Genomic DNA, 142,963 nt, shown 5'->3' on the forward strand with positions numbered 1-142,963 from the left:
TATTTTGCTCTCATTAAAGTTTTGAATATAAAACATGCTTTATGATAAAGCGATCTAAAGACCTAGGCCATCCTAGGGAGAAAAGATGCTTCGCAAAGTTATGTACCGTTGGAAGGGGTGGATTATTTTCATCACATACTACTGATAATGCTTGTTTTCCCTTTTTTTAAACTTTTTGGTCTTTTTTAAAGATTTTAGGGGCACCTGGGGGGCTCAGTCGTTTACGCATCCAACTTTGGCTCAAGTCATGATCTCACGGTTTGTGGGTTCGAGCCCCACGTCAGGCTCTGCGCTGATGGCTCAGAACCTGGAGCCTGCTTTGGATTGTCTTTTTCTCTCTGCCCTGCCCCTGCTCGCACTCTGTCTGTCTGTCTCTCTCTCAAAAATAAATAAACATCAAACAAAATTAAAACAAAGATTTTAGTTTTAAGTAGTCTCTGTATCCAAAGTGAGGCTTGAACTCACAACCCCGAAAGTCCGCATTGCACTCTCCACTGACTGAGCCAGCCAAGAGCCACGTGCCCCTTTTCTTTCTTTCTTTCTTTTTTTTTTAAGGTTTTTAGGGGCGCCTGGCTGGCTCTGTCAGTAGAGCATGGGACTCTGGATCTTGGGGTTGTGAATTTGTGCCCCACATTGGGTATAGAGATTACTTAAAAGAAATTTAATAAAGATTTTATATTTGAGTGATCTCTTCACCCAATGTGGGGCTCAAACTCACAACCCCGAGATCCAGAGTCCCTTGTTCTACTGAGCCAACCAGGCGACCCATAACGCTTGTTTTTCAATCTCATCTACCAACTAAAAGGTTTAGTTGAAATTTAGTTGATGAATCCCTGTTTACCAAAGTCAGTCCATTGTTCCCACGATATAAATTGGAAGATGTTACGTTTGCATTTCTATATTTTAAACAGCTTCAAGCACACTGAAAGCACAATCTTTCATCTGGTAATTGTTAATGGTTTAGGAAATTCTGTTAAAGGGGCTCCTGGGTGGCTCAGTCGGTTAAACGTCTGATTTGACCTCATGGCTTGGGATCTCATGGCTTGGGAGTTCGAGCCCGGCGTCAGGCTTTCTGATGTCAGCACAGAGCTCGCTTCAGATCCTCTGTCCCCCTTTCTTTCTGCCCCTCCTCAGCTTGCACTTTCTGTCTCTCTCAAAATAAATCAATAAAGTTAAAAAAAAAGAAAGAAAAGAAAATTCTGTTCATGATAGTTTAAGTATACACATCTGATAGCTGTCAAAGGTAATATTCATATGTAATTTTTATTTACTTATTTACCTTTAAAATTATTTATTTTTGAGAGAGAACAGGGGAGGGACAGAGAGAGGGGAGGAAAGAAAGGATCCCAAGTACGACCTGCACTGTCAGCACAGAGCCCAACGAGGGGGCTCAAACTCAGGAACCGTGAGATCATGACCTGAGCTGAAATCAATACTCAGATGCTTAACTGACGGAGTCACCCAGGCGCCCCCATAATTTTTAGCACCAAATTATGAGTGATTTCCAAACACCTGTTTCTAAAATGCTCTCTCCATAGCATGAGTTTCTTCCTGAAAGCAGTCACTTCGTTTTCATGGTTAAAATGTTCTCTTTAGCTCAAAGTGACAGATTAAACACTTTTTGTTCTAAGAAATAGTTGCCGGATAGCATATTACAGACAGCATTTACCAAAGAAAAGTTCAGCAAATTTGAAACTACAGTGAATAACTCACCTTTGAATTCTTTGCTAGAACATAGCCAGCAAACCGCTGTGTGATATAAAAGATTTCAGTAGTCAATGCCTTCTCTTTCAAAGTGCAGTAACATCCCCAGTTTAGGGACAGGAATAAATTCCTTCTCCCCGCCCCTTTAAAAATGAAATTAACTCCACTGATAATATCCTGCAGTATAGAGGCCAAGGGCAGGCCGCCCCCAAGATGCCCACTTTGGCAAGAACATTATTTTGAGTTAAAAGCAATCCAAACCCAGGAGATTCCTCAACTGCCTGCAGGTACCAGGAAGAGAGCTGTTAACAGAGATTCCCCTGAACCGAAGAAATTTATCTGCATAACAGAGCAACCTTTGTTTTGCAAACATCTCCTCTCACCTCCCCCCTAATGGTCTTTCTCACCTTTGTATCCTCAGACTCTACCCCTCTCAGCTCATATAAGATCATTTTGCCTTACTGTTTGGAATTTCCACGTCTGTGTGGATTCCTCTTACTTTAAGTTTGATTTTTCTCCTGTTAATCTGTCTCATGTCGTGTTTATTCTTAGTCTAGCTAGAAGGACCTTGAGGAGCAGAGGGAATTCTTCCTCCCCGACAGTAGCAATGTATAAACTTCTGGCTTCAATTTCTTGGCTTCAAAAGCTTATCTGTGCATGATTCAGTGGTTAATTTTGCGTGTTGGAATTTTTGTAACTTAATCCCAGAATTTTACATTTCTGTAGAGAAGCTGCTTTTTTAGTTGTTATTGTTACACATTAAAGAACAGATTATATGCAATGGGGCTCAGTTGGAAAAGCACGTGGCTCTTGGTCTTGGGGTTGTGAGTTTGAGCCCCATGTTGGGTTTACAGAGTACTAAAAAAAAAAACTTTAAAAATTATATACACATATTATTTTCGTTAAAGAAATCAATCATTTATTGTTTAGAATATACCTTCTCTGCAAAACTTTTTATTTGGTGGTTCATAAAAAAATATGTTTTTTTCAGAAATGTCATCATTGGAACAGGATCAAACATATACCCTAAGCAGAGGCATGTTAGAAATAGCTGTACTTTTCTTTCAATAGTAGAGCAGTCCTCCCACACTGTGTAATTTATTCTAATACGTGTTTCTTCAAATCTACAGCAATATTTTCTAAGCGTCTTCCAACTGTTTGCTGACAAATGAAAGTATTTTATTTTGCAGTCATAGTTTCTGGTTATTATTTTCATATTTCAACATTTGTTTATATTTTCTACCTTTCCAGGAATAACCCGTGTTTCCCCAATGAGATGTGGCTTTGGGTCTTTTGACATCAAATAAGTTTATCATTAAGGTTAGCAAACATTGTAAAGTATTTGATCATCTCTTATCTCTAAATGTCATTTAAAAAATCCCATTGGTGTTTAATCAATCTTGATGATCTGAACTCCTAAGTTGTATTTACTTTAAAAAGTTTTTTTTAATGTTTTACTTATTCATTCATTGTTGAAAATTTTTTTTGAGCTTTAATTTTGAGAGAGAGAGAATGAGAGAGCGTGAGTGGGGGAGGGGCAGCGAGAGAGGGACAATCCGAAGCAGGCTCCAGGCTCTGAGCTGTCAGCACAGAACCTGATGCGGGGCTCGAACTCACAGACTGGGAGATCATGACCTGAGCCGAAATCGAGAGTCTGATGCTTAACTGCCTGATCCAGCCAGGTGCCCCCGGCCTCCTAATTTTTAAATGGCTTTTTGTGTGCGGTGGCACTTTGTGTGTGTGGTGGGAAAACTCAAGCGAGCCAAACTATCATTGTGTCTGAGCTCACAAGTTGCTTGTCTCCTGGAGCGAGCTGAATAAACCTCAAATATGGAAAAGGACAATGTAGGAACACACATCAGGGGCACCCAGCCTCAGCTTGTCGTCGGGGGGGGGGGGGGAGAGGTCAGGGGAGACTTCCCCAGTGAGTGACATAAATTAGGCCTAAAGATAGCACTAGGGAGTGAGTGAGACAAAGGGGGTTGCAGAAGGGTGGAAAAGTCTTCTAGAAAGAGGAAATAGCAGGGTGAAGGCCTGACAGTGAGAGCAATCAGGTCTCATTCAAATAACAAAAAGTTCAATGAGGTTGCATCTTGGAATAGAGAAGGGAGGGGCAAAGGATGTTGTATTATTTACTGAGTCTGGACCTCACTCTAAGGACAATGGAGAGAAATGGAAAGGTTTGAGCAGAGGGCCAACACAGAGGTATCTTCAGAACCTCCCAGGGTTTTCAATGTGGAGCATGCATGTATGGGAAGTTGGCCAGGTTGGGGGCCTGAAGATCGGTCAGGGAAAGAGAAATGAAGTGGTGGGCTAGGCGTGGCATCCAGTGGTGGATGTGGAGAGAAGGTTCTGGAATGAACAGACATGTGGGAGGTCAAATCCACAGCACACAGTGATGGAGAAGAGGAGGGGGATTGGTGCCACCAGAGAGTGGAGTCAATGGGGAGATGGGTCTGGTCTGGGGGGTGTCTGGGGCTGAGTCTCCTGGAACCAGTCTCTGGAAAATCTCTGGAGTTACATATGTGAGGGCATGAGGAAGGCAGGATTAGGTGGAATGACAGGTAGCCACAGTGCTATGGGGACCAAGGCCTCAGCACAGGATGCTCTGGAACTGGGTGGCTCCTTAGAATTAGCCCAAATTAAGGCAAGAGGGCTAAGGCTTTGTATCTCTACATCAGCCAGACATTGGTTGCTTGCTACCTGGAAGGGGGGCAATAAACTTAGGTGAGACAGTTCCAAAGCAGTCTGCCGGGAGGGACTGAGCTCTGAGTGGTCAGCAGCTGGCGGGGGGCGGGGGTGGGGGGGCGTACACCCCGAAGAGAGATTCTGGAGGAAGCAGACTATAGTATCCACTATTCTGGCAAAAGCTCTTACATTTGCTTTGGGACATGTTTACTTTTAGGCGCCTGTGAACTTATTATCCATTCCTTAGTTCACACGTAACTAGTTAATTCCTTCCCTCCTTCTTTCCTTCCCTCTATGCCCGACATGGGGCTCAAACTCACGACCCCGAGATCGAGAGCTGCGTGCCTGGACAGTCAGGCATCCCAGGGACTAGTTAACTTCAACTGTGGGATGTACAAGGCATTGTGCTAACTGGTGGGGATGGTGGGGGTGGTGTGGGCAGAGGCGAAGATGAAGATTCACGGCGCTCAGGGAGCCCTTGTAGTGCAGGGGAGCAATTCTTCTCCGGTAGAACAAAGTCCCTATTTCCTGTCTGCTCCCTTCTCCTCTGTAACAGATGAACCCTGGTTGCTTTTCCTTTTCTCAGACACCTTTCAGCTTTCCCTCCCTCATCTTGGGCTTAGAGAGTGAAAAGAAGCCCAAATACCAGTCCCTTTCAAAGAACCTCAGACCTAATGTAAAAGTTATAAAGGGTTAGGAAATCTTACAAAATTCTCCGCAGGCCTTGCCCTTTGGCCCATCGTTCCTGAAGACGATTCTTTGCTGGTGTGCCAAACTCCACACTTCTGCCTCTTCTTTGATTCTCCAGAGTTCATAACACAACACTTTGCCCTTCTCTTTCCTTGGGCAAGGCTGGCTTTCCAGCATTTAGGCCTACAGCGACAGTGGGAGATAAACATCAGTGGTTCTGTCTAGTAGCCAGGACTCAGGAAGTCGTTCAAATATCTAGGGGCCTCCTACATAATGCCCAACTTTGGACGGTTAAATTAATTAAACAAGGAGTCCATTGGACTGAGGTGGCTGGAATGACATGGTGGCCAACCCAAACGTAGGCAAACCCAAATCTCAGCCTGTAAATACGCAAGGTTACATAATGGAAAAGCTAAGGGCAACCAGTCACAAACAGCCAATTGGGCTTTAAGCTGTAGCCAATCGAATAATTTCCTTTCTTTGTCCCTGCACCTTCTCGGTCTTTCCCTGGGCTCTTGTGGGCGGAGCGCTTCCAACCACTTCCGGTCTGGCACGGCCCAATTTGAATTGATTTTTGCTCAAGTAAACTTAAACAATTTTTAATATGCTTCGGTTATCTTTGAACAGACAGACATCTCCCTTCCCCCCACATTCAGGTCTCTGAGTGGAAGGCATTTCCAAACCAAGGGTCAGGAAAGGGTATGCGGCTTTGCTACAGACAATCTATTTATAAAATCACTGACAAAGGATAAGGGGAATCCTTTCCCAGACTTCCCCTCAGTCTCTTTCTGGTAGGCTAATAATAATTTAAATCTGATTATGGTTTCTTTCAAGGGTATGTTTTTGGAAAATACAAAAAAACATCCTGATTCTATCAATATTCAGATGTTAAAAAGATGACTTTTCCTTGCTGGCCACTCAGCTACGGATCTTGAAACTAGAATGCTAGTGTGGAATAGTGTGATCATTTCTGTAAAAGCAAATGTAACACACTAAGCTCTATAATCGCCCCGGCCTGCCTTAGTTTTGAGCTAAAAAAATGCGTAGCTCAGGTCAGGAGGTTGTCGGGTTAGGAGCGGTTTGCGAGGCCTTTTGACGGTGAGATAAAGAAGAGGTTTTGCTTCTCGTTTTTTTTGTCTCCTTATCCTCAAGGAACACACCTTTTGTGTGCTCTGTCTAACAAAGGAATTTCCGAATTCATGGTGGAATTTGGAGGTAGAGTATTATGTGTAGACTGGTGTCTATATGCACTTGCAAAGCCGGTTTCAAACCACAAAAGGATTAAAAAAAAAAAAAAAAAGCTGGGATTCTGCAATACACTGATTGGAGGAACCGCTAAGACACTGAGAGTTAGCAATAAAAGCAGCAACAAACAAAATCCCAAAGGATTTGGAATTCCTTTAGTTTCTATTTGGCATAAGACTGATGTGATTTCTTTGTTCTTTCTTATCTACAGTACTCAAATAATAGTTTATTTCATTCGTGTGGTCCAGTTGCTTCTTCTAAACTGTTGCGCAAAGCAGAATGGTGCCCAAGATAGCCTTACGTACGTAGGATAACAGAATGAACCTTTGTGTTGATGTTTTGGAAGAGGGTAGTGTCATTTTTAAAAAACTCACACTAAAATGTGTGGTTGTTTTTTTTTTTTTTTTCTGCTGTGAATTTCAATAATTTTATGGAATGGGCTAGGATGGGCGCTTGGCTTTTAACTATTGGTCTACCTGGCAAGAGGGTTTCTCTGAAATCCTCTTTGTAACAATAGAACTGAGATCATTTGCAGGAAATTCTTATTTCTTATTTTTGGTTGCTTATGGTTTTTGAAAGCAGATGCAATGTTATCTGTTGCCGTTTGTGCAAGTGATGAATTGTGCTTTCAACCTAATTTCCTCCAGCGAGCTTGACCAAAACGCTGGGCTTTGTAAAAAGCTCTGCTCAAAGAGTATTTGGCATTATGAAGCCACGAGGCAGTCGTACCACTGACGACTCTTGATGATAAAAATAAGACGTGGAGACTTTAGCTTTGGTAATACAATTCTTGTAAACCATTGGAACACTGCTGTGACGTGCTTTCTACTCTTTTAAGAGAAGGAGTGGGGGAGGGGCAAGAGTGTTTTAAGTAAACAAAGATTCCAAATCTAGGAAACCCAACTCACTTGGATACGTGTATTATGCAATTTCATATACCGTAATGGGTGTATTGTGTCAAGATCTCGGATAAGTAGGTCCTTGTATACTTTTCAATGCATGGAATGTTTTTTACGTGCCTACTAATAGAGGCCCACCTTTGGGCGAAGAAAAAAAGGCCTCCTTTCAGATGAAATCAAGCCCAGGTAAAGTTGAAACTCAACCCACAGAGCACTGGCATCGTTTGCAGGCTCAAAGAAGATGGGTGTTTCAATTTCATCATCCTGTAACACTGAGAAATGTGACAAAACGTGCAGATTGCCTGGGTCTTTCGAGCCATGTGTAAATACGTGTGCCAATTTAGGTGCAACTCCCAACAATTTGCAGTTTGAAAGACCAACGACTCTTCCGTGAGATAATCATTCGGTTCATTTACATGAAAAGTCTTAAATAGCAAAAATGCTAGTTGCAATTTACATCATAGTGTCTCCATAATAGAGAACAATGGCTTCCTCAATGGAAGTTAATGCAAAGGAGAGGCATACTGAGATTTAAAGAAAAAGAAAAAAAAAAGACAACAAAAAAACCAAAACCCAACAACTTTTCAGCCCACTTTGCAAATATTAACCAATTAATCTAATTTAAAATAAAATACACCGAAACGTCTTCCCATGCTGGGAGTCTGCACGGCCACTGGAATAATATTGGTTATCTTTAGAGTCCGGCCCGGCCGTTCACACGCAAGTGAGCCTTTTTAAAGGGCTTATGGTGACATGTTTTTCAGATCCTTCCATTTTTGTCCTGGTTCCTGGGTTAGCACAATTAGGTTGACGTGGGGTTTCTTTCCCCTTTTAAAAAAAACCTTTCAACTGAGCGCACGTCTGTGAAAGAGGTAGGACCCAGGACCCAGGGCTGGATAAAATAGCCTACCTCGTGTGTTGGTAATGTATTGTCCTTCTCGTTTGTATTCACGATTATACACACCTCTGTGGGCTGCACGGGGTTTATACATGTATCTTTTTGCGTTCTCTAGGCTATGGCCACCTGCTGTATGTACAGTATGTGCTGGCTATATTTGAACACCATCTCCCTTCTTGAATTTAAAGACCTACCTATTACAACTTGTTTACTCAGTATCATTCCCCCAGTTTAAAAAAAAAAAAAAATCCTGCAAGAACCGAACATGCCATGTTTCAATCTGGCCCCAGTGGCTTTTTCTCTGAAAGCAAAACGTGTGTCTTTTACACCAGGGCTTTCTCCCCACCCCAGGGGGTGTCTTCCATTCTTTTGTGGCTCAGTTTAAGGCGAAAAGGGCTCCAAACCACTAACTAGACAGAGGCGAGCCCCTTCTTCCACCTCCAGGGAGAATTTCAGATTTCCTTTATCTGAAGATAGCGTGCCCTCGTCTTACTTATTTGCCACCATTGCGAGGAGAACAAAACACCACCTTGGCGTCAAGATCCTGGGTAGAGGCTCACGGTCTTTTTCAACCATCTTTGGCGAGGCCTTGCTTCCTTCCACTCGAGTAAGTTGCGGCTTGGGGCCACGGCAAGGACTGGGTGAGAGCCCGAAATGTCGTTGGAAAAAAAAAAAAAAAAAAAACCCAACAACCCCCAGCAGCCCTCCCTCCAGCCCCTCGGCACCACCACCCCGCTCTCCGGGGCGAAGCTGCAGCCCGGCGGCCCCGTATGGGCGAGACTTGGCAGGTCGGCGGGGCTCCTCTCGCAGCCGCGGAGTCGGCGCCGGCCGGGCGTCCGCGCCCGCCCGGCTGCGGGGCTTCGCGCTCTCGCCTCCCTTCTCCCCGAATCCTCCCTTCCCCCACCGGCCGCCCCCTCCCCCTCTGCCGCGCTCCCTTTTGTTCGCTCGCCGCTCGGGCCGCCGCCGCCGCCGGGCCCGCACCCCCAGCCGTAGGCCCCGGCGTGGCGGGCCGCCCCGCCGCCGCCGCCGCCGCCGCCGCGCGGCCTAGAGCGCGCCGCCCGGGGAGGCGCGGGGCCCGGGCCGGGCGCACGGCGAGGCCGCGGCGGCGGCGGCGGCGGCGGCAGCGGCGGGGCGGCCCGGGGGGCGCGGGAGCCGGCAGCCCGGGAGGCGGCGGCGGCAGCGGCGGCAGCGGCGGCGGCGGCGGCGAGGCCGCTCCACCGCACACGCACACACAGACCCCGGCAGCGGGAATGCGGATGACACGCCCGTAACATGGAAGCCGCCGCCGCCGCCGCCGCTACGACGACAGCAGCAGCAGCCACAGCAGCAGCAGCCGGCGGCGCCGCGCTGAACAAAGGTCATCCGAGCTGCGGCCCAGACGCCCGGGCTTGACCGCTGCGAAGGCCAACCCCGGGAAGGGGGTGGGTGTGCGCCCGCGGGGCGGGGGGCGGCGAGGGGCGGCGGGGGGGCGAGCGAGGGGGCGAGGGCAGCGCAGGACGGGGCGCGCGGGTGGGCTGCGGGGAGAGGCGGGCGCGCCGGCCCCTCGTGCCCACCCCTGCGGGCCGGGGCGAGCGCGTGAGGCTCAGGCCCCTTGGCCTGACTGCAGTGGCCTGTCCCACCCTGGCCTTGGGGACGGGGCGGCCTTCGCGCCCCGCCAGCCTCCTTGGGGGGGCCGAGGACGAGCCGGTTTCGCTAGGCCCCACAGGTTCAGAGAGGGGGGCCACGTGAGCGCAGGAGCCCGCTCCTTCCCCCCCACCCCCTCCGCCAGCGCTGGCGGCTCACGGAGGATTCCTGAAAGGCCGCTGTGCCCCTCTTTCTCACTGCCCCTTGACTCGCGCCCCCCCCCCCCCCCAGGCATCCCTAGTTTCCTACCCCGAGGTGAAGGGATTTGGACTTCTCCCCCCAGGTGCTTGAAAGAAGAGAAGGTTGGAGGAGGAGGAGGAGACTGGGGGGGCGGCTGGTGGTGGTGGTGGTGGTGACAGGGCTGGGAGAGAGAGGAGAGGGACGGGAGGAGGGGGCTGGGTGGGGTGGGGGTGACAGGCAGAGAGGAGCCTGGTCAACAAGCCAGCACCACTCTGCTAGGAGGCCGAGGCCGCTCCTGCAGCCGACGCATCCAGTGTGAGGAGGCACACATAGATTGCTTTCTTGGGGGCTCTTTGTCAGCCACCAACACAGAGAACACACACTGACACACAGGTACACAAAGATGTGAGCCAGGTTGTGGGAGGTAAGTGGGGGAAGGAGAAGGAGGGGGAAAACAGTGTCTGCGGTGGGCTTTGGGGTGGAGGGGCCGGGGGGATGGGCCCCGAGGGGCTCTGGGGTGCTTGTGAGGCGAGCATTTCCAAGGCTGTGTGCTTGTGCGGCGGTGGGGGGACACACGATGACCTTCCCCTCCTCACGAAGACCTAAAAGGGAAGAGCAACCCCCAGCGAGATCCCCTCCGTGCTGATGATTTTCAGGGACTTGTTGGCAACTCAGGGAGGGTTGCCATAGCTTTTTTATGTAGGGTGACCAGAACCGGCTGAAACTGGTTTGAGGCAGATCAGCTCCTGAACACAATGCAGTCACTGAGCTACTACAGTGGGATAGCAGCTTCCTCCCTTCATGGCAGCCAAAAGCAGAGGACCTTGCAGGAAGGTACCATCCCAACACAGTATGTGAATGCACACTTAGACACCACACAGCACTGGTATGTGACTAATGGAGCCCTAAAAGATTCTGTGCAGAGAAGATGGGAGAAAAGGTGCAGGTTTGCAAGGTCTGAGATTAACTTGGGCTTTTCCTGCCTTTTGCTTTTGCTTAGGGGATGGACAAGGAGCTGAGATTTATGACCCTTATTAAAGAAAAAATGTGCCTTGCTAGGGTGGGGACTCTTGGTGTATGCAGTCTCTCTCTCTCTCTCTCTCTCTTTCTCTGTGTTTTTAACAAAACAAAACCAAAATGAACTGATGGGTTTGTAATGGTAGTTTTGTTTGTTGCTGGAGAATGCTACTTTGCATGCCTTTTTTTTTTGTTTTTTTTTTGTGTTTTTTTTTTTTTTTTGTTTCTCTCTTGCAGGGAATGTTCTGTTTTGTGCTTTTCCTTTTAGAAGCTACTGAAGGGTGTTGGGGGTACTTCTGACTATTATGAAGGCCAAAAGGTAACAATATTGTTCTAGGAAATGAGCATAAATGCGTTCCAGTGATGCTGTAAGGCATACATGCTGTCTTTTTTTTCCTTGTAGGCCTGTTGACTGGGGCTGCTTTTAACCCTTTCATATTTGCAGAGAATGCAACCGTGTGACAGTAACTGAACATTGGGCCAAAGTCTTTCCAAAAGGTCAAGGTTCACAAGGTGAGATACGATATTTTGAGCATGAATTTAAGTGTTTATCTGAGGATCCATTCCGAGACAGACTGACAGTGGATTGGTACCCTGGAGAGAATTTGGGGTTCAGAGTGGAGAAGAGATTCTCTTAATGTTATCCAAGTGTAATGGGATTAGAGTGACTTTATGATGGTATTGCTCTCCAGACCAAATCAGAATGACTTCATTAACTCGCATGCGGGTAGTCCTTTAGAAGAAGAGGCAGGCCTGGAAAAGAAGCAAGTTTAGAGAATGGTAGGCATCAGGGCCTTGTGGAGAATGCACTGTTTTGCATAAAGACTAAAGCAGCACACATTTAGCGCGATCCCGTCGAGGACAAAAAAAAAAAAAAAGGAAGGACTTGGCCAAATCGAGGCAGCCTCGCCTCGTTTTTAGGATTTGAAGAGTCTGATTTGCCTTTTGTTCATTCATCACCTTCCTTTTACCTTGAGCTCTGTGTTAACCTGAAAGGTTTTTCCCTCCGAGTCAAGTGGCTTTTATTGATTTTGGGGGCTGTGGACGGTGAGTTCGCCATTGGATTATTTGTGGCATACATTTTAATGTGGAATGCTAATGCAGTACCAGGAGGAAACCGGCTGGTCTGGCTTCATCTGTGAAAAGATGCCTGTTAACTCCAAGCTTTATAAGCAGTGGCTGGTAGAAAATGTCTGATGCCTGAAGAGCGTGCAGTGAGAATCGAGCTGGCATTTTAATGCACCCCCAAAACCAGAGGTTTGAGAGTAGCAGAGGGGAGAAGGCAGGGGCGAGGGTAGCAAAATGAAGAACAAAGACAGTGAGCGCTTCCGGGGGAACCCTGAACGTTTTTGCCTTGGGGTTCCTTGTGAAAAGACTGCAACTGGCCCACACAGAAAAACCAGCAGCTCCAGAATCCTCTCCAGTACGATGTCAGCAACAGATAGAAGGAGTTCTGTCTTCTGGTTTGGGAGAAGTACAGTCAAGAGGCGCTCGCGGAAGGCAGGATTGGAAATAAATTTCTCCCCTACTTTGAAGAGGGGATCTTGTGCCTCTCCCATTTCAGCAGAAGAGCGCCTTTTCTGAAATGCTGAGGATCTCCGAAGATGGGGAAGTGGTGTGCTGGCAGTGGGTGGGCAGAATCTCTGCAGTGAAGGGTGTCAAGCACGCAAGGGTTTTTTATTGTTAGGAATTTTTTCATGTGATCGCAGAGCCTCCAGGGTGTGAGAAAACCGGCGAAAGGGAAAACGAGGGCCATGGTTAGCTCAGATGCGCGGTGTAGTGCTTAATAAAGATACGTGTAATCTCGGACTGGTATCCCGGTAAATAGCTCACACGATGGAACAGAATTCTTCACAAATCACTGTGCTAAAATTGGTTTTCGACCCGACATCATTTTCGACTGCCAGAGGTCCTGTGTCTGAGCGTGGTGGAAATCTGCTTGCGAAGCAGATCGCAATCCACGTTGCATGATATGCTGTTCCTGCCTTTCTGGTGCCAGCTAAAACTCAGATGGCTAACATGATAAACCTTAATTAGCTTAATACAATCAGCTGTTTTATAATTTAGGCCCTCACGCCTGTCTTTAGAAAGTCCGTGATTTTTTTTTATTTCACTTGGACGGCCGTCTCCTCCTCTCCTCGCAGTGGCCGTTTCCGGATAGTATGTGGGAGAGCCCTTTTTTTGTAGGGCATTGCATGTCACAGAATGTTCTGGTTTACTCTCTCCGCGGTTTTGAGCTTTGTGACTCCTCCTTTCCCTGCCCCCCCTCCCCCCCCCCCCACAAGCCTCCTGGAAAATCGCATTTGTTTTGCATTTAGGCCAGTCTTTCCAGCTGCAAGTGCTGTTTAAGCCTGGAGAGCTGGTTCTCCAAGCCAGCAATCAGGGGCTCATCTATGGACTGAGGTTTGTCTCAGGTGGCGATCTCTGGCTGAGGTATAACAATGTAGCAGGCCCAGGTCTCCGAAGAGGAACAGAGTTTTCTGGGCTCGCGAACGTGAATGTGAGTGCGGAGAATGAGCAGACAGCACTCTTCTTTCCTGGAAGAGGCAGGAGGGAACAGGGTGGCACCCACACTGGGGGCCCCCACGCTGGGGGCCGGGCCTGTGCCCTCGCTGCCGCGGTCACCAAGCGGGCAGCCAGCCACACCTGGAGCCTGGTCGGGATGGCCTGCGGCAGTCTCCAGGGTTGACCAGACGGCCATCCCCTCTGGAGGAGGAATGTGTGGGCTGATGAGGGTACTCTGGAAAGAAAGTGTCACGGGGTGGTTGAAGCTTCATTTTGGTCATTTGCTTCCTTCGAATTAGTTTTTCTATGTTACGAAACATCAGAGTGGGGGCTTTTAGGGCCCCCCAGCCTCATGGTCCAGGAGAAGAGGCTCGCTTCTCTCTCTTTCGCCCCTCTTTTCTCCCAAAGAGATTCCCTGCCCCCATGCACTTTGACTCCTTTTTAAAAAAGGGGTTATGGGACGAAGGGAGCCAACCTGTACGTGGAATTTTCTGTGTATCCCCTTGACTGGGAGGAGTTAGAATTTTCAGAGTTGTGTCTCCTGTCCTCCTTTATTTCTTCCCTTGAAATACGTCCTGGGGTCCGTCTTCTGTTGGTTTCGAATAAGCTTCCTCACAGCCTTGCTAGAACTCCCATCTAGCTGGTTCCCAGCTGGGGCAGAGGTTGCCCTGATGTGGGGACCACGGGACGGTTGCCAATACGAGGGAAACCGAAAGTATCTGGGGGCAATTTGGGGTGGCCCTCTCCTCATTCCCCCGATATCTCTTCCTAATCGCTACAATACGGTGACCACATCCAGGGTAAACATTAAGGACATCCACACCTTTGTGTTGATTATATATAATCTTTAACCAAGTCGTGGTTAAATAATTAACTTTTTAGAACTTTTAAATTTACATCCTGCGAAATTTACCCCGTGGCGAACAGTTGTACGGGTTTTGGCACAAGCATATAGCGCTGTGTGTCTGCCACCAGTAGGCTCAGGGACTGGTTCCATCACCCCCAAAACTTTCCTCCTGCTGGACGTTGGTAGACCGACCCTTCCCACCCCCACCCCTGGCAGCTGCGGCTGTGTTCCGTCCCTCGAATGCCACACGGACGGCTTCGTTCACTTAGCAAAGTGCATTTGAGAGCCATCCGTGCTGTGGTGTATCTCCATACTTGGCTTCTTTTCTGTTGCCAACTTGGACACGGCTACGTGGGCCTATCACAGTTGATCCATTCTCTGGCTGCGGGACGTCAGGGTGATTTCCATTTGTGGGTGCTTGTGGATAAGGCTGCTGTAAACATTTGCATGCAGGCTTTTGTCTGAACGTCAGTTTTTATGTCTCTTCCCTAAAGACTTTGGGGTAGTGGGGTGGCTGGGGCGAATGGTGAGTACGTAAGGATTAGAAGGTTGAATGAAAATACATTCAGCACTTCTTCCTAGCTCATGGGAGAGAGAGATCTGGCCTCGTTAGCGGCAGTTAAGACTTCCCAAGCAAGAGATTGCGGCGAGCGTTATCTGAAGACACACGAGAGACGATGGCGGCAATAGAGCACTCACGAACGTGGAGGACATACTTTATAACCCAGAACTAATCGGAGTTAGCCAAAAGTGGAAACAAAAAAGCTGTGAGTGGTAAAATATCCTTTATTTCCTACAGCAATTATTTTTAATCTCCTCAGAAACATTTGGCAGTTTAATCTGCACATGGGTCTTCAGGTTCAGTAAGACACGGAACAACAACACTCGGAATCCTGGAAAGTGGTACCAGAGATCTTTGTTGAACTCTGAGTTACGTAACCAATGTATTACGAATGATAATTTGTCCTGATTTTTTTTTTTTTTTTTTTGACTGCCAAAATACGGGTGTTGTTTTAACATCTGTGGTTATTATCCAGCTTTTATGCCTTTTAAGGAAGTGAAAAGACTTAAGCAAGATCTGGGCAATGAAGTAGGGAGATTTGGGGAGCAGACTCCTTTTTCTAAAATTTTTATTTATTTATTTTGAGAGAGAGAGGGAGGGAGAGAGAGAGAGAATCCCAAGCAGGTTCCGCACCGTCAGCAAGGAGCCTGATGTGGGGCTCGAACTCACGACCTGCGAGATCATGACCTGAGCGGAAGTCGGAAGCTCAACTTAACTGAGCCCCCCAGGCGCCCCCAGCTTTTTTATACTTTAAAAAATTTCTTGGAAGATAAAATAGCGTTCAGGATTGTACAGAATGAACAGACAAAGGCTGTGGTGCTGAGACGGAGGAGAGCCCGAGAAGTGGGAAGTTGATGTTACTTTGGGGATTATTTCCGCCATTTTACAGATCCCGAATGTTTAGTAAGCACCAGATGTTGTGCTAGGCCCCGGGAGTACCAAGGGAAAAGGAATCCAGAGAGAAACCTCTAGTGGGAAGTAGCCTGCAGATACTATGATAGGAATGTGAATGAGCCACCTAGTGCCCGGCGTGGAGAGGGAGGAGCCCTTGAAGAGGTGGCTTCTGTGCTGAGAGAGGACCGAGTAGGTATGGCAAGCGGGCAGAGACTGGGGGAACAGCACGGGAGTCTGACGGAGCAGCCTGTGGAAAGGCGCTGAGCGAGCCTGGTGTTGTGCGCGGCGATGGGAGAGTAGGGGTGGGTGTGGGAGAGTAGGAGGTGAAGTGAGGAGGCAGGCAGGGGCCCAACTTCTGAAGGTCATTCCACACAGACCATTTGACCGGGGACTTTAGGCAGTAGAAGCAGAAAGCCTTCACTTTTAATGACAGAGGTCCCGAGGCAGCATCTCAGGACGGAACGGAGGTTCTGGAAGCTCTGGAGGCTGGAGGCAGGGAGGTCAAATGAGGGGACCACGGCAGCACATCTAGGAGAGAAGAGGGCTTGATCTAAGGCCCCGCGTTGGGATGGAGCCGTGGTGGATGGGGTATAGCAGTCGGGTTGGTGGAGAGGAAGGAGCGGAGGAGAGCGCCGAGGTTGCTCCTTGAGGTCACTTGCTGCGGGTGGTGTTTGTGAGATACTGCATTCAGAAGGCAGAATGGATTTGGAAGGTGGATGTGATACAGGGAGTTCAAGTTTGGGTCGAGTTGGCCGTGGGAGGTGCCCTTTGCTGCCTGGATCTGTTTGGGTTGGAGGTCTAGACCGAGAGGGATTGGCGTGGAACAGAGACGATAGGAGAAGAAAGACGTAAAGAAAAGGTTGCGTTTGGGGTTCCGTGAGGTGATGGTTTACGTAGTCAAGGCCTTAAAGGAGGTGGTGGGGCTGAAGAACGTAAGATGGCGTGCTTTGGAAACTTGGAGGGCAAGACCTTTCCAGAGAGGCAGGAAGCGGTATTAGCGGCCGACCCCTGCGGACACCGTAGCTTGTCTGGTGATCCTTTCCATTGGTTGCCCATGCAGTACCGAAGCAGCGAGATGAGCCGCGTTCTTCTTTTCCCCATGGTGCAGATGGGACAGTGACACAGAGACCCTGGCCAAGGCCCGCCAGTTCATAAATGATCGTAGCGACACAATTTGAAGCCTGCTCCTCACCACTAGGCTGTTCTGCTTTGGGGTGGCAGGATTGGTAGGCATGAGGAAACCATGGAAAGGGTTTAGGGGTGTGGAAGCTGGGAGGAAGGGCCTGAGAGAGGGCACAGGTAGGCGCTGGACAGTAAAGGCACTGATAAGGTTCACATTAGAGGCGGCAGTTGATGACGGCCGAGGAGAGACAAGGTGATGGGAATACAAGTCTCCCTTGTAATTAGCCCTGTTTTCCTGACTTTGTTCATCACAGAGAGGGGAGAATCTGTACAGTAGAGGCAGTGTGAGAAATAGCGGCTTGAAAAGGTTATGTTTTTACTGGGCACTGTAGGGTGAGGATACAAATTGGAAGGGGAGAGGAACAGAGATGGTTTTGTTTTTGTTTTTATTTATTCTTTGAAAAGGATGGACTTAAGTTGAAAGTCGTGCTGAGAAAAATCTTTTGTTTCAATAAGAGGTAAACACAGTTAAAAGAATTCTTTGAATCATCTTGTGCAGACAGGAAGTTCTGAATTTTTCCTCTTTTAGAAGGAGACAGGGAGAGCAAATTCTACGTGATCTAAATCTGGAGACTGAAATAAGTAATTTTCAGACAAACTCAAGAGTGGCCTTTGTAGCTGTCCCATGTATTCCTCACTAAGTAACCTGTAGTTAGTTGATGGTTGCTAAAAATGCAGGTTTTGTATTGTTTCCAGTTAGATATTCGTACAACTTTACACAATTGGAGATTGCGGACATCTTGCAGGGTTTATAGAGGCCTAAAGATAAAATCAAGGTGGTGTCGTTCTTGAAGGTTTTCTCAGCCCAGCCTTTTCTTTGTGGGACACAAACTCTTGCTTTCCAGAGGCTGACTCATGGGTCTCGTAATGGGTATTGATTTTGATCATTTGTTTGTGAGGAACAAATTCTTTCTAGGGACTGAATCGTAATTGGATTGTTGAAAAACTTACTAAGTTAGAAAATTCAGAGTCCTGTGTTTTGTTTTGTTTTGGTTTGGTTTTGAAGATTCCCTGGCTAGAAATACTTCAGATATTTATACTTGTCTTCTCGTTTTCTACAGGGAGCCCAAATGGGGAGGGAGGGTGGTCAGTAGGTAGAACTAGAACCCAGCACTCTGGCCTCCTGGTCCAAGGCAGGATGCGTCATCACCGTCTCTCTGCCGTCCAGTGTTTATTATGTGTTTGGTGGTGTAAGAACCAGCTCGTATTTACAGTTCGTATGTCACGTGAACCACACAGGGACTCATCGGGAAGCTGGTTTTCAGCTGTTCTGCTGATTTAACGTGGCGAGAGTGGGACAGGTAGTTTGAGGTCTCTAGTTTGAGAAGCGATCGTGCCTAGTGTTGTGGTGAAACGTGGGGCCTCAGTGCATGGAGATTTTCAGTTGCCTTTGCCTGGCTCACGGTGACATACACCTGTTTGCCCAGCCTTCGGTGACATAAGCTTGCGTTCTGCCACCAACTGGCCGTGGGACCTTGAGCAAGTTCCTTAGATCCTAGGCCATACTTTTCTTGAAGGTCGTTATGAAGAGTTAAATGTGTATAAAGTGCTTAGCAGAGTGCCGGGAATGTGGTAAGTCCTCCCTAAAACGTTAGCCGTTCTGTGTTCCTCAGTGTCCCTGGTTTAGGGGCAGGGCCTTGGCCCTGACATTCTTTTCTCATCTTAGAGGGTATTGTTTCTCCTGTCCTACCTTTTACTTCGTTTTTAAGTGATTTTTTTTTTTTTTGCCCGGGAAAATACACAGTGAGCATCTCCTGCCTTGTCTGTAAGGTCTTCAGTTACATCTGCCCAAATTGGCATAAAGTGGGCGACATGTAGGCAGGAGGGTGGCATCCTTGGTCCCACTTGGCCGTATGTTCATTTGTAGTTGGAAAACGTTGGATGAATTTTGCGGTTATCGTCTCGTACTTTGTCTCTGCTTCCAGACGAATCCACTCTAGTCCGTGCTGGCCATAGTCTAGGTGATGTCATTCACGTTAACCAGAATTAAAAAAACCCAAAAACCATGACTGTGAAAGTACGGCAGGTTAGCCACAGCTCCTGTTCCGTCTTTTCCCATGTCCCTCTGCTTCCCGGGTGTGCTCGGCAGTGGCCGGATACTCATGAACTCGCACGTGGGGATTTGGTAGTGATGGAAGACTGAGTGGAGAAGGGATCCGAGGAATCCGTGAATGACATTCTGTTGGCTAAAACTTCTCTGTCAGTAGGGTGGGCACTAGCCTCATCCGGCCGCTGAGTTTGCAAGGTGGCTGGTCCTTACGAGGTGAGCTGTAGGCGTGGGATACACAGCAGGGTTTGAAGACTTCTACAAAAGGGACGTAAAATGTTTCATTAATGCTTTTTTATGTTGATTACATGTTGAAATGGTGCTGTTTTTGGTGGAATACAAACTGTTACTAAAGTTATCAAAAGGATGAACTTAAGATTTGTTTACCCTCCCTTCGCCCCCCCCTTTTTTTTTTCCCCCCAATGTGACTACTAGAAGATTTAAAACTACGTATGTGGGGACAGGGCTGGTCTGGAATGTTGGACGGACATCTAAATCAATTTAGCAGTGAACTTTCTCTGGTGCCCTGAGGTGTTCATATTCACTGACGTCGAGTTCCCCTCTTGGTTGAAAAAGAGAGCGTGAGAGTGATGTGATGTCTCCTTGTTAGAGAAACCCGTGCTCCCCTGGGTTGGACCTCTTTTCTCTCCCGGGAGTTCCTCGTTTATCCCTCTGCATCACAGGATCCAGACAGCCGTGCCAGGTAGGTGTGGGCTTCAGGATGGAAAGGCAGCGTTGATCGAAAATCTGCCACGTGCTAGATGCTAGATACTTGTCGTCCTCTGTGAAGTGTAATTAACACCCCCCCCCACGAGCTCCAACAGAGGTGAAGTGAATGGTCCCAGGTGGTATCACTAGCGGGCGGCTGACCCTGGATTCGGACCCGGGACGAGCTGGTTTTGAAATCATGCTGCCTTTTCCAAATACCAGCTCCTGCTTGGTGCTGGTGTCTTGTGCCTCCCGCCCAGAGTCCCATGCCTGGTCCGGGGCGCCCTTACTGTCCAGATAGCATTTCGCACACTTTGATTTTCGTGCAAGCCATGTGGGGATTCGTTGGATAATGCAGGTAGTGATTCGTAGGGCTGGTGGGGGACGAGAGTCTGCATGGCTGACACGCTCACAGGTCATGGTGGTCTGCTGGTCCCCGGACCACACTTTGAGTAGCACGGGTCTGCCCTGCTTCCCTTGGTTTCGGACCTGCTTCCTCAGCTTCCAGAGCGATCTGATTCTGCCTGACTCTGCAGGGGCTCCCCCTGCGGCTTTGCATGTGATGCCGGTGAGTGCAGATGGGCGTCAGAACTGGGTTTTGCCCGTAGGTGCCGAGACTGGCCCAAACGCTGGTTTCTGCGTGCACGCGATCTGACCAGAGCAGTTTATGCCTGTTCCTGCATCACTGTGTCCCTCCTCCTTTATCGTCTTGACCACTTTGGCACCTGTGGTCTGATAACACAGAAGATAATTTTAATACTGAGATATGTGGCAGGGGTATCCGTTTTAAGTCCTTGTGAGGGAGACCGTCCGGCCTTAAATCCACACTTGAGAGAGACTCTGCCGTGTTTGGTTCAGGGAGTCAGGATCTGAAGACAGGGGAGGACTCAGAGCTGTTGGCCGGCCACAGTGTCAGCCTCCACGCCCGACGGGGATCGAGGTGACTTGTGAATGGGAGTCCCCGTGAGCCCACCTCACAGAGAGGTGCTGGAAGACCGGCTAATGAACCCCACCCGCCTCTCCAGCACATCATGAAGACAGCCACTGGGGAGTCCTTGGATCCGGGAGGTGTTGGGGAAGGGCTTGGTCTTCGGCCAAACAAGAAATTGAGTTTCAGGAAGGAGTTCGGTGTATTACGTGTTTTGAACTCAGAGACTGTGCGAAACTTTAGTGTATTTTTTAAATTTGGGAACGCGTGTTGATGAAATCAGCAAATGATAGAGCAATGTCTGTTACATGAGAGAGTTTACCGTCCCCGCGTCTCTGTAAGAAAGCTCCATTTCACAGACATCCTAGTTGAATTTTAGATCTTACTGCACATGTGGACTCTGAGTTCTAGGGCATATAAATCTGGCACACTGGGTAGGATTTGTAATGGTTGGCTAAATCTGTCAATTCCCTGTTTGGTGCAGAATCCTGTGCCTGGTGTGGGAGTGTCTTGCCTGGCCTGTGAGTGGCTGTTGAGGAGTCACAGATTGCTGGAAGGGGAGTGGGGTGGGGCCAGGGGGAGAGCAACAAAGCTGGGTGTTCGGGACGGGCAAGGCCGTGGGGCCAGCCCTGGAGAAAGGGGTTGGCACTGAGGAAGTTCGTCTGAGTTGGGGGTGAGTTCAGAGCCTTACTGGAGCACACCAGGTATCGGGGGAAGTTAGGAGCCTGAGGCTAGGTGGATGGACACCCGGAGGATGTCAGAAGGCATAGCAAAGGCGGAGGGTCACGAGTCTGGCGGGCGGGCACAAACGAGCAGACTATGACGATGTGGAACAAGTGGGTACTTTAGGTCCAGGACCGCAGCGACAGGCGATGGTGGGAATGATGCGCGTGCCCCCAGGAGAGGCCCACGGGAAGGTTGTGGGGTGAGCGAGTAGGTGAACGAGCGAGGGCGGTGTGAGCCACCAGCGCTAGCGATCGCCGGATAACGGAGTCAGAGCCAGCTTCGCCTGGCAGCCTTCATGTGCTGTGGCGAGTGAGGACCCTCATCTCTCAGGTGGCTGAGTTTGGGAGTAGGGACTGGGAGAAGCAGTAGCTCCTGACAGCATAAGAGTCACACGGGCAGGCGTTACGACGCAAGATCGTTTGGAGTTTGCGTGACTTCACGGGACACGTGATCAAGACCTAGCTTTTCAAACTAACACCGGCAGAAGAGGAGCTGATCATACGGCCGTGGCTGCTGCCAGGAGTAACTCCATTGCCCTGCGCACAGTTCGCTGTGTCATTTTCGGGGCCGCGTGTCTTCGGCTGTCTCCTTGCGCCTCTCCCTTGGTAGAACCGTGGACTCTTTCTGGCGCACTTGGCCAGCATGGCTGTCCCACAGCCCCTGTTTCCGCGTCCTTCTCTAGACTGCTAGTAACGTCAGCTGTATTCCTCAGTCTAGCTTCTGGTTCTCAAGACCACAGTCTGGCTGGTCCTGGTCTAATCAACTGTGACTAGGGGGGCGGGGTTACTGCTGACCCTAGAAGGGTGATAGTTTTCACTGGGCTCGTGAAGCACCCCCGAGGGGTCTGCTGCCTGACAAGAGGGTGGTCTCATCCTGTTTTATGCCTGAGAAACTTGAGGCTCCGAGAGATGAACACACGTGTCAAGGCTAAGTTGTTGGGAGTTGGCATTGCTGCCTGGATCTTTCTGACCCCAATTCTACACCCTTTACTCTCGGTATGAGCTCTTTTGAGTGTAGAGATGGAATCTTTTCTCCATTTTCTATTTACTCAAAATCACAAAAAACACCACGTTTAGCTTTTAGCGTTTGCTCCCTTAAATGCGTAGTGAGTGGATGCCGATTGTCCAGTAATGCAGTGGACTGAGATCCTGGAGGGGGGAAATTTGGCCAAATGGCTGGAGGATTTGTTCAAGCCTCATGTTTAGGGTCTCATGGGTACATAGATGTATACTTGAGGCCCCGCCTAGGTAGTTGTGTGTGTGTGTGTGTATGGATATGCATGTTTGGGGCCCCTCATAGGTACATATCTGTTTGGCAAAAGGCAAGTCTGGCTTATTGGGCCAATGTTAATTTTGGGAGAGATTAAACACATAGTTTAGCACTTGAGTAAGAATAATTAGGCCTTAATGGTTTTGATTTCGATGACTCATAGAATTGTAAAACATTTCTTTCTGTTCCTCTAATTTTGAGCCTTAGGATAGTGTTGACCTCCATTGGAGTTTCGCATTTAGCTCTAACCTCTTTGGTTACACAGAGCTCTTATTTCAGGCCACTGAGGATAGGAAAAACTCATCCTGCATGTGTTGTGCTTCTTAGAAGACCTTGCCGGGCCGTCCCATCTGCAAAAGGCAGAAGGATGTTCATTCTGTCCCAGGGAGTTGCTAGGAGTTCTGATGGCATTGATCTTGTTGTCATCACCTCTCTGAGACCATCAGAGCTGTGGCTTCATTTCTTCTAGGGCTCTTTCTGTGCTACAGTCCTCTCGCTGACCTGGTGTTGATGTTACGATAACTCCAAATAATGAGGACTTACTATATTCCAGATAGCCCACGTAGGAGTGAGCACCTACTTGGATTGTTTAATTCGACTTTCACAAAAACCCTAGGAAGTAGATCTTGTTATTTCCATTTTTCATTTGAGAAACAGAAGCCTAAAGAGGTTAGAAACTCGCTCAGAGTCTTGCAACTTGTAAAGGGAAGAGCCAGGCCTCCCTCTGATTTGTCTTACCCCAAAGCCCATGCTTGTAACCGCTACAACATACTGTGGTTTATAGGTGTCATTTCTATCGCTAGTCGGTGGCAGGCTCAAATATCTTTGAGGCTCAGAGCCACTGCTTCTGGGTCACCCAGTATTTCTCCTGTTGTCTGGATCTGTGAGGTATTTCTGGCTTTCTCCATGACACTGATGTATCGTGGCTCTGGGTACTGAATGTAGGTAAACGTTGAGAGGTCCCTTGCTCCCTTTCCTGATTTTTCTTCCTTTAGCATACATATGTGTACCTACTTTGTGCTTGTGCATTTAAACATTTTTTTTTTTTAACGTGTATTTATTTTTGAGAGGCAGAGAGAGGTAGAGCATGAGCAGGGGATGGGGGGAGAGAGAGAGAGAGAGATACAGAATCTGAAGCAGGCTCCAGGCTCTGAGCTGTCAGCACAGAGCCTGACGCGGGGCTCGAACTCACAAACGTGAGATCATGACCCGAGCTGAAGTCAGACACTCGACTGACTGAGCCACCCACGTGCCCCTGTGCCTGTGCATTTTTTTTTTTTTTTAATTTTTTTTTCAACGTTTATTTATTTTTGGGACAGAGAGAGACAGAGCATGAACGGGGGAGGGGCAGAGAGAGAGGGAGACACAGAATCGGAAACAGGCTCCAGGCTCTGAGCCATCAGCCCAGAGCCTGACGCGGGGCTCGAACTCACGGACCGCGAGATCGTGACCTGGCTGAAGTCGGACGCTTAACTGACTGCGCCACCCAGGCGCCCCTGCCTGTGCGTTTTAAAACACAAATCGCCTCCTTTGGGCGTGATTGTAGAACCGGCCAAGCGTTTTTGTCATCATTTCTGTGGCATTAAAGTTAAGGCAGAGCCCCTTTGGAATTGCCTTTTTAATTGTTCTTCCTCCGTATTTGGAGATTTGTTACATACTCTTTCCTGAGTCATCTTGGGTCCATGGGGAGGTGCCCCTGGAGAGGAGCTACCTGGAAACACGACTTACAGGTTGTTCAGGAAAATGGGCCGGAAGCATCTCCCTCACACTCCACTCCAGAATGCATTCCTGTTTCCTAATACTACCCCCCAAGGAGAACAGTTACTCTTACCTTGTGTCAAGCCTGTCCCAACGATGTCTCACCCCAGAGCTTCCGGCTCCTGATACTTTTGGGTTAGTGCTCCCCGGCGTGAAGCCTGGGTCCCCAGAGTGGAGATTCGCACTGGGAGCGAAGGTCAGGGAAGCCTTGAGAGAAGCCTTGAGAGAAGAAAGCTGTGTGTGCGTGTGTGTGAGCACACGCACGCACGCGATTGACCCGGCACATCCTGCGTTCCGGGGCTGTGGAGTCCCTTCTCTCTGGCGGAACGTTCCTGGGTGAACATCCTTCAAGCTGTTGGGTTGTCACTGATGAACTTGGTGAAAAATGGGAGGGCCTTGAGAGGAATGGGGAGAGAGCTTCCAAGGATCCCTTCCTTTTAATGTAACATGGTGACCGGTGAAATGATGTGACTCGTTGTTGTCCTTTGTGTTTTTCTGTTTGCCGTCTGCTCCGGGAAGAGAACTGGAGAGTGGGTTTATTTATTTATTTATTTTTTTAATTTTTATTTTTTTTAATTTATTTTTGGGACAGAGAGAGACAGAGCATGAACGGGGGAGGGGCAGAGAGAGAGGGAGACACAGAATCGGAAACAGGCTCCAGGCTCGGAGCCATCAGCCCAGAGCCCGACGCGGGGCTCGAACTCACGGAGCGCGAGATCGTGACCTGGCTGAAGTCGGACGCTTAACCGACTGCGCCACCCAGGCGCCCCGAGAGTGGGTGTATTTGTAAAGTCAGCAGCCAGTAGGCCTGCCGTGAGTGACAACTAAGGGGGATGCTCTGAGCTGTATTAGGTAGAATGGAGTAGTGCCTCTCATAATTCCGAACACGTTTTATACAAAATTGGCGTCTGGTGAGAATTGTTTGATGCTCAGGCGACGGCGTCACTTTGGAATGCGAGGACAGTTGTGATAATGACCCAGGGAGCTGTTTGCGCACACCTCTCCTGAGTCGGCGGAGAGGAACGGGGTCCGGGTGAGCCTGAGCTGTGCCCACCCGCACCTCCACCTAGAAGTCTCCTGTGGATGATGTTGGGGGGAGGGGGCAGGTTTACGGTGATTTATTTAAGAGGATTAGGTCTTGGTGAGAGGGGGGCAGGGTCACAGGGGAAAATCTGTTTACTGAGAGCAAGGCTTTTCAACTTAAAAAAAAAAATTTTTTTTAATGTTTACTTTTGAGAGAGAGAAAGACACAGAATGTAAGTGAGGGGAGGGGCAGAGAGAGAGGGAGGCACAGAATCCGAATCTGAAGCAGGCTCCGGGCTCAGCTGTCAGCACAGAGCCCGACACGGGGCTGGAACTCACAACCCGCGAGATCGTGACCTGAGCCAAAGTCAGACACTTAACCGACTGAGCCACCCAGGCGCCTCCCACCCCTTTAAAAACATTTTTATTTTATTTGTTTTCGGGTTTTCAGCTTTAGTGCTCAGTGCGGTGTTGCGGGGCTCCCCTGTATTGTGGGATGTTTGGCAGCCTCCTGATGCCCGTAGCACACTCCTCAGCCCCCGCCAGGTTGAGACGACCAGGAATGTCTCTGGACCTCGCTAGACATTAGTGGTGGCGGTGGTGATGGAGGAGAAGGGGCAGAATCGCCCCCACTTGAGAACCGTGGGCTTAAAACCTTTTAGCAAGAACGATACTTCCAGACTTTGGGTAGTAAGAATATAAACAAAAATGTTTGCAAATACACAGTTTCTAACGTTTATTTTTGAGACAGAGAGAGAGAGGGCGAGTGCGAGCGGGGGAGGGGCAAAGAGAGAGGGAGACACAGAATCCGAAGCAGGCTCCCGGCTCTGAGCTGTCAGCACAGGGCCTGACGTGGGGCTCGGACCCATGAACCGTGAGATTATGCTGAGCTGAAGTCGGACACTAAAGCGACTGAGCCACCCAGGTTCCCCTGTTTGCAAATATTTTAAATTTAGTACTTAAAACTAAAAGAAAAGTTGCTGGTAAAATGAATGAGAAACCGCAGAAACTAGTTCTGCTAGTTGTAGCATTTCAGGGACAAAGTCTTCGGTTGCGGGATTTAGGATTTATGTATGAAAATTTAGAAGGCTTATTCAGGTGATAAAGGAAAACTGCTTTGAAGTTCTCCTTTGTATACTTGAAATATCCCTTCCAGTTTAGAAAATCTGTACTTTGAGCTAGAGTTGCAGAGATGCTACTAAAAAGTGTGGTATTTATAAAATGCCAAAAGAAGCCTTCTAAAGCTTTTACGAGTTTTACTGCTGAACGAGGAATCCTTTGTTTTAGCACGTAAAGGGGCAAGTGATTTCTCAAGTTTGAAATATTGGAATTCATCAGACATGCTTCAGAAAGCACCTTACATCTACAAGTGAAGAGATTTAGATATTTTTTTCTTGCTTTCTTGTGAAAGTATTTGAATAACCCACTTCAAGCAGAGGCCATAATGAATTTTCCTGAAGTTTATTGATGGTGACAGATTTAGCCCAGACTCTTTCATTATTTCTATGAACTCATTGATGAATTAGTAAATTGCCAGCACAAAGGTCCTTTAGTTGAAAGAATGTAAATCCAATGGGAAATAGGGCTCATACAAAAGTACCTTTGACAGAATTGCTAAGATTGATGATTTTGACTATCACTAAGTTCATAGAAAACTTGAACTTTCATCTGCTGCCTTGTAGGTACAAGATTTTGAAAATGCACACCTACACTGGGTGGATGAACTTCAAAAAAATATTCTTGCCCTGTCTGCCAACCCCCTGCTCTTCTCTAGATTAAAGTGTCAGAATGTTCGGTGTGTGTCCTGAGCCTTTCTGTTCCTTTTATGTATCTATATGGAGAAACGTAAAATGCAATGTGTTTTAAAAATTTTGTTACAAATTGTGTTTTTTAAAAATTTTAATGTAGGGGCGCCTGGGTGGCGCAGTCGGTTAAGCGTCCGACTTCAGCCAGGTCACGATCTTGCGGTCCGTGAGTTCGAGCCCCGCGTCGGGCTCTGGGCTGATGGCTCGGAGCCTGGAGCCTGTTTCCGATTCTGTGTCTCCCTCTCTCTCTGCCCCTCCCCTGTTCATGCTCTGTCTCTCTCTGTCCCAAAAATAAATAAACGTTGAAAAAAAAAAAAAATTAAAAAAAAAAAATTTTAATGTAATTTAGATACTGTTTTATGGCCTGATTTTTTTTTCTCACTAAATAGTATACCTTGATTGTTCCATATCTACCTTACTTCTAATGACTGCATAATATTCCATAATAATAATTTTAAAAAAAGGGTGTACCATGAATGATGTGAATACACTTCATACTATTGAATTGTAGGGGCGCCTGGGTGGCTCAGTCGGTTAAGCTTCCGACTTCGGCTCGGGTCGCGATCTCAAAGTTTGTGAGTTTGAGCCCCGCGTCAGGCTCTGTGCTGACAATTCAGAGCCTGGAGCCTGCTTGGGATTCTGTGTCTCCCTCTCTCTCTCTCTGCCCCACCCCCACTCACACTTGTCTCTCAAAAATAAATAAAAAGAAATGAAAATAAATAAACTTAAATATTAAAAAACACTATTGAACTGTACACTTGAAAATGGTTAAGATGGTAAATTTCATGTTATCTATTTTAGCACAATTTCTTGAAAATTTATCTTCATTTATTTTTTTTAGAGAGATTGCATGCGTGTGATTAGGGGAGGGGCAGAGGGGGAGAAAGAGAGAATCTTAAGCAGGCTTCACGCTCAGTCAGCATGGAGCCGGAAGCAGGGCTTGATCCCGTGACCCTGGGATCACGACCTGAGCCGCAATCAGGAGTTGGATGCTTGGCCGAGACTCTCAGGTGCGCCACCACAATTTTTTTAAAAAGGACATACCATAATTGATTCAATCATTTCCCTGCTAATCTACATGTTTTCCAGGGTTCTGTTGCACCAGACATTTTTTTTTTTTTAAATTTTTTTTTTTCAACGTTTATTTTATTTTTGGGACAGAGAGAGACACAGCATGAACAGGGGAGGGGCAGAGAGAGAGGGAGACACAGAATCGGAAACAGGCTCCAGGCTCTGAGCCATCAGCCTAGAGCCCGACGCGGGGCTCGAACCCACGGACCGCGAGATCGTGACCTGGCTGAAGTCAGATGCTTAACCGACTGCGCCACCCAGGCGCCCCATGCACCAGACATTTTTATATGCTTGCCTCTCACTTGAGAAGATTTAATACGTTTTCAACGTTGCCCCTGTGCCCTAAGATCAATGACACGTTGTCCAGATACAGAAAATAAGATGCTTGCCCTTTTTCCTTTGGGACAAAAAACTAAGGAAAAGAGCCGTTTTTTTGTTCTTTCTGGACTTTTAAGAATTTATTGGTTGTGGGTGTGCCTCTGGAGAGTGAGATTCCCATGGTGATCTCCTTAGCTGAAGGTTCCCTTTCATCACGCCCGAGCTCAGTGGGTGTCTGTCTAGGCAAGCCCTTGCCCTGGGCACCTTTTTATTGTCCTACACCAGATTTCTGCAGAGACGCAGCCCAGGCAGCTGTTCCTGGAGGGGAAATGGAGGAGGACACCCCTAGGGAGAAGGTGCACGTCCAGATGTCTAGATAACGGAGTTCTGGTAGCCAGGTGTGGCCAGCCTGGTGACGCAGCTTACCCCATCGCGCCCTTGCTCGGGCTCAGGAGGCCCTGGGCCGAGCTGAGCAAGCTGTTCCGGTCCTGCCTGCAGTGCTTTGGTTTTTAGTGAACTCTTACCTCGAGCGTTTCTAGCAGAGCCATCATTGTGAAATGCTGACCTGAAGGACAGCCCTGCCCTTTACATTTGACAGTCTGCTTTCTAAAGAACAACATGGGACAGGTATTTTGGGAAGCTCTGTATATTCAGTAAGTAGATCTTGCACTGCTCCAGACCTTAGCACTCACGGCAAGTGAGCACAATTCTATTTTTGACTCTTGAGCAAAGAAAAAGCAGTGGTCATGTGGATTGAGTGGAGGAGCTTAATTTGGGTATGTCTGGTAGAGGTTTAGTCCCAGGGTGACCCGGCAGCCCGTGTCCTGTGCCTTTTGGGTCATTGAGGTGGTCTGGGGGGAGAAGAAGGAGGTCTACAAATGGTCTGGTCCACCGCAGCAGTGAGGGACCTGTCCCCTTCCCCCTGGGCCCCCACAAGAACCACAAAGCAAAGCAGAGCCCCCAAGCTGGAGTGCGCAGGAGCATCTGGGTCACGGGGGACTCGCCAGTGTTGTGACCTCTGCCAAATCCTAGACCCTCTCTGAATGCCAGAGACCACGCTGAGCCGGGGGCGAGCTGTGGTTAAGTCCCACTTCCTGAGGAAGTGACTGAGGCAGCCAGGCTTTTGAAAGCTGCTTCACCCTCCAGCCCCAGGGGCCTAGAGGAGTAGAAATCACACGCGCACTGATTTTCCTTTGAGCAGGGGCTTTGAAATGAAAGGAGCCCTCCGCAGACGTTTTTTGTTAGGTTAGTGCTCTGCTTTCAAAAATCATTTTACTGCTCTACTAGCGTAGTTAGTTCTGTGGATGTCCTATACTCTGGGAAATCAGAACCCTGAAGGAGCAGAACTAAGTGTCTTCCGTGAAGGTTTTCTGGGATTACGCTCCCATCTTGTGTAAGAAACACAATGATTTTTTTTTTTTAAAGGAATGTAATCGCTTGAATAACAAAACACCATCTTTATGGGATATTTAATTTCATACAGGAAGACTCGGGATGGAATTCTTAGGTAGTTTTCTAACAGGAAAATGTGGAAAGCTGGGTATTTTGGAACTTGTATGTGATGTTAGTAAACTACATAGGAAAATTAATATTAAATTCCTTAACTGCACTCGAAAGTGAAGAGCTGCTTCGAATGTACCCTTTCGTGGCTCGATATCATTTGTCTTCTAATTCTGTAAATATGAAATCGGGTATTTTTATTTTGAGTTTGTTTTTTTTTTTTAAATGAGAATGTTTCTGATTGAATCTTTTCCTCTCCTGCTCCCCTCCCCCACACGCCCCCCCCCCCCCCCCCCCGCTTCAGCATATTATGCCGTATTTTCTCCTTTCTTTTCTTTTCCTTTTTTCCCAAGCATTTAGATAGCACACGAGTTAAAAGCTCTGAAGTTAGCTACGTAGAGGTAAACAAACTTGAGCCTGACTCTTTCTAGGTAGGTTGCCACAAATAAAGAAGGGGTTCTTGTTCAGGCCTTACCTGAAATCCACCAGGTTGTCGTTCTTGAGCCGTATAACGTATTTCCTTGTTTTGTCTTTCATTTTTTTCTTCATATTTTCCTTGCCTCTTCATATATACCTTTTCCATTTTCTATAAAATAAAGTTATTAAGAGAACAGCATTCACATTACCTTGTACGTTCTATTTAGAAGGACATTTTTCCAGAAGTGGAGCAGGTGCTTCAGAAATATAAACTCCTAAATAAAACTAAGTACCCTTGTCAGTACTTAACTGTTATCACCTGGGCTTATCCAAACATTTGCTTCTCTTCCACCCAGAGGGCAGTTACTGTGCCCAGGGCCCCATTTCTTCACTGCTCTCTTTCACTAGAAGGGTAGTTATTACCTCTTTAACAACTTCTAGGTATTTTTTTTTTTTTTTTTTAGACTTTTAATGGTACTTGCTATCTGCTTGCTAAAATCCCATCCGTCTCAATTGCCTTGGTAAAGGAATTTTTTTTGTTTCCCTTCCTCTCTTCTTTGAGAAATGTAAAATGTAGTAAAAAGTATAGTATGAACTGTACATCAAGCACTACCTGTTTGATCACCAGCCGCTGTTTTAACTGTGAATGTATGCATGCTGGGTTCCCTCACTCTCCCCTCTCCTCTCCCCTCCCCCCCCCCCACATTTTCCTCTCTTCCTCCCTCCCTTCCTTTCTTGCTTCTTTCCTTCTATTTTTTCCTCTTCCTCTTTCCTTGGACCTCTCCGTGTTCATCGGCGAATGTCTCCTTCCTTCCTTCCTTTTAGAGGGACCTGGGACCCTTGTACTTACAAACATTTAAAAATCACCAGATAGGAGCACCTTGGTGGCTCAATCGGTTAAGTGTCCGACTTTGGCTCAGGTCATGATCTCATGGTTCGGAGTTCGAGCCCCGTATTGGGCTCCGTGCTGACAGCTCAGAGAGCCTGGAGGCTGCTTCAGATTCTGTGTCTCCCTCTCTGCCCCTCCCCTGCTCATGTTCTGTCTCTCTTTCTCTCAAAAATGAATAAACATTAAAAAAATTTAAAAAAATCACCAGATATATGAATTATGCTTTATCAATGGGGTTAAAAAGTTCTCTTATACTTGAGTTTTGGTTTGTGCTTTTGCACGTTTGAAACCTATATATTTATTTTTAATAAAAAAAAAAATGTTTATTTTTGAGAGTGAGAGGGAGACAGACACAGAATCCGAAGCAGGCTCCAGGCTCTGAGCTGTCAGCACAGCCAGACGCGGGGCTCGAACTCAAGAACCGTGAAATCATGACCTGAGCCGAAGTCCGGATGCTTAACCGACTGAGCCACCCAGGTGTCCCAAAGCGTCTTTATTTAAAATAGGAATTGACTTAGAGGAAGTAAGCTTGACTCAAGGTCCCTTAGAAAGGTGACTACGTACCTCAACATGTCTTTCTGACCAGCCCTTTTTTTATGGTCGACCCGTATGATTTCCTTTCTAATCCTGGCATGATATGATGTTAAGTGCCAGCCTCAACCAGTTTGCTCTTTCTCCTGAAGCTTGCAGAACTTCTGGGTTCATACTTTCTGTGAGCTGGGAGAAGTAGCTTATTGTTTAGGTAAGACTTCCGTCAGGCTAAGATCCCTTAGGAAAGTAGAAGTGAAAGAGTACTGAGACATCAGACGTGGCTAAATAGAGATAAATACATTACACGTTTGTGGGTAAATGCTTATCCACAGACAAGCCTAGTTTACCGCAACATCTAGAATATGTCGTCTCGATGGATGGAATGACGGAAGTTGAACAGAAGGGTTATGATTTATGAGCATGAGTAAATGATTTTAATGTCTGTTGCCCTCATCTTTCATTTTACAACATCAGCTAAAAATACATCTTTAGAATTTTAAAGCAAATGGGTGAAACTCCACACTGTATATCTTAAAGGTTATTTTTTGAAGTGTGCTTATTTTTGCAAGAATTCTCCAGGAAAGGTCTCTCTCGCGGTTCCTTGCCTCGGCCAAATCTCTTTGGAAAATATCAAAATCTAAATTTAAAAGGGTATTCTTGAACAAATGTATGCACTGAATTAACATGAACATATGTCCAGCATGATGGAAACATGCATAGACATGGAAAGATATTGGTGAACGTGACAAAGCTTCTTACGTTGAAAATGTATATGTGCATTTATATTTATGTTTATGTGTGCATTTACAAGTCTATATCCCAAATGTTATCAGAGCTTACCTCTGACGAGTGGACCTCCTGGAGACTTTTGCTTCTATTTTTGGGTTTTAGAGGAGTGGCAAAGAGCATACATGTACTTGCCTTATAACAGATGCTTTAAAAATCCAGGAATGGGGTGCCTGGGTGGCTCAGTTGGTTAAATGGTCCGACTCTTGATGTCAGCTCAGGTCACGATCCCAAGGTCATGGGATCTATGCTCAGCACAGAGCCTGCTTAAGATTCTCACTCTGCCTCTCTGCCCCTCTCCCCTGCTTATGTTCTCTCTCCCTCTCAAATTAAAAAAAAAGAAAAGACACCTCGGTGGCTCAGTTAGTTGAGCATCTGACTTTGGCTCAGGTCGTGATCTCACGGCTCATGGGTTCGAGTTCTATGTTGGGCTCTGTGCTGACAGCTCAGAGCCTGGAGCCCGCTTCTAATTCTGTGTCTCCTTCTCTCTCTGCCCCTCCCCTGTTCACACTCTGTCTCTCCTTTCTCGAAAATAAATGAAAAAAAAAAAAAGACATTTAAAAAATCTAAAAAAGAAAAAACAAAACAGGAACAAAAGAAAGGTATTTTGAGTAAATGGTAGCCTGTTGGCTTAAATAAAGCTTATTTCTTTTTTTTTTTTTTCCAGTATATGAAGTTTATTGTCAAGTTGGTTTCCATACAACACCCAGTGCTCATCCCAAAAGGTGCCCTCCTCAATACCCATCACCCATCCTCCCCTCCCTCCCACCCCCCATCAACCCTCAGTTTGTTCTCAGTTTTTAAGAGTCTCTTATGAAATAAAGCTTATTTCAAGGATGCTACCTGAGCATTCCAGGTAAGAGAGGTTCTAGTGGTATGGCAGTGTTCACACAGCTTTTGAATCTAAGAAGTTCTAATGGCTGGAAGGTCCCTGGGGTGGGAAGTGGAGGAGATGGAGGGGTGGGGGTGGCCTGCCATTACTGTGACAGCTCACACAGAAGGACTCAAGGTTCCGAGGCTTGGGGATGAATCGGTGGGGTCCTTGACCTATTCCTGTAGTGATCGGCAGACAGAAAGTCTTAAGGAATGCGTGTCAGTAAAGAGAACCAGTTGGTTATTCCAGGTTATTGGATCTGCACTTTCTGATTTGTATTTCAGATGGGGGAAAAAAAAAAAAAACAACTGGAAGTTTCTGTGCGTTACTGCAGACCTCAGTGAATCTTTGCTGACCATGGAGTACGTTAACCGTGAAGTCTTAGAAATGAGATAATTGGGAAGCTCTGTTTTTTTTGGTCCTAAGTGCCTGTGGCTCGATCTTTTAGAATTGTCTGAAGACCTGGCTTACCTGGGAAATGGTTGGCCTTAATATTTGCTTTCTCTTTAAAGGGTTTGGCTTATGCCTCTCTTGTGCATAAGCCAGAGAGAGAAACGATGGCGTGGAGTCGGGGTCGAGTTGTTTTTACTTCTCTGTCGATCAGCTCAGTGGTTCCAGAATATCCCGATCGTTCAGAAACTCCCCAAGATGTTCACCGGGTGTATTGTGGTTTTTTTTCCTCGTCCTGTGTTGACCGTCTTTGGTAGTCCGGTGGGAGAACCATTTCCTGTCAGACGCCAGAGAGAAGGCAGAGCAGCTACGTAGCCAGCCTGTATCTTGCTGGTCCCTTTGTGGCAGATTGCTGTTGTCTGCTTCTTACAGCCCGTCGTTTCCCTGGTCATTCTCAGCACTTGATAATTAATTAATTTATTAAAAAATTTTGTTTAATATTTATTATTTTAGATAGAGAGCACAAGAAGGAGAGGGGCAGAGAGAGGGGGAGACACAGAATCCGAAACAGGCTCCAGGCTCTGAGCTGTCAGCACAGAGCCTGACGCGGGGCTCGAACCCACGAACCTCGAGATCCTGACCTGAGCTGAAGTCGGACGCTTAACCGGTTGAGCTGCCCAGGCGCCCCTCTCAGCACTTTTTTTAATGTTTGATTTATTTTTGAGAGAGTGAGTGTGAGTAGCAGGGGGACCAGAAAGGGAGGGAGACTGAGGATCTGACGCAGGCACTGTGCTGTCAGCAGCGAGCCTGATGCGGGGGTTGAACGCACGAACCAGAAATCATGACCTGAGCTGAAGTTGGGTGCTCAACCGACTTAGCCACCCAGACACCCCTGAGCACCTTTGCAAAGAGGCATAAATATGCGATCTTCATCACCTAGGGCCTTTCCTCTGGGAGGGGTTGAAATAATAAAATAAGTGAAAATAATACTCTCACTAATCAAATCCAATAAACCATGGCTCATTCTGGGTGTTAATTGGTGAGGCTTTAAGATTATTGACCTCCTTATCCTTCTGTAAGGAATTAATTAATCATTTGCCTTTTCTGCAGTTCTGATCTCCGCCAGGCCCCTTTCATTTCCATTAGGCTTGAGGTCTTCCTCTGTGTTCATGCCCTTCTTGGTATTCTGTGAAATGAGCTAGTTTATCAGTTTTCTCTAGATATTTTGGCAGTTTTATCTAGATGAATACTTGGCCCTTCCTGGAATATTTTAGAAATTAACACACATGAAGGCTTTGGGGGTTATTGGGATCCTGAGATGCATTGTGGGACCTGGAGAGAAGTTTATATTCCGTAGGAAAGACCAAAAGAAACTGTGCCCAACCTTCCCTTTGTTCCCCCAAATCCTGTGGCATTGGGCCAATGAGCAGAGGCTCCATTTGGGCTCTTCTGTGTAAGTTGTCCTTAACATTTGACCCACACTAGCTTGCCCTGCTTGGATTGTCTACCGGATTGCACCAGTCCTATCTGGTAATGGTGGCACTCTACAGAAGGGTAGGCATTTTCTGGATGCCCGGCCATCTCTGCTTTGTGTGGGTCTGCTCGTAGGCTGCAAATGAATACTCCTTTCTTTACAGGGAAATTTCCCAAAAGGCATGGGAGCACCTCGGAGATGCTCTTAGAAGAACAAGAGGGTCTGGAGGGCAAACAGATGTAAACATTTCATACTCCAACCCTTCTTTGTGATTCAAAATGTATACCAGTATATTAAAGGTCTCAAAAGATGGTGGGGATAAAGATTTAGGGAGTCTTGCGAGGGGACACCAGTTTAAATGTTGTTCAACCATTGGACTCTAGAATCTTCCTGTCTGTAAATAGACCACGCTCTGGGAAACGATGAGGTGGGAGGCGTCTTGGTCTGTTGCCGGGCCCCCCCCGCCGCCCCCCACCACTCACCACTCGCTTGCCCACTGCCTGCACCTCTTCTCCGCCGCCCAGTGATGTCCTCTGCGTAGCCTGAAACGTGTGGCCGTGGGAGCATCTGAACACAAATGGATACGTGCTAACAATCAGGGCTGGGACGGACTGCGGCTTGCTAAAGGTTACCAGCACTCCGCTGATATCCATCAGCCTGTTTCCTTAACGAGGGTCGCAAGAGGGATACGGCTCTAAAATCCTCATTTTAAAATCTGTCCTAACTGACTTGTCCTCCCTGTTCCTCTCCGTTCGGTGTAGATTTTTTCTTTAATTGTGGTAAAATTTGCATAACGTGGTGGTTTTTGTTTTCACCGTTCGTGAGTATACAGCCCAGTGGCATCGAATACATCACCGTCCGCCAAACTTGTTCATCACCCACCCCCAGCAAAAACTCTGGACCAGTTGGACGATAGCCTTCCCTTCCCGCCGTCCCCCGCGCCGGTAACGTCTACTCTGCTTTGTGTCTCTGTGAATTGGCCCGTCGCGGGCACCTCCCCGGAGTGGAAATGCAGCAGTTTTTATCCGGCGTGTCTGCTGGGATCCAGTGGGAGCCGTCCCCGGTGCCTGGGAAGGAAGCTGAGGAAGGAGGGTGGCGGCACATGCCTGGAACACCTTCGGCGTACGCGTCAAAGTGGCTGCCTTTGTATTCCTCTGCCTCTGCAGAGTTTCCTGTATCTCTTCCTATAAACCACTTCACGTCTTTCTTTAGAGGTACTTTGTAAATGAAACAGCACCGCGTGACATACGCGAATGTTAGACCAATATATGGGGCAGATCGAAGCAGGTTGGGGGTGCTCGGTTAGAGGGGTCTTCAGGAGGCTTTGAACCGGAGGAAGGCAGGTGAGACTCGGGAATGGGGCGTATGGAAATAAAGGAGCAAGGGGGCAAGCTGGGAGACCAGCCCCGAGCCCTGTGTGACCTCACGTTTTAAAATGGGCAGCCTGGTTAGCTAGACAGGAAAAGGATACTGCAGTTCTTGAAAGGGCCGTGGTTTTGTTGCAGGGTCAAGTCTTAGGTTGTAAGCCTTTTTCTGTGTTCTTTCTGTTTCTCCCTCCGCCAGGGCTTGTACAGAAACACGCAAAACGATTCTCCAGGTTGGAATTTCTCTTTGATACTGGCCCCCGTCTGAGGGGCAGTTGACATTTCATTACGTGTGCTCTTGGATTTGGTGGGCTTGTCGGAACAGCCGTTTCCGAATTAAACCAGTAACTTTATAAGCTGTGTCGTTTTCTGGAATATAGATAATCTAAAAGGAGTTGGATGCTGAACCGTCCTCCATACCTTTTTTTTTTCTTCCTTTATTTTTAACTCTGCCTGAGTAAGGGTCTTCTAAATGCATTGAGGTTGGGGGAAGAGAGACCTAAAAAAGAAAAACGCATTTACAAATTCTTTCTGAATATTCATGAAACCTAATTTTGCAATAAAAAATGACTGTTTCTGGGTTTTCAGTTATAAAACATTTTTTCCAGCAAATAACGGAATATGCCGTATTTCACTGTAAACAGTTTTGAGACCACCCTAAATGCAGTGACGCCCTAAGGGTTACCATTAGTGAACTGTTTTCTAATCGTGACAGATTTGCATTTACATTAGGAAAAGCCACGAGTAGGTTTTATACCTTTTTGGAGACAAGCTTGAGGAGCAGAGTGATTTTTTTTTTTTTTTAAGTTGTTTCTATGGAGAGAAAAGACTTGAAGTTAAGGTGGTTACTTAACTATTTCTACCAATTTTAATTGTTTTGTCAAAGTAATACATGCACATAGATTTGGAAGAATCCAACACTATTTTTTAGTCCTCATCCCTGTGAGCAGTTAATTTCTTTCTTTTTTTTTCTTTAAATGTTTTTACTTATTTTTGAGACAGAGATAGACCATGAGCAGGGGAGGGGCAGAGAGAGAGGGAGACACAGAATCCAAAGCAGGCTCCAGGCTGTGAGCTGTCAGCACAGAGCCCGACACGGGGCTCGAACTCACGGACTGTGAGATCATGACCTGAAGTCGGACGCTTAACCGACTGAGCCACCCAGGCGCCCCGAATTTCTACTCTTTGATCTGGTCTTCTGTTATTGCCTCTCTCGTTTCTAAGTAATACTCTTATACTGCTGACTTGGGATTTCTTCCATTGTAGATATTACCTCCTGACTACTCTGATGGACGTTACGAGCCTCGACTGTGTCTTCTCGTCCGTCCTCTAACATTTACTGGACATACGTTCCTGAGCAAGATACTTAAACTTTATCTGCCTGGTATATGAGACAGGAATAATGATGACGATGATAATGATGATGATGATAATAATGGCCCCCAGGCCTGCCTTTAATGTTGCAGAGCAGAGCCTGGGGCAAGACTACAAATGGAGACCAGATGGCTAAATATTTAAAAGGTGTAATGAAATATTTAAAAGGTATATTTAAATATTTAAAAGGTATATACCATATACCTAAATATTTAAAAGGTTTAAATCAAGCTGCATCTTTGGCCTAGTCCCTGTCCCCACCCAGGGCCTCGAAGCCTGCCTCCTCAAGACCCAAAGTCTGAAGGCAACCAACCTGGTCCTGGGAGCAGCCGGTAGAAGCCAGGCCTGACCTCCTGGACCCAGCCTCTGGCTCAGGCTTCCCAGGGAGCCCAGGGGGCTGGAGTCTACTTCCAGCATAATTTCTCGAACTTCTCTCAAGCCTAACTTTTGTGACTGAGGATTTCCAGGCATTTGTAAACCTATCCCTTCTGTGCAGCTGGGAGTCAGGGAGGTCTGGCACCCCAGGGCAGAGGCTGTGGTCTTCGTACACACACCATTTCCCCTCCTCCCCCCTTCCCCAACTCTTTCCCGTAATTCCTGTTCACTCAGCCAGTTTCCAAAATTAAAGAAAAAAAAATAACAAAACTCCTAAGAGACTGAAGAGAAAAAACAAATCTCTGTGTTTTGGTACTTTAGATAAATGGCTGTCTAAAGCACAAGCCCAGGGCAGAGGCTCCTTTTGTCTGGAGACAAAGGTGCTGAGTGCCCCAGGGGCTGTTGGGATTCAGGAGTAAACCCCGCCTGGGGTGCCTGGGGTGCCTGGGGTGCCTGGGGTACCTGGGGTATGGGAGATCCCAGACAGTTGTTTCTGGTACCTCTTACCTTTTTAGTGTTTTTGTTTTTAGTTAGAGTTTATTTATTTTGAGAAAGATACAGAGAGCAAGCAGGGGAGGGGCAGAGAGAGAGGGAGAGAGAATCCCAAGCAGGCTCCTGCGCTGCCACGTGGCAGGGCCAGGGGCAGGATCTGGATCCTATGACCCCGGGTCATGACCGGAGCCAAAATCAAGAGTCAAGACGCTCGACTGAGCCACCTGGCGCCCGTTAAATTTTTGATGTTCTTTAACTTTGCTGTGGTGTGGACTGTTTTCATTTGATGTGCTCGGCCATCAGAGGTAGAGGGTTTGCAGGTTTCGCAAATAAACCATCCAAGATGCCCAGATAAACAATGGAACGTACTTCTGCGGAAAAATGAATCCTTGTTTATCTGAAATTCACATTTAACTGGGCATCTTATATTTTATCTGGCAGCCCTGTGCAGGCCCTTGTAGGACGAGACTTCGCTTCCTTAGTCTTGGGAGATATTCCTGTAGCTTTTCTCTGATAACATCCTCTCTTTGTTTTCTTTCTGTCTCTCTCTCTCTCTCTCTTCCTTCCTTCCTTCCTTCCTTCCTTCCTTCCTTCTTTCCTTCCTTTCTTCCTTCCTTCCTTCCTTCCTTCCTTCCTTCCTTCCTTCCTTCCTTTTGTTTTATTCATTTTTGAGAGACTGGGAGAGAGAGACAGAGTGTGAACGAGGGAGGGGCAGAGAGAGAGAGAGGGAGACATAGAATCTGAAGCAGGCTCCAGGCTCTGAGCTATCAGCACAGAACCCAACGCGGGGCTGGAACTCAGGAGCCATGAGATCATGACCTGAGCTTAATTAAATAAAGTTGGATGCTTAACCAACTGAGCCACCCAGGCACCCCCGGATTGAACTTTTAATGTTTGTGCCTTGTGCCTTTCATTGTCTGGATCTCTTTCTGCTTTCTGGGAGACACCCTCATTTCTTTGACCTGACTTGTGTATTTATTTTTTCCCATTTCAGCTTTTGTTGCAGTTATTTATTATTTCTAAAAGTTCCTTCTTCTCCTTTGGGGGCTTGTGTTCCGTAACTTCCTGCTCTTTTTTTCTTCGAGGCTACTCTCTGTGTATATAGTCTTCCATTTTCCCAGCATTTCTGTCCTCTTTTTGTTTTTTTATTCTTTATTTATTCTGGTCTCTTTCCTGTTGTGGAGGCTTTCTCTCTGGTCCGGCAGTCTGAGTTAAGGATGAGGCTGTGAAAAGCAGGTTGGAAGCTCTGACCTGCTTTTTGGGGGTGGGGGGTAGTTCTCTGATCGCTCGTGGAGCTGGACGTTTCATTGCAGGATCCCACTAGTCAGCATCTGGGATCTTCTCACTGGAGCTTTTGTTCCTTAGGAGACTCGTCTGTTCTCCTGCCTGGGGAATAAATGTGGCTGTTGGCATTAGGGATGGAGGAAACGAAAGGCCACAGGCCGGGCTTTCTGTCCCCTACTTCACGACAGGGTGCTTTGAACCCCGATCCTGCTCCGTGACTTGGATGACCCGGCCACCTGGGGAGGGGGTTCCCCGTTGCCCTCCCCCTGGCTGCCCCAGCTCGCAGGGCGGCGGGGGATTGCACAAGGGCTCTTTAGCCACTCCTTGGACCCACTCCTCCTTCGACATGTGGTATCTCCTTCTCTGAGCCTAAGGCCTGAGCTTCTTTGAAGTTCCCTAGGACTAAAGTCCCGTCTCCACGGCAGCCTCCTGCATGACCTTGGGAAGTGACCCCGCTGAGCCAGCTGCCGCTGTCCTGTCCTCTTCCTTTTCCTAAATCTTTGTTGGTATCTATGCTGGGCGTGACTCCATTCTTGCTGCCCTTTCCTCCTGGGCATGTGATGTAGGTGTTTTTTGGTCAGGATGTTATTTGGAGATGGAGTTCACCCGTGTGCGGTGCGGTGGTTTTCAGTGTCCTCACAGAGTTGTGTGACCATCTCCACGGTCACTTGGAGGACTTTCCATCCCCCGGAGAAGCTCTGTGCCCTTTAGCTGCCCCTCCCCAGGTCTCCCAGCACCCCCAGCCCTGAGCAGCTGCCAGATACTTTTGGTCTCTATGTGTTTGCCTGTTTTTATCTTCTTAAAAATACTTTCAGGGTCATCCCTGTAGGATTTCAGGAGGGAAGGGAAAGAAACTCATGAATCCAGTCAGCATTCTTTCATGGGAAGCTCTTTGCCTTGTACAAAATACCAATATACAAAAACACTCTGCCTGTTTCTCTACTTCTGTATTCCAAGGGTTGGCTAAAGCACCTTCTGACAGACATAGGAATTTTACTCCATATTTTCTCTCTTTCTCTCTTTCCCTCTTTTTTATTCCCTCGTTTAATGTCTTTTCTTGACCTGAGCTTGGATCTTTTGGAACCAGGAATTGCTTAGCCTGGATCAGTTGCCTTCATGTCCTTTTTGGCTTCTGGTGATGTTCAAGTGGCTGAGGAGTGGTTCTAGAGGGGAGTTGACCCGGAGCTGGAAGGTGAGCCTTTGAATCCAGGCCCCCAAGTACCTTCTGGGTCAAGGAAATGGAGGCTGTGTGCTTGTGAAAGTAACTGCTTCCAGTCACTTAGCAAGTTTTTTTTCCCTCAAGATCCTTTTTAGGTAATCTCTACGCCCAACGTGGGGCTCACATTCACGACCCTGAGATCAAGGTGCACACTCCGGCCTGGTGCCCCTCAGTCACCGAGTAGTTCTCACTCACATCCATCACTGTTCAGTGAACACCTCCTCCTGGGAGAGCATTGCTAACAGGTGGCTGGAGACCATGGCCCGAACCAGTTAGGGAGAGAAGACAGACACAGTAACAGCAGCACCTGCAAACGTGTGACCAGCACACCTGCAAGATTAGGGTCACAAGTTCGCGTGACCTTAGGGACCGTCCTGAGTGGGCGCTGACCTCTTCTGGGGGTGCCTTCAGGGAGCCCTTGCCCCTGGTCGCCTTGCCTTCACAGCTGCCAGACCCTGGTCCTCTTTCCCGCCTCCACGGCGGCCTCCCTTCCTGTTTCCCCGAAGAAAGGGCACCCGCTGAACTCCCCAGAGAACGGGAGGACTGTGGGTAGAGAACTCTGCAATGTGATGAGGCCTTCTTAGCCCCCTTTTGCTTTGACTTTTCTCTGAGCCCAGTCTGTCCATTCCTGTTCTTCTCCAGCTTCTCCTGGAGTGTTGGCTCCTGGGTATTAAGACTTGGGTACTGCTCCTCTGGCCGGGGCTTCTGGCCAGGGGGATTGTGCTGAGGGCTCCTGGCACGGCTTTCCTCCGTCGCATCCTGTTGTGGGTGCTCGTGCTGGCGCTCAGCCGTCCACGGGGCCCGGTGCGTGAGTCAAGGCCTGGTGTGGTGTCAGTCAGCGTGTGAACATGGTGTAGAGGCGTGGGTTGGGCCAAGGTTGGGCAAGGAGCGGTTGAGACCGCAGCCAGTCCTTGGTCATGCTTGGCTGGGAAAAAGCGTTTCGAAATTAGGAGAAAGGGTTACGGGACAGTCAGAGAGACCTCTTGAGGTGTTTTGGCCTGTGAGTTGAAATTTTGCTGCCTTTTGAGAGGAAACTGTGTCTTCTTTTTCCATGTGTGAACTCCAGGTGACCCTAGCAATGGCTGATGGTAAGACTGGAGGCACCTCCGCGTTAGGAGAAAGGCCACACATTTTGAAGTGAGATAAGATGCAATAAGGAACCAGGGCCATCACCCTGTAAAGTACCTCCTTTTCCTCCAACCAAACCATCGTCGCCTCCAGCCTTCTTCACTTTCTGGCCTCGAAAACATTTATTTGCTTTTCCTTTTTTTTTTCTGTTTTGTTTTACCATTCTAACAAATCAACAAAGAGGAAGGAAATAGCATATTTTACTATTGGAAAAAAGATTTATCTTGAGAGAGCGAGCGACCGGGGGAGGGGCAGAGAGAGAAGGAGAGAGAGAGAGAATCCCAAGCAGGCTCCGCACTGTCAGCACAGAGCCTGACACAGGGCTTGGTCTCACGAGCCTTGAGATCATTACCTGAGCCCAAATCAAGAGTCGGATGCTCAGTCGACTGAGCCACCCGGGTGCCCTGGAGACCGCGTTTTCAATTTTTTTTTGTAAGTTTATGTATTTATTTTGAGAAAGAGTCAGTGTGAGCTTTAGTGGGGGAGACGTAAAGAGAGGGGGAGAGGGGCGCCTGGGTGGCGCAGTCGGTTAAGCGTCCAACTTCAGCCAGGTCACGATCTCGCGGTCCGTGAGTTTGAGCCCCGCGTCAGGCTCTGGGCTGATGGCTCGGAGCCTGGAGCCTGTTTCCGATTCTGTGTCTCCCTCTCTCTCTGCCCCTCCCCCATTCATGCTCTGTCTCTCTCTGTCCCACAAATAAATAAAACGTTGAAAAAAAAAAAAGGGGGAGAGAAAGAATCCCAAGCAGGCTCCACGTTGTCAGTGTGGAGCCCCACGTGGGGTGTGGACCCCCGAGCCGCGAGATCTTGACCTGAGCTGAAATCAAGAGTCGGACACCTAACGGACTGAGCCACCCAGGTGCTCCCCCGAAAATAGCATTTTAATGCCGACGTGTTTGTGCTTTCCACGTATTGTTTATTTTCATTTATACAACAACGCAGTGCAATGGCTGTAACTCTTAGTTCCCATTTTGAACTCCCCTTTGGAGAGGGGAGAGTGATGTGAAGGAATAGACGGGAAACTCTGTGGAAGATACTTGAAATGATCACGGGATGTCCGGTCAGAAATATCGCCCAGGTCCTTTGACTAGCTATCTCAGCTAGAAATAAAAATTAGGTTTGAACCTCCCTGAAGTGAGAGGCGTGCCCTCCTCTCCAGGTTTTCAGTTAGTAACAGCAGGTAGCATTTTTTGCTCCTGTTATTTTTGTATACTCTTCATGTAAAAATTACTTAGTTAAGATGGTAAGTTATGTGTGGCACCTGGGTGGCTCAGTCGGTTAAGCGTCACAGTCTCACGTTTCGAGGGTTGGAGCCCCGCGTTGGGCTCTGTGCTGACAGTTCAGAACCTGGAACCTGCTTCACATTCTGTGTCTCCCTCCCTCCCTCTCTCCCTCTCTCTCTCCCTCTCTCTCTCTCTCTCTCTTTCTCTCTCTGCTCCTCCCCACCCCCCCAAAAATAAACATTATAAAAAAAAAGGTCAATTTGTGGAATGTGTATTTTACCACAGTTAAAAGAAAATTAAATGTCTACCTTGTATACCCTGTGTGTGGGCCGTTCCTTACATTGCCCTGGTGATACATGTGGATTTTGGTGCACGTCTGGGAGATTATTCTAAGGAAAGGGCAGAGGACCTGCCGTTTATCGTCGTCAAAGTTTGGAACAGCAAACCCCATTTACATTGCTATCGTGGAAGGAAAGACCGGCCTTGTTAGTGTCTAAAAGCATGGTGAGAGGTGTAAATAGTTCATTGATTTCCATGTGACTTGTACAACCAAACCTTTATTTAGGGGAGACCTATTGTTTTTATAGGCTGTTGTCTTACACATGAAATTATCAGTGACCCACTTGTCACATTACTTGCCATTGGGCAGAAAGAGACTCCCAAATAAATCATTTAACATCTTTGGCCACAAACTGGGGCCAGCTGTAGTAGCAGAAGATCATCTCTGTCATTTTGTGTGCAGAAAGCATGGAATACGTAAGCTTCGGGAAATTCTCTTCCCTCCCCTCCTCCCTCCCTCCCTTCCTCTCTCCCTCCCTTCCTTCCTTCCTTTTTTTTTGTTTTAAAGATTTTATTTTTTAAGCAATCTCTATACCCAAAGTGGGGCTCGAACTCACAACTGGAGATCGGGAATCACAGGCTCCACCAACCGAACTAGCCAGGCGCCCCTGGAAGTTCTATTTCTGATAAACTTTGGCTTAAAAGTTGCTAAGTCATTTTGATTAGTCAGTGGCTGACCTTGAGGCAGATTCTTGGTAAGAGGATAAAAGGGAAAATTAATCTCCACATGTAGAGAGCGATTACGTAAACGCTTTGGGAATACCGTGTTTGTAATGCTTTGGCCGGCATTGTTTGCAAGGTCAGGTGTGGAGGTTACCCATCTTCTGCTTGTCCCACCCCCTCTTTACATTGTAACCACCCCCTCCCCCCCCCCCCCCCAGCTGGCTCTTCATTATCTCTCTCTTCCTCACTTTTAAAAACACTAACTGAAGTCCCTGGTTTCTTTAGATTTACTCTGTTTTTACCCGCTGCCCTGTTCTGTCCCAGCAGCCCATCCAGGACATCACATTATATTCAGTCATCACATCTCCTTAGTCTTTTCTTGGCTGTGATGCTTTCTCGGGCTCCCCTGGTTTTTCATGACCTTACAGCGTTTTGAGTAGTGGTCAGGCATTTTGTGGACTGGCCAGCAATTGGCATTTGTCCAGTGTGTTTCTCGTGGTGAGGCTGGGGGAATGTGTTTCTGGGATAACGTGTTCTCGTCACATCAAGGGGATGTGCTATCCATGTGAGTCCTCACTGTTGATGTTGACCTTGGTCACCTGGCCCAGAGAGTGTTTGTCAGGCTCTTCCCCTAAATTTACTCTTTTCTTTCCCCTTTCCATTCCATCCTCTTTAGAAGAAAGTCACGTAAGGAGTGGGGAGTTACTTTTCACCTTCATAAGGACGGGGCATCTATATAAGTTATTAAGTTATTTGGAATTCCTCTGTACAGGAGATTTGTCTGCTTTCTCCCATTTATATTTTCAATCTTTAAAAAAATTGTTTTTTTTAATGTTTATTCATTTTTGAGAGACGGAATGAGACAGAGCGCAAGTGAGGGTGGGGCAAAGAGAGAGGGAGACATGGAATCCGAAGCAGGGTCCAGGCTCTGAGCTGTCAGCACAGAACCCAATGCGGGGCTTGAACTCAAGAACGGTGAGATCATGACCTGAGCTCAAGTCGGACACTCACCCAACTGATCTACCCAGGCCCCCCCCCCCCCCGTGTTTTTTTTTTTTTTTTAAAGATTGAGAGTGAGAGCGTGAGCAGGGAAGAGGGGCAGAGGGAGAAGGAGAGATCATTGCCTGAGCTGACATCAAGAGTCAGATGCTCAACCGACTGAACCACCCAGGCTCCCCTATTTTAATCATTTCTATCGTTACGGACTCATGGGTTTTTATTTTATACTTTGAGATATAATCCAGTATTGCTTTACCTGTTGCTCAAATTGTACAAGCTTTGGCCATTGGGAGCTTTTTCAGTTGATCTGTGTGTTCCTTTGACAAGCCCCTGTCAATGTAGCTGTTTCGTTTTGGGGCACTTTTCTTACTTCCTGGCACTCCCAAGGTGCCCCAGGTTCTTCTCGTGCATTTCCTGCCAGATCCTAGAATCAGCCATTTCTCCAAGGAACCCTGGTTCCTTTTAGTGGAAAATGGTGTCAGAAACCAAGATCCGTGTACTGGGTAGCCCCACTTTTGGTCTTTGCAAGGCATCTGCCCTAGCCCTGGGCTCACCGTCTCAAATGACTCACTTTCCTCTTCCTCTTGTCGAACCTTTCAATAAGACTGCGCAGAGTTGGTTTGTGTAGCTTCAGGTTTTAGAAAACTACGTCAATACAAAATCATTATTTCTTGCGTGGGGAGTTAAGCTGCTTTTTTATGTGGTCTGAGCTCCGGTATTGACACTAGATAGAAATCTGGCTAACGGGATTGAATTTAGGTTGATGATATTTTTGGTCTGCAGTTTGTATCTTTTAGTATAGGTCCCAAGAATTTTTACAGATTTGTGAATCTTAGGGAGATAGTTAAAAACTCATTAAAATTAAATTTTGAGCATTTGGTTTTATGAAGGCAACATAAATCGATGAAATCAAATGGACTTGGGAACTAGAGATTTGCATTTGTCTTTCCCAGTTTACAGTCTAGCCTCGATGACAGAGAATGCCAAGAGTAGTGACAGAGTTAAATGAAGGAGATTAAAGTGTAGGTGGCTGGAATAATATAACATTTACATCTTCAGGATGTAATTTCTTCTATATTTGATCTTTATGGGAAACGCTATACCAGACCCACTTTCTTATTGAGTATGGGTCTCAAAACACATGGAGGTATATATTTTTTTTTTTTTTGTTCTTCACATCACGTTAATTATTGGTTGTTCTTTTTTTTTTTTTTTTTTAAATAGACACCACACCCAGTGTCGAGCTCAATGGGGACTTGAACTCACAACCCTGAGATCAAGGCCTGAGCTTAAACCAAGAGTCGGATGCTTTACCGACTGAGCCACCCAGGGGCCTGACTGATTTTTCTTTATTAACTAAGACTCAAAACTTAAGAGTTTTATATAATTCTTGGGGCTCCGGTGGGGAGGGTGCTGAGGATTCGGAGGAGGCACAGCTCTCAGGTCTTGACCTTCTCCAATGTCCCACCATTTCAGAGGACAGAGCCGCTGTTTGTGGGAAATGGTGCAAACTCTGAAGTGCTGTGTGTGTGTGTAAACTGTAGTTGTGCACTGGTTTGGGGGCTGTAGAGATCAGGTGGGCTCAGGCAAGGGCAGTGCCCCTGCGCCTCTGCTCTGGGCATCTCGTCCATCCGCCGCTCTGGTTCTGACCTGGTGGGTCATTTAAGCCCCAGCCTCCAGCTCTGATCCCGACTGAGGCTCATTCCTCGGGCCGTGGGTTCTGTGCGGGACCTCCCCCCGGGCCCCTCAGTGCCAGCCTCCCCACCTGAGGGTGCTGCCCACTTACTGTCTTCCCTTCCCTCGCTCAAGTCCAGATACCCGGCGATGAGGAAGGTTAGCGATCACAAACCGTTCTCCACAGTGGGTCCTGAATGCGTGGCCGGGTAGGTGTCCTGGCCATAGCGGTGGCTCCTCCCGTCTGGTTGTGGGATGAGAAGAGTAGGAAACATCCCTTGAAATTCTCTGACCAGCGGCCACTCCTGCTCGCTGTGCTTTATGCGCTGTGTGTTTGATGATGACGACCTTCTCTCTAAATATCTAACTACCAGTCCTTCCCTGTCCCCGGGGTCGCGTGCAGGTGCCGTTTGCTCACCTCTGTGTTTAGGTGGAGAATTTTCTGACACAAAGAGGTCAGAGCAAAGGGATGGTAGGTGTGGAAGGGGTATTCTGCCCTCCCACCCGTTGTCTGCGTGTTGTGTAGCTGGGACAGTAAATGCGCAGTCTTTCCACCAGGGTTTGTTAATAGAAACCAACGTGTTCCGGGGACTGTGGTATGGGTGGGTTTTGTACGCTCTTGCTTGTTACTGTCAGCTCAGTGACAAAGCGTGTAGGTTGGTCCGTTATTTCCTAGAGCGGCAGAAAGAAGTAGATAGGACGTTCATCACATCCCTCCGTGCGTCCGTCCGTTATTCATCGAACGCCTACTCCTTACAGCTGGTAAGCAAACCACGTGGGAAAAAGTTTAAACTTCGTAATAATCAATAACGTAGAAATTGGTACATAGTAAGTTACCTTTTTGCCACCTTAGGCATTTGCTAATATTATTAATATGAAGTCGAGGGACAAGAAGCACCTAAAGAAACTCTGATGCATAGTGGCAGCAGCAGAAATCGGTAGAGCCTTTTGGGAAATCATTACGGGACCTTTGGTCAGATCAGAATTTGGGGACTCCTGCGTTCCTCCTTTAGAGACTTAGAATATTCGTAACTAGCTGGCTGCCGAAAGGAAGTCTGTTCAGTGTAGAGAAATGCAGCTTTTCCCGGGCGTGCTTACTTCAGCCTTGTGTTTGTGAAAAGCCTAATAAGACCCTCTGGAAGCCGCGTGTATGTCACAGTGTGTAAAATGCTGCCCGAAGGTTTTCAAGGTTTTCCCAGAGAAAGTGAGTGTCACCGACGTGACACAGTCGGGACTCAGGAGGAACAGGCTGGGAGGGAACACTTGGTCATATGGTTGGGGAACCAAGTGGAAAACCAGCGGTTCAGAAAGAGGACTCTTCAGGTAGAATTAGGGCTGAATGTGGAGACGGCAGGGTTCTGTGTATGTGCGCTGTGGCCGGGACCCTGGGAGCTGCTGCCCTTGCCCTTTGAACAGAGGTAGATGCGGAGTCTGACGGGACCCACGGGGGAGGAGGGGAGAGCCAGGGAGTCGGGGGAAGCCTGGTGGCCTCCTGGCGGTGCTGCGGGGTCCACGGGAGGGAAAGATGGCCGGTCGGGGGATGAAATTCTGCTGCAAGGCCACGGGCAGTGGGAAAGGACACAGGCGATGGAACGGGCACGAGGCAACGGGGACTGGGAATGGGCCGTCGAACGGAGTGTTTTCTAGCTGCGAGGCACCTGCTTGATGTCATTTGGTAGCTACACGCTATTAAATGATTGTATGTGTCTTCATGAAACTGTTTTGAAATTATTGTAACTTACAGAAAAGTTGCAAAAGTAACGCAAAGAGTGTCTATGTACCCTTTCCCCAGCTTTCCCTGACCACCTTGCATAATTGTAACACTGATCCAAACTGAACAATTACCGTTGATCTAACGCCACTGACGATTACAGGCTGTACTCCAGTCAGCAGTTTTGGGACTGACTGTGGAGGACAAGACGTGCACGGTTTTCATCCTCTCCAGCCTCTTGTGTACAGTCCGAATTGCGTTTTCCCATTAACTTCGGCTAGTTCTTTTCTTCCCTCTGTCTTCTGCATGCCGATACTACTCACCGTGATGTGGTTGGGTTCTTTCTTACAGTTGCTCTTTCGTTTGGGGCCTCCCATCATTCCTGGTTGTCTTCCCCGCCTCCATTTTCATACGGTAAAGTTCTCTGGGTTTTAATAAATGCATAGAAGTGTGTGTCCACCCCCAAAATTGTGATGCAGAGTAGTGTCCTCCCCCCCCCCCCCCCAAATTCCTTCCTGCAGCCCCTGGATTGTAGCAGTGGTATCAGGAGAGTGGATCGCAGAGGGGCCGGCAGGGATCCGGAGGTACAGAATTTGTCCCAGCGATCCGAGTCCTTGACTAAAAGCAGCATGCCAGGAACCCGAAGAGGTCTCCCCTGGTGCCTGCCATCTCTGAGGCCAATTGCAGGGAGAAACAGGGACAGAGCGGGAAGGAGGGAAGGGGGAAGGTGAGGAACCACCTCTGTCCTCTGGCAGCGTGGGAGTCAGCAGTGTGGAAGAGAGCATCGTGAAGCTGAGTGAGACGGGGGAGGCGGGGCTCCCTGGGGGATAAGTGCGGGGGTCTGCTCTCTGCCCTGGAGATCGTCTTGGCCGCTGGAGAGGCCTCCGTGGGCCAAGCAAAGGAAACCTTCGTGGCTGAGCTTTGAGCGCTTGGATCTAAGGGTGACCTTCTTTAGGGGGGTGACGCGGGACGTCGGCCAAGGATTGCAGGTTGAGCTTTGGGAAGGGCTGAGGTTTGTAGAGGCCCTTGGCTTATGTGGAAGGACGTTCCCCTGGCTGTTCCTGCAGGGCTGGGGAGAGGGGACGGGCCAGGAGGGCAGGGAGGAACCTGCTGGCATAGCCTTGAGGACAGTGCGGATGTGCAGGAAAGCTGCTGTGTTTTATTCTTGTATCTCCCAAGGTTGTGCCCTGATTAAGTGGTGCTGTGTTTATATTTCCAGAAGGGTTTTGAACTTTCACATCAGTTCTATTTCACATCGGGAACCTCCAGTATTAAGAAGGAAACACACTTGCTTGGCCAAAGTATCTGCGTATCGAGAATTGATGCAAGGATCATACTGAGATTAATATGAGGATTTAGTGAAACAAGTGAACATCTATTCTGGATAAATAGCAACCATATCTACTAATTTCTTGTTAATTCATCCAGCATCAACAAAACATACATTGTGTTCTTTTCACCCTGTGTGTAAAGTGTCTTTTCATACACCACATGGTACCCTGGTGTAGGCTGTGTAGAAAATGTGCTTCTGCCCTTGGAGGGGGGAGTGGTGGGTGCATAACCAGACCCCCAACCAGTGCAGAAAGGTGGGAGGTGGTGATGCCACAGGTCACACTTCCACCCTGTGGCTGCAGAAGAACCTGTAGACCTACCAGGTGCTCTGGCTTATTGTTAAGATTCATCAGGGTCTGATGAGTGTGGAGGGAAAAGGTAGAATGAACATTTTCCTTTAGCATCTTGTCACTTGCAGGGAGCCTTCAAATGGCATGTAATTCTTAAGAGATTCTCCTTAGATCCATTTGTTACTGCTTGGTTTTCTTCAGAGCTGTGCACACTTTGGTGTGTACGTGTGTGTATATGTGTGCGTGGGTATTTTTATTACGATCATTTTTTTTCACGTTCTTATTTTTTGAGAGAGAGGGGGAGAGCGTGAGTTGGGGAGGGGCAGAGAGAGACGGAGACAGAGGATCTGAAGCAGGCTCTGTGCCGACAGGCTGACACACTGACAGCAGTGAGCCCGACGTGAGCCCGATGCAGGGCTTGAGCCCAGGAACCTTGAGATCGTGACCCGAGCCGAGATCAGGAGTGGGGCGCTGACCTACTGAGCCCCCCAGGGGCCCCAAGGCAGAGGTTCTTAACAGCTGCTCCAGGGACTGAGCTGATCAGATTTTTTCCCGTTCTTGGAAACACCACAAAACAGACATCTGTTCCCAGCTGGTTTAGGCCAAGTGCAGAAGTGCGGGGCCGACCTGTGTAACTGAACCTGCTTGGTATTTGGAATGGAATTGCAGTGAGAAAATATTTTTCTTTTATAAGCAATTCAGATTCAAGTGGGACGGATAGAAGTGGAAGGCAGAAGGTCAGTTGAGGATAAAGGCATGCGATTTCTTTCTTTCTCCCCTTCCCTTTTTCTTCCCCTGTTTTTTTTTTTTTTTTCCTTCCTTTTGTGGATGGGAGATATAATGGTGGGGAGCCCAGAGAACACTAAAGGTGAGAGAGGTGCTGTTGATAGAGGAAGAACCAAAGGTCTGCAGGCTAGGATAATGGGGAAAATGTGGGCAGCCAGGAGAAAGCAAGTCCCATTTATGTCTTTGAAGACTTGGTAAAAACGAGGAGCGCTAGAATCATTTTCTAGGAGGAGCAAATTGAATGCGAAACACTGCTTAATGTTAACGTGTTGTAAGAATGTTATATATATGTATATATAATATATATTAACATGTATGTTATATATATTTATGTTCAGTTTGGGGGGGGTAGAGAGAGAGAGAAAGAGAGAATGAGTGGGAGCGGGGCAGAGAGAGAGGGGGACAGAGGATCCAAAGCAGGCTGTGTGCTATCAGCACGGAACCCGATGTAGACGGGGCTCAAACTCAGGAACCATGAGATCAAGACCTGAGACCCAAGTCTGTCGCTCAACCAACTGAGCCCCCCCAGGCACCCAAGAACATTTTGTATTTGAAGGAAAGGTAAGGGGGTTAGAAATATATGTTAGACTCATTACTCTGTTGAATTATTTCTTTTCTTTTTTTTTTTTTTTAATTTTTTTTTTAACGTTTATTTATTTTTGAGACAGAGAGAGACAGAGCATGAACGGGGGAGGGGCAGAGAGAGAGGGAGACACAGAATCGGAAGCAGGCTCCAGGCTCTGAGCCATCAGCCCAGAGCCCGACGCGGGGCTTGAACTCACGGACCTCGAAATCGTGACCTGAGCTGAAGTCGGACGCTCAACCGACTGAGCCACCCAGGCGCCCCTTGAATTATTTCTTTAAAAAGGGCTTCAGTGTCCGCACAGTGCTAGAAAATAGTGACAAGTGTGGTCTCCCCAAAAGAATAACAGACGTTGTATTATTTTAGTTGTTCTATGGAAAGTTTGTATAATACCTACAAGGTGGTCAGTATATACTGGGATTATGATGATTCAGAGTTTACTGGTTTTCATGAAAGAAAAGGTTAGTTTCCGCATTTGAACGGGAAATCCGACGTTTTCACTGCTCAGATTGACTTTGCCATATCCGTTTTGGAGGCAGAACCTGGACCGGGTCAGGCCTGGATTTAGGCCGGGTCAGGCTCATGTAGGCACATCCCTGGGGATTATCTGAAGTTAGTGTTCACTGGGAAGGTGACACCTGGGCCTTGTACGCGGCCATTCTCTAGTTTAAAACTGGGAAACTGCTCCACGAAGAAGTGTCTTTTATCGGAAAGTGTAAAAAGTATGATGAAGGGGTGAAAAAGGTTTTCTTAAATCTTTCTTTTGACTTGGTAACTTTGGACTTTTGCCAACAAAGACGAACTAGCTTTCTATAATTTTAGGGCTTTGGTAACAAAGGAAATGTTTGGTCTGTGTCATAGGAGAGAATCAAGTGATCATGTGACAGACCCGAGTTCTTTCAATTTCCTTTTTTGTAAACAGGCCTCGCATTCTCCCTGCAGATACTTTCACTGTCTTTGGGTGAAAGGGCATTCTACATTAAGCGCAAATGCTGTTAGTGAATTATAGGTTATTTATACGGGGTTTAGGTTTAAATTAAAAGACTATTAGTGCCTTTGAAGGAAGGTATGTTTTATAGAGTACAAATGAAATGAAAGGCATTGTTACAGTAAAGCTAATTCCGTCTGATAATCAAGCTGTGCAGGGAAGGAGAAGCTAAAGTCAGTCCTTTCTCTATTACCTTTCTTTTATAAAAGATCACCTATTTAGAGAGAGAGAGAAAGAGCGAGCTGGGGAGGGGCAGAGGGGAGAGAGAGAATCCCAAGACCCCGTGCTGCCTGCGCAGAACCCAGCCTGGGGCTCGATCTGACGACTGTGAGATCATAACCTGAGCCCAAATTAAGAGTCGGATGCTAACCCAGTGAGCCACCCAGGTGCCCCTATTACCTTTTAAAAGAGAAGTCTGAAATTTACTTTTGTAACATTTTCAAAACAGTGGTACCTAGGAATTGGGGTGAAAAATGGTGAACACTTTCAAATGTAAACCTCACTCTTTGTCCCTGATGTAACGGGGAAGTGAAGAGGGAGTGAAACATCTTCTTCCCCTCCAAGTGGAAAATTTGCTCTGGCCTTCCTGAATGCGGGAAGGGAACGGCTAAGAGGCCCGCGTGATTGTGGGGATGGAAAACATTTCTGTAAACCATAGAAGAAGTGTGAAGTTACAGAGAGCAGGATTCATTACATGATTCTACAAGCCCGCAGAGGTGAGGCCTTAACATGACTCTACAAGCCCGCAGAGGTGAGGCCACCGCCGGGTGAGCTTAGGTTTCTGGCAGCACGGCTGCTCCTGTGGGGCCCTGCCCTCACGCCGTCCTGCCTGTCCCGGGTCCTCAACCTTCACATCCTTCAGGTGAACGAGGAGGGCCGACTCCTGGTTTTCAGAACCACTGCTAATTCCCTCTTACCTCTTCGAAATGTCCCATTGTTTCACCCTCAAGTTCACCCTCTTCCCGCAAGAGAAAGTGTCAAACTGAAGCGACACAGGTGGACAGGAGAGCAGGGTGTGTGGGCACGTTACCGCAGAGAACAAGTGGCTCCTGTGTCAGGAATGTCTTCTCCCCCACCCCGGGGTTCCTCTCTGGGGTTTTCCTAACCTTAACTCTGCTTTAGTTGGGCGGATAGGAAGAGATACGGGCAGCGTGGTGGGCACCATCCTCCAGCCCGAATGGCAGGTCCCTGTCATGTAAAATGGAGAAGAAGAGGGTGAGATCCATTTACTAACCTTCCAAAGATTCCTGGGTACCTGCCAGCTACATTGCGGATCCGGGCTCTCATTTGTTCAAGAAGCTTTGTTTCACGCAGGACCTTTTATCCTTTCTTGGGATTGCGTGTCCCGGGCCCATCACCCGTGGGCATTTGAATGGCCTCTTGCGTTCTTTTTGTTCCTGAGCCGACTGCCCTCTGGGACGAAAGATGCGGAACTGGATGATGTGTTTTGTTTACCCAAATTACAGGAGGAGGGCACGTGTCATAAAGCCCGCGTCACCGTAAAAAAGGGATGGGGAGACCGAGGCAGAGCCTAGTCACCACCAGGGACGTCTAGAGCCTGGGTCCAAGCTTTAGATAAATGGTGATTTAAAAAAAAAGTTTTCAGGGGTTTCCTGGGTGGCTCAGTCGGTGAAGCGTCCGACTTCGGCTCAGCTCATGATCTCGTGGTCCGTGGGTTCGAGCCCCGCGTCGGGCTCTGTGCTGACAGCTCGGAGCCTGGAGCCTGCTTCAGACCCTGTGTCTCCCTCTCTCTCTGCTTCTCCCCTGCTTGTGCTCTTCCTCTCTCTCAAAAATAAATAAACATTAAAAAAATTAAAAAACAAAACAGTTTTCAGACCGTTTCACCTCCAGTGGGAGTTGGGTGGTAGTTCATGATTCTGTGTCTTGAGTTCTTTAAGAACCTCGATCTATAAACGATCAGCATGGTGGGTAAAGTTCGACCACAGGGACAGATGCTTTGCTAATGTTGATTTGATGGTGAGTTTTCATTTGTAACTGTAGTTTGCTGCTTAAAAATAACAGTAGTGACATTCAGGGATTATTCCTAAGTGGGTGGACTCTTTCATGGGTATTATCTGGCAGATGGAGTTTGCATTTCCTGTATTTTGCAGTTTAAATGTTCAATTTCATTCTAAAAGGAAGACCGTAATCACAGACGTGCCTCGTCATGGATATTTTCACAACGATATTAGCCTAGAACTGTTGATGTTTTCTTTCCTCTGCACCTTTTATCTGGGCTCTAGTTTGATGCTGGGGATACAGTTTCCTGTCCAGTCCCACAGGCACCTGTCTGAGACAGTGCTGGCCCCGGGGTGTTTCCTCTGGGCTAAGCCGACCATCTAGGGAAAGTGCGGTGGCATTCTTAGTTCTGTTCTGAGACATGTGAACGCAAGGTGAGTTGTTCTTTAGCTCATCCCTGTCGAACCTGCGTGTTGATTTCATTTGTATGATTTTTTTTCTTCTTTTTTTTCAAATTTTTATTTAAATTCTAGTGAGTTAACATACAGTGCAATGTCGGTCTCAGGAGAATTCAGTGATTCATCACTTCCATTCAACATCCAGAGCTCATCACAACAAGTACCCTCCTTAATACCCACCACCCGACTTCATCTTTTTTTTCTTTTTTTAAGTATTTTTATTTTTATTTTTGAGAGAGAGAGAGAGAGAGAGACTGAGCGTGAGTGGGGGAGGGGCAGAGAGTGAGGGACACACAGAATCCGAAGCAGGCTCCAGGCTGCCGAAGTTGAACGCTTAAACGACTGAGCCACCCAGGTGCCCCAGATTTCATCTTTAATAGTAGTTTTTCCCATCCAGATTATTAGAAGGGTTTGGATGTGTCCCACAGTGAGTGACCAAGCTGAGGGGGATGTCTTAGTACTGCTGATGGATTTGTGGTTTATGTGAATTTTCACGGGGATGCATATTGTCACCTCAGTAGAAATTCTACCTTGACCCCGGTATAGTTATTTTTGCTAGGAATGCACGATCTTTTACAGATTATACACCCCACCCCAAAAAAGTCATTAAATACTTTAGTAAAATGTGCAAGACAATCTCTCAGTGATTTAAAGCAGATTTTAATGAGGAACAGCCATTAAGTATTGAAAAGGAAAGAGTCTAACTCTGGAAAACAGTATGGAGGTTCCTCAAAAAACTAAAAATAGAACTACCCTATGACCCAGCAATCGCACTACTAGGCATTGATCCAAGGGATACAGGTGTGCTGTTTCGAAGGGACACGTGCACCCCCATGTTTATAGCAGCACTATCGACAATGGCCAAAGTATGGAAAGAGCCCAAATGTCCATCGATGGATGAATGGATAAAGAAGATGTGGTATATATATATACAATGGAGTATTACTCGGCAATCAAAAAGAATGAAATCTTGCCATTTGCAACTATGTGGATGGAACTGGAGGGTATTATGCTAAGCGAAATTAGTCACAGAAAGACAAATTTCCTATGACTTCATTCATATGAGGACTTTAAGACACAAAACAGATGAACATAAGGGAAGGGAAGCAAAAATAATACAAAAACAGGGAGGGGGACAAAAACATAAGAGACTCTTAAATATGGAGAACAAACAGAGGGTTACTGGAGGGGTGTGGGAGGTGGGATGGGCTAAACGGGGAAAGAGCACTAAGGAATCTACTCCTGAGATCATTGGTGCACTATATGCTAACTTGGATGTAAATTTTAAAAAATAAAAAAGAAAGTTAAAAAAAAAAAAAAGAAAAGGAAAGAGTCTAGGAATATGTATCTATAAATCAGGCTGATTCTTCCATGGAATGTTGCCTAAAATTAGCTATGGCCCCCTTCCCTTCTACATTGGTTTTTTTGTTTCCTATTTTTCCTCTCTTCCTGGTTGCTTGCCTCCATCCACTGCAGGGAGAGGGAATAGGCCCTTAGAGATTCCCTTCCTTCCTGAGGATCCCAGAGCTAGTGAGTGACGGGGGCTGGGTCTAGGCCCGGCTTCCGGTTAGAAATCCAGTGTGCTCGTGCCTGACTTTGTGGCGTGGTAGTCATGTAACATTTATGGTGTCACAGTGAGTGAGACATTGCCATCTTCAGTCAGCTGACAGGCTAGTAGGAACGAAGAGACAAATGTATGCCGTGCTGCATACCAGAAAATACTGGAAACAGGTGGAGTGCTCTGGGGTTCAGGCAGGAGAGAGATCTCTCTCACAGTGGAGTTACATCTGATTGCGTGTCCTCTGCAGGTGGGCAAAGGGTACCCTTTAAAGACCCCAAGCATTTCACGTGTTTGTAATCGATCCTTCATCTGTAGTAATGGCCGTGACCGTCCATTTCCCTAAAACTGTGTCCTCCTACTGCCCAGGGCATTGCTGACATTCACAGAATATTCTCCGCCCCCATCTAGCCCCAGTGCAGAGGAGAAGACCTCCCTTCTCCCAGGCTCTGCCACACCCTGGGGTCCATGTTGCTCCACGCTGAGAACAATGTCATGGCAGGGTCATCCTCAGCCACCACAGCCACGTGGACCACTGTGCTGGATGAGTGGCAATCAGGAAATGGCTGTGTGTTACCTTAACCACTAAAAGCAGTGAACCAGAGAGGGAAAAAGAAGGGACGTTATACTTTTCTGCCAGGAGAGTATTTTTTTCCCTAACATAATAGAGGAAAGTAGGATTCTAAAAACGGATGGAATAAGCTCCTTAGGATTTTTTTTTTTTTTTTTTTAACTCTCAGGTGGAACTTTATTAGCAGTAGACATTATGTGATGGGTTGGGATGCTCCTTTGTTCCGTGGGCGGGTCGAGATCTGTAATTGGTTTTTTGGTTTCTTTTTTGATTGTCATATATTCCTTTTAATGCAAGAGGCCAAACGTGGTGGTGACTATAATCGTGCTGATTTTGCCAGGAGAATCGAATGGTGTTGAGATCGAAATAGGTTCGGTAATAGCTTTTTGTGAAGACAGTGTGATGAGTCCAGTGATGCATGGCAAGTTTTCTGGGTGTTACGTCGAAACCTACTCTTTGTGCCGTCCCGGTTCCAGTCAGCTTCCTTCTTGTTAGAGAGGTGCCATGATGGGAATGCTGTGTGGCATTCTGGAGAAATCAGTTTGAAGCTGTGATTACCCAGGCTTTACCCACGTTCTCTGGACGTTTGTTCACTCAGAGTCCCCTCGCTGTAAGAAGGGTAGTTACCAACTTGCTCTCTCCCGGTCATCGTCACTGTGTTTGTGTAAATCCCATAGGGATATTTATCCCATCATTACCAAGTTTTCCTTGCTGATGGAATTGTTTCTGTTCGCTTAACAGAACATCTGATCAAATTCATGACCATGGGGGATATGAAGACCCCAGACTTTGATGACCTCCTGGCAGCATTTGACATCCCAGACATGGTCGATCCGAAAGCAGCTATCGAGTCTGTACACGAGGACCAGGAAAGCCACATCAAGCAGAACGCCCATGGCGACGAGGACTCCCACACACCGTCCTCTTCCGACGTGGGCGTCAGCGTCATCGTGAAGAACGTTCGGAACATCGATTCCTCCGAGGGCGCCGAGAAGGACGGCCACAATCCCACTGGCAACGGCTTGCACAACGGGTTTCTCACCGCATCCTCTCTCGACAGTTATGGCAAAGATGGATCGAAGTCCTTGAAAGGAGATGCGCCTGCCTCGGAGGGGACTTTAAAAGACTCCACGTTCAGCCAGTTTAGCCCCATCTCAAGCGCTGAAGAGTTTGACGACGACGAGAAGATCGAAGTGGACGACCCACCGGACAAAGAGGACGTGCGTTCCGGTTTTCGGGCGAACGTGTTGCCGGGGTCGGCCGCCCAGCAGGACTATGACAAGCCAAAGGCGCTCGGAGGGGACGGTTTGAGCAAAACTGGAATCTCTCCTTCAGGCAATGTAGATAAAAACAGAGTCGTTAAGAGAGAGACAGAAACAAATTCCATAAATCTGAGTGTTTACGAACCTTTCAAAGCCAGAAAAGCAGAGGATAAGCTGAAGGAAAACTCTGAAAAGGTGCTTGAAAACCGGGCCCACGACGGGAAGCCGAGCTCGGAGAAGAGTGAACCCAGCCTCGGCAGCGTCGCGCTGTCGAGGTCAAAGCCATCGTCCAAGCTGTCCTCGTGTATAGCTGCAATAGCAGCACTTAGTGCTAAAAAGGCTGCTTCCGACTCCTGCAAGGAACCGGTGACCGAATCACAGGGGGCCTCTCCGTTACCTAAAGAAGCAAACGATAGTCCCAGAGCCATGGAGAAGTCTCCTGAATCCCAGAGCCTCATCGACGGGACAAAGAAAGTGTCCCTGAAGCAGCCTGATAGCCCCAGGAGCATCTCCAGTGAGAACAGCAGCAAGGGGTCTCCGTCCTCTCCCGCAGGGTCGACACCAGCAATCCCCAAAGTCCGCATAAAAACCATTAAGACGTCTTCTGGGGAAATAAAGAGAACAGTGACGAGGGTGTTGCCAGAGGTCGATCTCGACTCTGGAAAAAAGCCTTCCGAGCAGGCGGGGCCCGTGATGGCGTCTGTGACGTCTCTCCTGTCCTCTCCGGCTTCGGCTGCCGTCCTCTCCTCCCCGCCCAGGGCGCCTCTGCAGTCGGCGGTGGTCACCAACGCAGTCGCCCCTGCGGAGCTGACCCCCAAACAGGTCACCATCAAGCCCGTGGCAACCGCCTTCCTCCCAGTGTCCGCCGTGAAGACGGCAGGATCCCAAGTCATTAATTTGAAGCTCGCTAACAACACGACGGTCAAAGCCACGGTCATATCTGCTGCCTCTGTTCAGAGCGCCAGCAGCGCCATCATCAAAGCCGCCAATGCCATCCAGCAGCAAACCGTTGTGGTGCCGGCATCCAGCCTGGCCAACGCCAAACTCGTGCCAAAGACTGTGCACCTCGCCAACCTTAACCTTCTGCCTCAGGGCGCCCAGGCCACCTCCGAGCTCCGCCAAGTGCTAACCAAACCTCAGCAGCAAATAAAGCAGGCAATAATCAATGCAGCAGCCTCGCAACCACCCAAAAAGGTGTCTCGGGTCCAGGTGGTGTCCTCCTTGCAGAGTTCCGTGGTGGAAGCTTTCAACAAGGTGCTGAGCAGCGTCAACCCGGTCCCAGTTTACATCCCCAACCTCAGTCCTCCTGCCAACGCAGGCATCACGTTACCGACCCGCGGGTACAAGTGCTTGGAGTGTGGCGACTCCTTTGCCCTGGAGAAGAGTCTGACCCAGCACTACGACCGACGCAGCGTGCGCATCGAAGTGACGTGTAACCACTGTACAAAGAACCTCGTTTTTTACAACAAGTGCAGTCTCCTTTCCCACGCCCGCGGGCACAAGGAGAAGGGGGTTGTGATGCAGTGCTCCCACTTGATTTTAAAGCCAGTCCCAGCCGATCAGATGATTGTCTCTCCGTCGAGCAATACTTCCGCTTCGTCCTCTGCTCTTCCAGGCTCCGCGGGAGCCGGCACACACACTGTAACGAAGATTCAGGCTGGCATCACCGGGACAGTCATATCCGCTCCCTCCAGCACACCCATCATTCCAGCTATGCCTCTAGACGAAGACCCATCCAAGCTCTGCAGGCATAGTCTGAAATGTTTGGAGTGTAACGAAGTTTTCCAGGACGAGACGTCGCTGGCCACACACTTCCAGCAGGCTGCAGATACGAGTGGACAAGTAGAGTATCCCTTACGTTTTGGTGTTTCGGTGACAGATCTGTAGACATGAGTGCTCTAGACGATGCCCTTGATTTTAGGGGTGGGAACTCAATTATAAATGGGAGTGCACGTGTGTGTGTGTGTGTGCGTGTGCGTGCGCGAGCGCACGAGGGAAAGGATTGTCTTCGGAGGCTTGAACAACGTTGAAATAACGAGTCTCATTTTACAAACAACGTCTTTGGAAGACGAGGTCTTTTTTGACAGAAACTCTCTGTACTAGTTGAGTTATGGCGCCTTAGATGTGGGATAAACGCGTTCCTAATTGTTGGGTCACTGGTATATGTGTGGGAGGTCTGAGATGGGGCCAATTATAGTATCCTGCCATTGTATCAGGTGTTCAAATCAGGTTACATCACCAGCGTTCCTGGTTATTAATGACAGTTTGGGGATTAAAAAAAATTCCTGTTACTTACAATTACTGCCCTTTACAGTTAAACAGACTTATCGGTACCCACTTAACATGGTGTGCCTGCTTACGAGAGACGTTGGTCCAGAAGTACGTTCAGTAATAGTCCCCAGTATGATGAATTTAACCTGCAAGTGGAAAACCATCTCCGCTTGAACGGAATGCCTTCGCGTTTCTTCATAGCTTTTCATTTTTATTTTTATTTATTTATTATCTTTTTGGGCGCTGAGGTGTAGGTTGATGTTGGTGACATGCAGGTCACAGTGGACGTCAGTGAGCCCTTTTATCTCCTATCCTCGTCTTCTCTCCATGAGCCACCATTTGGCCAATGGATCGATCAGTGCGTTTTACAGATACGTGATACTTACCATTTGGAACTAACTGAACGTGTTGAATGAACCAAATTCAGGCTAGAGAGACTGTATGGTTTATTGTCCAAACGAGGAAACTCATGAAATTGGAAGGGGGTGCTAGTTTGCGCCACTACTGGCTCGGACTTCTGTTTGTGAAGACCCACGGGTGATCCGCTTTCCTTTATTTGCCGCTGTCTTGTCGCCTGAGGTTGATGCTGTGCTCCAGAGGTCTCTTAGTGCTGCCGCGATCAGTTTCCTCAAGGGCCGCTGCTGAGTGCTTTGTAGGATTTGAGTCTGGGGAACAAAAGATCAAGAATACCTCAATAATTTTTTGTTCTCTGGATTTGCAGTTTAGTGGAGGTGGAAATGGTAGAGAGTTTTGAGAGCATCCTTGCAGCATTGGACGTTACGTGTCCTCGGCCCAGACAGTGGAGCACTCCACAGAGCGGCCGACTAGTTCGGGCAGGCAGCGGCTGACATAGCTCTTCTACTGTGTCCTTGTGACAGCACCTGGGGTCTTTCTGGGTGCCCTCTGACCTCGTCACTGCTTCATCAGAAGGGTCCTGTTTCTTCGCGTCTTTAAAAGGATAGAGTTAAAAAAAACAAACAAACCCATTTCTTTCATTCTGTTTGTTCTCTTGCCTTGTTTCTACGTCCGCTGGTACTCTCCGTGGGGTGGCAGGGTGAGTCCTGGCTTCACAGGGTTCTCCTCACGTCTCGCCTCACCCGTGCGCGCTGGTCAGGATCTGGCATTTGGAGCTGCCCTCCCGTAGTCTGTTCTCTTGGGGAACCTTTGTTTTCTTGGAAGGGGAAAGGACGTGGGCTGAGAGAAAGGACTTTCCCTTCTTCCGTGTATTCCCCTAGTTTTTGTTCTCCGTTGACCGTTGAGGCTCACCAGCCAAACTAGCGTCAAACTGGGGTGGAGATTTCCCTCGGAGAAGGAGATTTACATCTTCTGTGTGTGTGTGTGTGTGTGTGTGTGTGTGTGTGTGTGGTCGCTTTGCCTCGACTTCTGCGTTTTGCTGGGACAAGTGTATAGAGTAGCTCACGTGTTTCACCTGGAATACTTCGGAATGAGTCATGGCAGAATCGCTAACTCCAGGGCCAAATATGCACCGAGCTGAACGTTCCCCTTATTCCGCTCCCCCCCTACCTCCCCCTGTTGCCTTTTCTTTCCCCACCTCTGCCTGGCTAAGTGTCCACTCAGCTCATATTTATACTCGGAAGCCTCGGCTGCCTGCACATCCAGGCGTGACTGGTTGGCATCATGAACGTGTCCCATGGTCTCCTCCTCCTGTTCCCCATCTCCCCTTCTCTTACTGGAGTCCTTGCCCAGAAGGCCCCCCTTCTTCATCGCCGTTCTTCTCCGACTAGGCCAGAGGAGGGTTCTCCCGCAGACCCAGGCGGCCAGCCTTGTCTCTGGCTCAGCGGCCCAGCCTGCGCGGTGGTCTGTGGGAACGTTGCCGCTTCGTCAGCGCTCGGTTTAATTAAGCCCACCCCGAGTCTGTTCCATAGTCCGGGACGTTGGTAAGATCCATATGGCTGTTGCTGTGCTGGCCTCAAATGCAGCGGGAGCCAGGAGGGGTCCTCACCCATTGCTGTCACCCGGTGCGGGATCAGGTGACCCTGGTGGGAGAGCTGGGGCCACAGACGGGAAGAACAGAAGAGAGAAGAGGGAAGGTTCTTCGTTGTGTCTTCTCCGCTTTGCCGTTCACAAGACTCTTGGCCAGTTCACAGTTTGTGGACTTCCGTTGGGAAAAACCAGTCTGGCTGTGTGAACCGGCCCCTCCCTGAGAAGGGCACTTAACACTCGTCTTCTAACAAAATGTGGAAGCTGAGCTAATGGCACCTCAAGTACCAGTCTCTCTCCCGAACCCCGCTTTCCCCTCTTGCCTGCCACGGCCAGGTATTTAAAACGTGTACTTTTCTCTTCTGACCTCCACGTTCTTGGTGATCCACCCGTGAACTGAGAGAGTGGACTGCCTCCCCCGAGTAGGGACCCCCCTGTGGCTCCCACCCCGGCTCTTCCTTCTGGAATGGGAATCCAGTGGGAGGTTAGTCCTGTGCCTGCAAGCTGCCGGCTTTCTCTTCTGGCTTTCCCGAGCCCTTCCCCGGGCAGGGATCCCCCCGCCTGCACAGCAGTCTTAGTTAGGGAACCATCCACAGCCGACTCCTGCACTGACCCTACTGCCGCTGTTGATTTTGAAGGTTCAAGGGTGCGACTGTGGGCTCTCGCAGGACTCACAGGTCCACGACTCCTCATTCATCGCCTGCCAGCTTTTGACTTGACCAGGCCTAGAGACAGGTGTACTACTTCACGAGCAGCGGGAATGTCCTTCCTGCCCTCCTCCCTGCCTTCCCTACCCCCCTCCCTGCCCCCCCCCACCCCACCTCTGCTTATAATTACCATAATCATGTCAAAGTTTTACCTGATTACTGCTCCAGTGTTCTGTGCTGACGTTCTGGTCTTCTTTCTCAAATCACTGAATTTTCTTAATTAAACTTTTTTTTTTTTTTTAACGTCAGAGAGAGGGGGAGACACAGAATCTGAAGCAGGCTCCAGGCTCCGGGCTGTCAGCACAGAGCCCAACGCGGGGCCTGAACTTGCAAGCTGTGAGATTATGACCTGAGCTGAAGTCGGATGCTTAACTGACTGAGCCACCCAGGCGCCCCAGACTTTTTCTTTTTAAGTTGATTTGTTTATTTTGACAGAGGGAGAGAGGGAGAAGGAGAGAGAGAGAGAGACCGAACCAGCAGGAGAGGGGTGGAGAGAGAGGGGGACAGAGGATCCAAAGCAGGCTCTGGGCTGACAGCAGAGAGCCTGATGTGGGGCTCAGACTCATGCTCCGTGAGATCGTGACCTGAGAGGAAGTTGAACGCTTAACCAACTGAGCCACCCAGGCACCATAAAGTTAAACTTTTTATTTTGGGATGATTTTAGATTCATGTAAAATAATACGGAGATCCTGTGTATCCCTTATTCACTCTCCCCCAGTAGTACTCTGCAAAACTGTAGAACAGGATATAGACATCACTGCAGTGAATCTATAGAATATTTCCATAACCACTGGCAACTTTCATACTGCCTTTTTAGAGCCACCCTACCTGCTGCTTAACCCCCAGCAACCACTAATCTCTTCTCCATCTTTACAGGTGGTGTTATTTCAGGAATGCTTTATAAATGAAGCCACACCATATGTAACCTTTGGGGACCGGCTCCTTCCCTGGAGATGCACCCAGGTTCTAGCGTGGACAAGTAGTTTGTTCTTTCAAACCACTGAGTAGTAGTCCATCCAAGGTTGGACCGCAGGGTGTACACCTTTCAGTCTTCTCAGGATGTCTGCATTGTTTCCAGCGTGGGGTGAATTTTGAATACAGCTGCTATAAACACTTGTGCAACAGGTTTTTGTGTGGACCTAAGTTTGAGTTTGCTGGGATAAAAGCCCAGGTAGACAACTGGTGGGTCGTATGCTGGTTGCACATGTATGTTTTTAAGAAACTCTTCCAGAATGGCTGAACCATTTCTTATTCCTCGGACAGTGCATGAGTGGTCCAGTTTCTCTGCATCCTCACCAGCTTTAAAAAAAATTTTTTTTAATGTTTATTTAGTTATTTATTTACGAATGAGAGAGAGACAGAGCACGAGCCAGGGAGGGGCAGAGAGAGAGGGAGACACAGAACCCGAAGCAGGCTCCAGGCCCCGAGCCATCAGCACAGAGCCTGATGCGGGGCTCAAACTCCCGGACCGTGAGATCATGACCTGAGCCAAAGTTGGACGCTTAACCGACTGAGCCACCCAGGCGCTCCTAGAACATAGTTTTCATGTGTTTATGTGCCCTCTGTATATCCTTTTTGGTGAAATATCACTTTTGCCTATTTTCTAATTAGGTTGAGTGCGTGTGTTTTAACTGTTGAGTTTTAAGACTTCTTGTATTTTATTTTATTTTTTATTTTTATTTTTTTTTAATTTTTTTTTTTTTGTTTATTTATTTTTGAGACAGAGAGAGACAGAGCATGAACAGGGGAGGGGCAGAGAGAGAGGGAGACACAGAATCAGAAGCAGGCTCCAGGCTCTGAGCCATCAGCCCAGAGCCCGACGCGGGGCTCGAACTCACGGACCGCGAGATCGTGACCTGAGCTGAAGTCGGATGCTTAACCGACTGAGCCACCCAGGCGCCCCTTCTTGTTGTATTTTAGATACTAGTCCTTTGTCGGGTATGTGGTTGCAAGTCTTTCCTCCCAGTTGTGGCTTGTCTGTCCATCTTTTAAGAAGGATTTACGGAAGTACAGTTGAGCCTTTGCATCTTTAAGCAGATCTTCGGCAGAGCGGAAGGTTTCAGCTTTGAGGGCGTCCAGTGCGGTTTTCCCTCTTAGAGCTTGTGCTTTTGGCGTTGAGTCTGTTGTTTGCTCTAGATTCTGAAAAATTTTTTCCTGTGTTTTTTTCCCTAAATGTTGTATGGTTTTAGGTTTCACGTGTAAGACCACGATCCACTTGGGTTAGTTTTTGTATAAGGTATGAGACTTACACTGAGTTTTCTGCTGCCGTCTGTTTTCCCCATGCATGTCTTCTTTCCCTAATACTATTTGTCCAGAAGGCTGTCTTTCCTCTGTTCAGTTGCCTTGGCACCTTCGTCAGATATCAGTTGGGCATTTTTTTTTTTTTTTTAAGTAAGCTCCATACTTAACAGCGTGGGGCTCGAACTCCCACCCCCAAGATCAAGAGTTGTACACTCGACCGACTGAGCCAGCCAGGCGTGCCTCAGTTGGGCATATTTGTGTGTGGTTATTTCTGGGTTCTGTGTTCTGTTCCATTGATTAACATGTCTGTCCCTCCACCAACACCGCAGTCTTGATTGTAGTGACTGTAAAGTGTCTTGAAATCCAGTCTTGGTCTTGAAACACAGATACCTCCAGTTTTTATTCTTTTTTTTCCCTCAAAATAGTTTTTTTTTTTTTTTTTGAAATAAAAGGAGAGTCGACACTCACACTTTTTTAGCTATTCTAGTTCTGTCTTGCCATGTAAATTTTAGAATAGCCGTGTCCATATCCATAAAAAATCTTGTTGGGATTTTGATAGGAATTACATTAAACCTGTATATCAGTTTGGGGAGAATTGACATCTTTATTGTGTTGAGTCTTATAGTTCATGAATACAGAATGTCTCTCCATTTATTTAGATCTTTGATTTCTGTTATCATTTTGTGGTTTTCGTCGTACATGTCCTCTGAGTGTCGTTTTGCTCTCTCTTTTCCTTCCTAACAATTGTAAATGGTATTGTACTTTTCACCATTCACATGTTCATTGCCGATATATTGAAATGCAGTTAAGTTTTCTGTATTCGTCATGCACCTCATGACTTCGTTGAACTCATTTATTGGAGTCCATGTTTTGGGTGACTTTTTAGGTATTGAACCAGCCTTGCATCCCTGGAATGAATTCCCCTTGGTCAGGCTATGTAATTCTTTTTATATATTGTGAATTTTATCAGCTGATATTTTGTGTTAGAGTTTTACGTGTGAATTCATGTAGTTTTTTTTTAACCTTCTTTGGTTGGTTTTGGACAGGTTAATGTTAGCTTTAAATAATGCACTGACAGGAATTCTTTTCTATTTCCTAGAAGAGACTGTACAGTTAGTATTCATTAAAAAAAAAATATATATATATATATATATGTATATGTATATTTGGTAGAATTCTTCAGTGAAACCGTCTGGGCCTGGAGTTTTTTGTTTTTTTTGTTTTTTTTTTAAACCATCTGGGCTGGTAGGGGTGGAAGCCCCACTTCCCTACTGGCTCTCTCTGCCACCATCTGGGTGTGGGGACAACACCCAGCTGTGAAAGGGTGGAGGTCTGGGCTGTACCTGCACTTGGCATGGTGGGTGTGGGGCCACAGTGTTTCCTGCGGTACGTGGCTGGAGTGGAGCAGTAACTGTCTAAAAGTTTTCTGTCTTGTTAGTCTGCCCCTTTCCTGCTGCTTTGGCCAGAAATAGCGGGCTTTTGTTGGGGACTTTCTTTCTTTTTTGTCTCTACCTATTGGTGTTTCCGAGTTGCCGCTTTCTTCAGCTCCAAACTGGGGATGCACCAAAGAAACCCAGAGAACTCCCCACCGTGTCATTGCCAGGGTCCTGAGATCCTTAGCCAGCCTGCCGGAGGCCTCTTAGAGTCTTTTCGTGTTTGTTTCGTAGATGATGTCCAGGAGTTGTGCTTGGTGGAAGGAACAGGGAAAGGTACTTCTGTTCACTCTGAAAACACCCTGTGCGGCGGCTGCTCTGTCTTCAAGGACAGATTCCGTCGTTAGGCTCAGCCCGAGGCTTCCAGCCTGTGATTCTCGTTCGAGTTTTGGAACTAGGTGTCCTGGGAGGACAGCAACCCATTTGACCCCCCGGGCTTTCTCTCCGAAGTCTTTGCATCTCAGGCATTTCCCCTGCCCAGAGCGCATATCCTCGTCCTTAGCCGACCTGCGAGAGCCGTTAGGAATGAGGTGGTGACTCTCGTCTTTTCCGTCTGTCGTCTGAGGAGCCCCGCCTCTGAAGACCCCAGCCTTGCTCCTGGGAACAGCCTTTTTCTTGGCTGCGTGCAGCCACCATCACCCGTTCATCTCTCCGTTTCTCCCCACTTAGATGTTTCTCCCCACTTAGATGTCTCCCTGTTGCTGTTTGAACGGGTCGTCCCGGAAGCAAAAGGTCTTTCTGTTAACCCCGCCGTGGCTGCACGCGCCGGATGTCCCCCCAGCGCCTTCCCGCACGTGCGTGTTTAGCCTTGGAAACCTTTAAGAGAGTGCATCGAGGTGAAGTAAGGTTTCGGTGGCCTTTGCTGAATTCTGCCCTCCCAACTACTCCCTTCGCGCAGATGTTCTGCGGTCAGCCTGTACAAAAGTACTGATTGCCCCCGAGAGTCGAGAGTGCCACTTTATTATGAACCGGCCCCATGCCCAGCACACCCGCTGGTGCAGGTCTCTGCTAAGAGCTGGGTTGGAAGGTATGGTTGAGCCCAAGGCCCACGGCCCCACATTCCCCAAGGCAGAACCCAAGTCACAGAATCCCGTCACACTCTGACGCGTGACGGCAGGGGGACCCCAGGCACGCTTGGCCCGGCTTGCCCTGCCCGTGTCTGCCCGTCGCCCAGAGGAGCAAGCAGCTTAAGGAGAGGGTAGGTTGGCAGAGAACCTTGGGTGGATCCTTTTCCTCGCCCCACCACGCGCAACCCAGCAGTGCAATGAAAATGGAGCCCCGTGTGCCCTTGACTTGTAACAGCAGTAAATCTGGCCTGGTTGGAGGTTTTTATTCCCACCTGTGTGATGATAAGAATCCCTACTTTGGGGGAGTAGGCAGAGGGGTGGAGCAGCTTCCCTGTTCTCCGTGAAGTATTTAAGAACTGACAGCTGTAGTTTTAATAATTGATACTCAAATGTATTGGAATGTCACTGCTTCACCTCCCCGTGAAGCCGCGACCGAATTGAGCCAAGTGCAGTCTGGAAGTGCTTACCGTAGTAACCTCTTAATCGGTAGAATTGACACCAGCATTAGAATCCGAGAATGTTACAGGTCCCGTGGTCAACCCGTCTGTTTTACAGTTGGGGAAACAAATGCCCAGTGAGTGGCAGGAGGGGCACTCAAGGCGAGATTGTGTTCTAGCTGGCTCATCGTTCTTTCCGCTTTGTCACACTGATAACCGAAGGTACAGAAGCGTTTTACGGTGGCAGAGACCATAAGAATTATATGAGAATGGACTCTTGGCTTCTAGCCAGGCCAGCAGATAGAGGTGACTTTTGTGCAGTGACCTGCATTTGCAAGGGCTTGCCGATTCAGTTTAGTTTCTGGGCATCATTAGCACAACATACCGAGTATATTAAATTTTCTTGAGCAGCCCCGGCCAGCCCTCGTTCCTAGACATGCTGTGCTTCAGGCAGCCACTTCTGGAAACCGTGGAGCCCACCTCAGTGCCCTCGCCCGCCCAACACATTACTCGCTGTAGACTCCTGACTCTTGCTTGGTCCTGTTCTCCTAAGCACTTAATTTCACTTCCGGCCGGTTTAGTCCTGTCCCAGTTTGCATTTTAGCGTGATCAACCCTTTCTCCCGTGATTATTCTCTCAGTAGGTTGCATGTGCTGACCCTCTGCCTTTCTGTAAACTTTCTCATTTAACTGTCAGCTCTTACCAGGAGATTGTAGTGTAGCAGAACGATGCGAGGACAAAACCACCACAACCCACTGGCTTTGGAAACAAAAGTATATGTATAGTCATTCCTGCTAGAGATCTTTCATCATGTCCTTGCCAGGTTAAGGGAGATGGCGAATGAAACGCCTTGTCCGTATTCTCATCGTGAAACTGGATGAAAGTGAAAGCCAGAAAACCAACTGGAGTACTTTGTTATTACTGGTATTATTTTGGGGCGGGGTGGGGGGGTAATTCTGCTGTAGGCCGAAGGCTACAAAACTGTCCGCGAGGCAGGAACCGTTTGTGCAGCACGGGGGCTGTTAAATCGGCAGTGTTTTGAACTTCAGGCCCACTGTTGCAGGCAGCTGCCGGCTTTGGTCTGTTTGAAACGTAAGCACAAGACACGGTGTATTTACTCCTGTTTCTCCAGCTTTTCTCATCTTTCCCAGGGTGTTTTTCCTCCTTAGAACGTGAATCGAAACACACAGAATTGTTTTCCTCGTTACTCAGCTGACTCCTTGTGGGTGCGAGGAGGACGCTAAGCCCGGGCACACCTGAGTCCTCAGTAGGGCCGGGACGCGCCCCGGCCCCCTCCTCCCAGGTGCCAGCCGCCGGTGGCAGTGCCCAGATGGGGCAGAGAGGGCACAGGACAAGTAATCGTCACGTATGGAGTGTGATTCCTGTTCAGCTTTATCTTCCTATAGCCTGCTCATGTTACTTGACCGTTGAAAGGTCGTATCTTTAAAAAGTAGCAGTTCTCTGAGCAAATGAGTCGGCCCCAGAGACTGTGGACAGTTAGCTGTTTAGTAACTCAGTACTGAAAATACTTCTCCTTTTTCAGATGACGGAAGTAAAACGTCAGAAGACGCATGAAACCATTTAAGTGCATTTCATTACGGTTGACCCTTGAACAACGTGGGGGGTTAGGGACACGGACCCTCCACATGGTCAAAAATCCACGTATAACTTTTGGTGCCCCCTAAACTTAACTACTGATAGATAGCCCGTGGTTGACCGGGAAGCCTGGCCGATAACGTAAAGACTTGATTTTGAGTAACACGTGTTCTGAATGTCGTATGTGTCCTTACAATAAAGCTAGAGGAAAGAAAATGTTAAAATCACAAGGAAGAGGAAATACACTGCAACACCGTACTGTAAAAAAAATCCCCACGTAAGTGGACCCGTGCAGTTTAAACCACGTTGTTCAAGGGTCAGCTGTATACTTTTTTCTAATCAAGACGTAGGTATTAAACTGCTTCATCTTCTTGTAAATACCCTCAACTTGTATAGCAGAGAAGTAGAGTTTTAAGACCTATTTTAGTTCCTTTGATTAAGAAAAAGGAAGAAAAGTCATTCTTTTAGACCACAGAGAGATCCTGGCTTGCTCCCTTGCTAATATTGCCCTCAATTCAGAGAATGGGTGCCATTGCCATGAACTCAGAGCATCCCAGAAAGGCTGATGGGCTGTTCTCCTTGCTGCTGTGAAAATGCGCCACCGTCTTGGGAAGCAGGGGGTGTAATAGCGTTATCTAAAGCAGGGAGAGTGAAACAAAAAAGAAATTCCAGGGAGCCCCATTAGGTACTAGTCATGTGAGTTTAAAACTATTGACATCAAGGAGGAGAATGTCTGCAACCAGAATACCATGCTTTTTCTCGAAGTGGAACGAAGGCAGGGAGTGGAAGTGAGAACCCAGAGACAAACGCGGGAGTAAACGTAGCGTATGTGCACGAATATACATGCTTCTGTGTGTGTAAACTGAAGACCGGGTCTTAATCCAGCGTGCTTCCGCAGGGACTGAATTCTCCCAGGAATTGCAAACTACGGAAGTGTTTTGATTTGGGGCAGTAGTACGTACTGGCTCCCACTTTCTCCTTGAACTTCTGTGTCTAAAGTGGGGTGAGCACCCTCAGTGGGGGGAAATGGAGGGCAGGTGCCCAGAGCTAGGCAGCGGCTGGGGTGGGAGGTGGGGGGGGGGTGGTACACGGGCCGTGAGCAGCCCTCACAGAGCCCCACGGGCCCCACCGCCCCGTCCCACAGGGTGTCACGAAGGGAACGCTTCCCCGCTCCGGGAAGCGGGTACGAGCCAAGGTCGGTATCAAAATGTCAGTTGTTGGTGTCTGTTGCTCTAACGCATTTTTCGTAGTCTTTGCAGTTCAAGATTTCTGTTGTAAAGAACACTCAGTAGTTCGCAAAATCTCTTCCTGAATTTGAATCATTTCGATACTTACCTTAGGTAACCTGCTGGCAACAAAACCTTTTCACTCACCAGTATTTCCGCGACTGTTTATACAGTTATGTATGTATTATAAATATATAAGAGTGAATAATTCATTGTGAATTTTATATGTATCATGAAGGATATGTGTTGATCTATCTTTACACGAGATCATGTGAAAGTTATTTTGAGCATTTCTGGAACGCAGACTTTGTTTCCTTTTTAGATGTTCTTTTATTTGTGTTGCTGTTTTTCCCCCCCTCTTATAAAAATAGCATGACCACGCTGCTTTTAGATCAAAGAGAAGCTGTGGAGAGGGTGTCCCCTCGTATCCCAACGTAATTGTCAGGCGGTTCTAATAGATGAGACAATAAGCTCTCAGGTCCCAAAATGTACACAGCTTCCCAGTGATCTCCTTTACCTATTTCATAGATCATGATGAGAATTAAATGGGATGTTGTATTTAAATGTATGTGAAGTACTTAGTTCACCACTCGGCCTCTAGTGGAATGGGGTCTATATCTAAGGAGCCCGTGGAAAAGCAGATGGTGTAATTCACTGCCTGGGATTAATGACCGCGTGGCGAAAGCAAATAGAAGACTTGAGTTCAAAGAAACCAGTGATTACCTGTGATAATGTAGACGGCACCAGGATCTTCTAATGCATGAAGCTGTGAATTGGTTTCCCTTGTTGTGGCTTGTTTTCACCTTTGCTCTATGTGTTATTAGAAAAGGAACACTATTTTTAAATGACGCTAACCTCCTCAAAGCTGCCTGTAATGTTCTTACTTTGTGATTATAATAAACATTTTGTGGGATAAAGTTTGTATTTTAGTCCTTTCAGGAGGAGACCCAGACAGAATGTTCAAGTGAGTTTTCTGGTTTTCCGTAGTTTCAATCGCTCAGAAGTGTAAACCTTAATTTTGGGGGGCTTGAGTCAAAGGCTTAAAAGAAAAAGTCTTCTTAAAATCTTACAACGCTGTCATCAGTTTAAAAGATCATTTTGAGTCTTAGCTGGAGTCTGTATTATGAGGCTTTCTGTAACGGGCTTTAGTACCAATTGGGCATTTTGGAAGGTCGTAGGTACCTGTTGCATGAATGGCTAAGTGGAATTTAAACACATTTTACCTCCTGCTATGGTAGGTTTATTTTTGGAGTGGACCCTTTATATTTACCTTAAGTTTTCTGTTTTGGGGTTTTAAAAATATGCCATGTTTACCACTTACATCGAACAGGATAAAAAACAGCGTGTTTCAGTTTTTCCTGGTTAGTTAAATGTGGGGTCTTTTCCAAAGAGCATTTCTGTCTTGATGTCCTATGTGATTAGATTTTAAGCTCTATAAAGGTTCAGTTTAATGTCTAAATTTATGTCTCTGAATTTGAGTTCGCTGCTTTGAATTATAAATCCTCTAATGTCCAGCTCGTCCATTGAAAGACCAATTCAAGTGGAAAAAAAACCCAACTAATTGCTGTGGCCATGCTTTTGCATTTCTGTATTTTAGATTTCAGATAACAGAAGTGATGGGGGAGAAAGAAAGAAAGGAAGAAAAAAAACGGGATTAGTCTCTAATTAATTTTTTATTATTCTGGAGAAAGTTTTTATGAGTTGTGGGAACTGGCTACTGTGGAGATAGATAGATGCCTGTCAACGTGTAATTATACATTAAAGTTGATTTGCTATGGTAATTTGCAAGAATATCTCCTCTAATACCCCTTCTGTGCACTAAATAAACAAAATGCAAACGTAACAAAATTGGAAGTCTCCCCGAAGCTGCCGTTCTCTTAACCTCATGCTTTGGGATGACCCTGACCGTGCAGCACAGTATCATTTTGATTGCACGGGGTAAGGGCCGTTACGTTGAAGGTTTTAACTTCTCAGTTTGCGGTTTCCTGGGACTTGGAATCCGTGATAGCAGCATTTGAAACGAGCCACGTGCAGTTGTTGTGGGGTGTAACCGAGCTGCTTTGCCTATTAGCAAATACTTCGTAGGACCAACCCTGTCTCCCCCTTTGGTTTATCTAGAAGACTTGCACTGTCTGCCAGATGCTGCTTCCTAACCAGTGCAGTTACGCATCACACCAGAGAATCCATCAGCACAAATCTCCCTACACCTGCCCCGAGTGCGGGGCCATCTGCAGGTCGGTGCACTTCCAGAGCCACGTCACCAAGAACTGTCTGCACTACACGCGGAGAGTTGGTTTTCGGTCAGTATATCGTTTGCTTCCGTGCAAGTAAAGCCTGTTCACCTGTAACCGCACAGCATCGCGAATGGTCTGTGCGCACGGTTTTCGGGGTCACACAGTGATACCTCAATTAACAGATCCCCTGGGAGCCTAGTTTGTTGGTGGTCGAGTTGATCCTTTCGAATCCTTGCGGTATTGGCCCTCCGGTCCCCCCAGAGCTGAGGGTAAACGGAGCCTGTCCTTCCAGCCCAAACCGTGCATGGGGCCAGGTTCGGCTTTGATGACCTGTTCGGGCTTTTTCTTCCTGCACCCTTTCCAGCATCCCTCTGTGGTCACGCTCTGTGCATTTTAACCCCTGTAAGGGTACCATGCATCTCTCTGCCTCTTAACACGTCTCCTCTGATCAGAACACAAAGGGTGCATGGTCCCTTACTTGTATTTCATCATGTCCAAGGGTTCGGTGTTTGTCCTTTCCTCACTTTGCTCTTTGTGGAAGAACCTTCCACCCCAGGCCCCAGACAACCTCCCTGTATCCCTTTTTCCCCATTCCCCAAGTCCGGGCCGTTTCCCTCGTCTGTGTACATCTTAGCTATGGCCCTTTTCACCGCCCCCCTGAGACTCTCAGATTCGTCTTTTACAACGTCTGGCAAATCTCATGTTCATTTAGCTGGTATTGAGTGACGATGAGCTTGAACTTTATCTTCCGCTCTGTGACCTTCCGAAACACATTCCTGTGCCTTTTATATTTCGACCCAACAAAGGTCAGCCCAGAGAACAGGTTACTGATACACAGTGTCTTTGTTAATAGAGGTATTACTGTACTGTGTTAAGCGTTTGGTTGCCTGTCACTTTAACGTTAGACTGTTAATACACAGTGATATCTTTTAGTTATAACGCAGTTATGATATTTTATAAAAATGAAGTCTAGTCGGTGTAATTTGATGGCTTTATTTCAGTGACACTTAGGGTACAGGATCAGCGGTTCCTCAGTGCTCTGTGCTTTTTTCTGACGCTAACAGAGACTTTGTGCCCATTTTTACCTCCTGCCTCCAAACCTGTGAAGCACACCTGCCTGATGCATTGGGATCTACCCGAGTAGGAAGCGTTTGGTTTGGAAATTACAGAACTAGAGTTTTTTTGTTTTTTGGTTTTTGTTTTTTTTTGTGTATGCCAGTTTAGCCACTAATTTTATGGCAATTCATGTATTCTCCCCATGCCATGGTGCCTCTGTCTATAACCTCAGTGTGCTGTCCGAGGTCCGTCTCCGCTGGGGTGTGACCGAGTACAACAGGATAATCCGAATGCGTGCTTTCAGTGCCTGGGAGGAAAGTCACACATCGCAGGTGCCCTTGACTCCACAGAACCCACACGCAGCGATGCTTTGGTTCTCACCCCATGGTTTGAAACGATTATCGCTGGGTTCTTTGTTTAGCAACGGAAAGCAGTTCTGCCACATCGTCTCCGTGCTATTCTCTCAAAAAGATGCCAGACTTTTCCTCAAATGTTTATTTTTCCAGTAGAATGAAAGTAAACTTGGGCTGGAATGAATAGAGGAAGTAGGACTTCTGCATTTCTCGCTATTCCTGGTGTCTTTCCTAAATTAAAACAAGCTGTGCAGTCAGGCCAAAAGTCATCAGCTCAGTCGGAAAAGCCCATCCCTTGCGTCCCGCCCCCGCCCCATTCACAGAGTTACTTAAATTTGGCACTTGGAATTTCTAAGACTTTTGTGTTTAAGACAGGTTTTTTTTCTTGGACATGAGGCTGTGAAGATATGACCACGTGTGTACTCTGCTTAGTTCACGTTTACCTCTTTAGGTGGGAGAAAAAAAATTAACCTTGTTTTTTGTTTTTTGTTTTTTCCTGCTATTTCAAGTAACCGTCCAGCCTAATACTTGATAGGGACTTAGCAGCCCGTTGGCCTTGTTATGGCTCCCCTCTCTTTTTTGACTCTGCACTTCATCATTTTCCATTTGATTTTTCTTTGGCCAGAGAAGTTCAGCCTGGCTCCCCGGCCTCCCTTGCCTCTGTGACTCAGTGTGCCTTGTTATTAGGTATATTGTATCTCCCAAGTACTGAGTGGGTCACTCCCAACTCCTGGTTGATTTGGTAAAACTCCAATGTTTCTATGAATTTTCCTACTTCTTGATCCATTGGATCAAGGGGATCTCGAAAGGGGGTTTATAGGACTGTATACTGTAAACATTAAAACAAATTTTTTTGTGGGGGGCATCTGGGTGGCTCAGTCGGTTAAGCGTCCGACTTCAGCTCAGGTCATGATCTCACAGTTGGTGAGTTCGAGCCCCCATGGGGCTCTGTGCTGACAGCTCAGAGCCTGGAGCCTGCTTCGGATTCTGTGTCTCCTCCTCTCTCTGCCCCTCCCCCGCTCATGCTCTGTCTGTCTGTCAGAGTCTCTCTCTCTCTCTCTCTCTCTCTCTGTCAAAAATAAATAAACATTAAAAAAGATTTTTAAGAATAAAAAAAATGTATATATTTTTTTACATAAAGAGAAACTTGATTGGTACCTAGAACACAGAGGACCTCGGGTATATGAAATATTTATTTATAGGCTGGATTTTTAGTAGCATTAAGATACTGTATGAACTCTACAAATTCTGTCTTCTATTTCTCTGTCTCATTTCCATTCCCAATTGGCCTCTGTAGCCCCTGAAACTTTTCTTGCACCTGTCAGCAGGTATTCTACAACTCTTTCTCTTCTAGCTTTGTTTTTAAATTCTCTGCTTTCTTTCCTCATGGTGATGAGGGTTTTTCCGTGGACTCCCTGATGCTTTTTTTTTTTTTACCATGCCTTAGCTACTTCTCCTTCAACTGTTGTCTAGATCCTTTAGCTTCCTGCTTGTTTTCTTCAAGATCAAATCTTCTGGTCCAGGCGACTTGAGAGAATGTCGAGAATTTGTTTCTTTTTCCCCTTCCTGGGTCTCTACTCTTTGAACACCACCTTCCTACCCTTGATGGGAGAGTTTTTCTGTTTATGATGCTGATGTAGAGGATCCTCCTGTTACATTAGGAACCCATTTTTGTTTTATGTGATCTTCCTCTTTCGTAGGAATCCTAGGCTTCCAGGGTCGGGAAGAACTAAAAAGTGCTTGAGTTTCAACTCTTCTCATTTTACAAATGAGACATTCGCCCAGAGATCAGTAGCCTGTTCAAGACAACACAAGTTCAGTCTAACCCAAAATAATTTCAGTGTTGTTGGATGGCTTTAATGCTGAAAGTAGTAGTTCAAGTAGATAAGATAACAGAGCTTTCTTAATTATTCTATTATTATTTAGTATCTTTAATATATGGGTTGCCAAACATTACGCCTTAAGTCATTTAAAACGCGAATGCGTTAATTACGATTTGTATGAAATGCTTGCGAAGCTTAACATGGCACCCTTTATAGAACCCACATACTTCAAATAAGGCCAGTCCTGTGTGACTTTGGCACCCCCATGAATTCAGGAGGGAGGTTCCAAGGATGGAAGTACCTGAGACTAACGCAGAAATGATCAAGCCCTGCCCGCTGGAAGGCAGGCCCTGTCCACAGTCCTCGTTCCTGAAGCCAGCTCCCACCTTCACTTCCAGGAGCGTGTCCGCTCGGGTGCACTACAGGTTTGTCGCCACAGACCCTACCCTCAAGTAGTTTTCAGGCGTGAACAAAGGATGGTGAGGTCATCAAATGGATGTGTCCGTAAGTGTTGTTGAGAGTCCCTGCACAAGAAAGATGAGGTTGGGGGGAAACGTATCTTAAGTGTCAGAGCTGGTTTCTGTGGGACTAGATGTGATCAGTTCTTGAGCTAATCCAATTATTACACACTCAAGAAGTCAGGGAGTTAACTGGAGAGGAATTCATTTAGTGATGTTGACTTGTCGGAAGTTTATAATTCATGTTATTTCTTAGACAAATGTAAGTAAGTGTGCTTGAACTTATTTTCCAGGAGATAAACAACCTAGGTGGTTAACTTTCTCTGCCCCACAGGCTCCCTTAACCTCCAGACACATTGACCACATCACTGTGCACCAGGAGACAGTGGCTATGGCTTCGATGCCAGTACTGATTTATTCTCTCCGCCCCTCCGTTGATGGCACGTAGGTTGAGGCAGTGAAGATTTCTTCCATTGGAAATGCCATTGGTTAGGAACCTCAGGGCCTGGTGTGAGAATCTAGCACGTGGGAGTATTCTCCAGGGTCACAGGTCGTAAGGTCTTGCCATGTCCATTGGCCCCGATACAGCCCCCATGATCCATCGGTCTTCACAGTCCGGAGTTCGGGTATTCATTCCTGAAAAATTTAAAGATGCCCAAGAATCAGACCGTTTGAGTTTTATTTTTCCTTCTTCACTATCTTCTTTCTTAAATCTATAAAAATAATTTGATCTGTTATTAATAGAAAAAAAACCCCAAAGCTTACTTCCAAAAAGCCATTAGAAACCATAAAGAGGCCATTAAACCATGCTCACTTTACCTGACTTTTACAGCGAAGGCGCACATGTGTGAGGGTCCCGTGCTGACGACCGCGTGTTTGTTTTCCTGGCAGGTGTGTCCATTGCAATGTCGTGTACTCTGACGTGGCCGCTCTGAAGTCTCACATCCAGGGCTCTCACTGTGAAGTCTTCTACAAGTGTCCTATTTGTCCCATGGCGTTTAAGTCTGCCCCAAGCACACATTCCCATGCCTACACACAGCATCCTGGCGTCAAGATAGGAGAGCCAAAGTAAGTCCTGTTGCCTTCTGACTTTTATGCCACTGCTTTACCTAGCGACTTAGAGGGAGGAGTAGTTCTGTGGAAGAAAAAGTCAAAGAGATGAAGACTTAGGCCACCGCGCAGATTCCGATGCTCCGCGAGGCGCCGCTCGTAGCTCGTCGCTACCTAACCCGTTCAGCTCTTCCCAGGTGAAGCCTCTGTCCAGAGGAAAATGTTACCTATTATTTATGCTCTCGTCTTCAGTTTGTTTGTTTGTTTGTTTGTTTTTTTTACGAAGCAGGTGAATATTTATCAATTTTTGCTCTTTGGCTTACGACGAGTTTAACAACTAACTTCGTGGGGAACTGTAAAACGCGGTCTTTGCATTTTTACACGGTTTCTCATAGGGACACGCTTTTCATCCTAACATTCATAATACGAAGTCCGTTTAAAACACTGGTTACTGAATTTAACTTCACAGCCAGTATAAGTCCTTGATTCATAAAAATAAACTTCATGTTTGCCTTTTAATCTTGCTTCTTATTTTGTAGTTTTTGCTTTATTGAGTCTTTAAGGACGAAGCGTCTGCTTCAGCAGACGAGGGCTGCCTGCCTGCGTTACAGGCAGCTTAACAGAGAGGAGGGAACGTGGGCCTTGGACGCAGAGTCCTGCCACCCCCCCACCAGCTGTGAGATCTGGGACCATCACGGGCTCTGTTTCAACTTCCATTTTCTCCCCTGTAAAGTGAGGGTAGTGTTCCATCCCAGAGCTTGTGTGAGGCAGAGAGGAGGTGACATTTAAGATGCGTGGCACACAGTCCCTCTGTCTGGAGCACAGAGGGGGCTCAGTAGCACTGGTCCTTTCCAGATTTCCTCTTTGTCATGTACACAGCCCTGGATTAGCTGCTCTTGGCCAGGCTCCTTTATTCCAGTATTATTTACAGCAGCGTGGCATCTGATCGTGACGTGAGGCTAAATTTGCTGCCCCAGGCTATTGGTGGGTTTCACCCCATCCACAGTCCAGGAAAGCTTGGAGGGAAGATGTGGATATTCCATGTCATATATGTCTGGCTTGCATTGTAACCTTTAGTTTGGGGGAGATATTAATGACTGGACGCTGCAGGAATGGGTCTGTTTGCTAAAAGAACTACGATAAAATGGGATTCTGTTCTAGTGGGACCTTCGCTCTGATCTCTGTGGATCCTCAAAGTGCAGATTGGGTGATCCATGTAGCACTTGGTGTCTTGACCCTGAAGACGCACTTCAGTGAGTTCTAGTAAAACAGTCTTTGGTGTTCGTGGTAGTAAGGCTTCTGGACACTAAAGCAGTATCTTGCCCCCAGTTAATAGGTTTTTTTTTTTTATTTGGTTCTTTCTTCAAATAAATCAAACTTCACCGAAATCTGGAATAGTAGTTGTTACCTGGGAATACAGGGCAGCAAATTTTTAACATAAACCAAAACAGCATTTTTCAAATTTGAGGAATGCGTAGGAAAAAATTATTCCGGTATTGTCCTAAAATTATTTTCACTATAGTGGTTCCTTAATAAGTGCCAAGCCTAAAGATAGGCATGGACTACTATGTTTTAAACTATAGGGGCGCCTGGGTGGCTCAGTCGGTTAAGCGTCCGACTTCAGCCAGGTCACGATCTCGCGGTCCGTGAGTTCGAGCCCCGCGTCAGGCTCTGGGCTGACGGCTCAGAGCCTGGAGCCTGTTTCAGATTCTGTGTCTCCCTCTCTCTCTGCCCCTCCCCCGTTCATGCTCTGTCTCTCTCTGTCCCAAAAATAAATAAACGTTGAAAAAAAAAAAAAAATTTAAAAAAAAAAAAAAATAAACTATAAAGCTAAAAAATGAATAAGTAAATAAATTATAAGTGAAATACGACAAAACTGCCAAAGCAGTGAACTTTAACTTAACTTCATTGATTCAAGGTGACCATGGTGCTTGGCTGGAGCGCGTCCTTCCCTGCGGCTTGGCTGCGGTACCAGGTGCCGCTTCTCGGGCTCTTTTTATCTTTGTTGGTCACGACTGGACCACAGCGTGCCTTGAGATCCCTCTTGCCTGCCGCCTCTCCCAGTTCAGGCTCTTGGAACACCTGCCTTCCTGCGGCCTGCTGGAATGCTGTCCGGCCTACACTTGACTCGGAAGCTTCCTTTTGACAGTAAACCCATCTCTGCCCTGCATCTCAGGGCAGCCCCCCCAAATCAGTAGCCCTGACTGCGTTGGGAACTCAGGCATCGAAGTCCCTTAGCAGTATTTGGTTAACAGGCAGTTATGCAAGTGACTCATCATTATGCAAGTGATGTGCATTAACTTAAAAGATCAGTATAAAAATACTCCACTCCCCCATTTCCTTTAGAGAATATGTGGAGGTCTGAAAACGCACTCATAAAGCCCTGCAGTCCCAGCAGCTCAAATTGAAAAGGACAATGCAAGAGTTTGTTTATTTAAAAAAATTGTTTCATGTAACGTTTATGTAGTATTTCTCAGATGCCAGGTGCTTACTCTTCCTGTGTTTGTTTCTTGCTTTTCAGTCACTTTAATTACACTTAATTACATAAGAGACAGAGTTTCTGAACAGGGCCCTACGAAATAAAGCACGTGCAAAGTTGTGGTCGCCACTGGGCGGAGGGCTTTGGGGTCCGACAGTGCTGAGTTTGAACCGGGGCCCTAGGCTTTGTGCAGCATCGAGCAGATCCTCCCATCTCTCTGTGCCCATCTGTGGTTCGCCTGTGGAAGGGGTGGACACTGTCAGGTGTTGCTCAGGACAGTGCGCGGCGCTTAGTCAGTAGCAGTAAAGGAGGAGGTTTGTGGTGGTGATTTCAGAGCTGGGGATGTTTCATTCCATTTGTTGTTGCACGTGTTTCAAGGGTAGCACCCGGTTTCAAGGGGAGCAGGCTGTGGGTTGGACCTGAGCGTGGGTATTTGCTTTTAGCCTTCTAGTTCTTTTTAACCCCTTCCGCTGCCCTCCCCACTTCTCTTCGGTTCCATGCCACCCTACCCCCTGGCCTGGTTATCATATCCGACCGTTTCCTCAGTCCTGCCACCAGGGTAGGATTCAGTCACGCTTAGAAGTTTGGCTCTCGGAGCCCATTACGACCCTATAGGACCTCCGCCGCCGGCCCCACAGCCTGGGAATCCAGCCACGCTATGCTTCTGTCTGTTCCCTCACCATGCTCTACCCACACATTTGCCCGACTACCTTCCCTCCCCGGCCTGGCTGTCCCCTGTGGTTTTCTTCCATTGTCAGTCGGGATCGTCGTGGTCTAACTCTGTGTCAGTGAGGCTCGTTTATTTGGGCTTTGTTTTTTTTTTTAACACGAGCACCATTTGAACATTTTTTAGTTTCTGTCCTACGCAAAAGTTGGAAGGACTCTATAGAGACTCTGACGTCCCTCTCCCCCCCCCCCACATTCCCTAATTGTCAGCATTCACGACGTTTAATATTACTCCACTGTCTCGTTCTCCCCGAGTCTCTTTTTCTCGTGTTCAGGAGTAATGGGCAGCATGACATAAATATCGGTGTTCTGCCTCTCCTCCCAAAAAGGACAGCCAGGGATGTCCCCACCATTTAGCCGTCCCAATCAGAAATCGGTGTTGGGCTCATTCCTGCCCAGTGCTTAGACCCCATTACAATTTCTCTAATCAATGAGAAAATATCTTTTTTTTTTTTTTTTTCATTTGGCTCAGGTTCAAAATCCTATCCAGAAGCTTGTTCTGCATTTAACGGTCCTGTCTCGTTCTTCCCTCTGGAACAGTTGCTTGCTCTTTCCCTGCCTCTCCTGTCTTTGGTCATCCAAAAGAGGGGGGGACACTGGCCTTTCGTTCTTGGGATGACCTCCGTCCGTCACGGCCTTCTTGTAGCTGGACTCGGGACACGTCCTCCTGGCAGGAAGCTCCTCATTGTGTTATATCAGAGACACATGCTGCCTGTCTGTGCTTCCCGTGGAAGTTCTGACCTCATCATCTGGCCAAGTGGGTGTCCGCCAGATCTCTCCTCTAGAAAGCCATCACCTCCCCCTTCATACGAGTTAGCAGTTTGTGGGGCGGTGTCCCGGTATTCTACCGGCAAACTGTTCCCCAGAAAAATGCCTAGGTAAATAGTTGATCTCCTCTCTCATACTTTTCTTTGCTCTGCGGTAGAGAGCATAAAAATCAAAGCAAACAAAAACCCCTCCCCAAAGGAATGTGGCACGAATAGAAGGAACCATGCCATTTTTCATGAAATAGTTATTTCTGAAAATGTAAGAATAGAATCCTGAGGAAACCTCTCTTAGCCTAGCTAGTAAATTTTCATTCTCTTCCTGAGGCTATTCTTTTCTTCTTACTGCTCTATGCTAATAACAGAAAAACCGAGAAGTACAGACCAGGAAAACAGTAAGAAAACCTGTAATACCATCCCGCAGAGATGACAGTTCTATAACCTTCTGCTTCTTTTCTGTGCCCTTAGAAAGATGTGGTCATATCGTACATATTGCCTTGTTACGTATTGTGTTCATTTTCACGAAAGTCTTTCTGGTCATTGGTATATGTCCATAGCATACTTCTTAAAAAATCACATAGTTGCTCTGACTTCAGTACTTAATATTACCGGATGTTGGGGCTACTTTCAATTCTAAGCGATTTTAAATAGTGAGGAAATGAACATCCTTGTCACACTTGGTCAAGTTAATGATGACAACATCACTTGTGTGCCTCCTTCGAGTGTGTGGCGAGGTCACGAAGTCCTAAAAACAAACAGACAAACAAGAACATCCCTCCCCTCCCCAGTCACATGTGCTCGTGATCTGCGTTAAATTACTAATATGTCGAGACCTTGGAAAAGCCGTGCCGCTCAGTCCAATTAAACTTACAAATTTTATGTGGAAAAAGGGGAAAAAAAGTTAAATCTGTAATGTTTTGATAGAACCACGAAGCGAGAAGTGCTTTCTTGAGAAGACCCTGAGAGGAAAGACATGGGGTTTCCAGAGGCATGCGTTTCTTTGCTGTGCTGTAGAAATAGCAAACAGAAGCACAACGTGGCTTTTTTCCTCTCTGACTTGTCCCTTCCGTCAGTGTTTCTCTGCCATTTTCCTAAGCTCCGAGGATTCTTTGTTCTTCTCGCCATTCTCCTTCCAAGGCGGAACAGGGGTCCCTGGGGCCTCCCCTGAGGACCAGGGAGACCTGGAACAGTCACTGAAGAAAGGTGACCCATCCTGGACATATATGTTCATGAACCACCAGGAGAGCCCCTGGAGGCAGAGGTTTGGTAGCGGGGGAGTCTAGTACTTTCCCTCCTGCCTGAGCTTCAGTGGAAGGTGTTGATGGATAGAGGGGATTATGTTCAGAAGGTTCGGGTATAACGAATTAGTTTTTAAGGAGGTTGCTTGGCAGAAAGGTACAGAAATGGTTCGTAGTAGACCGTGTTCTAAACCATTTTAAACACAGCAGACATTCAAGTGTTGAAGCAACTGTGGTATGGATTTTCTTTTCTGTTTCTTTCCTTTTTTTTTTTTTTTTTTTTTGGTGTATAATTGTTTACTGGCATAGGGCTTTCCTTATGAGGAACACGTAGAGAAATACTGCGATTTCAGTGTAAAATTGTTACGAACTCGAAAAGAAAACTCAGGGCAAGTAACAGCTTATGCACGCATCAGAGCTGAACAGCCCGACTTAAGTTCATTAACAAAATTCTTTATCAAGTTAGGGGACCGCCATCCAGCTGTGTTCCTGGTCCTATCTTAAAGAATACTTGGAAAAAAAAAAATCAAGAGTTCTTTTGCTCTGTGTTAAAATAACGAACAAGCGAAGATCTTGTAAAAAACAAAACAAAACAAGTGTCAGATGTAGATGTGTAAGTAACAAAATGGTCATTAATTGAGACTTCACTGCAAAGGCGGTTGAATGCACCTTTACTCAAGCTGTGAAGATTGGTCTGCGCTTGAGTGATGCCAGTTGCCTTCAGAAGTTTGTTTCAAAGCTAAACTGTTTTTGTTCTTTTTACCGTGTTTACGTGTTCTCACTGCCTCTGCCCCCTTGAGATGTAAAGTAACAGTTCCCTCGGCTTCGGAGTTGAGGGCTGACTGACCTGTCCACACACTTCTTCTGTTTTAGAATAATTTATAAGTGTTCCATGTGCGACACTGTGTTTACCCTGCAAACCCTGCTGTATCGCCACTTTGACCAACACATCGAAAACCAGAAGGTGTCTGTTTTCAAGTGTCCCGACTGTTCCCTTTTATATGCACAGAAGCAACTCATGATGGACCATATCAAGGTGTGTGCGCATCTCTCGTGTCCGTTAAGTGCATTGCAGACCCACATTCATTGATCACGAGTCAAGGCTGAGCTGTAGATGCCGAGGAAGCTGCATGCTGTTGAGGGAAGGGAAGGGTACTGATGTTGGTACTGAGCAGTTTACAGAATGCGGCCGTCAGACGTTCGCTTGACTGACGCTGCTAATTCCTGAGTCCTGATCTGGGTCACCATGAAAGATCAACGCAGAGTAACAGATGAATGCCCTGGGGTTCTAAAAGAAAAATAAAGTATTAGGGTTCTTTTTTTTTGTCCTACGTGTGAAAATGATGACGATGCAGTTTACTTTTCTTTGAGAAGTCCGTCTTGTACAGGCTTTAGAAATAGACAAGGACTCTGGCGAATTGTGTTAATTCGTTACAGATACCGGTGTATTTAGGAAAACGAGGGTCTTCCCTTGAGATTATTTTAGCAGTTAAATTTGCATGATAATGGATGCCCCTGGATCTTTTAGTCTTTTTTTTTTTTTTTTTTTTTCTATCAAGGTTGCATGTAAATTGACAGTGAAATGTGCTGGATACAGCACAGTGTCTGGTCCCTGGTGAGTGTTCAGTTAACGAAATAAATGTCCAGTTTGGATAACCCACCCCCAACACCCAAAAGGGGCGCCTAAATCTCTTCACAGCCTTTTAAGCTCATGATGGGCAGAGCTTGAGTCCTAGTCTCTTAACTGCCCACTGTGATGGGATAAGCAGTTTTATTCCCATGTGATTAGGAGATAATATCCAGCAGCCCTCAGAGCTTAAAGGGACTTGACTCTTTAAAAAGAGAAAATAACAGGCCCAGCATCATTAACTCCATCTCTCTTTCTCTTAGTTCTTCTCTTTTTTAATATATTATACGAGAAAGGTCAGTTTCAAGAGCAGATGAAGGTCTCTGAATTAGTCTAGTCTCATCGTAGTTAAATGAATGGACCGTTAATCCTTGAAATTTCCCGTGTTGAGCCTATGTGCACTCACATAGTGTAACTGCCTACTGCAAAGAACCTAACGTCTCAGAGGGTCTGCTGGTTGGCAGCCGGGAGAAGGGGGTGGCACTGGGGCATTACTAGGGTGAATCAATGCATGGGAGTTAGGTTTCCTGATCATCGCTTGAAGTGCAGTAAAATCCTCTTCAGTTACTTCAAAGGTTTTCACTAAAATTACAAAACCGTCTTGACAACAAATATTTATTTAGTGAATGACCAGGAAAAAAAAAACCCACAACATCTGGAAAGTGGGGTCATCGACTTTGCGGTTAGGGTCTTCCTTGTGTTAATAGTGAATTTGGAGGCATACAAGGTTCCAAGAAATAGAGACTGAAGAGGAGTGGTAAATCCCATGGCCACAAGGACGAAAGAATTGTTTTTATTCACCTGAACCCTTATAAGACTACATGATACGAAAACAGTGGGAATACTCACTTATGTTCTCATTTCAAGTATGTTCCATACATTTAAAATACCCTGCCTTTCTTTATGTGTTTGGGGATGGGTGAGAATAAAGATAAAGGTTTAGGGGCCCCCTATTTTTGTGTTTTATTTTTAAGATCTACACCAGTTCTTGTGACTTTATTTGTATCACTAGCTGTGCTGTTCAGTTTTTCACTGAAACTGAAACTGAAAGAATTCAGAGAAAGGAGAGGAACAGTGTTTCCCCACATACATGTTCATGTAAAGGTAGATCTTTATTTGCCTAATTTAATCCAACTGGTATCATTTCTTTTTTTTTTTTTTTTTTTAATATTTTTGTTAATCTTTATTTTTGAGAGAGAGAGAGACAGAGAGACAGAGTGCCAGCAAGGGAGAAACAGAGGTGGCAGGGGAGGGAAGGAGACACAGAACTTGAAGCAGGCTCCAGGCTCCAAGCTGTCAGCACAGAGCCCCATGTGGGGCTTGAACTCATGAACCGCAAGATCATGACCTGAGCCAGAGTTGGACGCCCAATCGACTGAGCCACCCAGGCACCCCCAATTTGTATCATTTCTTCTGCCAAAGCATAGATTTATTCACTGCATAGGATCCCATGTGTAGACTTGTTGGCATTTACATTTAAAGCAAATTCTAAGTTACAATCATTCAAGTTATATGTGGTTACAGGACCTAAGGAAAGGTCAGTTCTAACAATTAAGTTGTATTTCTTTTATTAAAAAAAGATACTTGTTTTTACCAAACAATGTTATTTTTACTTGTGATGTGAAAATGAAATGAGTGAATTAGAAATTTCCATTTTAGCACACATTTCATTGCACAGCCGAACTTTTGGCTGCTTTTCTGTAATTTCTGTAGCCCTGCAAGGTCAGCTTACAGAAGAATGTTTTGTTTTGTTTTATTTTATTTTATTTTATTTTTTGTTTATTTTTTTTCAGAAGAATATTTTAATACATCACCCTCTCCTCAACTTTCATTTGTCAAAAATGTATTTGCCTAGAAACGTATGAAAAATTTGCTAGAAAATTTTGAGGTTTGCTTTCTCTGGGGTTTAAATGGTTAAAAATGAAAAACCTGGCTTCTGTTTTGAAAAAGGCCAGTGCACAGCCTTTTGGCCACCAAGAGATCACGTCTCGCCCCAGATTTTCTCTTGCCAAAGGACATCAGACATTCCTCCCAGGCCCTTTTGAGAGACCAGTTTAAGTGTCCTCTGGGTAGACCGGTGTGGCCCCTGCTCATGACATGATGACAGACCCTCTTTTTCCTTCTGGGGTAAGACAGTACTGACGAAGGTCTGTGAATTCTTGGCACTGCTTAGAGGCAGGCTTTCCTGAGAAATTATGATGGAGAGCATGCTGAGGCAACACCTTCTTACTTGAACACTCAAGAAAGACTGTGGAGCCGAGATCTATTCAGTGTGAGTCCATGGGACGTAGGAGACCCCGGGCTCATTCGGAAACGTGTGTCACGTTGTGTCCTTCTGTAGGTTCTACAGGTTCAGGACTCTGAGGCTAGTAGCTACAAGCCTGAATGCTGGCTACGTGAGAAGGCCCTGTTCAAAAGATAAATCCTACCTACATCATTGAGGCACAGACTGATTACCCTCCTTTTTTGGAGGGGGGCAGGGAGGGTTTGGTGAGGGGGAACTCTGCTTCTAGAACACAAAACAAAAACCAAAGCAAGCTGATCTTTAGACCCAGATGGCACTAATTTTACCCCATTAGAAATTGGAATCCTGCGAGTGTAAGTTCAGATAGCTGTCGTGGCTGTTACGTGAACGATAATAAACACTCTAAGCAATTGTAAGAGGCTTTTTGAGTATCGGCATCTGCTGTAGACAGTTCACAAGCCTGGGTGGTATCGGTAAGAAGAGAGAGACCGGAGTAGGCTGTAGGGAGATTGAAATGACCCCCGAAACTCCCCAACAAAAACCCAAACTCTTCCAAGTGTTCCAAGAATGCAGAAGGTACGAAAGGGAGGGAGAAGGCTTTGTTCTGGTCTCAGGGTCTTGTTAAAGGTGATCGGCTGGGGGTCTTGAATACCTGCCCTGGTGTCAGCCTTTTCACGCGTTTCTGGATAGATGTGAAAGTAAGATGTTCTTCCCCAGATAGAGCGTGTTGCACAGGACTCACGGGTTCCCTGGGGGAGGATAGGCAGCCAGGAATAATTTGGACTCAATACAGAAGGCTTTTTTTTTTTTTTTTTAAGAATTTAAAAATGGCACAGGCTTTCAGAAGTTATTTGAAACTAAAAATGCATCGCTTAGAGCAGCCATAAAAGTTAATTCCCCTTTGTCTCTTTTCAAGTGTGAATTTCACTTCGGTTTTCTTCTTCCTGTATTAAGAAATGTTTCTGAATGAATATAACGTCATATTGGAATATCTATAATGTGTTAAGATAGTCCACACGTGCTTTCTCTCAGTGGTAACGATTTGTGATAGATATTTCTTTTCTTTTTGTAACATAGTCTATGCATGGAACATTGAAAAGTATTGAAGGGCCTCCAAACTTGGGTATAAACTTGCCTTTGAGCATTAAGCCTGCAACTCAAAATTCAGCAAATCAAAACAAAGAGGATACCAGAGCCACGAACGGGAAAGAGAAATTGGAAAAGAAGTCTCCATCACCTGTGAAAAAATCCATGGAACCCAAGAAGGTGGCCAGTCCCGGGTGGACGTGTTGGGAGTGTGGCCGCCTGTTCACGCAGAGAGATGTTTACATTTCCCACGTGAGAAAGGAGCACGGGAAGGTAAGAGCGGAGGTCACCCCGTTAGTGCGAGGAAGGGCACAGGCCTGGCAGACCCCCATCACCTGGGAGCTCAGCTCTGCCAGGAATTAACAAACCAGGAAGAAAGGAGGAGAGAAAGAAAGCGATGTTTTGAAAACTGTTAGGAGTTCTTTGTTTTGTTTTCTTTTTTAATGTTTATTTTTTGAGAGAGAGAGAGCAAGCCAAGGAGGGGCGGGGGGCGGGGTGGGGAGAGAAATCCCAAGCAGGCTCCGCGCTTTTAACGCAGAGCCCGATGTGGGGCTGGAACCCACGAACCATGAGATCATGAACGGGAGCCGAAACCAAGAGTCGGTTAATCAACGGGAGTGACCCAGATGCCCCCGTTAGGAGTGTTTGTATGACGTAATGTGATTCTTTGCAGAGTTTGGTAGTGAGAAAGAGGTACCTCATCCTTCCTTAAATTCTACAGGAGAGGCTTTATACCTCAAAATCAATGAAAAATCTGAGTTGCAATATTTATTTATTTTTTTAAACGTTTATTTATTTTTGAGACAGAGAGAGACAGAGCATGAACGGGGGAGGGTCAGAGAGAGGGAGACACAGGGTCTGAAGCAGGCTCCAGGCTCTGAGCTGTCAGCACAGAGCCCGACGCAGGGCTCGAACTCACGGACCACGAGATCATGACCTGAGCCGAAGTCGGTCGCTTAACCGACTGAGCCACCCAAGCGCCCCTGAGTTGCAATATTTATATTCTGTTTAAAATAGTAAGTACACGTCTCCAACTACTAAGCATTTTTTAAATGCCCGTTGTTAGACCTAATAAATCTAGCAAGATTATTTTGTAATGTTTTTCTGGTGGTTTCTACGTTGGATTGTTCTAGGAGTGTGCATTGCACTTGGTTTTTGTGTAACTTAAATCTCTTACTCTGTAGTAGTTCTCCCTCAATTTTATTAATGTGCTATTGATTTGTTTAAAAAATTGGACTATACGTCCTTTATATGTCACCCCCGTTTCTGGATTTGGGTAATTGCTTCCTTTTGACGTTGCTTAATTTGCTTCTCTTTATCCCATAATTCTTAGAAATTTGATTAGACCCCGGTTGAATTTTTAGATAAGAATAGGTGCTGTATTCTTTTTGTATCAAATCCCAAGGCACCTAATGGGGGCTGGTTTCTCTTCGTGACACTATGATCCACCATTGGGTTCAGATACAGTATACTTTTAAAAAAACCATCTCCACTGCTTTAACTTAAGGCAATAAAACCAAATAGTTCTCCTTGGGGAGCCTGTGTAAAAAGTACATAGGAGTTGGTTGGTAATTAGTATATACTAGATCCTTGAAAAGTTTGTTAAATTAAGTGTTTTGACAATGACTTTGTTGTCTCATTTATACTGTTTTATTTGAGCAGCGCATGTGGTTGACATGTTTTATCTCACTGCTGTCTCCAAATGGTACGAACTTGTCTCTGAGCATTGATCACACTGCAAAAAGATGCTGTTTGGTCTGACTACACTTAATTCGGTGTCTCTTCATGGAAAAACTACTTACAGAATATATATGGCTTTAGTAACACGTTGCTTATATAATCATCTCAACTTGAGGGTCATAACAATATTCATTGCAAATACTGAGTAGTTCTTAAGGGGCAGTACTTGGTTAATCTACTGTATAAATACACTACCTGTAGTTACCTTTCCACGCCCGTTGTGGTGATTCTAGGAAACGTCTTTTTTTCTTGGCATCCAAACCGGACTTTACAAATGCCAAAACAGGAGCAGACCTCGATCTAAGGAGCCCAGAGCTTTCATTTGTTACACATCTGAGATTTCTGTAACCATCTTGGAACATTTCCAAATTCCTTCTTTTTTCTTTTTTTTTTTTTTAAACTACCTTTATTTTGCACATCCGACAGTCATTGGGTCTAGAATAAAAGATGAGGAGACAGCTCCGAGAAAGATGTGGTGGGATGATGAAATTTAACACTAACTCGAACTGTTTGCCCTAGGACAGTAGCATAAGACACCGCCCTGAGCTGGCTGTGCGTGCCGATGTGCCGGGCATGGCGTGGGTACCTTCCGTTAGCGGCAGCCGTTCGTCCCGAGGAAGCGTTGGGCTTAGTAGGTTTTAGGATTAGCTTTGAGGAAGTTGAGAGCCTGCCTCTTGGAATGTGGCACTTGAGATCAGGTCCCATTTTCAGTGCCGCTCACACGCCTGGAGAGACCTGCGAGGAGGTGGGGAAGGGAAAGGAACGACATGTCTTCACAAACCGGTAAAATGTACAGAGTGCGGACCATGTGTCAGCAATCTGTGCATGCCTTCTGCCATTCTGAACCAGACCAGATCCCTGCACCTCCCGACAGCCCGCCTACAGGCTTCTCGTCTCTGTTCCTGTTCTTCTTGCCTCCTGTCCGAACCCTTGCGTCACCTCTCTCCATTTAAACTGCAAGCCTCCGATCCCCTGCCCTCTGTCTTTTGTGTCTCTTCCCTTCTGATGGTCAAGCAGGCTCCTTTCTGGCTGCCCTTTTCCACTCCTGGTTCCTCCTCCTCGGCCACCTTGGATTGTTCAGCTCCACCTTGTCACAAAACCCACCTCCTTAACTGTCGAAGTTCGACATTTGTCAGTCTTTTCCTCAATTGGCAGGCCCCCTCCCCCCCATAATTCACACAATTGGCAGGGCTTTTTAAAAGCATTTTCTACCCTAAGATTTGAACACTGCTCTCCCTCCTGGGTTTTCTCCCGGTTGCTAGAACACCCATCGGGTTTCTGTCCTGGAAACATTCCACTGTCTCTGGGAGATTTCAGTTAGTCTCGTGGCTTCACTTCTCATATATGTGTATGTGTACATAGCTTCCAAATCTCCATCTCCAGCCGTGGTTCCTTGCTGCATTCCAGTCCCCAAATCCAGCCGCTTATCGAATGTTTCAGCCTCTTGGATAATTCCCAGCAACTCTTAGCCTGTCCAGCTTGGAACCCAAGCTGCTTCCAACACCCGCCCCCCCCCCCCCCCCCCCAGCCTTTACCACCAGAAGCTTGTTGTCTGACCTGACTTGGTGGTTCCTTCCTTCTCCCCGGCCGCCTCCCTCATCCATCCATGCGTTTCATCCCTTCCGGTCTACCCGTTTATCTTTGTTCAGGCCACCCTCATTGTTGCCTGATGATTATTCTCACTGTAGCCAGAGAGGGCTTTCCGATCGTGCAGTGTCGCATCCCCACTGCCCTCAGTCGTCCGGTGGCTCCCTCGTGTCCTCTGATGCCCCTTCCTCCGGCTGCGTCTCACATGGGGCACGTTAGACAAGCGTGGCTGCCCCCCTGCCTTTAAACACTGTTTGCCCATTCGTCTCTGGGGCTTTTTGGTGGTGGTCTTAATTGAAGGAGTGCACCCTTCTAGTGGCAAACTTCTCTTAGTCCTTCGGGTCTCAGCTTCAGACCTCACCCCGTCTGGAAAGCCTTCCTTGCTTCTTTCTTCCTGCAGGTTTCCGTGGCAGCCTGAGTTTCCCTTACCGTATCTCTTACCACTCTGCGAAGGCTGCCTCTTACGTCACAGTAGATGCTTTGTGCTTCTTCCTCTCTTCAGTTCCCGTCCAAAAAGCCTTTGGGGCTTCTGTTCCTAGCTCATAGGCAGCCAATAAATATTTCTCAAATAAATGGATCAAGTACGAGTAACTGACTTGAAGGACACCTAACCCTTCTTTAAAATGGGAGTGTTGCATACTTTAGTGACCTCAGAGGGTCCTGTTTTATAGCTATCTAGTGGGAACTGCACGTGAGGCGAAAAGCAGCCTCCAATCCTTCTGGACTTAAGGTGAGATATAAACATGAAGTTATAAGGGATTTGACAGTTGTGTCTGGCCAACTGTCCCAGGAGAGCATACTGTTTTACTTCAATCAGGCGAGAAGTTATTGGAAAGATCTGATTTTACTGGATTCCCCAGTGAAATACCACGTTATGACACCAGGTACATGTTCTGAACCAGTGAACCGTGAAGGAATACTTGACGTTAATACTGTAATCATGCCTTTAAAAATAAATATATGCGTGGACAGAGTCCTTTTGAGAATAACATAAACACATTCTGCCAACCACAATACAGCAATTTGCTGGAATTTTATTGCTATTAGTACGATGATTATTTTGGAGAGAAGATTTTGAGTTAGGAGTAAGCCTGTGTGGCAGAGATTAAAAATTTATGTCAAGATAATTCACGGCTTCCTCTTTTAAGATGGCCTTTTTTGGTTTCAATAATTGTTTCCTTTTTTTTTTCTCCTCTTCTCAATTCCCATCCAAAAAATTTTTACTAAAAAATATTTTGTACGGAGTTCCATGCCAAAACAAAGAAATTCAGTAGCTTTGTCTTCAAGATTCAAAAACATGTTTCCAGCTGTACTGCTTAGTTAGTAGCTAGTTTATTTCTTTAATGCATATACATATATATATATATATATTTTTTTTTTTTTTACTAATATTAACCCAGTATCCACGTTTTGTGCTTTTTTTAATGTATTTTTTAGTAAGTTGTTATAATCTGATATGAAGTCAAATAATTAAAAAAAAAAACTTGGGGCAGAGAGCCCATTAAAAACTTAGATGTAAGAATTTAAAAACAATTTGCCAGATCTTTATTTTAGTTATTTAAAAACGAATAGTTAAAGCAGCCACATTTGGAAACGACTGTTAACAGAAATTCCGTACAGAGGGACTAGTATAAAATTAATCACTTTCTAAAGTTGATGTTAGTGTCTTGCTATGGGCAGGTTTTAGCTGTCCTTTTAAATCATAAGCTCTTTGAGGACAAGTTCTAAATCGGTTTATTATTGTAGAATCTGTGGTTTGTGATGCTGTGCCTTGCGTGTTGTCTTTGGAGTTACCGATTAGAGAAGTTCTCAGATCATCGCCTGCCCATTTGGAAAGGGCTTTTGTGTTAGTCAAGTCTAGGTTTGAGCTTTAAATAGTTTCTGACCACAGAAATCCCTTCATCTTTCCTATGTCCGTACTCTCAAATACAAAAACAGGAAAATGAGACGTATTATTAACCTGATGATCTCATCTCAGCGTTGAGCCCTTTCCCAGATAAATGTACAAATACACAGAATTTTATGTACAACTTTAGAGGCTCAGCTACTTACATTCTTTCTTGGTCACTTTTAGGGGGCTTCTAGGAACCTCAAATTAGGATCCCCTCAATGAGGTAACAGCCAGCAACATTCTCACAGACCATGCATTCTGCACTTATGTAACCTGACAGTAAATAAAAAAGTAAAAGGTGTCTGTATGTGTGCAAATCTTGAAAACTACAAAGTGATCTGTGATAATCCTAGCCATTTTCTCATTTGCTGCCAGGTACCCCTGTATGTTGAGGAATCATTATGGAACTTTTTAAATAGAGCATAAACAGAGGAGCATTTACTGAATGATGGAACTCGGATGCCATTGAAATTTACCTTCCAAGACTCTTTGAGATTCTTTGAAGGTGTAGATGTGGTCCAGTTTCAGTTCTGTGTCTAGAATTGGGAGGAGGAGCTAAGTTACTGTCATAGATGAGCAGTCATTCTGGCTTTGACTGTCTTAGTACAGTCCACCCCTCTTTGCAGCTGCAGAGATCAAGCATTCATCTCAAGGCAGCGAATGCCCTTTGATTTGGCACCAGATTCTAGTTCAAGAGTTGGCTCCTGTGTCGTTTCTACACACCCCCCATTTTTGAGGCTTCCTTACTTTCTTCCGTCCATGTATTTGTGAACCATCTTGTGATTTCCCCACTCCAGCCCTGCAGCCAACCATTTATTTCTCCAAGGAGACTGGTTTCTTTTATTGAGAATGAGAAGCATAGATTTTCAAGAGACTGCCTATATGTATTTGATCACTTAGCATGGGAAACTATAATTGGGAAAACGGTATAGGTGGAAAAAAGCAGGAACCTTCAGAGTGACTTCTCACTTACTGAGTGTGAGCTAATAATGTATTTGGCAGTTCATGGATTCTTATCAGATGCTCTTGGAATTACAGCAAGCCACAGCTTGTAAAATATATGCAGTTGTTGGAGGGAATATTTAAGACCTTTTCTAGAACGTGAAGGAAAAGGGCAGTACAGACCAGCCCATTGTTTTCTGGAAGATTCTGTTTACAGTTGGCCAAGAGAAGGCAAAAATACTTTGTTCCTATTTTGCTTCTTTAGGGAAAATGGAACTAGTGTCATTGAGGGAGAAGTGGATGCCCGGGAGAGAGAGCAAGGCCCTCGCTAGTGTAAATAAATGCACTTTTCCCCCTTTACGTGGAGCTGAAGGAACTTGCAGGCGGTAATATAGGTATATACATTTTAATCATGGAAAATGGGGTGTGCTTGTGTAAAAGGAGAAAGTTGGGCTGATTCTGAAAAATTGCAGGCAGATAAGTTCATTCTGCCTTACCGAACCCCAGCATTTCAGAGACCACATTGTCGAGTAGCTGGGTTCGGAGCACGAGGAAAAAGAATTTGACAAAGACTAAGGACAGGTGATTCCAGGTAAATCTTATTTCCTTTTGTTCCCAGGGTACTTGGTGGTAGGTAAACGAATGCCAGAGAGAGGCTAACTGGGTCTCAGTGCAGCTTTTGAGAGTCTCTCGCTTACTACTGTTTTGTGTAAAATAGCACAAAAGGGCCTGGATGAACTATTGAATTTATAGCCGACTCTAGGCTCACTGCTGTGTTGGGAGAAAGCTCCATTTTCGGATCAGATTTTGCCCGGCATTCCGATCAGTGACTTTGACTGTAGGGCAAGAATCTGGGAGGGATTTTGCCAGGTAAATCTTTTTTTTTTTTGAAGTTTTATTTATTTATAGATAAATAAGTAAAAAGAGAGGCGACGCATGTGGGGAAGGGCAGAGAGACAGAGACTCCCAAGCAGGCTCTGCACAGCTAGCACAGAGCCCGACGTGGGGCTTGAACCCACGAAGCCACGGGAATATGACCTGAGCCGAAGAGGTCAGACCAAGAGTCAGACGCTTAACCGACTGAGTCACCCAGGAGCCCCACAAGGTGCATCTTAATAAGTAAATGTTTATTTAGGTTTAAACGATCCAAATACTATGTGGCACAGGAGGGAGGGTTTAACTGCCATAGATGAGCAGTCATTCTGGCTTTGACTGTCTTAGTACAGTCCACCCCTCTTTGCAGCTGCAGAGATAAAGCATTCATCTCAAGGCAGCGAATGCCCTTTGATTTGGCACCAGATTCTAGTTAGTCGTTCTCAACACTTGAGTGTGCCTCACAATCACCTGGAGGGCTTGGTCAAAGGCTGATTGCTGGGCTGCACCCCCAGCAAGTTTCTGACTCAGTAGGTTTGGGATGGAACCCGATAATTTGTATTTCTTACAAGTCTGCCCTTTGAGAACCCCTGGTTTACCCTGTGTGGCAGTAAAATCCCGTAAAGCCCATTGATTTATACAATAGAAATGTATTTTTTGCACACGCAGAGCTTGCTGTGGGTTCAGGCACTTCTGTGGGGCAGCTGTCCTTCCACCGATGACTCCGTGATCGAGGAAGTTTCTTTCAGCATAGGTGTCACTGCAAGGGGTTGAGGGGGAAGGCTGGAGTATCTCATCTGGTCTTTACACACCCTTATTCTGGGTGTGACGCACATCACATCATTGGCCACGATGAGTCGCGTGACCAGACCCAGTTGTAGCAGGCTGAGGAGTGTGTTCTCCTGTGTGCCCTGGAGGGGAGGGAATTACCCAGTGATGTTCATCACACCTGTACAGTGTCTGATGAACGAGGTGGTGTCCTGGGGTGTGTTCATCGCACCCACTTAACGTGGGTATTGACCTTGGTTCACCGAATGGAAGTCAAATCAAAAATGCAGAGAAGGAACTAGGAGATTTGGCACTCTGATTTCGAAGATGAATGACAAGTGGGCAACTAATTTTGACGTGTGAAACTTACTAGCTGTTCCATAAGGGACAGGAAATGAAGAAAAATAAAACGTGTTTAAGAAAGATTAATGTTATTTGCAAAATGTGACTCAAATAAAAATATATTATTCCAAATTTTGTTTTTGGCCAGAAGAGATTTTTATTTTATTTTTTTTCAGATTCTTGGGAAGATTTGCTTTTAGGTGTGAAATGTTTCTATCTGGTCGATGTCTGTTGCAGCCATTTTGGAAGGCATTTTCTGTAAACTCACTGGAGGTGTTTCTTCAGACAGGGTTGAAGGCTGCAAATACTTCATTGGTATATGCCTAGTTATATAGTCTAAAGAAAAACCTGGCCTTCTCTATTAATTTCTTTTTTCTATTTTTTATTTTTATTTATTTTGGGAGCGAGCGAGTGCACACAAGTGGATGACGGGCAGAGAGAGGGGGCGACAGAATCCCAAGCAGGCTCTGCACCGTGAGCACAGAGCCGATGTGAGGCTTGAACTCACGAACCTGTGAGATCCTGACCTGAGCCAAAATCAAGAGCCCGAGGCTTAACTGACTGAGCCTCCCAGGCGCCCCTGTGTTAATTTCTTGTATTGTCACGGTGTGCATGTTTTCTGATTACACTGTGTGACGGGGCATGTTGTTATACATTCCATTGGATATTAAGTGTAAGACCCCAAATCGAGGGGTGTACAATAAAATTAGTAGCACACAGTAGGAGGCAGATGTGTAAATGTCTTAAGTCCCAGTAACTAGACCACTGGGCTTGCCTCTGAAAGTCTGTTAGGATTTAGAGCTCCCCCAGAGCCAGAGCTGCTGGGGGTCCTGGCGGGGCATCCCTGACAGGACCAGTTGCCCTGTGATCAGAGCCCAGGAGACGAGACCCACCGGCAGATGATGGAGCTTTAGGGCAGATGCCCACGCAGCCGCCGCGGTGATCTCGGGGGAGTACGAGTCCGTCTGTCCTGGGTGGGCCTCCCTGTGTGTGGAAGGTGGAGTCCGCGAAGCCCTTGGCCACCTCGCCTCGGCCTGCTCCATACCCACCCCCTCGTGTGGTTCCGGCCACACACCGTTTCCTTCCTCGCCTCTGCCTCCTGGTTCTCTCTGCCGGGAAACCTCTCATTGCCTGGTTAGCTCCTGTTCGGATGCAGCAGAAGTGGCCTGCGCCCGCCATCCCTCCTTCCCCTGTGTTCCAGGCACCTGGGACCGCCCCGGGCATAATACCTTCGGGGATTCCTCTGTTTTTTCCGCCTTCAACACACGGCAGTGTCCTCAAGGGCAGGGAGAATCCCGGCGAGTGAAAGTAGGAGCCCGGTCGGTATCGCGGAGAGACTGAAAGTGCGCCGCAGCCTCCCGTGGCGTGCCGGTCGTTTCGGCCTTCAGCGTGGCCGGTTACCCTCACTCCGTTTGACGACCAGAGATTGCACCTTTCGTTTTGCGGTGCCGCCTGGCGGATGGAAGCCTCTGGCCGGAATGACCGGCCCAAAGGGAATGGGTGGGCGTGGGCTCACTAAATAGGCGTTGGAAAATCACTTAAAGCACGGGCGCTGCAGGTACCAAACTGCGTCTTTGCACCTCAAGTGCGGCCCGTGCGGTGCTCTTCTAAAAGTCGCAGCAAGGCGTGCGAACGGCGACCGGTCAAAGCTGGGTGCTGGCCGGCACCACGGTGACTCAGATGTTTACGGACACTCGGCCGTTTGTGGTGCATTGCCCACCAGGGCTGCTGTTATTTTGGAGTCTGAAGAAGACACTTCCTCCTCGGGCTTTTCCTGTTTATCTCTCGAGGCGCGGGAGGTACAGGCTCCCTTGGTGTTGGGCTGGTGCTGTTACCAGACGGGAGACGTAATGAGGCTTGGGCCCGTCTCCTCTGGGTGAATGTTACCAGGCCTTGCCGGCTCAAGAAAGTTTCTTCTGAGGAACATCGCCTGCAGCCAGGGACTTAACTTCCCTTGTCTGCCACCGAGGAGCAGTTTTCATTCTGTCTGCTTCTACTGCCCCAAACTGATGTGCCCCCCAAACCCCTCTTCCTGTTATCTGTCAGAGCTCAGTCCCTTCTTGGGGAAGGAGAGTCGCTTCTTTCATGACTTGAGGTGCCCAGATCTGCCCTGGGGTTAGGTCTCTTTATCGGATCAGTGCTGACCATGGCCGTTAGGCTCTAGAATATTGGTACAGTATTGTGGTTCCGCTAAATTATGTGGGGAGACTTTGATGTACCTGTCCAGAAAGGCAACATCTTTTTGTAACTTTCTTCAGGAAAATACATCCCTAAATCCAACTGGCAGACCAGGTTTTTGGATTTTTTTTTTAAAGGATTAAGCACATGATTCTGTGTATAAGCCGATACCACCTCGGATCCCGGAGCCACCAGGAAATAATTTCACGTGCCATCAGTGGGGGTGGCAGGGGAAACAAAAAGCCATTCCAGCCATAATTGACTTGATGAGGAACCGTACAATAGCCCTGGAAGGTAACTGAAACCAGGGAGAAAATAACCTGTCATCAGGCAGTTTTAATGGTAGCTTTGTTGATCTCTGTGCTCACTTGCTTACTGTTTCAACTTGTTTCCAGATTTCTGACGGATCATCTGATAAAAAACAGTGATTATCTTGAAAAGGAATGCCTGGTTCCTTTTGCCTTTTGATTTGTGGAAATAAATAATCCTAGAAGGATTTTACAGAAGTCTTCAGACAGTATAATTTACATTTCTTTATGCTGTAGTAATATCCGTAGTGTCATAAAATAGTGATTGTGGGGGGAAAAGATTTTTCACAGTGACCTTTCATCTATTTAGATTGCTCTAAGAAAAATGTTTATTTATTTTGAGCGCAAAGGAGAGGCAGAGAGAGAAAGAGAAAGAATCCCGAACAGGCTCCACGCTGTCAGCGAGAGCCTGACGCGGGGCTCGATCTGAACCGAAATCAAGAGTCGGATGCTTAACCGTCTGGGCCACCCAGGCGCCCCTAGATGGCTCTTTAATTAAAAAGGACAAAAAGGCTGTACTAAAGATTACATTCTACATATTCTTTCCCGTGATCCCCTCTTGAGGACTGGATTCTCTGAGAAGAGAAATAACAGAGGGATAATGTGTCACCCATCCATAAGCATGCATTTTAGGACCCGAAGAGGCTTAGAAGATGGGACAAAAGACCCTTGTAAGTAGAAGAAGGGGAGCGAAGCCGGACCAGACCCCAGAGAAACTGGCCGCAAAGATTTTTTTTTTTCGTACTCGGGTCTTTGATCCCCAAACGTCTTCGGGGGTCAGTGAAATGTGGCAGTGAACAGCTGACAGCACCTGTCAGTGCTGTTTTTCTCAGTGTGACAGAGAGTAAGGATTTCTTGCGTGAGGACCTTTAAGGACGTGGGTGTAGGAGGATGGGAGCCCGAGTCCAGTGAAAGGGAAGAGGCACGGGGTCCATTTCGGGTCTGTAAGCAGAGCTCTGCGGGGTGTCGCCACCAGCCAGCGGAGGCAGATACGGACGTCCGGGGCTGACGCGTGCCCATGGTCACCCCGCGACACCCCAGCAGTTGCCACGAGGGTGGAGGCCTTGTCGCAGGATCGGCCTTTTGTTCAGCGCTCCCTTTCCCGCTGCCTGAACACCTGACATGGCTCCGGGCACAGAAACCGCGGTGGGGACACGTTCCTCGTCTGCTCCGGGTTTGGCCTTTCCTTCATCGGCCTTGATTACAGTTCTGTGTCTTAACTTTTTCAGTCGTACAACGTCCTCAGCGAACCGGTTCGTCTCAGGACGAGAAAGTTAGAAGACCGGCTTTGTTTGTTGTCGTTTTAAGCAAACATGGCAACTAGCACGTACTTGTCCTTGGGAAACACTATTCATTTCAAAGCTGTAACCTCAATCATCGAGACGCGGTTCCGTGATACTGGTGGCTCTCGGGACGTGTTCCCAGCATGTCCTGTGAAAAACAAACCCTTCTCCTTACTTTGTAGTTACTGCTTGTTTTTTTTCCAGATTGATTACCTGCTGTGTTAAATAGGTTTGGTTCTCAGTTATTGACTTGCCTCTGTTTTCTTTAAGCGTGTGAGACAGGGGGCTAAATCAGGGTTGGCAAACTGGGGTTCACAGGCTGGCCACCTGTTTTTGTAAATAATTTATTGAAACACAGCCACACCCACTCATTAATGTACCCTCGTGGCTGCTTTTGAACTCCAAAGCACAGTTCAGTAGCTGCGACAGACTTTACGGCCTGCGAAGCTTAAAATATTTACTGTCTGGCCCTTTACAGAAAGTCTGCCAACCTCTGGTCTAAATTTGTACTCTGTGTTTAAATATTTCCCCAAAGCCACTCCATTCCAATTTGTAGAAACTTGGATGGTTTAGTAGTCAGAAATTGTTTTTCTTGATATTTTCAGACATGTGGTCTGAGTTTCCTATGCTGTGCTCATCTACCTACCCATTTATTTGTATTTTCTTCCATGTAGTGAGACCAGAGGATCTCCCTTGTGTCCTAGATATGAAATTCTCAGTAAGGACGTATAGAATTTATGACCCACAGTATTCCACACTTTGGGGGAAGGCTACTTGCCTGTGTAAAAGACCATTTTCTAGGAGAGCGTGGGGGTGGCTTGGGTAAGCGGGTTTGCTTCTTATGACTGACCCTCTATAACTGTGGGTGATATTCATGCAAACAGAATGGGAACGCCCAGTTTGGTGGGTACATACGATATCTGGAGCTAACGTGAACAGATGAAGAAGATAAAATACATACGAAACACGATTGTTTACTTTTTTTAATACGTCCTCGTGAAAAGTTTTAAGACTTCTCTGAGTGAAGATTATACCTTTATTTATTTAATACATATGCTGATGATGTTACATATTTCTTCAGTGGATTTCTTTTTTTAAAAGCAACTGTAGGGGCACCTGGGTGGCTCAGTCAGTTAAGCGTCTGACTCTTGATCTCAGCTCGGGTCTCGATCTCATGGTCGTGAATTTGAGCCCCGCTTGGGGCTCTGTGCTGAGTGTGGAGCCTACTTTACAAAAAAAGGAAAAAAAAGGGCAACTTGATTGGGTTATAACTTATATGTAATCTTAGTACCTTTCTATTCTGTAGAACAGCTAACTTATTTTATAGGAGACCTATTCGACTATAGATTTTTTTTTTTTTAACCTGTTCAGGTTATCAGTCTTTCCTGTTTATTTCTCATTTTCGAGTCTTTGGTTTGTCTGGGCACTTGGCACATTACAGGAGTAATGTCAATTCTGAAACTGTTTAGAACAGGTCATTCATTCATAGTTTGAGGATGTTTAACTTTTTTTTTTTAATTTTTTTTTAACTTTTTTTTTTATTTATTTTTGAGACAGAGAGAGACAGAGCATGAACAGGGGAGGGGCAGAGAGAGAGGGAGACACAGAATCAGAAGCAGGCTCCAGGCTCCGAGCCATCAGCCCAGAGACCGATGCGGGGCTCGAACTCACGGACCGCGAGATCGTGACCTGAGCTGAAGTCGGACGCTTAACCGACTGAGCCACCCAGGCGCCCCGAGGATGTTTAACTTTTTTTTTTTTTTTTTTTTTCCAACGTTTATTTTTATTTTTGGGACACAGAGAGACAGAGCATGAACGGGGGAGGGGCAGAGAGAGAGGGAGACACAGAATCGGAAACAGGCTCCAGGCTCTGAGCCATCAGCCCAGAGCCCGACGCGGGGCTCGAACTCCCGGACCGCGAGATCGTGACCTGGCTGAAGTCGGACGCTTAACCGACTGCGCCACCCAGGCGCCCCGAGGATGTTTAACTTTTAATCATATTTGTTCTTCTGTGTATACCACTTTTTAATTCTATGAACATTTACCAAGTTGCACAACATTTGCTATGGTCGAGAACAAATGATATAATTCTTGCCCTGGAGATGCTTCCAGTTGGGTAGAAAAAGAAAGCAAAAATATTTTAATTTTTTAATGTTTATTTTTGAGAGCATGAGCAGGGGAAGGGCAGAGAGGGAGACACAGAATCCGAAGCGGGCTCCAGGCTCTGAGCTGTCCACACAGAGCCCAACACGGGGCTCGAACCCACAGCCCATGGGATCATGACCTGAGCTCAAGTTGGATGCTTAGCCGACGGAGCCACCCAGGCGCCCCAAATGCATAAATATCTTAAACGCTGCAGCTAGTATGGGTCTTAGAGGAATCACAAGGTGGTATGTAATTAAAACTACGTGAAGGGTGCTTCCAGTTCCGATTTCGGCGCAGTGCTTGGGTCCAGGCTCTGTGAATAGGGGAAGAGAGAGAAGGTACGGCCCAGCCTTGAAAGAGGTCGGAGGAGGACAGAGTGAAGTTAAAAATTAAAGTTGCATGTGATACGTGGAAGAGAAGAAGGAGGAGCACCTAAGGCCCAAGGAAGCAGCGATGTGAGCATCACTGTGTCTTGGGGGGAATGGCAGGGTTTGCAAATGCCAGGGAAGGCTTCACAGCAGAAATACTACCTAAGTAGGTTTTTGGAGGATGCACGGGGGGAATTCACCCAGTGTACGAGCAGCAAAGCAGAGTGCGGGTGTGCACAAAGCAGTGTGACCTTCTAAGTGACCGCCAGCTAGTAGTGGAGGGAGGGGGTTGGTGAGGTAGGCAAGTCCAAAGACCTTAGCCCTTGAAGGTGTCGAGAACCCCAGATGGGTTTTAGGCAGGGAAGCGACATGTGGAAGCATGTGTCTCCAGTGGTTTGCTCTGGTAGCTGTGTGGGATGTGGGCGAGGGAAGGAGAGGCTTGTGGCTGGAGAGGTCAGGAAGTCCACCAAGGGGCCGAGAGGTGAGCCGGCTGAGGGGGCCAAAGGGCTTGAATGGGCCTCCGGGAGAGGGAAGGCTATTTCTGAAGGGCAAGGGGCGTGGCGGGGAACGTGTCACTGTCTTCAGAAGATGTGAATTTGGGTGGCTTTGCAACATTTATGATGTCCTAGGAGACGTGGTCAGAATGGTGGGTTGAGGGTTGGATTGTGGATGGACCGTCTTAAAAGCCAAGAAGTTTGGGTTTTGTGTTACACGTAAGGAGAGACAGGCAGTGAAAACCCCTTTGCCTCTGAACGTGCATACCGTGCCCTCTCCTGTTACAGAAGGTGACTTATGTCCCCGGAAGGCCCATCCCTCTGTCTGTGCGCTCCATCCAGCCCCCTTTCTGGCCCCTGGAGGACGTCACAAGCACACGTGTCTGCTCCTACCTGGGTCTTCAGCTTTTCCCGGATCGTTCTCAGAATCCTAAAGCTTGCCATGGGGCCTCTTGTCCTGACAGAACAGCCTTCCTGACCCACTTGCCTACTGCCTTTTTTCCTCTGTTTCCCTTTATGGCAAACGTCCCTGAGGTCACTTTCCATCGCTGTGTTCTCCATGCCACTCCATGTTCCCACTCCACAGAAACCGCGTGGCGAGGGACCCGCACCCGGGGTCTTGGCTTTATCAGTGATGTCACTTGACCTGTCTGAAGCGGTTGTCGCTAGGTTCTCCTGGAAATGCTTTACTAGGCCTCTTGGTTCTCCTCCTTCCTGCTTCATTGATAGCTCTTCTCGGTCTTTTCTTCTCCTTCCAGACTAGAAATGTTGATGTGCCCTTTATTCCCAGAAACTTCTCATCCAGGCCTGGGACTGACTTCCTTCCTTTCTTTCTTTCTTTCTTTCTTTCTTTCTTTCTTTCTTTCTTTCTTTCTTTCCTTCTTTCTTTCTTTCTTTCTTTCTTTCTTTCTTTCTTTCTTTCTTTCTTTCTTTCCTTCCTTCCTTCTTTCTTTCTTTCTTTCTTTCTTTCAAAAATTTTTTTAAATGTTTATTTATTTTTGAGACAGAGCATGAACGGGGGAGGGTCAGAGAGAGAGAGGGAGGCACAGAATCCGAAGCAGGCTCCAGGCTCCGAGCCATCAGTACAGAGCCCGATGTGGAGCTCAGACTCACGAACCGTGAGATCATGACCTGGGCCGAAGTCGGACACTTAACCAACTGAGCCACCCAGGTGCCCCCTAGGCCTGGGACTTTAAATGCCATCTGAACCTACCGACTCGCAGAATTGTATCTTTGGCCTGGACCTCTCCTCCGAGTTGCACACTTGAATCTAACCACTTAGTATGTCTACTCAGATCTCCAGTGGGCTTCTCGAATGTAATGTATTCAAAATATAATTCTTGATTCCTCTCCTCAAACCTGCTTCTCTCCTACTTTCCCATTCAGAAACTGGTAAAACTGTTCTACCAAGTGCCCTGCCAACGAATTTCGAGTGATATGAGCCCCTTCTTTTCTCTCCTTTGCCACCCACATTCAGCCCATCCACAGATCCACCTTTGAGATACATGCCAAATCCAGTCATTTGTCATCACCTTTACTTTCCAAACCCATGACACTTAAGTCTGTCGCCTCCACACTGGTTCTTTGCGTCTACACTTGGCAGCTAGAGTGACCTTGATCATATTATTACTCTGCTCAAACCCATTAGTGTCTTCCCATCAGGCATCATGGATGACCCATTGGTGTCTTCTGCTCACGTGTCATGCATGACACAGTCCCCGTGGTGGTCCACAAGGGCTGTGGTCTTGATCTGACCTCCTCACCTGCCATTCTTCTCCTGACTTCACTCCATAGAAAACCGTAGAAAGGATATGATGGGGCAGTTCACTGTAAATGGCTCAGGAACATATGGATAGATGTCCAGCATCCCTAGGCATTGAGGAAAAATAAAGTGCGGTTATAATATTCTACCTACCACTTTGGCAAAGTTGAATGGTGATCTGTAAGGCTTTTGGTGAGTGAGCCCTGACTGACATCGATGGGGTCCTTTTTGAGGACAGTTTGGCAAGAAGTGTCAAAGGGCCTTGACATTTTTCACAACTTCTAAACTAGGAAGACTTTCGGAAGTTCATACCACCGAAATAATTGGTTGACTACAGACACTTAAAAAACAATTTTTTTAAATGTTTATTTTGAGACAGAGTGCAAGCAGGGAAGGGGCAGAGAGGGGGAGACACAGAATCCGAAGCAGATTCCAGGGTCGGAGCTGTGAGCACAGAGCCCGACGTAGGGCTTGAACTCATGGGCCGTGAGATCATGACCCGAGCTGAAGTTGGACGCTTAACTGACTGAGCCACCCAGGCACCCCTGACTACAGAAATTTTTTTCTGCAGTTACTGGAGATTTGAAACAACCTAAATCATTAATGAGAGATAGTTAAATACATTATGGCCCATTTATACAATAGAATACTATGTTGTGTTAAGAAGACTGTAGAGAGATCAAAACGTGTAGCTGTATATGAAAATAAATCAAGTTGCAAATCAAGATGTATAGTATAGACTCATTCTTACAAGTACACGTGAACGTGCATCCAGAAGAGAAATGGGAAGGCTATGTATAGCTTAGAAATTGACACTGGTTACTGCAGTTGGTGAGATTAGAGGCAGTCTTTTCTCTCTTTCATTTTGTAGCAAGTGTTTGTTATTTTTTAGAATCGGAAACAGTAAGAGAAGGAAAATGAAGGCTGTGGTACCGAGATGCACTGTATATACTTCACTTCGAAATGGCAGCTGCTGGGCAGGGACTCAGTCAATTTCCCCTGTGTCTTCGTCACCCGCCCCCCTGACCGTAATAAGCACGGCACCTGCCCGAAGGTGGCGCCTTATCTGCAGTCACACAGGAAGACGTGCTCTTCCTCCTGTCTGCAAACCCCCTCCTGTCTGGATTCTCCCAGCTCATTGACTCCTGTCTTGCCTCTGTCCTCAATAGGTGCGTTTTTTCCGATCCTCTTATCAGTATTTAAACATGCTCCTGTCTGGCCCATCTTCCAAAAGCAAGCAGTGCTTGCCCTGTGTCCAGCACGTTATCCTACATTTGCTACGCTGTGATTACTCTGTAGTACCTGCTCGTATTTTTCCAGTAGGTAATTGTGTATTTGGTTATTTCCTTTATTCCTCCACACAGTAAATATTTACTGACTATTTTCTGTATGCCGAATGGCAGGGATATAGAGATGAGTGATTTATAGCTTCTAATTTCAGGGCGCTTACGGGGCACCGAAATTCCTCCTGAAATAGAAATTAAAAACTAGAAACTTACAGAGGTGCGGGTTTTTCTTTAGAGGCAGAGGTCTACTGTGTATGTAGGTGTTTTGTCCACTGAAAATCTTTTACCTTAACACCATGAGTCATTAGGGAACTGCAAATTAAAACCACAATGAAATACTTCGAACCACCCTGTAGAATGGCTACAATAAAATCACAGTCCCAACTGCTGGAAGGTGGCAGGACAGAGCTGGAGCTCTGCTCTGTTGCTGGTGGAAACGCAGAGCACAGCCATTCTGGGAAGCGGGTTGATAGGACTCCGTAATCTCATTCCTAAGCCTTCACCCAAGAGAAATAAGAGTATACGTTCAACCAGAATCTGTACATGCGTGTTTGTAGGGGCTTTAATTCCTAATTCCCAAAAGCTGGAAACAGCCTAGAGGTCCTTCACCTGGGACGCAGATTCACGAAGCGGAGCCGATCCATAGAATCTGTGGAATGCTGTCCCGCAGTGAAAAGGAACGGGTTGCCGATGCGCTCAACAGCGTGGATGAATGGCACATGTGCTGTGCCAGTGAAAGAAGCCAGACTCCAGAAACTACATGCTGTACTATGTGGTTCCATTTATGTGACAAATGGAAAACACAAAACCAGAGGCTAGAAAGCAGATCAGTGGTTGCCAAGAGCTGGATGTAGGAAGAAAACTTGGCTGTAAAGGGGCACAGGGGAATTTTAGAGGTGATGGAACCGCTCTGTGTCTATTTGTCAAAACTCCTAGAACTATACATGCAAACGAGTGAATTTTCCATTTTGTAAATTACACCTCCGCAAACCTGCTGTGGAATTTTTTTGAGGCAACAGAAGAAAATTTTGTTGGTGGTGGTGGTGTGGGCTATATTCACATTGTTCAACAGTCTAGATAGTATGAAAGAAGACAGCAAAAAGCCTCATTCCTACCCTGGCCCACCCAGCACCACTAAGTTTGTTATTATGGATCTTGAAGTCTCTCTTATGCCAGGATCATCGTACATGCATATATGTTCTCTTTTTACTTCTTTCGAATGCAGAACACAGCTTGTGGATATCATAATTTTCTGCACTGGTCCCTTCCCGTAGTAGGTAGTAAATAGTTCCTTTAGTATCAGTGTTTCAAGGTCTTCCGTTATGAGCACATATAATTTATTTAGCCAATTCTCCCTTCACGGGGCCGGATTCTTCCCATCTTTTTCATTATATGCAGTGCTGCACGGAATAACCTTATACATACAGTCAGTTCTGCTAGAACACTCGTGTTGGAAACAGATTTGTTCTAACGCGGTTGATCTGTCAGGGAACGGTCGGAGCTTGATGTGGGTTCTGAGCTCGCTCACGTGTGACCCCATCCCTGAGAGAGACACTCGGTGAGCACAGAAAATCGTGGAATGGACCTGTGTCGGAATCCACAACACACACGCACACACGTCAGACTGTCGTCAGCGACTTCACCTCCCCGTTGAGTCACACTGCCTACCCCAGGTGTTACACCTTCCCTCCGACCCTCAGATTTCAGGTAACCCTCCTTCCTCCACTTCACAGAATCCCAACAAGCCACAGCCCTCCCCCACCCAGTTGCACAGGATCCTGCTGTTAAGTGCGTCACCAATAGTTTTCGGGTGTTAGGCCCTTAACTGCGTTTTTGCTGGAAGCCCTGTGGTTCTTTGTTGCATGATTTTGCTTATTGTAGTGATTTGTGACCCACGATACATGTTTATCACATTGTACAGGACTGACCATACCGTGTGCGGGTATATCTGTAGAATAGATTCCCAAGTGGAAAGGTCCAGAGTTTTAGGAGTTATATCCTGTGGGATCACTGTTGGCACAGGTTGAAGTCTATACAGGTGGTTGGTTTTTCCTTTTTCACAGAAAGTGTTTACGATCGAGCTGAAGGGTATGTGTCAGCACTACTTGGGAATAATACCACTCCTGTTCATCCTAAATGTGTGGGTGATTCTGGATGTGTGATGGTAATTAAGGAAGCTCTTCACATGTTGGTGGGAGGCAAAGAACCTCATGGAGGCAGGAATGTCTGAGGTGGGGACTTTTCTCCCTCTGACTTCTTCAGGGTCACCTGAAACAGAAAGAGGGCTTCAAGCCAAGAGACAAGAAGGGACTAGTTACCAGAATGGGCAGTGTCTGGTTGTGAGAGCCCATGGCGATCCAAAACACATTCACCAAGTGCCATCCAGAAAGAATGGCCTTCAGGGGCCTTGGAAATCCCAGAGCTCAGACCTTGAGCCCAAGGCTAGGGCGCGCAGAGCAAAGGAATTTGCTAAGAGAAACCACTGCTTTCCTAAAGAATGTGAAGGTAAGAGAGGCAAAAATGGGAAATTAGGGAGAAAGTGTAGGAAATGCACCCAGGTATTTGTTTCATGGACATTTAAAGTTTTCAAAAATACTCAGACCCTGCCAGCTTATTCGTCCACCATTTTTTTAAAGAGCTCTCTTTAAAAACAAAATATCTCCTCATTGAGCGGGAAAACCCAACTACAAAAAGTCCACGCCAAGGCCCAAGTTCCTTCAGTATCAGCTTGCGCCACACTGGGGCCAGGAGGAAGTAAATGACCTTGACAAACAGAAGGACAATGGCACTTGACGCTTTTTCGATACCGTTTTTTCCATTTTTGTTTGGTTGGTAAGAATTGCTTTCTGCGTCAGAAAGTGGCCGTGGGAGCTATTACAACACTGAAGATAAAAGTTACGAAAATAAATTAGGTAAAGCCCCTTTAAATAAGTTAGTATTTAAAACTGAACAAAGAAGGGAGTCACTTGTTTTCTTAGGTAATGGGAACACGGCAGGTTTGATCAGGAAGCTGGTGTTTAAACCTGTAATCTTCCTGTCACCAGTGATTTTGAAACCCTGCTCCATTGTTTGGGGATTTCACCGCTCGATTCTGCATTTTTTCATAAAGACGCTGGAAAAGAATATCTCACCCGTTGTCAGTTCTTTTTGAAAACAGTAATTATTGATTCAGCTGAGCTGCTCATTTAATTTATTACCTACTGAGGATTTCTTTATTGATATTTCTCCATTAAAATTTTGATTTGGGGGCATCTGGCTGGCCCAGTCACTGGAGCATGGGGACTCTTGATCTCGGGGTTGTGAGTTTGAGCCCCACAATGGGTATAGAGATTACTTAAACAAATAAAATCTGAGAAAGATTTTTTTAATTTAACATTAACATGATGATACCATAACAAGAAATGGAATTTTAAATTCTTCATCTTAATGGAAAACCCAGTTTGCATTCCTCTGAAGCCTCTTGCCTTTGTCATATAGTTAGAAAGATATATGTCCGTTCTCTACATGTTTTATGATGATTTGCTACAACCTTCTCGCTTTTAGAAAAATGCCTTGTGTTTTGACTCTTCTGGGTGATCTTAACATTGTCCATCTTCTACGTATAAAACTCAGTAGGAATTGGACATTAGACTTATGTACGTAGGCCTTCCGTGACTGTTCTTAAAGCTTTTTATTCTAAAGAAACCTCTTGGGGTACCTGGGTGGCTCAGTCGGTTAAGCGTCCGACTTCGGCTCAGGTCTTGATCTCGTGGTTTGTAAGTTCGAGCCCCAGGCTGGGCTCTGTGCTGACATCTCGGAGCCTGGAGCCTGCTTCAGATTCTGTGTCTCCCTCTCTCTCTGCCCCTCCTCCTATCATGCTCTCTCTCTCTCTCTCTCTCTCTCTCTCTCTCTCAAAAACAAACAAAAAAGAAAGCTCTTATTCTCTGGTTTCATAAATGCTAATCCAAGACTCTAGGGAATTGTCTATGTTATGTGATCAAGATGTTTATGAAGGAATACCTTTGGGAGAAGAGTGTGGCTCAGAGGCATTAGTTGGTTATTTGCTCTGTTCTCTCTCTCTCTCTCTCTCTCCTTCCCTCCCTCCCTCCCTCCCTCACAGACATTATTCTCATAATATCCCAGATTATATGCTCAGGAAAATGATAAAAGCAATGCTTTGGCACGGAGAAGAAATGTCCTCCTTTGCTTCTGCCTAGGTTTTTAAACACTTAACAGACTGATGTGTTTTATTTAAAAGATAGTATTTTCGGCTCTCTTAAAATGAATTTGGATATTTTATTGTTATTCAGAAAAGAATATTTATTGAGGATTTCTCTGTGTCCCAAGCACTGTGCTGACTAATTCACCACCAGCCCTTTCTTACCCCAGCACTCTCTGAGGAAGGCACTGTTGTGATCCCCACCCTACAGTTTGGGGACTGGATGTTTATGGAGACACTTTCCCAGGGTCATACGGTTCGATGCATGAGTGGTAGAGACAAGGTGCCAACCCATTTCTGGTTCTCCAGAGCCAAACCCAATCACCTAAATAGATTTGCTTACCAGTTTGAACAAGGGGCATATTTGTCAAGTGATTAATATAAAAACAATTATTTAAAATATTTATTCTTTCCGGGCTCCTGGGTGGCTCAATTAAGCGTCCGACTCTTGGTTTCAGCTCAGGTCATGATCTCACGGTTTCGTGGGTTCGCATCCTGCATCGGGCTCTGTGCTGGCAGCACGGAGCCTGCCTGGGATTCTCTCTCTCTGCCCCTCTCCCACTCATGCTGTCTCTGTCTCTCTCTCAGAAATAAGTAAATAAAACTTCCAAAAAAAAAAAAAAATTGTATCCTTTCTTTAACCACTTAGCCCACAATTGCTTTGCTTATCTCTTCTTCTTGCCATAAATAGTAATGTTATTTCACATGAGAACTTGTTTTTACTTCAACCCTATTTTTAATTTTGCCAAATTTTGTTCTATTCATGAGGCTGGCAGTTATTTCTTGATCGGATTTCCTTGTGATACGACACCGTTTCATTCGAGACTTCAGTGCATCTTGTACCCAAAGAACGTGCTTTTAGGTTAAGCCACTCATCTTCCAAGGGTCCACGTGAGAACGTGTTGAATTCACATAATCATGTCGTAGCCAAGTTAGGAAACTTTTAACTTCGGTTTTCATCTCTTGATAGCTTTCTCCTGCTCTGTCACTGTCCCCCGACCCTCATAGACACGGGCCGTGTATTCTAATGGCAGACTACATAAAGTGCTTTCCAACTTGTGCGTTCTTGAAATAACCAAATGGTAGTATTCAAGGGGCCTTTTGGAAAACTCTTCCCTTATGTAAGGAACAGTTACTTAATCATTGGGGGGACAGTCAAAATGCTTAAAATTAGCTTGAGATTTCATTTAAAAGGGCATATTGGACAAGTTAACATTCTCTCTGGATGTACCAAAGTAAGTAATGGTTTTATGTGGTGTTCACTGAAGAATTATGTTTCTGTATAGTATCTGCTAGCTATTTGTTTATTTGTTTATATCACAGCCAGGGGAGGGGCAGAGGGAGAGAGAGTCTCTGGCAGTCTCCATGCCCAGCGCGCGGGGCCCAAGCTCACAACTGACATGATCCGAGCCAGAATTAAGAGTCTGACGCTCAACCAGCTAAGACACCCAGGCGCCCCTTGTATCTGCTATTTAAAAATAACAGCTTGGGGCGCCTGGGTGGCGCAGTCGGTTAGGCGTCCGACTTCAGCCAGGTCACGATCTCGCGGTCCGTGAGTTCGAGCCCCGCGTCAGGCTCTGGGCTGACGGCTCGGAGCCTGGAGCCTGTTTCCGATTCTGTGTCTCCCTCTCTCTCTGCCCCTCCCCCGTTCATGCTCTGTCTCTGTCTGTCCCATAAATAAATAAAAACGTTGAAAAAATAAATAAATAAAAAATAAAAATAACAGCTGTATCTCTTTTGCAAAGAAATTTTATGTTTTCAGATATCTGGGGGTTTGTGTTGAGTCAAAACCATAAGTGTTTTGAGAAAAATATTTTAACATTTTGCTCTCATCACGTTTCTCCGATTCTCCAGAAATTAGTCCCTTCACGGTTACCCCACCCCTGCCCTTCGTTTTTACTATGTATTAAGAAGAATCTGTTAGTTTTGTCTTTGTATTGCGAAGCAGTGAGGATTATGTAACGCCAACTGTTACGAAAGAGTTCTTAATTTTTAAAGCAGTTCTGTTTTTGTTCTCTTAAGTGACTTTCTATCTCTTTTCTCCTAACAAAGCAAATGAAAAAACACCCTTGCCGCCAGTGTGACAAATCTTTCAGCTCCTCACACAGCCTGTGCCGTCACAATCGGATCAAGCACAAAGGCATCAGGAAAGTTTACACCTGCTCGTAAGTCCTCATTTCTAACGTGCGAAGCACGGTAAAAGGATAATGCTGGAACTTTTCTACGGCTTTTCATATTTTGCCATTAACGCTCCATTTCTGTGCTGCAGGTTATAGATTTCACTTTTCAGTGCTGTTCCATTGTTGCGACATAGCAGTTTCTCGACTGGGCCATAACACTTAAAAAATAGTAAAATAAACAGGAGTTTCTGGCATACCCTGTGTACGTTCCTGGGTCCTTACCTGTTGTCCAGAGGGATAGATTTTATATACCTGAGCGTTTTGGAGAAGTGGTTGCTTTGCAGGTGCACAGGTGAATGAGATGCTTTTTGGTCTCTATAAGCGCAGGGATTTGCCAGCTTTGATTGGCAGGTTGATTGTCCAGTTGACTGGTTCAGAGCAGACCCTGATGGGGCCCGGTCGGGGACTGTGTCCTAGGCCGGACTGTTTTCCCTCATGCAGGGGCAGCCTTTTCCCAGCGCACACATTTGGCTCAGAGGTCAAACTCAAGGAATGGAGTAGGCCAACACACCGAGTGGGTGGTGATGCCACTCTGGACAGTCCTGAGCTACCTCTTTGGATATGAAAATCGGAACTTGTTATATCGTTAGTGAAAAAGCTTTATCACCCACTCAACCAGAACATGCCTCAAGTGAGCTGGTAACAGGCTTACTTACTTTAAGGCACTTCTCATAACAGGGAGAGAACTAACAGACACAGAAGCCATGTAGCCAGCACGTAGCGTGTGACACGATCAGAGCAGGGCACAGAGGACCGTGTGTCTCAGGACACGCGTGATGGTTGGCTGTCTGTTCCTCAAGGCTTCACTATTCTTGATTAGTTAGGGAAAGTTGCTCGGGTAGGAAAACCGGGACGTAGACAACTCCTGCCGTGAAATTAAAGCCGGGAGTGATTTCGGTGAGGTGAGAACATTCTGTGAATCAGGCCTGCATGTTTGAGACTGCGCCGGAAGGATGGGAGGACTTAGAAGGAGGCCCTGGCTGAGAAGAAGGTAGGAAGGGAGTCTGGCGTGGCTTAGTCCTTCCTCCTCGGACGGGTTTTGTGTATTTCTCCCCGGAGACACCGTAAGGCAGTAAGATGCTCGGATCGTCTGGCCGATTTCCTTTGTGGTGCGGGGTTGGCACGGGCTCCCAGGGCTGCCCCTGCCGGGGAGGGGGGAGTCTCTAACACGAAATTATCAGGGTGTGGGGCCAATCATTACAACATCTCCAGAAGGCTTTTTGAAGGCAGTAAATTTGATTCTGTGTAAGACCATGAGGTATTTTCACCCTCCTTCACTGCAGTGGATTCTTGATGTCTGCCTTATGGCACCTATAGTCACCACAGTCATTCACTTCTCTTTCTTTTTTTTTCCCTAAACCTGTTTTTGGTCCATTGCATTAAGAAAATGGCGAATTCATATCTTCTAAAGAAAAACTATTCATAAATGACAGGTTTGGGTCCCCCCCCCCCCAGAGATGAAATGAAAACTTAAAAGATTGACCTATATTGGATATCTGTTGGGTTTTCTACATTTCAGTCAACTGAATGAACACATGAATTTCAGTGCTGTGATACCGAGTTTGTGCCCTGGTGAGGAATTTAACAGGGCCACACACCCTGTCTTCTCTTTGTTATGGCGGAGTGGACAGGAATAATTAACATCCACATGAAGGAATCCGGGAGGGACTTTTTCCATATTAAAGTATCTCTTATGCCATAAATTTTGAGGGAACACGGAGTCATTGTAAAGAAAACTTCTGAAATTCGATACTCTCAATTTAAAAATGAAAGTCACCTAGAATTCTAAATGAAGTAATAGTTTAACCAGATCTAGAGAATAAGTAAACACCCCAGCCAAACTGAATTAGGCTGATCCTACCTAGACGCCAAAACCGACAGAAAGCTTTCTACAGAAACCGCAAAAATTTTTCTCACACGCTGGAAACTACAGTTCATGGCAGAACTACTGTTTCATTTTGGGCCATCGGTATTCACAAAGATCTTTGTTTGTTTGTTCGTTTAAGTTCATTTCTTTCCTTTTGAGAGAAAGAGTGAGGGAGGGGCGGAGGGGGGTGGAGAGAGGGTCCCAAGCAGGCTCTGCGCTGGCCGTCAACACCGAGCCCCACGTGGGGCTCAAACTCACGAACCGTGAGATCGTGACCTGACCCGAAGTGGGACGCTTAACCGACCGAGGTACCCAGGCGCCCCTCACACAGATCATCTTGACCCCGCTGAGCGTAGTGTTGGCTGGCGAAGGCCCCTTCGGTAGAGAGGGTGTTCTTCAGCGTGGGGTACTTTTCAGCAGGCAGGTTACCTCCTTGTCTTTGCCCCACAGGCACTGCCCAGACTCTAGGCGCACCTTTACGAAACGGTTGATGCTGGAGAAACATATCCAACTCATGCACGGAATCAAGGATCCTGACTTGAAAGAAATGACAGAAGCCACCAACGAGGAGGAAACAGAAATAAAAGAAGATGCCAAGGTCAAACATGGCAAATGTTCTCTTTACAGTGAAATTGTGTTGACTTGCTTTTTCCATTCACTCTCTTCGTTTAAGTTTCGCCGCAGTTACCCAGGACTGTGCGCAAAGCTTATAAAACAATAGGTCAGCTCCCCGTACACCCATTCTTATCTTTCATCTTGCCCCTAAAAGGTATTAAGTTTCTTCTACATCTTTCCAGAAGCAGCTTGAGGGATCTACTTGTGTACAGAAATGATAAAATTTTCTGTGGACGCTCATCAGTTGGCTCTTAGCCATAATGTAGAAAGCTAGATGCTTTTCTGGTTGGCAGTATGTTGGTCGTGAAAGGTACCAAGTAAAAATGAAGGGGTTCTCCTTAGTTTCGCTTCACGATGGTAAAAGATAAAACCATACATCTCTGCCTTATTTCTTAGGTCAGTGGCTAGCGAACTTGAGCCAGCAGTATGACCGTTAACGTGTGTGTTAGGCGTGTGTGTGGCAAGCGCGATCGGAGAGGCAGCAAGCAGTTCGGCAGACATTCAGGAGATCTCTCTGCGGGCTTTGGCACTGGGCTGTGTCTGGAATGTGCCTGGGTTACAGCCCGAGTGTGCGCGACAGGGGAGCCGATCACTGAGTAAAGCCTAATCAGAATACGAGTCAGACTAGTGTCTCGTTAGTTTGTCATCTTTTCCCCTCCAGTGGTGGGGGTGGGGGTGGGGATGGAATTAAAGGATGTACGTGCAGGGGCAGCTCCAGGTCAAGGCCATGTATGAGGGGTGCCCTGTCAAAAGGACAGAGAAGAGGTGGGCCGCAGAGCGGGCAGGAGGGGGTGTCCCTCTGGCTTGGACTTCTGGCCAGCTGGAAACGAGGGGATTTAATGTGGCTCGGATTTAGGCAGATGGGAGCGGGAGGGGAAGAGCATGGCCTGCGGGTCAGCCGTGTGACGGAGGTGAGTGTTCGGGAAAGCTCGGCTCCCAGACCAGCTGGGCTTCTAGCAGCTCTCCATCCCAGCCTCAGGAAAGGCAAAGTCCTGACCTTTTCTCTGCCCCGCCCCCTGCCTCCTGTCCACACCACCTGGTCACGGCTGCAGCCCCCTGGCCGCCCTTCTGTCCCCCAGGCTGCCTCCCGCCTCGGCTCCCCCGCCCCCCTGGACGCCTGTCCTCACTGCAGCGGGCCGCTGTGCAAACGTCACCCACACCGAGGCCATCTCTGACTGTGCCTTGCAACCTAACAACCCCGCCCCCTCTGCTTCCCACCCCCCATTCCATGCCCCGCTTTGCTTTCCTGGGGCCGCTGTGGGAGCCCCCGAATCCCGAAGCTCACACCACTTGTCCCAGCAGCTCTCGGGGCCTGGGAGAACTGGTGGTTCGTCACCCGCGGGGCAGAGCGATTTTCACGCGTGTCGTCCACGTTGTTCTCTTCCCTCCAAGGTTCCCAGTCCCAAGCGCAAGTTGGAAGAACCCGTGCTGGAGTTCAGACCGCCCAGAGGGGCGATCACCCAGCCGCTGAAGAAGCTGAAGATCAACGTGTTCAAGGTTCACAAGTGTGCCGTGTGCGGCTTCACCACCGAAAACCTGCTGCAGTTCCACGAACACATCCCTCAGCACAAGTCAGACGGCTCCTCCTACCAGTGCCGCGAGTGCGGCCTCTGCTACACGTCGCACGTGTCGCTGTCCAGGCACCTGTTCATCGTGCACAAGCTGAAGGAGCCGCAGCCGGTGTCCAAGCAGAACGGGGCCGGGGAGGAGAACCAGCAGGAGAACAAGCCCAGCCGCGAGGACGAGGCGCCCGACGGCGCGGTGTCAGACCGGAAGTGCAAGGTGTGCGCAAAGACGTTCGAGACTGAAGCTGCCTTAAACGCCCACATGCGGACACACGGCATGGCCTTCATTAAATCCAAAAGAGTGAGTTCGGCCGAGAAATAGCCACAGACCTTCCTGTAAGGAGAATCCCTGTCCACATTGGAATAAAAGAGACATTTTTGTTACAAAAAGTTTGCAGTATAATAGAGTTAACAGTACTGTCTAGGCTGTTGCAATATATTCTCTTCCAGTGTACCTTCTCCACCTGGTCGTGTATATCCTCCTCGATAAGTATGAAAACAGTATTTGAGTTTCAAAGAGTTTGTATATATTTAAATGAATAACTTTTTATACTCTTTGTTACATGTTTGTATCAGTATTTAGTGAAAAAATGTTTTGAGGTTTTCTTTTCTCGGTCTTTGGTTTTTTTGTTTGTTTGTTTGTTCCTTGGGTTTTGTTTTTTGTTTTTTGGTTTTTTTGGGGGTTAGACTTTTTCTTTTTGTACTGTTTCTTTAAACACAGAGTTCTTAGCAACAGGGGCAGTTCCTGAATTCAAATAAACCATTTTGTATGTTACAGATTTGAATGGGTTAACTAATTGCAGGCTAAGATAATGCCTTTTTTAGTGTTTTTAATTTTTAGAATTCACTATATAAATTGTAGGTATTGTGGGTCTCAAAAACACTAGGGACTTTTAAGTGTCTTAGCACTACCCTCAACGTGCCTGCTCTAAGCCGGCGAGTGCACCCGTCCCGGGCGACCGCACTCCGGCGTCTGGCATCTTCTTCCAGGCCACGCCCGACCGTGTTTAAAGCAGCCTGCAGGTAGCTTCCTTCCCAGTGATGGATCAAAACGTAGGCCAGGCCTCTACAGTAAAGCGCATGGATTATCCTCCGCTCCATTCCGGAACGGGGAAGAAGGGCGTTGCCAGGGGAAAACCAGGGGCTGGGGGTTTTTCTGGGCCGATCTGCAAGGCTGGCTGAAAGAACACAAGGAGATCAAGTCACCCAAGGGCTGGACTACTGTAACAGTGACACATATGTAGCTAGACCAGTAGATTTAGATAGTCGAGTTTTTGCCATGGAATTTATTAACTCTACGAAGACACAACTAAAAATATCAAGTATTTCTCTGGCTCTTGACAGGAACAAAGAAAAAAAACTCCCAGTTGACTTAACCCTTCTGAACCCTTTGCCGTCGAAAGAGCTGGCGTTTCCTGTTCTGGGGTGCTACTGCCAAACGTTCTGGTACTTGGAGTTGAGATGCACAACTCCACCTCCGACCTATCAATGCAGCAACCCGCGTGTCGCGATCGGCCGCTCGGTCACGCGCTGAGCCGCCCGGCCTCAGTTCGGTCATTTCAATAAGTCTCTTTAATATTAGTAGTTCCGCTTTATCAAAGCACAGCAGGGGTGGGCACTCCTCTGTCCCTTCCGTTTATAGTTCTCTGGGAGCGTTCCTATTTTTCAGTTTTCGTTTCTGTGTTTTCTTTGGCATTTTATACCTTGTATTTATCCCGGAACACGTTTTGTACTTTTTATTTTTACGAAAAAGGAATTCCGTTTTGTGTATATATAGGCACTTGCATGATACGCTGTAGTCAACGTTCGGTTCCTCGGAAGGTCTCGGCGCTGTCCGCTGTTACGCACTACATCCGTCATAACTGTATTAAACACATTTCGTATGTAAATAAACGTGGGACATTGGCCCTTGCGCTTCTGTGAGAGAGTCATTGATGGTGGGTCTCTGACATCTTCGTGAAGTTTAGGAAGCGAGTAGTCGCAGGGACAGGACTACAGGATGTTGCAGAACTCTTTCCCCCTCCGGAGAATGGCACGTGCGTTCTCGTTCGCGCTCAGCTCTTTTGTCGCTTTCTCGTTGACTGCCATCGATTTCGTGGGTATAACGCAAGGGCGTGATTAAGTATTCCCACGCTTGAAATTCAATTGCTGTTACTTGTTCTATTTATACTTGTATTGCTCTAAGGTGTATTCATAGCACTTTCATGTGTTTCTGCATTTGAACCTTGCAATAAACCTGTGCGGTGGGCCGCACGGGTCTTAATGGTCTAGTTTTACAGTTGAGGAAGCTGAGCTCCGATTCCGTTCTTTGCCTGAGCCCTCACAGCTGGTAAGTGGCTTTGCGTATTAGAACCCAGACGCTCTTGCTCGAAATCTTAGCGCTCGCTCTCTGTGTTTATGTACATATTGACAAATATTCATTTACTGAACAATAAAAAGTATGTGCGAAACACGACACTAGAATTTTTGTTTGTGGCGCTATCTGGCTTTTATAAGAGAAACCGGAAGTCTCTCTACTCTTAAATCCCCCAGAAATGCTTGCTAATGTAAAGTTAGCATCTCTAAATGCCTAGCTGAGCATCCAAGAAAGTTTCGAAAAATGCCCTGAGATCCAAAAGGAAAAAGCAGTAGAGATCCAGAGTAGCCCAGCACACAGGGCTGTAGCCACGGGAGGGAGCCTGGTTGATGGCACCTGGAGAGCGGCCTGGTGAGCGGGAAGACAGGTCGTGAAGAAATGACCTGGAATACAGCACACAGGTAAGGAGGTGGAACGTACGGACGAGCTTCGAAGTCCAGAAGGACAAAATAACAAGACTCCTAGGAGTTCCAGGAAGAGGGAGCGGAATTGGGAAGGGCCTCTGTGGACAATTCTTAGCCATTAACGGAAGACGTGAGTACTTGGGGGTAACATGGTGTACGTGCTGAACAGAAGCCCACGGTGGGACTCGTGAGTTGCACCCATTCTTCCTTGGCGGTAGACCTGGATAGGGCGGTGGATGCGAGCATTTGGGAAACGGGGCATATTCAGACCAAAGGCAGAAACTGGGGCATGCTCCGTGAATTCTTAGGAAGCCCGTCTCCTCTCTTGGGTGGGGAGGTGGAGCTGAGGCTTACAGGATAGGCTCAGGCCAACTTGTAAAGAGCCTTGAATGATAGATTGAGGGGTTTGTACTCAGATAATGGATATTTGGACAGGGGAGTGGTATAACCAGACTGGTCAGTGGCCGTGTTTAGGATGGATGGTGGAGGGGTGTTTCAACCACGATAGGTTAGATTATGCTGTGGTTACAACCCTAACTCTCAATGTCTTAAAACAGCAAGGCTTGGGGCGCCTGGGTGGCTCAGTCGGTTAAGCGTCCGACTTCGGCTCAGGTCACGATCTCACAGTTTCTGAGTTCGAGCCCCGTATCGGGCTCTGTGCTGACAGCTCGGAGCCTGGAGGCTGCTTCGAACTCTCTGTCTCCCTCTCTGTCTGCTCCTCCCCCGCTCATGCTCTGGCTCTCTCCTTCAAAAATAAATAAAAACATTAAAGAAAATTTAAAACAGCAAGGCTGGTTTCTTGGTCACCTTGGATGTTTGTTGTGGGTTGACTGGAGACATTGCTCCAAATCTTGTCCCCTTATCCCTCTGTCACAAAAGTTGCTGGTTCCCGTGGCAAAGGAAACATGCGATGAAATGCTGTGGCCCAGAAGTGATAGATGTTATTCTTCACAGCTCATTGGCCAAAACCAGTCACGTGTTCCCACCTCCTCACAAGGAGGCTGGGAGTACCATCCTACCAAGCGCCCAGAAGAGGAGGCTGCACATATTTGGGCAGCATAAATGGCCATCAAGGACCAACGTTTAAATCGGTATAGGCATGGTGTCGACCCAGCCATCGTCGTGAGGACTCAGCCCAGGGTGGGAAGGTCGGCCTGGAAAGGAGCTGTGCTTATAGGTGGCATTTTGGAAGTGGTACCAAGAGAGGATTCCGTGCCGTGGAACACAAAAGAGGGAACCAGACTTCTTTCTTTTGAGGTTTAGATTACTTAAATAGAAATACGGAAGTCAAAATGACAGCTGGTTATGGGAAAGTTTGCACTCTAGATATACACACAAGGTATGTTTTTGTTGGACGATTTTATTTTATCAGTAATTGAGTAACAGTAATGCATAAAGAAGAATGCCAACAAGGTGATGAAGACTAATAAAATGAAAGGAAGACATCTGCTCAGACTTCCTGGCGTAGACCACTTCTTCCTCCCAAACACATTCTCTGCCAATTCTTGGCTCCTGCTCCAGGAAGTATTCCAAAGAACAACTGTTCCGCCCCGAAGCTCCGGTGGGCGCTTCTCCAGGTCAGAGGGCTAGTGAGTGCTGTCCCAGGGTCTTTGACCAACAGGGAAATTTACTGTTGGAAACTTTGGCCAAGGTAAATATATTATTTCATGTTACTATATTCATCATGCTGTGAGCACTGGTCTTTTGTTTTAGAGAGAGAGAGCGGGGGTCTAGAGGGGCAGAGGGAGAGAGAGAATCCCAAGCAGGCTCCACATGCGAGGAGCACGAGGTAGAGGTCCATCCCACGACATTGGGATCATGACCTGAACCCAAACCAAGAGTTGAATACTCAACCGACTGAGCCACCCAGGCACCTTCTTTTTTTTTAAGAAGCCCAAGCAGAAGGGGTGGGGGGGGGGGGGCGCGTGTGTGGAAGAAAATACAGTTGGAGAACTTTGTAAAATAAAATATGACTTACTGGAACCATTGAACTATCCAAAGAATGGTCTGAAAATAAAGAGGGATGTGCTAACTGTGGAATGCTGCTTGTACCATTTATAAATGTTACACCAAAACACGCTCCCCTTGGTAATCAGAAGCCATCAGGGTCCCATATTGGAGCTCTTCATTCTAAGTGTACGTTTTCTAAATAAGGAACCTAGAGTTTGTTACCTTAAAAACTTGGCTCCTATCTGCCCGATTCATTCTTTGCTTAAATGGACCCTTGAATCTCCTTGTGTACTTCGAGTTTCTTTTTGCAGTTCTGAACCTCCTATCCCTACAGAGTTCATTGTCAACTTTTGGGATAGGACAGTGTGCACTTAGATCTTTGCAAAGAGCCTCTCTTTCTTCGCCAGAAGCTTCTGGACTAGCCAGTTGTATTTCCATTGTCACCGTTGCCCCCAAACCTCCTATTTTGAATAGTCCAGCCTTGGTCCACACGATTTGGCTAAGAGGCTGAATCTGAAACTTGACTACTGCTAAGTTTTCCCTATAAAACAGAACATTCTCTTTTCACATCTGTTTCTCCCTCCTACTGTCCTGGTAGATTTTGATGAACATTTTAGTAGACTCAGTACAGTGGATGATAAAGCTGTCCTCAGCCTATGTTTTTCTGGGGGTTTGCTCATTTCTATTCACTATCTTTATTGGAAAGGTGATCTGGGAGTGCCCAGCATTAGATCCTTTATAAATTAGGCTCTTAGCAGGACACAAATAGCACACTAAGAAAGGTTTAACTTCAAAGAAATTAAGGAAGGGATTATCGCAGAAGGTGGGGCCTGGAGGCACCCTGGGACTTAGCAATGGTGGGGAGCCCTTATCAGCCCCAGGCCTGCCGAGCAGGGCCGGGCCTAGAGCCACGGTGAAGCGAGGAGGGTGTGGGATGGAAATTAGAGGGAAGCTCGTTGCCACCCACTCAGAGATTTCCTGCCATCACCTCCCACTGGCCAAAGCCAGTCTAGAAGACAAGCCCCAGTAACCCGGAATATCAGTGTGCTGGGCACAGAGCAGGACAGAGAAGTAGGCACAATGGATCTGGGGTACGGGAACATTATAACGATCAGACGCCTCGCACAAGCTTTCAGAAGTGCGCGCTTTGTACGTGTTCCATTGCCTACACGCATTTTGTCCCCTTATAGGCTGGCTGTTCGCTGCAGCAGGGCACTTTGGATTCCACATTTACTTTTTCTTTCTAATTACTTCTCCAGGTTTATCCTGGAATTATACCCTTTCCTTAGTGGTTATTTTTACCTAAGGAAACAGAATAGCGTTTCCCAGAAAATATTCTTTGCTACTTTCCAAGTTCAATTTACGAGGTTAGTTGTGACTCCTAAAACAGCACCGTTTATAATGTGTCACGGTATTTAAAGCAACTGATTATTCAATTTGCTTTGCTATTTTATCACAAGCTGCTTATTCTGGAGCTCTTCTTATAGTTATGATCATAAATTATACTACCATAACAGTTCTGTTTCTAAACACAGTCCGCCGCAAGACGACGTACTCATCTAGGGGAACTCTATAATTCCAGTCCACTGTATCACACCTCCAACTCAGTTCCAGAAAGTGTGGGGTTAGTCCAAGAGTAACTTTCTGACCTTCAGGTCAGGTTAAGCCAAGTTTAACTCAATTGGGCGTTTCTGGATAATAAACATCAATTTTTTTCTCTTTTTTTTTTTTTCCTTAAGAACAGGGCAAACACAGATCTGCTGACTGGAGAGGGTGGCCTGATACTGACAAGTCAGGAGGAAGCGGAACCACATATGACAAAGGGAATGACCCTACCTTGGAAAGGGTAGAAGATGTGTGTCTAAGTCGGGATAATGGGCATTTATCTTGGCTTTGTCGGTTCGCCATCTGACCTCTTTCCAGGGTGGGGGAGGCTGCCGTGGCTCGAGTCTCAGCCAGAGATGGGTCTTCGCTCCTTACTCTGGAAGCCTGAAGGTCCCCCTCCCTGACCCCCAGCAGCCGAACGGCAGGCACAGAATGGCCGCTACTTGGCCAAAACGATGCTTCTGCTTTGACTATTGGGTTAAAGTCGCCAAGAAGCAGGGACACGTGCCACGTAGTCATTCTGGTGGCATGGTGACAGTGACATTCCTCGGCATCTCTTCTTAGCGGGGAGCTGGTCTGCCTTCAAGGAGCCGCGGACTTGTTTGGGATCCGGGCAGTGCTGTCATCACGGTGGGACATTTTCAAAGCCCGGACTCTCGCTTCCCTCTGAATAAGACACCGTCGAAGCAACATGACAATATCAGTTGTATTAGAAGAGACTTGGCCAAGGCGAACAGAAGGGTGTGTGTTTCGATAGCCGTGAGACCCCAGCAGACCTTCCCTCCCCACATTCCTGTCACCTCATCAGCCTCGTGTCCTGCCTCATTTCCCTTGCCCCCCAGTTCCTGTGGCGCCCTGTTCGCATGCCTTTCCCAGGGCTTGCCACTGGCTGTTCCCTCTGCTTGGCATGCCCTTTCCTCGGTTATTATTTCCACGAGGGCCTTTTCCTTTCTCTCTGGTTTGTTCAAAAGTCACTTCCTGGGGCGCCTGGGTGGCGCAGTCGGTTAAGCGTCCGACTTCAGCCAGGTCACGATCTCGCGGTCCGTGGGTTCGAGCCCCGCGTCAGGCTCTGGGCTGATGGCTCAGAGCCTGGAGCCTGTTTCCGATTCTGTGTCTCCCTCTCTCTCTGCCCCTCCCCCGTTCATGCTCTGTCTCTCTCTGTCCCAAAAATAAATAAACGTTGAAAAATTTAAAAAAAAACAAAAGTCACTTCCTCAGAGAACCTTTCCAGGTCACCTTGCTGTGACCCAACAGTGCACACCCACTGGCCTCTCTTCGCTTCTTTTTCTTTTTTATTTATTTACTTTTTAATTTTTTAACGTTTATTTTTTAAGGAGGGAGAGACAGCACAAGCAGGGGCGGGCAGAGAGAGAGAGGGAGACACAGAATCCAAAAGGGGCTCCAGGCTCCGAGCTGTCAGCCCAGAGCCCGACGTGGGGCTCGAACCCACAGACCGCGAGATCGTGACCTGAGCTAACATCGGATACTTAACCGACTGACTGAGCCACCCCGGGGCCCCTCTCTCTGCTTCTTTACCCCGCGGTATCTCTCCTCCCGGCACTTAGCACCCCTGACGTCACATCTTAACTTGTCAACAGTCCGTCGTCCTCTGGTGCTTTTGCGCAAACCCTGCCTGCTTTGTAATCTGTGGCTACGTATCCTTTCCTCAGAAGAGGCGTTTTCCATTTTGCAGCCTGAGAGCAGCAGGTGCCGGTTCTGTTTTCTCCATCAGGTTGATCCTTATTCTTGTCGGCAAAGACAAATCCTCGTTTTCTCAAAGCCAGTGCCAGATGAAGGCGGCCGAATGCCCTTTCCCGGAGAGCTAGTTACTTGAACGAGATGACGGTGGCATTAATGGTGGCATCAGCTGATTGCCACGGCCGCAGGAAAGGATAAAGACCTGCTTTCAGGAAGGGAAGGCGTTCTTTCTCTTCAGGTTCCACGTTTACGCCCAACACATCGCCTTGCGTGAAACAGGTGCCTACAAGGTCATCCTAAAACAACCACATTCCCTTGAGCCTCGATCAGTCATAATTTTATTTCTCAGAGATTGGGACGGACATTAGAAGAGTCCTGAGCTATTACCCACAAGTAAGAGCCTCTTTTTCCTTTTTACATACGTGGGATTTTAAGATCTTTTTTTTTTTAATGTTTATATTTTGAGAGAGAGAGTGTGCAAGCGGGGCAGGAGGGGGGGCCGAGACAGAGGGGGACAGAGGATCTGAAGCAGGTTTTGCACCAACAGCAGACAATCTGATGTGGGACTCGAACTCATGAACCGCGAGGTTGTGACCTGAGCTGAAGTCAGAGGCTCAAATGACTGAGCCATCCAGGTGCCCCTTAAAGTCATTTCAGATGGTTTTTATTGTTAATGATTAAAATGTGGATGTGTGGGGGTGTCTAGGTGGCTTAATCAGTTAAGCTTCTGGCTTCGACTCAGGTCATGATCTCACAGTTTGTGGATTCAAGCCCTGCATTGGGCTCTCTGCTGTCAGCGCAGAACCCGCTTCAGATCCTCTGTCTCCCTCTCTCTCTGCCCCTCCTCTGCTTTCTCACTCTCTCTTCCAAAACTAAACATTTAAAAAAATGTGGACGTGGGTTCTGCTCATTATATTTCCCCCGGTTGATGAAAGCTGGAGTATTTAACACAATAACAAGAGCAGAACCGCTCCTAGTTTGAGTGACTAGACCACGGACAACAAGGTGGAAATCAATTCTGGTGTCAGAGATTTTTCTGTTTAGCCATTCTTTTTATTATTATCATTATTATTACATTTATTTATTTTTGAGAGACAGAGTGAGACAGAGCGTGAGCAGGGGGAGGGGCAGAGAGAGAGGGAGACACAGACTCCGAAGCAGGCTCCAGGCTCCGAGCTGTCCGCACAGAGCCCGACGCGGGGCTCGAACCCACGAACCATAAGATCATGACCCGAGCCGAAGTCGGACACTTAACCGACTGAGCCACCCAGGCGCCCCTCTGTTTATTCATTCTTAAATTTCCAAATGACCTAAACCTCTAGTGTCATCTGGCCTCCTCCACCACCCTTATTTTGAAATGTAGGAAGATAGTTAAGTGCGGGAGATACGTTTGGAACGGAGAACTCTAATAACTACTAACTCACATTATTCGTGACTCAGGACCTCCCATTTAATCCTAGAAAACAACTGCTTGAGCCATGATTTTACAACTTCACAGATGGGGAAACTGAAGCAGTTAATCACTGACCCCTTGTTTCTGGTGCCAGATTAGGTCCCCTTTTTAAGTAGAAGTTGCTGTTCTCTCTGTGTCGCTCCGGGTTGGCTGTTATCTGTCATTTATTTTGCATTGAACTTTCTACTTCAATTTAAGAACAACTTCAGACGTGCGTAGTAACAAACCAACACCTTGATGGCAGACAATAATTTTGAAGGAAGACTCGGAAGGTTTCAAGGTCAGAGAAGACCTTCAAGGTCAGAGATGACCTTCAAGGTCATTGGTATAAGCCCCATGGGATGCTGGACCTCTTCTCTAACACTCTCATCCAGGGTTCATCCAGTACTTGACCGTTTCCCAGGTTGGAGACATCTATGCTGTATAAAAGAGCCCCGTTCATCTTTGGAGAGGTTGGGCTACTAGAAAGTTCTTTTTTATTGTGTTAAGACTGTCCCTTGGTAATGTGATCTAATCTATTTTTTCAAGAAACGAATTTTTAAAAAGATTTTATTTTAAAGTGTATTTATTTTTAAGAGAGAAAAAGCACGCTCATGAGTCAGGGAGGGGCAGAGATAGAGAGAGAGAGGAGAGAGAGAATCCCAAACAGGCTTCTCGGTATCAGCACAGAGCCTGACACGGGTTCACGGGGCTTGAACCCACAAACCGTGAGATTGTGACCTGGACTGAAATCAAGAGCCAGCCGCTTAACCGACTGAGCCACCCAGGAGCCCCTCTCCTAGTACTTTAAATGTATTATTTAAATCTCAAAATACCTCCAAGAGGTCAGGACCATTATCCCAAGTTTCCAGATGAGGTAACTGGGCAGAGAGACTGCTGGGGTCACCCAGTAGGTAAGGGTCAACTTTGCTCTCGGCTAGCATGTAAATTGCCTCTCGGAAAGGCATGAAAAGGGCAGAGTGGCTGCCCTCATGGAGCTTCCAGGCTGGAGGAGAGAGAGACACAGAGGTCAGCAGTCCTCAGCGTGGGGAGGTGAGGAGAGTCTGGAGAGACCATGATGGAGCACAGAGAACAGGCACCTCGCCTCACCTGAGGGAAAGCCCAGGAGGATGGACTAGAAGAACCTACTCGGTAGGAAGGTAATGCCTAAGAGGAGCTGGGCTTGGAGTCGGGCACCGGGGACAGGGCACAGCATTGAGCGCAGGAACATACGTAAGGACAGGCGCTCCGGTCCTAATGTTTGCGTCCACCCCCAAATCCGTATGTTGAAATCCTAAGCCCCAGAGATGATGGTGCTTGGGAGCTGGGCTTTCTGGAGGTGATTGAGGATGGCGCCTTCATGAATGGAATTTGCATCTTTATAGAAGAGATGCGAGGGCGCACGCAGGGAGAAGGCTGTGGGGGCGACCGCCCCGGAAGGGGCCTTCGCTGGAATGCGACCACGTTGGGGTCTCGATCTTGGACTTCCCAGCCTGCGGAAGTGTGAGAAGTGGATTTCTGTTGTTCCCCCAGTCCGTGGTGTTTTGTGACAGCAGCTCCAGTGGACTCAGACGAAGGGTAGAGCTCTGAGATGCTAGAGGCTTCCGTGGGGCCACTGAGCAGGAAGTACAAGCAAGTCACAGCCACCCACAGGTGTGAAACGAGGTTTGCTTCACGTTTGAAATGCAGTTCAGGAGATTACTATCTAAAGAAAGGCTCTCTGGAAAGACGATATTTACACCACGAGAAATCCAGGGCCACGCATTTGACGTGTTCTTCAAGTAGGTGAGTAGCGCTACCCTGGTCTCCTGTCGGCATAATGTCCTTCCCAGGATGTGTGCTCTAAGCCCCCACATGAGGGTGCAGGAACTTATTCGTCCCCCTGTAACGCCGTCTCTTTCCGCGGGGGAGTTCATCACTCCCCCTCCCACATCGCTTTCAAGTCCGGCAGACCCATCCCCGGACATATAGGGTGTCCAGACCATCACGAGGAAGCCCTTGCTGGCTTCTGATTTATCCGAATGTTTTATAGGTTGGGTTCACAATCGTTCTTGGAAAAAAACCACATACTGCCACTTAACATCCTCGGTAAATTTTTTAAACCCAGAGAAACACACAAGACCATCTAGCCAGGGAAAATCTAGCATATCCGTGTTAGCTGGCAATGTTAATCTGCGTAGCTAAAGGAAGCCAGGTGCTCAGCGGCCCCCATATCCACAGTGCGAGTTTAGTGAACAATAACAGGTTGTGTATAAATCGGTTTCCATGGTTTGCTCATCTCCGCTGCTTTGCAGGTGGCTGAGGACACACAACTTGTCTGTGCGTGTTAAGGACGGAGCAATGTCACATTTCCCCCCCAACATATTATAGACGAGTGTTTCATAAATACAAGCCTCCTTGTCTAGGAGGGGAGTTTTATCCTGACAGGTTAAGGGACAATGATGGTCCTGACTTTGTTCTTTTGTTTTCTGTCTTTTCAATTGCAGTTACCTTTTGCGCTCCCCACAGGAAACGTTTCTCTCAAATGCATGCAGGACACTGACGAATTCCTTTCCGACTTGAATTCAGTGGAGCCCAAAGAATACGCTCTGAGAAGTAAGTAGGTTTTTCTGTCCTGTTGGGTAGGTGAACACACAAGGCAATCTGAGGTTTGTGCGGGGAGGAATCTAGAAAACCTCTTGATAATTAAAAACAGAACCAAATAGGGAAGACAGCACGAGCCTCAATTTACAGATCGCTCCAGGAATCAAGGAGGGAGGAGGAATTTTTATTGCACAAGGCCATAGAGGAAGTGGTATTTAATTCTAGCCAGAAGGGATCTCATGAGGACCAGCTTCTTAGTAAGATGAGAATTGTTTAGAAGTTGTAAGATGCTGTGCTGTCACCATTACTGAAGTTGGTAGCGTTTTACTGTCACAGGAGATAACTTTACTTCTTTTTCTAGATGTTGAGTCTGGTTTTGATAATGAATTACTTCATTACAGTATTTAGGGAACAAGTTGGACCCATTATGTACTTGACAATAAATTTTGCGGAGTGTGTTGGTGAAGGCACTGGCCCAAGCTGGAAAAAGCTTGACTATAGCCAAGCTTCTTTGCCTGTGATAGGGACAGACTTCAGGCCGCCATGATTTATGGTCTGTTAGTTTCCCAAAATTACTCTCACAGTTAAGGGACCCATTACCCTCCCGCTAGAAAGGGGCAGGAAATCAGATTCTTTCTCAATGGGGTAACCTCTCCTGGAGAATGATTCATTTGTGATGCTGATGGAAACCACTAACAAGAAGAAAAGTAAAAACTCACTCTTTCCAAAGCCAGAAAAACTACCATGGCAATTTCCATTTCCATTTGAACACATGACTAATTTATTTTGTATTGGAAAATAGTAGCAAATACACATCATAAAGATAAACAAATGTTTTGATCTAATATTGGGCAATTCAAAATAGCACCCGATTGGAAGCGATTGGCATTTTACACTGGATTGTGTGTCCCGATATCTAAGGAGACATTGGAAAAAATATCAGTCGAGCTAATTCAATGGCCATCTTCAAATCCCCTTTTGGAATTGATTATGTTTTGCTCCCACACTTGCTGAAGTCGACAGGGAACATTCTGACCAACCCGGGCCAAGTCCACCGGCCAAGAAAATCCAGAAGGCACAGGGACTGGCTGAGATTACTGGTGATGAGGTGATGGCATATGGCGTCATCATTAATCACAGCCTCGTTAACACTTTATTTGCCTTGGAAGTCACTCTGGTCATGTACCAACAATGTTCTGTCCGTAGGGGCCTGCAAATTGAAAATCTTTTTTTTTTTTAGGTAAAATAAGTTTCCTGAGGGATGCCCGATGGTTCAGTTAAAAGAGCATGAGACTCTTGATCTCAGGGTCGTGAGTTTGAGCCCCAAGTTGTGTGTAGAGATTACTAATAAATAGATAAATAAATAAATAAATAAACTTAAAAAAAAAAAAGTCTCCCAAAAGTGAATGGCCCAAGAAAGAATCAAATGATTTATATAAATGGGATAGATAATAGATAACCACACCTTAATTTAATAGACGGATGCTACCTATGGTTGTTTTAACTGATTTTCGTTGTAACGCACACAGAAAACACGGGATGTCGTGGCTTTGACCTTTTGCCCAACAGTTCTGGGCACCGGTTGTGGTTCGGACCTTCCTTCTCAGCATGGTTTTCCTGACCGTCATGTGGATGGAAAAATGATGAGTCAATAATTAGAGAGCACTTTTCCATGGAGGACGGCTCCCAGCCTGGGCGAGGGATGTCTTACTGAGTCCGGGCGGCCCCGGCCGTGAGCAGGGCGTTGCCTCTGTCTCATAAATGAGAAAACTGAGCCACAGAGACGTAACGTATCTTGCCCAAAGTAAGTGGTAGAGATAGAATTTGAGCCCGCGTTATCCGATGCCCAAGCCTGCACTTTCAATCACTGCCTAAGATAAGCCATGAGAGAGACAAGAAAAAAAAAAAAAATAGTGAAAAAGGATGAAAGTTGTAGAATGTATGCGGTATGAAAAGGTGTCGAACGTGCCGGTTAAGGTGCTGTGTTGCTCGGGGAGACAGGTGTATGTAGGGCGGTGGAAAGGGATAGGGAAGAACGATAATCTCCAAATTGAGTTGGACGTTGCCTCGGAGTGGGAGCCGGTCAGGCCGGGGATGCGACTGGGGTCCCGTCAGATTTCAAATGGGTCACGGTTCACTCTGCAAGCTGGGCAGTGGCAACACTGGTGTTTTTTATTTTCTTTATGCCTTTGAACGTATTAAATGTCACATAGTAATGTTTTAAGTCCCCCTCCCCAACCCAAAGCATGGAGATGACAGTGGCAGGATCTCAGAAAATGGGCGGGGGTCTGAGGAGTCAAGTGGGGGAGAGAGGGTTCACGAAACTCTCGGGCAGGGATGTTGATCTTGCAGAGGGGAGCCGGAGTCGTTCCTGGTCCGAGCAGGGGAGAGGCTGACGTTAGAGCCGGATGCATTGAAGGGTGTGGATGAACCGTCACGTCATGACCTGAGCCGAAATCAAGAGTTGGATGCTTCACAGACCCTTGGTTTCCGCTCAGGTCACGATCTCGTGGTTCGTGGGGTCGAGCTTCGCATCGGGCTTGCACTGACAGCACGGAGCCTGCTTGGGATTCTCTCTCACCTCTCTCTCTGTCCCGCCCCCGCGTGCGCTCTCTCCGTGTCTCTCAAAATAAATAAATAAACTTAAAAAAGAAAAAAGAGTTGCGTGCTTAACCGCCGGAGCACCCAGGCCCCGCTCTCGTCCTGTTTTTAAACTCCGTAACTCACTGCCTGCGTTCACTCCCATACAGACATCGCACCCGAAGAGATCGCTGGCCTCCTCCCCCGGGTTAATCGGTTTTTTCCGCTCAGTTGTCTTTCTCCTCGAGCACTAGGGCATTATCTGCCTTCCTCCTTAAATGCATCTGTTTCTAATTCCGAGACGGTCCCCTGTCTGGGATGCCCTACCTCCACGGTGATCACTCCCCTCTCTCTTCCCCTTTCTCTCTCTACCTGACCACGTGCATCTTTCCATTTGTGCCTTCCCTCATCGTACTTTGGGGGTACACGAGGCACACTTTAGAGACAGGCCGTTGGCCCGCAGACATTGTGCTAAGCTGGCGGTCCTGACATCCGAGCTCTCATCCATGGAGGCCAGTAACCAGCCGTGTGCTTATTCTCGCCCAAGCGACGTTACTTTGCTATTTTTTTTCACGGTTTATTTATTTTTGAGAGAGAGGAGGGGAAGGGGGAGAGGGAGAGGGGCAGAGAGAGAGGGGGACAGAGGATCTAAAGCAGGCTCTGCGCTGACAGCAGAGAGCCTGATGCGGACTGGGACCCATGAACCAAGCGCTCATGACCTGAGTCGAAGTCGGACGCTCAACCCACCGAACCACCCAGGCGCCCCCCACTGTGCCAGACTAGACTCTCCTCACCTGTGACATGGAGAGGCTGGGTGTCCCAAACTCTGGCAATCGGCAGCAGCTTTAAAAATGTTTTGATTCCCGCCCCAAGTCTGCACTGGCTTCCAAGAGCCATTTGTGAAATTTTCGAGCCGGTTGTCAGACACGGTTACTGTTAAGGGTTGAATCACTTCAGGCGCCAAGTAAATGAATTACGTTAAGAACAAAAGTAACGCGTACTCAAAGTTCACCACTTCCTGATTGCCTTACTACACTTCACAATTATCCACGCTCTTGAAGATGCTTGCACCTGCTGTGCTCGTATGGCGGGAACGTGCTGCTACGCCAGGCCCATCGTCTGCCAAGCTCACGTTCAGGAGCTTCAGGCCGGGGGCTAGTCAACTGTGGCTGAAGTATATTCACTCCAGAAGTTGGTAGTTACTACAGGTCAGGGCTGGCTCTGGCGTTTTTGTTGACCATCTGGGCTTAAGAAATTGGTGGAGATAATGTCACAAGTGCACGTTCAACTTAAAAACGTGTCATGTCTGTGCCGTTACGTTGTAAATAGCACTTGAAAACTGTCACCCGATGCAGCAAAAACGTTGCTCACGTCATTGACAATGGAGTGAAGTTCTGACATGCATCGTTCTGGTTTCACATCCTTATTACTCATTCGTGTGGACAAAAATATCACCCAATATTCATGTCCGGACTACACTCATTGGTCAACGGAAACCACAGGTTGGCTACAGGTACTAGAGTTTGGCAAACATCAGTGAGAGTCAATGGGCTTTATGTGGAATTAATAATAAGGCGTATTGTTGATTTCATTGTTATTTGGACTTTGTTTGGAATTATTGGAATTCCAATAATTTGGAATTATTTGGTGTGTTATGGGCTGAACCCCCCAAATTCATGTGGTGAAGTCCTAACCCCAGTACTTTGTTTTTAAATGTGACTCTAGGGAAACCTGGGTGGCTCAGTCGGTTAAGCATCCCCCTCTCGATTTCAGCTCAGGTCATGATCTCACGGTCGGGAGATCAAGCCCTGCGTGCGGCTCTGTGCTGATAGCGTGGAGCCTGCTTGGGATTCTCTCTCTCCCTCTCTGTCTGCCCCTCTCCGCCCACCTCTCAATAAGTAACTAAACTTTAGAATGTGACTCTATTTGGAGGTAGGTCTTTAAGGAGGCCATAGATGAGGTGAAATGAGGTGATGAGAGTGGGCTCTAATCCCGTCTGACTGTTTCCCTTCTGTAAAGAGGAGCTGAAAACACAGACACCCCCCCAGAAGGACCGAGTGAAGGTTTTAGGGAGAAGACAGCCATCTACAAGTCAAGGTGAGAGACCTTAGAAGAAACCAACCCTGTGGAGACCTTGATCTTGAACTTCTGACTCCAGGACTGTGAGGAAATCCATGTCCATTGTTTAAGCCGCCTCATCTGTCGTACTTTGTCATGGCAGCTGGAGCAAATTAATACAGCGCGCCACACATCTTTTGTATCGGCATAACTTATAATAATCTCTCTATATGATATACAGACACGTTCTCATTTGGGGTAGACGGCCCTTTATGAGACATCTACCACCGCTGCTGGAGCCCCTACCCAACTGCTAGCTGAGCCTCCAGGAGCTGGACCTAAGAATCTAAATTTCAAAGAAGCTTCTTGTGTGATTCTGATAATTGTGATGACTGGCTGAAAATCGGGATGTCAATTTTACTGGTAATTACTGGTAAAAACTTAAGTCAGACAAGTTCCCAAAAGTAGACACAAAAACCAACCCCCCACCCCACCCCCAGATTAGTTGGTGAGGGCTGCTGTAACGAAGTACCACAAACTGGGGGGCCTAAGCAAGAGAAATTAATTTTCTCACAGTTCTGGAGGCTGAAGTTCAGGATCAAGGTACCGGTAGGGTTGGTTTCCTCGGAGACTTCTGTTCTTGCCTTGCAGATGGCTGATGACACCTTCTCTCTGGTGTCACTCCGTGGGTCCAAATATCCTTTTATATGGACACCGACCGTGCAGAGCCGGACGTGGGGGCTTGAACTCACGAACCTTGAGTTCGTGACTTGAGCTGGGACCAAGAGTCAGATGCTTAACCAGCTGAGCCACCCAGGCAGCCCTTAATCACCTTTTTAAAAGGCCCTATCTCCAAGGATAGTCACAGGCTGAGATACTGAGGCTTAGGGCAGTAACAAATGAATACTGGGGGAAACACAGTTCAACCCATAAAGCTCCGTAAAGCCCATATTGGACTTCCAAACTCCAGAACTGTCGGATAATACACTTATGTTGCTTGAAGCCACAAAGTTCTGGTAATGTGTTACAGCGGCTGTAGGAAACTCATACAAATGTGCAGGAAGCTCACTGTCACTGGTTTGGCCACACAGCTCGGTCACCACTTTCTGTTCTATGCCCCCCATACCTCCTTGTTTTTCTTGCTGTGTTTTAAATATTGGGCCATAGTATGGAATGGTGAATTTATAGAATTTAGTGAGTATGTGATCCCTACTAATTTAGCATTCACTTATTTAGAGCTATATCTACATATCCATATATCCCTTTGGGTTGTTCTACTCGGGGACTTCCTTTGGCTTTATATATGTTCTAGAATAGTGATTTCATGTCTCTTGTCTGAATATCTTGTCCTGTCCTGTCTTTTCTCTGGAGGAAGGGCGCCTGGAAGCGAAGGCCTGTGGTTTACGCCCTTTTATATAGGCGTTTGTTATATACGTGTATAATTTAATGAAAAGATGACCAGAATACATAATGGAAGCTCTATTAAAAGGAGATTTTGAAGTCATATTCTGGTTCTTTGGTCCTAGTAGACACCTGGTTGGCTATTTCCACAGGTCTTTTGCCATGGCCCAGCAGGTTGTCTGATTCTCCATATAAGGAGATGGGATCCCATCTCTTTGTAAACTTTTCACACCTTCCCCAAACGCACGGCTGCTCCCCAGGCCCACGGCGTCCCCTGCCAGGTCACACAAGCATCTTTGGCTTGGATTAGAATACCCACTTGGGGAGTGTTGTGGGTCGAACTGTGTCCTCCAAAAAGACCTGTTGATATCCTAACCCCTGGTACCTGTGAATGTGATCCTATTTGGAAATAGGGTCTTTGTAGATGGGATCAACTTAGAACGAGATCATGCTGGGTCAGGGAGTGCCCTAAGATAACGGCTGGTGTCCTTGTGAGAGAGAAATTCACACACAGAGAGCCACAGGGACAATTGCCGAATGACAGAGGCAGAGATCAGAGTGATGGACGCATCTACAAGCCAAGGAACACTAAAGATCGCCAGCAACCGCCAGAAGTTAGGAGAGAGGCAGGAACAGATTCTCCCTCAGAGTCTCCAAAAGGAACCAACCCTGCTGACCCCTTGACTCCAGACTTCTGGTCTCCGGAACGGTGCACAATACATTTCTCTGGGTATAAGTCACCCAGTTGGTGGAAATTAGGACAGCTCCAGGATACGAACACAGAAAGCGATGGGCCCCCAAACACACCCTCCAGAATAAAAAAAAAAAAAAAAGCATGCATCTATTTCTGAGATGAAAAACAAAACAAACAAAACAAGCTGTCTCGGGTAGGTCCTGGAATTCATTTTCTTTGACATGTACCGGGCTGACCCACGGCCGTTTCATTCAATCCACCCGGACCATTTGTAACGCCGTCTGCAGCAGAGGCCCTTCGGGGGGAGCTATTTCTACGGAATCCAAACTGTGCTCGGCATATGGAGACCCTCCTGGGTTCACGTGATGTCTGCGTGTTCCTGCACTTTATCCCTCAGGGACAGAGTCGGGGAGGGGGGCCTCTGGCTCCCAAGCAGTCTGCAGGGCTTTTCATTTCCTGTTTTCTCTAATCTCATAACATCCTTGAAATCGTCCACAAGCAGCTGCTTGTGCTTTAGCCATGTTTAACCCTTCAAGTCCCTTCTCCCTGGTCCCTATGTCACGCTTTTCAGGCCACCCTGCTGGCGGGGTCGCTGGGCTTCTTCCCCTAACCGCTGACTCCCTTTGGCTTCATCTTTTCCCTCTTGGAGCGGTTATTTCGCGTCTCCTCCGTGTGTCTCGTCTTCTCTCCTAGAAGGGAAGGCTCGGGGTTCACACCCAGTTCCAGGAGGCAGTCTGTAGGGAGGCACTCGCTGGGCTAGCCGGTCACTGGCTCGGGCTGAGCCTCTGTTCTCTTGTCATCATCGGGGGACTGACCGTCCACTTGATTTGGATTCTCAGACGTGGCCTGTCGTCTCATCCGCCTGTCGGTGCAGAGGGTGTTTTACTCACGGTCAGCCCCTCCACCGGTGCTAGACCCAGGGACGGGAAAGATGCTGAAACAAAGAAAATCTTAGAAAAAGGGTGACACGGCGGGTTTCACTGAGATCTCTAGAGTAGCTGGGTTTCAGACACATCCATGCTGGGGCGGGCTGAAATGCGGGCCCCCCAAGGACATCGACGTTCTAGTTCCCGGGACCCGTGAATGTGAGAAACTGGTCCTTGCCCACTTGAGACGGGGAGATTATCCTGGATTATCCAGATGGGCCCTAAATGCACTCACGTGTGCTCTTAGAAGTGGGGGACAGAGTGCAGAGGAGGAGGTGATGTGACCATAGAGGCAGACATCGGGGTGATGTGGCCTCAAGCCAAGGGCTGCCAGCAGCCATTAGAAGCTGGAAGGGGAAAGAAGAGATTCTCTCTTGGAGCCTCCGGAAGGAGTGCGGCCCTGCTGACATCTTGAATTCTGCCCAGGGATACTGATTTTGGACTTCTGGCCTCCCAAGCTGTGAGAGAACAAATATCTGTGGTTTTAAGCCACCAAGTTTGTGGGCATTTGTAATAGCAGTCACAGGAAACTAATACACCTGCTATTCTTGTTCTCCAAGATGAATAGCTGACCAGACGCAAGGGGGACTTCCAGAAGGTGTTTGTAAACAGCTGCTTTAGGAACTTTGGAATCAGATTGGTAGCACATTCAGATCTCTTTCTCACTAACAAGGAGATCCTGGCAACAGAGAGCTAGCATTTTATGTGTATGCCCTGTATCATTAGCCACAGTGCAAGGGCTATTCAACTCTGGTTTTTAAAATTCTCCAACGGGGGGCGCCTGGGTGGCGCAGTCGGTTAAGCGTCCGACTTCAGCCAGGTCACGATCTCGCGGTCCGTGAGTTCGAGCCCCGCGTCGGGCTCTGGGCTGATGGCTCGGAGCCTGGAGCCTGTTTCCGATTCTGTGTCTCCCTCTCTCTCTGCCCCTCCCCCGTTCATGCTCTGTCTCTCTCTGTCCCAAAAAATAAAATAAAAAACGTTGAAAAAAAAATTAAAAAAAAAAAAATTCTCCAACGTAACGCAGCAATCTGGCAGGTGCTTCATAAATATTTGCTGTTAAAGCGGTAGATGATGATTGCTTTCAAGATTTATTTGTGGCTTAGCGTTCTAGAATCTTCTGCCGCCTTCAGCTTCATCGTATAAGTGCAGCCATATTTTAAAATATAAGACCACTGACCAGGGTCTGTCTTTCCTCCGTTCAAACCCAGAAATGAATCAGCTCTGCATTTCGACGTCCGCATAGCATCACCACCATGTGAGAAGGCAAATTTGTCTGCCGATCAGTCCAGCAGAATTGAAACGAGTTGTTTTTCATCTTTGGGAAATGAAAACGTGGCACGGCTGCCGTGCGATTTGAAGTAGCAGGTGGGATTAATCATTAGTTTATTCTATCCCTCCCTCCCGAGACAATCACGATGTATTTTTATTTGGATGGGACCAAAGGCCCAGCATCTCTGGTTCCTGACAAAAACCGATTAAGCAGTTAGAGGGCAAATTGTCCATTTGAGTTCATAATCAGAAAGGAAGCAAATGCAATTGAAACTTTGCATAGCATACAAAATAACCTTGGCCAGAAAGCCATAAATCCAATCAGTTTACAAGGCAGAACACCAACTGGAAAAAAACAAAAAAAAAGTGGAATTTAATCTTCTCAAGCGGATTAATTGGGTATACCTCTACATTTGTTCTTTAGAGTCTTATCTGGGTAAAGTCAGGCTCAGTATCGACACCTCTCTTGTTTTTATCTCCTCTGACCCTTTTAGTTCCAGATCCTTAAACTTCAGGCTGCAGCATTTGGGATGCTCAGTGATAGAGAAAAGGATTGGGGAATCAGCTAGCTTATCTATAATAAATACATCTGGTTTTTTAAACGGTCGTTGGTTTTCTTGACACACGGAGGGCTTCAAAATACATTCATTCATGGAGCTGGATTTTGGGCATTCGAATTTAATTTTTTCAGCGTTTAATTCAATCCAGCAAATGTTTATCGAACTGCTCCTCTGAGATATCCATTAATGGAAACATGACCCCTCCCACACAGCGGGGACAGACAGGTGAACCATTACACGCCGTTTAGTGTGATACACTAAGCAGGAGTCTGGACTGCTTCCTGGGGGGAGACCATCCTCCCGCTGAGACGCAAAGGATGATTCAGCATTTGCCAGGCAGACAGGAAGGAAGGACATTCCAGGCAGAAAAACAGACAAGTGCAGGCCTGGTGCATTCTGTATAAAGGAGCAGCGGAAATGGGTGTGGGCGTGGGAGGGTGAGCCCGGAGAGGCAGGTCCGGTCACGAACCGCCTTTTAAGCCACCCTCAGGAGTCGGGAATTAATCCTAAAGATCAGAGCAGTGGAGCCTGCCTGCACAGAGCATCACCTGGGAAAGTTTTAAAAACAACTAATGCCCAAGATCCACCCTGACCAGTTAAGCCACTCTTTGCGAGGGTAGAACCTGGGTCTTATTATTTTTTAAAGATGCCCCAGGGGATTCTCATGTGGGCCCAGGGTTGGGAATCACAGCTGTAGATAAGAGGTCTGCCGTTTTCCCTCTAAAGGACCAGATAGCGAATATTTCAGGTTTGTGGGCCACATAGCCTCTGTTGCAACTGCTGAACTCTGTATCTAGAAAGCAGCGTTAACAACACGTAAGCGAACGAGGTGGCTGTATTCCTATAAAATTTTACGTACAAAAACAGGGCCACAGAGTGCCAACTCCTACTCCAGACGATGAAATAAATACCACTGAAGAATTTTTTAAACAAATATATTGATTTTAAAACTTTGTTTACGTATACTGTATTTCCTAAATAATATATGAATCTATTCTTCCTGTAAAGGAATCGAAATAATAGAGAGCTTCATTATTTTTTTGTTCCCTCCTTTAATTCTTAGTCCCCTTCCTGGATGATAGCTCTTAACAATGAATGTATATCCTTCTAGAACTCTCCAGAACTTTCTCCTTGCAGTTTTGTGTACGTAAGCCTGCAGAGATGTTGTTTCGTTTTATAAAATTGAAAAATATATTTATTGTTCTTGAACCTTTTATTATTATTTTTTTTAATTTTGAACCTTTTTTTTAAATCGAGTTTATTCATTTATTTTGAGAGAAAGAGAGAGCCTGCGCAGGGGCGGGGCAGACAGAGAGGAAGAGAGAGAATCCCAAACAGGCTCTGCACTATCAGCACAGAGTCTGACTTGGGGCTCGAACTCATGAACCATGAGACCATGACGTGAGCTGAAATCAAGAGGCGGACGCTAAACCGACTGAGCCACCTTCAACTCCCCCCCCCCCCCCCCATGGAATAGTATGTCTTGGTGCGTTTCCCACAGCAACAAATACAGATCTACCTCATCTTAGTCGTTGCAGAGCATTATAGAATATGAAAGTACCACAGCTCATACAACCTTCTCCCAATAGAGGTTGAACTACTTGACGTTGCTGACATTGAACTGTTTTTGTCCCATGCGATGGAATTTTCACGTGGCTCCCCCTAATAGTTTGTGTCTACTTTTTTGCCTCGAGAGGCCTTACTGCTACGACCATCTTGCAATCGCGTGTTCACACATGTTTCCCCGGGGCAGATTCTGAGACGTTGAATTGCTGGGTCCCTGGGGAGATCAGTTAGGAAGGAGTCTTTGGTTAAACCACAGACACCAACTCTGGCAAGCTTCCGCAGAAAGGGGAGTTTACTGGCCGACTACGGGGCAGCTCACAGGGTGGAGAAGGGGGCCGGCGACCTGCTGGGCCCAGAACTGGTCTCTAGAGCAGTCAGGTCCAGACAGACTCCATGGCGGTCGGTGGTCACTCTACAGCCCACTACCAGTAGGTGAACGAGGCCCAAGCTTTGATCTGGGCCTTGACTCACTCACTCTGCACGAGTCCTGGGAGAGGGTTGACCTCCTGTGACAGAGAGTGGGAGGGCAGAGTGATAGCAGCTTCCAAGGACCCCGTCAGCCTCTGTAGTGACGGGAAAAAGCACCTTGGTTTTCTGTCAGGACTGCATTAGGTTGGGGAGTGGTAATTCTCCCACGTCCAGGTGCTGTTAGGAGGGAGAATAGCTTTTAAGAGGCCAAATCGAGAGACCTATTTCTTCACATTCTCACTAACAGTATTTATATCAACCTCATCATTTTGTAGCCATTCGATGGGTAGAAAAGAATGAGGTCTAATTGTGGCTTACTGGTGAGACCAAACAACTTTCGCATATTTATCGGTTACTTGGATTTCCTCCTCTAAGACTTGCCTGTTTATATCCTTTGCAAATTAGAAATTAGTTTCTTTGACTTTTAAAAAATTACTGATTTATAAGGGTTCTCTATATAATCTGAAAACATCCTTTGTCCAAGTTATTGATCCAGTAAATATGTCCTTCTCTGAGAGTTACCTTTTAACTTTGTTCATAGTGCCTGGGAACAATTTTCTTTTTAGTGTTTATTATTTGAGAGAGAGAGAGAGACAGAGACAGAGAGCAAGCAGGGAAGGGGCAGAGAGAGAGGGAGACACAGAATCGGAAGCAGGCTCCAGGCTCCAAGCTGTCAGCCTAGAACCTGATGTGGGGCTCGAACTCACGAACTGTGACATCATGATCTGAGCCGAAGTCGGCCGCCTAACCGACCTAGCTACCCAGGTGCCCCTGTAGTGCCTGGGAACAATTACAGGGAGGGGAGGGACATGGTCAGTCTTGTCATTCAGGCAGTTTAGCTTAAAAGATGGTTACTGGCTACAAATGGCCGAGTGGATGCCAGCTGTAAGGTTCTGAGTGTGGTCAGAGATAGAGTCGCCCCCAGAAGAGGCAACAGCCTGGAATCCTTAGCACCATTTAAAAGAGGCCAGTAAGGGGCGCCTGGGTGGCTCAGTCGGTTAAGTGTCCGATTTCAGCTCAGGCCATGATTTTACGGTTCATGGGTCCAAGCCCCATGTCGGGCTCTGTGCTGAGGGCCCGGCGCCTGCTTCGGATTCTGTGTCTCCCTCTCTCTCTGCCCCTCCCCCACTTGCACTCTGTCTCTCTGTCTCTCTCTCAAAAATAAATAAACATTAAAAAAAAAGATTAAAAAAGAAAAAAAGAGGCCAGTGAAACAGACACCTGCCGGCTGAGCCCAAGTGGCCTGAACAACAGACCTGCCCAGAAGAGTCAGGAGTTCGCGGCGGAAGTCACATTCCCCCGGATTGCTCATCAAGGACCGTTTGCTCAGTTATGTCCAGGAGGTTTTCAAAATGACATATTATTTTTAAAAAAAGCATACATGTAAGCACAATGCAGTTTCTTCCCCCCGATTTTTAGGTTAACTCGCAGGAATCCCATTATGAGTGAAGACAAAGACCAAAATGCCCGAAGAGATAGGTCATTTGCCAACCCGTTTGTGGAGTTTTCTCCCTGCTCGTTCCAAAGAATGTCGCTGCCTTCAGTTGTATATGAGAACGTATAGACCAAACTGACCAAAAAACCCAGGGTATTTCTTTTAATTTTTTTTTTTTAACGTTTATTTATTTTTGAGACAGAGAGAGACAGAGCATGAACAGGCGAGGGTCAGAGAGAGGGAGACACAGAATCTGAAACAGGCTCCAGGCTCTGAGCTGTCAGCACAGAGCCCGATGTGGGGCTCGAACTCATGGGCCGTGAGATCATGACCTGAGCTGAAGTCGGCCGCTCAACCGACTGAGCCACCCAGGCGCCCCAAAACCCAGGGTATTTCTGCGTGCGATGGGTTCCGATCAGGGTGGATTTGAATACGTAGCCCTGCTCCTTAC

At 47.0% G+C, this 142,963-nt stretch overlaps 1 protein-coding gene across 9 annotated transcripts; it reads left to right on the top strand.

Moving 5' to 3' along the window:
• Positions 1 to 9,344: 9,344 nt before the first annotated feature.
• ZNF532 (zinc finger protein 532) lies at positions 9,345 to 119,439 on the top strand. 9 transcript variants are annotated; one of them, XM_086683118.1, is made up of 11 exons: positions 9,345 to 9,545; positions 11,182 to 11,263; positions 11,348 to 11,457; positions 58,557 to 60,919; positions 74,115 to 74,296; positions 78,812 to 78,988; positions 85,051 to 85,213; positions 89,127 to 89,408; positions 113,353 to 113,465; positions 115,798 to 115,945; positions 117,355 to 119,439. In XM_086683118.1, exons 4-11 carry the CDS (start codon positions 58,574 to 58,576, stop codon positions 117,847 to 117,849), a joined length of 3,906 nt encoding a protein of 1,301 aa, XP_086539244.1. In that variant the 5' UTR covers positions 9,345 to 9,545; positions 11,182 to 11,263; positions 11,348 to 11,457; positions 58,557 to 58,573; the 3' UTR covers positions 117,850 to 119,439. The 9 variants fall into 9 exon arrangements, with proteins under 9 accessions (XP_086539244.1, XP_086539246.1, XP_086539247.1 ...); XM_086683120.1 differs by having other exon boundaries at positions 11,213 to 11,263; XM_086683119.1 differs by lacking the exon at positions 9,345 to 9,545 and adding an exon at positions 10,417 to 10,761 and having other exon boundaries at positions 11,213 to 11,263.
• Positions 119,440 to 142,963: the final 23,524 nt, after the last annotated feature.

This window comes from Puma concolor, chromosome D3 (genome assembly GCF_028749965.1).
Source record: "Puma concolor isolate L17-30 chromosome D3, mPumCon1.1.hap2, whole genome shotgun sequence".
NCBI classification, from domain to species: Eukaryota; Metazoa; Chordata; class Mammalia; order Carnivora; family Felidae; genus Puma; species Puma concolor.

Bases quoted from the DNA above. Each gene is read 5' to 3' on its own strand.
- ZNF532 (XM_086683118.1), top strand. From the start codon at position 58,574: ATGACCATGGGGGATATGAAGACCCCAGACTTTGATGACCTCCTGGCA. The intron at 78,989-85,050 runs GTAAGTCCTGTT...CTTCTGTTTTAG, and splicing joins GTCAAGATAGGAGAGCCAAA to AATAATTTATAAGTGTTCCA. The intron at 113,466-115,797 runs GTAAGTCCTCAT...TTTGCCCCACAG, and splicing joins AGGAAAGTTTACACCTGCTC to GCACTGCCCAGACTCTAGGC.